This window comes from Oncorhynchus kisutch, linkage group LG19 (assembly GCF_002021735.2).
Source record: "Oncorhynchus kisutch isolate 150728-3 linkage group LG19, Okis_V2, whole genome shotgun sequence".
Lineage (NCBI taxonomy): Eukaryota > Metazoa > Chordata > Actinopteri > Salmoniformes > Salmonidae > Oncorhynchus > Oncorhynchus kisutch.
The window spans coordinates 1,057,786-1,201,964 of record NC_034192.2 but is presented as its reverse complement, the minus strand read 5'-3'; the positions used below and the strand labels follow the sequence as shown (position 1 = coordinate 1,201,964).

At 43.2% G+C, this 144,179-nt stretch overlaps 2 protein-coding genes and 1 long non-coding RNA gene across 8 annotated transcripts; all 3 read right to left on the bottom strand.

The window, feature by feature from the left end:
• Positions 1-99,534: 99,534 nt before the first annotated feature.
• Positions 99,535-117,161, bottom strand: LOC109887567 (protein FAM3C-like). Of its 5 annotated transcripts, XM_031797147.1 has the most exons (11): positions 116,961-117,047; positions 111,537-111,693; positions 111,163-111,219; positions 107,010-107,114; positions 106,069-106,092; positions 105,499-105,622; positions 104,291-104,349; positions 103,748-103,798; positions 103,548-103,632; positions 102,928-103,054; positions 99,540-101,724 (listed from the first exon to the last, which is right to left on the bottom strand). In XM_031797147.1, exons 3-11 carry the CDS (start codon positions 111,173-111,175, stop codon positions 101,635-101,637), a joined length of 678 nt encoding a protein of 225 aa, XP_031653007.1. In that variant the 5' UTR covers positions 111,176-111,219; positions 111,537-111,693; positions 116,961-117,047; the 3' UTR covers positions 99,540-101,634. The 5 variants fall into 5 exon arrangements, with proteins under 5 accessions (XP_031653002.1, XP_031653007.1, XP_031653004.1 ...); XM_031797142.1 differs by lacking the exon at positions 111,537-111,693 and having other exon boundaries at positions 99,535-101,724; positions 117,046-117,161; XM_031797144.1 differs by lacking the exon at positions 111,537-111,693 and having other exon boundaries at positions 116,485-117,049.
• Positions 117,162-119,993: 2,832 nt separating this feature from the next.
• Positions 119,994-136,856, bottom strand: LOC109864509 (sortilin-like). 2 transcript variants are annotated; one of them, XM_031797903.1, is made up of 21 exons: positions 136,133-136,856; positions 135,064-135,126; positions 134,533-134,609; positions 134,332-134,434; positions 133,599-133,766; positions 132,918-132,991; positions 132,638-132,684; positions 132,407-132,543; positions 131,771-131,854; positions 130,125-130,185; positions 125,357-125,512; positions 124,780-124,880; positions 124,485-124,584; positions 123,840-124,014; positions 123,189-123,382; positions 122,460-122,652; positions 122,010-122,126; positions 121,587-121,713; positions 121,073-121,179; positions 120,792-120,912; positions 119,994-120,569 (listed from the first exon to the last, which is right to left on the bottom strand). In XM_031797903.1, the coding sequence occupies exons 1-21, from the start codon at positions 136,514-136,516 to the stop codon at positions 120,555-120,557; spliced, it is 2,604 nt and encodes an 867-aa protein (XP_031653763.1). In that variant the 5' UTR covers positions 136,517-136,856; the 3' UTR covers positions 119,994-120,554. The 2 variants fall into 2 exon arrangements, with proteins under 2 accessions (XP_031653763.1, XP_031653764.1); XM_031797904.1 differs by lacking the exons at positions 134,533-134,609; positions 135,064-135,126; positions 136,133-136,856 and having other exon boundaries at positions 132,947-132,991; positions 133,599-133,750; positions 134,332-134,436.
• A 3,518-nt stretch (positions 136,857-140,374) lies between these two features.
• On the bottom strand, positions 140,375-142,210 carry LOC109910245 (uncharacterized). The gene is made up of 2 exons (XR_002257850.2): positions 141,669-142,210; positions 140,375-141,529 (listed from the first exon to the last, which is right to left on the bottom strand). It is a non-coding gene; the product is annotated as an uncharacterized LOC109910245 (long non-coding RNA).
• Between the last annotated feature and the right edge of the window lie 1,969 nt (positions 142,211-144,179).

The following is a 144,179-nucleotide window of genomic DNA, read 5'->3' as shown; positions in this document are numbered from 1 at the left end:
ATAAGGCAGAAGAGTTGAAACTGGAGCAGCAGCACGGCCAGGTGGACTGGGGACAGCAAGGAGTCATCATGTCAGGTAGTCCTGGGGCATGGTCCTAGGGCTCACGTCCTCCGAGAGAGAGAAAGAAAGTTCTCCATCTTAAAAAGAAAAATAGGGAGCCATCATGATTTCAGCACTTTTATTTCCATGACTGATCATAACTAATTTTCTCATGCTCTCTCGTCTCTCTGCAGCAGACATATAGTGAAAATATGTTTGGCACCTAAGCGTCGTGATAATATCGTATCGTGAGGTCCCTGGCAATTCCCAGCCCTAGTAGCCAGCCACCAGCGGAGGCTGGAATGTGTTGCCAGATGTAGCCAGACCAGGGTGGGGTATCCTGCCCTAATGCTTTGCCTGCCTACAGTAAAACCCCATGAATGGGGCCGTTTATCTTGAACCACACATGAAGAGTGGAGGGAAAGAATGTCGGCTCAGGATCAAGAGAGTAGAGAGAGCAAGAGAGACCTGGATGCCCACTGGAGTGTGTGTGTGTGTGTTTTCCACAAACACACTGACTCACAGTGCTGACTGAGAGGCCGTGGATACACACACAGTCATGCAAACAGTTGCACACACAGTTGTGAGCACACACATACACGCACAAAACACACACACACGCAAACACATACACACGGCTGTGGGTCACTGCAAAGCTAAACCAACAGTGTCTGGTCAACAAGAGCAGACCCAGAGAGAAGAGAGAGCCCTTATACATTGTCATACCCCCAACAGCCTGATTTTACTATATTGCCTAAATGTTGTGGAAACATTGATTGCTGTGCTTCTGCGGGTTTGAACAGCTAACTGACAGCTTTGCGACTACTGTAGCCTAAATCCCTTTTGCTCTGAAAAAAAATGATTTCTACATGTTTTCCTAACATTAGGCAGAGCTCCCTAATCATGTACTACTTCAGACGTAGAGTAACAAATCAACCTGACAACAGTCAGACAACAGACATCTGTAGTCAAGGTTAAAATAACAACCACACAGGCCTGGCCTAGTTTATGGAAAATTATACTCACTGGTTCACGTGAGAGTAAAGTGTTTGGGTGTGGCACAGACAGAGTTAATGAAGACAGAAAACAAAACTGCTGGGGAACTTTCCACGCTCCTCCCCCTTTTTGATCCAGACCTACAGATATACAGGGAAGTAACTCATCCCCCACAAACCACTAACTTTCCATGACTCCCGTGTCTTCTCCCCGAGCTCAGTGGAGCTATGCTTTGACTGCAGGAGGTGGTTCTGGGAATGGAGTGGAATACGGCTATTTTGTTGTGTGGCTTGAAATTACACACACACACACACACACACACGCACACACACACACACACACACACACACACACACACACACACACACACACACACACACACACACACACACACACACACATCTATGTTGAAAGAGAGTTTAGAGAGTAAGTTTAGGTTTCTACAGTACTTCTGCATTTGGTCACGATTTGTTTACATTCACAGCTACATGTATTTGCAGTATCAGTAGACATTTTTCAAAGATAAAGTGAAGATACAGTGGGGCAAAAAAGTATTTAGTCAGCCACCAATTGTGCAAGTTCTCCCACTTAAAAAGATGAGAGAGGCCTGTAATTTTCATCATAGGTACAATTCAACTATGACAGACAACATGAGAAAAAAAATCCTGAAAATCACATTGTAGGATCAAGCAGGATGTTGTGGCCATGTTAGTTAATTCCAGTCAAAGTGTGGGCTGAAATCTCTTCAATTACAGTATCAGTCTGTTTTGCGGTTCATCCATGGGGCAGATGTTTGCTTGTAAACAGGTACACCACATGTGCCCAATTCTATGAACAGTACATCCTATACAAGTATAAGCTGTGTATATGTGTCAATGCACATATGTATATGTGTCAATGCACATTGATATGTAGATCAATGTGTCCAGTATCTGGGTTTTTGCATGTTTGTGTGTGTCTACTTTTGAGTGTGTGTTGTGGTGGTTAGGTGTTGTAGGGTGAATGAAGTGTTAGTTAGGCTGGAGTTACACGAAGCAACTTGGATACAACATTGGTTGCTTGCAAATAGGTTTCTTCTTGATTGAACCCCTCTGCACTACTAAGCAACTCATCTGCAACTTAGTTGCATCCAGTGGTTGTGACTAGTACAACATGGAGTACAGCTATGGACGAGATTTACCGTTGAACTACCGCAAGAGTTTGAATTTCCATTTTGAATCCTGATGAGTCGAATATCACTTAGATTTGATCAAAGTAAAAATCTATGGTTTCACTGGCGATTGATATTTTATCAAAAATTAACAGTGTACTGTTGCTTGTATGCATAGACACTGCTTCACAATGCTAGCGAACTAACGTCATATCTAGGTAAACAAAACAGTAGTGTACAATGTATTTATTCATATTTATCCTATCATGTAAATCGCGCTTGCCACATTCCGGTGGAGGTGGGATTTGGGAAATAAACATCAATGTATCCAATTAATTGCCAGCGCACAGATACAATATAAACAAGCCAATTTGTCCTACTAAATGCCGATGCAGCCTAAATGTGTTCTTTCCAAATTAATTCCAAAATAAAACTATTCGTGATTTTAAGACGCAACCCAGTTGTCATGTCAACACAGCTATCAGGCAGTAGTGCTGCGTGAACGACTATTGCAGGGTTTGTAAGATCATGAAAATCCTAGAAAAGTCAGGGAATTTATTGTGTTTTCCAGGCCTGGAAATGTTTAGGAAAATAATCAAATCAGAAAAGTTTTTGAAAAGTCATGGAAATTAATGTAATAATTTCTGTTCATTTAATTTATTTAGGCACAGTATTTTAATATGTTATCAATCACATCAAAATCAACATATTAGCCAGGATTGGAATATGACACAATAACTCATCTGTGTGTGGCATCAAATGCATGTGTGTGTGTGGGCAGTTGCTGAAGGAGAGAGAGACGGCTGGGCATTACAGCAGCAGATAGGCCTATAAATATAATAGCGAACAGATCTAGGTAGCCAATTCAAAACATTTCTTGTAGCCTGGCTAGTTCTCGCTCTAGTTAACTGTTTAGCTATTATGCCATTTTTTTCGGCATATGCCAAAATAAATTCCTGAGGTGTGGCTGCCACACTGGGTGCCCGGGGAGCTGTTGTGGCGCTGACCTAACATAATCGCATGGTGTGCTTTCTCCGTAAAGCCTTTTTGAAATCGGACACTGTGGTTGGATTTACAAGAAGTTTACCTTTAAAATGGTGTATAATACTTGTATGTTTGAGGAATTTTAATTCTGGGATTTCTGTTGTTTTGAATTTGGCGCCCTGCAATTTCACTGGCTGTTGTCAATGTGGGACGCTACCAGAGAGCACAATGCTCAAAGGCACAACAGCAGGCGGTGACATCTAGGATTTGATACCAGCAACCCTTCGGTTAACAGCTCACTTCCCGCAGGATTTTCCCATTGGAACCTGGATTTGAAATGGCAACCCTCCGTTTGCTGACTCGCCTCTCTAACCGCCAGGCTACCTGCCGCCCCAAATTGACATCATGGAAATTTGGTTAAAGGTCATGGACAAGTCATGGAAAAGTCATGAAACTCATCTGTCTAAACCCTGCTATTGATAAAAGAGACATTAGTTGTATAAATAGATATTGGCCTCATGGCTAGATTGGCAGCCCAAACCTCTCCCTGACTGTGCTAGCTTGCTAATGTCTTGGTAGCTTGGTTAGCTCATTGCTAACTGTGTTGGTGTTTGCAATATCATTTTGGCTAGATACATTATATATACAAAAGTACATGGACACCCCTTCAAATTCGTGGATTCGACTAATTCAGCCACACCTGTTGTTCACAAGTGTATAATATCGAGCACACAGCCATGCAATCTCCAAAGACAAACATAGACCAACATTGGCAGTAGAATGACCTTACATGGCACCGTCATAGGATGCCACCTTTCCAACAAGTCAGTTAATCAAATGTCTGCCCTGCTAGAGCTGCCCCGGTTAACTGTAAGTGCTGTTATTGTGAAGTGGAAACATTTAGGAGCAACAACGGCTCAGCAGCGAAGTGGTAGGCCACACAAGCTCCCAGAACAGGACTGCAGAGTGCAGAAGCGCGTAGAGCGTAAAATCGTCTGTCCTTGGTTGCAACACTCACTACTGAGTCAACACAAGAACTGTTCGTCGGGAGCTTCATGAAATGGGTTTCCATGACCTAGCAGCCGTACACAAGCCCAAGATTACCATGCGCAATGCCTAGAGGTGGCTGGAGTGGTAAGGTTTGGTGGAGGAGGAATAATGTTCTAGGGCAGTTTTCATTGTTTCAGGCTAGAGTTCCAGTGAATGGAAGTCTTAACACTACAGCATACAATGACATTCTAGACAATTCTGTGCTTCCAACAGTTTATGGAAGGCCCTTTCTTGTTTCAGAAGGACAATCCCCCCGTGCACAAAACAAGGTCCATACAGAAATGGTTTGTTGAGATCGGTGTGGAAGAACTTGACTGGCCTGCACAAAGCCCTGACCTCAAGCCCATCGGACACCTTTGTGATGAATTGGAACGCCGACTGTGAGCCAGGCCTAATCGCCCAACATCAGCGCCCCACCTCACTAATGCTTGTGGCTGAATGGAAGCAAGTCCCCACAGCAATGTTCCAACATCTAGTGGAACGCCTTCCCAGAAGAGGGGAGGCTGTTATAGCAGCAAAGGGGGACCAACTCCATATTCATTCCCATAAGTTTGGAATGAGATGTTTGACATGCAGGTGTCCACATACTTTTGGTCATGTAGTGTAGCTTGTACAGGCTGCATTTTATCTATATCCATGCTGTTACAATAACCAAACATTTGGATAAACAAATCAATTGTGAAACCACGATGTAATGCAGCAGATGACATGACGTGGGAAACAGACAAACTGGGTCTGGGTCGTATTCAATGGGCACCAGACGGAGGAAAACATACTGGAAACAGAGAGTGACTTTTCCGGTAACAAACAATATTTATCACTTTCTGTGTCAAAACATTTTGCTACGGTGTGCCCTACTGAACACATCCCTGATGACTCCAGCCTCACAGGAAAACTACTGCGGTGTGCTGTCTTAATTAAGTTCATGGGGATAGTAGAAAAACAGGAAAAATCGAATCCAACAAGACTATTAGATGGTTTCAAGATTCTTGTCACTCCACTTTTCATTGTTCCATGTGTTTTGTCTTGTTTCCCCGCACACCTGGTTTACATTCCCTAATCACACTACATATATATTCCCTCTGTTCCCCCCCATGTCTTTGTGTGGAATTGTTTTGTTACATGTTTTGTGTGACGGCCAGGCTGGTTTTTCCCCGGGTACCTTGTTTAACCCCAAGTAGGTTTAATTATTAAACGTTTGCATCATTGTGACTGTTGTCGCGCTTCTCACTTTTGCCATTGGCTGGAGGTTTTGTTGACGCAGTTGCGTCCGTCTGTTGTTGCTTCTGCCAAATAAAGTGTGCACCTGTTCACAACTCTCTGCTCTCCCGCACCTGACTTCTATACCAGTAGCGCACAACCTGACAATTCTAAGGTCCCTGCACACATTCATAGTATATTGGTGATCCAGGTAAACTTGTGAGAAAAACTTTCATCTTGGCAATTAAGTGAGGATAATGATTATATTTCTGTACTAATAAAAGTGGCATGTGCCTACAATGATGTCAAAATGGTTACATTTGCATGAAATTGCTTTTAGACACACATACACACACACAGAGTTATCAGGTAGGCTTTTTAGTTGGAGGGGATGACGCCACTCCTTGAACAGCCGTCTCTTTAAGTGCTGAGTGGGCGTGTGCACGTACATGCGTCAACACAAAACCAATGACTGTGCCCGAGCATGACTCACCCTTTAAACAGGCTCAAACAGCTGGTGATCAGATAGAGCTTGGGCCTACCACAGTCAGCATGCCATGCCACCAACATGCCATGCCACCGTCTCTGGGTAACACTGTGGGGTTAGCCTATCTCCATCCACCTCACATTAACATCTGTGGAGATAGATAGATGCATGTTTTTTTTACTGAAGAATGTGTTTGTTTTAGATAATTGTGTTTTGATTTTCATATTTTGTGTTTGATGACTATATAGACATGTATAGTGTAATTGATGACTATTTATTTTACCTTTATTTAACCAGGCCATTTCCCCATTGAGCTTTGTGGGATTTTGTCTAGGTAGAGTTGCCTGCGAGCACTACTCTGAGCTTCATGCTTCGTTTATTCGCTTTATTGTTTTTGTTCGTAAAGTTTTTCTTCCAAATAAAAGGATGGAAACATACCACGCTGCATCTTGGTCCAGTTATTATGACGAACGTGACACCTACATGGCAATATTTGTGATAATTAAGGAGAACTAAAACTGCATAGCCTACATTTGAACACTGTCACGATCGTCGTATGAATAATTGGACCAAGGCGCAGCGTGAGTAGAGTTCCACATTTTAATGATAGTGAAACTTCCAAAACAACAAAGACATAAAAATCGTGAAATACGTAGCGCACATAGGCACTCATACAAAACAATATCCCCTAGCAGGTGGGAAAAAGGACACACTAAGTATGATCCCCAATTAGAGGTAACGATTATCAGCTGCCTCCAATTGGGAACCATACACACACACCAACATAGAAATATAATAGCTAGAAACCCCTCCTAGTCACGCCCTGACCTATTACACCATAGAAAACCCAGAGGGCACTCTATGGTCAGGGTGTGACAAACACCACCACAGAAGCTTCACTATTCGACATCTTCCCAATTAAGTAACCTAGTTTTGTTGTTTGGCTACTTGAACAGAACAAGGGCCGATGACTCACAGCCCACCTCTTCCAATGCATTGAGGAAACGTGTACATCTAATTCTACTAGATCAGGTATTCTCAAACAAAAAAAATGTATCCTCACATTTTCAAACAGTCCATTTATATTTTTCAACGGGGCTATACATTTGGGTGAGTTGTTTTTCTCGCCCGAGTAGCCTTGTTTCACTGGCAAAAATAAAATTCAACCATCTACTGTTCAGCGAAATAACAACACAATGTCAAATACAGGTAGCCTAGTCAAATAATAAACATCCAATCACATTAACCGTGTTTCTCATGCGGGAATTCCACTAACGGTCCGTATGTAGCCAAACGTAGCTGCTGCTCATGTTGGTATCTGTACTGATGGTGCAAAAGCCATGACAGGGAGACATAATGGGGTGGTAACGCGAGTGCAAGCAGTTGCTCCCGACGCCACTTGGGTACACTGCAGCATCCACCGAGAGGCTCTTGCTGTCAAGGGAATGCCTGACAGCTTGAAAGACGTTTTGGACACTACAGTGAAAACAGTTAACTTTGTTAACAAGGCCCCTGAACTCTTGTGTATTTTCTGCACTATGCAATGATATGGGCAGCTGTCACGCCCTGACCTTAGAGAGCCTTTTTATTTCTCTATTTGGTTGGGCCAGGGTGTGATTTGGGTGGCCATTCTAGTTTTTCTATTTCTTTGTTGGCCGGGTATGGTTCCCAATCAGAGGCAGCTGTCTATCGTTGTCTCTGATTTGGGATCATACTTAGGCAGCCTTTTTCCACCTAGTTTTTCCACCTAGTTTGTGGGATCTTGTTTGTGTGTAGTTGCTTTCTGCGCTGCATGTAGCTTTACGTTTGTTGTGTATTTTGTTGTTTTTTCAGTGTCATTTAATAAAAGATAGATGTACGCCTACCACGCTGCACCTTGGTCTAATTCTTCCATCAACGAACGTGACAGCAGTGACCATGTAACACTTTTACAACATACACTTCTAGGTCACACCCCTCACTTCTATGTCTCACCCTGACCTAGAAGTGCGCTGGTTATCAAGGGGCAAAGTATTGACGTGTTATCTTTTATTGAGAGACGAATGTCCACTTTGACATTATGGTGTATTGTGTGTAGGCCAGTGCCAACAAAAATTCAATTGAATCCATATTAAATTCAGCCTGTAAAACAAACAAATGTGGTAAAAATCAAGGGGTGTGAATACTTTCTGAAGGTGCTGTAAGTGTTCCTGAGAGTCTCCTTTTTCAGTAAAGGGGTCATCATATTTTGAAGTTTAAAAAGATAGAGACACATTCGTAAGAAGAAAAATAGAAACTACTCTGTTTATCACAACCTCATCTAGCGGCTACCGGAGGTTACTGATGTAACCCCGGTTCTATATACCAAGAGCGCAATTTTATTTATTTTATTTCAGAGTTTCTCTCGCTACCCCATTTTCAAATCAGGCGACCACTAGTTTGGAAAAACCTGATCTAGGTCCTCCCTCTCTCAGAATCAGAATCATGTAATTCGCCTACTACATTGACTTAGTGAATAGGTTCTGCCAGCAACAGACAATGTACAAACAGAAGACAGACATATAGTCAACATACAGAATATACAATATAAATACAGTAAACAAAAAACTCTGGAGTAGAAGTATATTGATTTACACACAGTACACTCAGCACATCCTTCTGATTCATATGCCATTTAGCATTGTTATCCAAAGCAACTTAAAGTAGTGAGTGCATACATTTTCTTATTTCTGTCCCCAACAACGGGAATCAGACACACTATCCTGATGTTGAAAGCACCATACTCTGCCAGCTGAGCCACACAGGAACACAGGTGGGTCTGGGCTTTGAACTTTTGGCGGGTGGCCACTTCTCTGGGGTTTGACAAGCCTTCCTGCCACCTTGTCACAAAGCACTTCCAATCTCTCAACCAGAGTGGCTCTTATGTAAAACAGGTAAATGCCACCATGAGCCATTAGTCATTCATTGATTCTGGAGTTCTCCGCGCCCTCGGTACAGTAGCAAGGTAAACAGTAACCCCGTGTGGCTAGGAGAGAAAACCCAAACACCAGGAAGAGGGGGACAATGGAGCTGCTACACTATTGAATTTGGTATTCAGGGCACTTTGTCAAACCTGCTCCTGCGGCAGTACTAGACTACCAAAAATACTAGTGTGTTTTTAGGTCCAGTACTAGACTATCTGTCAGAGAATTCTAGAAGTGGTGGGTGTAGGGTCAGGCGCAGAGAGCAATACTTCCAATGGATGCGTTTATTTTGCTTGGTCTAGCCAACAATCAGGCAATGACCATAAATCAGGTATGTCTCCAAAAACCAGGAAATAACATACAACAAATTACGCAGGAGAAAAACAACTTCACCACCGACAGTCGGAATAAGCCCGCACAAAAGCAGGCGGGCACTGGAAGTTTAAATAGACCATTGATGAACCAAAATAAGCAACAGGTGAAAACAATCAAGACAAAACCAACAGAAAAGAAAAAGTGATCGGTGGCGACCGCTGGGCGCCGCCCGAACAGGGAGAGGACAGGGAGTGGGAGTTGTGACAGTAACCCCCCCCCCCCCCGAGCTGCGGCTGCCACATCGCGTCGACACCGAGGACTACCCGGAGGGTGAGGCGCAGGGCAATCCGGATGGAGAAGGTGGAAATCACTCAGCAATGGATCCTAGATGTCCTCCACTGGTACCCAGCACCTCTCCTCTGGACCGTACCCCTTCTAATCCACAAGGTACTGCAGGCCCCTCACCCGGCGTCGAGAGTCCAGGATGGAATGTACCGCGATTGCCGGGGGACCCTCGATGTCCAGAGGGTGCGGAGGGACCTCCGGCACCTCACCTTCCTGCAGAGCAGGCGTAGGGGCAGGTTTCGGGTCGAGAGCCAGACCCGGTCCCCCGGTGCGAACACGGGGGCCTCACTGCGGTGGCAGTCAGCACTCACCTTCTGCCGCCCACCAGCCCATTTTAGCGATTCCTGGACAGCTCTCCAGGTCTCCTTTGAGCGCTGCACCCATTCCTCCACCGCAGGAGCCTCGGTCGGGCTCTGATGCCAAGGTGCCAGGACCGTCTGTTAGCCCAACACGCACTGGAAAGGCGACAGGTTCGTGGAGGAGTGGCGGAGTGAGTTTTGGGCCACCTCCGCCCATGGGACGTACCTTGCCCATTCTCCTGGCCGGTCCTGGCAATACGACCACAGAAACCTACCCACATCCTGGTTCACTCGCTCCACCTGCCCATTGCTCTCGGGGTGAAAACCTGAGGTCAGGCTGATCGAGACCCCCAGACGCTCCATGAAGGCCCTCCAAACCCGGGATGTGAACTGGGACTCCTGGTCCCCCACATCATAGTTTTGCTTCGCCGGACTGAGCTTTCTCAAAAAAAAAGTTTGGGGGCAAAGCTTCGGTGGCGTGCCCGAGCGTTGTGATAGCACGGCTCCAACCCCTGCCTCGGATGCGTCCACCTCCACCATGAATGCCAAAGAGGGGTCTGGATGAGCCAATACGGGAGCATCGGTAAACAGCGCCTTCAGATGAATAAAAGCTCTGCTCGCCTCCGCTGACCACCGCAATCGCACCGGCCCCCCCTTCAGCAGTGAGGTAATGGGAGCAGCCACATGGCCAAAACCCTGGATAAACCTCCGGTAGTAATTGGCAAACCCTAAGAACCGCTGCACCTCCTTTACCGTGGTCGGAGTCAGCCAATTACGCACGGCTACAACGCGGTCACACTCCATCACCACCCCAGATGTGGAAATGAGATACCCCAGGAAAGAGATGGTTTGTTTGGAGAACACACATTTCTCGGCCTTGACGTACAGGTCATGCTCCAACAGTCGCCCAAGGACCCTGCGCACCAAAGACACATGCGCGGCGAGTGTGGCTGAATAAATCAGAATGTCATCAATATAAACCACCACACCCTGCCCGTGCAGGTTCCTTGAGAATCTCGTCTACAAATGATTGAAAGACGGCTGGAGCATTCTTCAACCCGTACGGCATGACGGGGTACTCATAATGGCCTGATGTGGTACTACACGCTGTCTTCCACTCATCTCCCTCCCAGATACGCACCAAGTAACTAAACCCCACTGTGATGGAATTTAGACCTCTATAATCAATGCACGGACGCAGACATTCCTCATTCTTCTTCACAAAAAATTTTACTCTAGGAGAAGGGTGACGTGGAGGGCCGAATATACCCCTGTCCCAGAGATTCAGTGACATATGTCCCCACAGCCACCGTCTCCTCCTGTGACAGCGGGGACACGTGACTCCTGGGAAGTGCTGTGTTTACCCTGGAGGTTTATCGCACAATCCCCTCGTCGATGAGGTGGTAATTGGGTCGTCCTCTTTTTACAGAAAGTGATAGCTAAAATCGGCATATTCTGAGGGAATACGCACAGTGGAAACCTGTTCTGGACTCTCCATTGTCGTTGCACCGATGGAAACTTCTATACACCTACCTGAACACTCCTCTGACCACCTCTTTAGAGCCCCCTGTTTCCATGAAATCTTGGGATTGTGAATAGCCAACCAGGGAATCCCCAGCACCACTGGAAACGCAGGAGAATCAATGAGGAAGAGACTAATCCACCTCTTATGACCCCCCTGCGTTACCATGTCCAGTGGAACCGTGGCCTCTCTGACCAGCCCTGACCCTAACGGTCGACTATCTAGGGAGTGCATGGGGAAGGGTTGGCCTATCTGCACCAATGGAATTCCTAACCTATGAGTGAACCCGTGGTCCATAAAACTCCCAGCTACACCTGAATCGACTAGTGCCTTATGCTGGGAAGAGGGGGAAAAATCAGGAAAAGAGATTAGTACAAACATATGACCAACAGGGAGCTCTGGGTGAGTCTGGTGCTGACTCACCTGGGGTCCGAGCAGTGCTCTGCCTGCCCTCTTGACTCCCAGACGAGTTCCCCCAGCACCGGTCGGCAGTGTGTGCCCTCTCCGACCATAACTGGTGCCTCCTCCGGTTGCCCTAGATGCAGCACCCCCTAACTCCATGGGTGTTGGAGCGGGAGTGCTGGGGGGTGGAACAAACAGAAGCCGCCCTGTACGGCTGCGGGCAGCTAGCAAGTTGTCCAGCCGGATTGACATGCCGATTAGTTCGTCTAGTGTGAGGGTGGCGTCCCAACAAGCTAGCTCCCTGCGGATCTCCTCCCGGAGGCTACACCGGTAGTGGTCCATCAGGGCCCTGTTGTTCCACCCCGCTCCAGCGGCCAGGGTCCGAAACTCCAGCGCGAAGTCCTGCATGCTCATCGTCTCCTGCCTGAGGTGGAACAGCCGTTCACCCGCCATTACCCGGGTGAACTCAGGGTAATGGTCCCTCGCTGAGTCTGGACCCTCCCAGACCGCGTTGACCCACTCCAGGGCTCTGCCCGTCCGGCAGGAGACAAGGACGCTCACACTCTCCCCTTCCGAGGGAGTCGGGCGAACGGTAGCCAGGTAAAGCTGGAACAGGGAGAGGAGCCACCTTGGTGGAAGTCGTGACACTTTCAAAAATACTACAGAGGTACTTTTTCCTTCCCTCCTATACAACTATAAGGTTAATTAAAATTCTGGCTGAAAGACTGAATGAAAACACAGTGTGATTTGCCTTAGCGTTACTTAGGTGACATTAGAACCACCACTCTAAGTGGTACCACATGGTGGTGTGTGTGTTCATACGTGCATTCCTGTGTTTTCATCTATTGCCCAGGACCTGCACCAAGTATCAAATACAGGAAGTAGCATATATGGAGATACAGCACTGTTTGGCTAAAGTTGTCCAAATAGGAACGCCAGCTCAATTTGTGATACTTGCCAAACTTGCCAATTCAATCCATTATATACAGCATTTCATTAACAGAACACACAAGTCAGATGATGATTCCACACTGCTTTAGAAACTATTCAAGTGTTTTGAATAGAGAACATAATTGCCAACTGCACATCTTGTCAACGCAAACAGCCAAAGACAAAAGAAAATCCAGTCTCCATTCGTTGGACATTGTGTGTATCTGTGTGGCAGAAAATCAGCTCATTCAGAGTCTCTACAGTACCACCACACTGACCCAATATCAAGCCTGTCATTTTCTCAGCCATTGTTAAACCCCCATGGTTGGTTGAGCCTAATCTCTCTCTCTCGCTCTCTTTACTGTGTGAGATAAACAGCTACAGTATTGTCTTTTCTCGCTCTCTCTCTCTCTCTCTCTCCTCTCTCCTCTCTCCTCTCTCCTCTCTCGGCTTGCAGTGCGTTGACCTCCCTCAGTCTGCTTTGGGCCGGTTTGAACCAGTCCCAGCACTGACACCTTCACACAGGTGCTGTACTGTATAACCACTAACTCAGACATGCAACACTTTTATTTGCTGTCAACATACCAAGGAGGCATACATTGTATAGCTATGTACTGTCAACATACCAACGAGGGGTGTAATGTGAGGTATTTTATGTTGTAAACGATAGAGGAACCCAGTCAAGAGACAGGCTGTAAACATATACTGTTCTTCTATAACCTATTTATAGTCAAGTCAAGGGAGGTCCATTTCTGGTTGACCGGGGGTGTGGTTGGCTGGGGACGTGTCGGGGCATGTCGAGCCGCTGCCAAGCCAGGACCGGTGAGGGCTGGCTGGGTTGAGGGCTGTTGATAAGATCCAGAGAGAGATTTTAACCGCTTTCTGACCTCTGATCTACCTGATTAGCATCCTATAACATATCGCACCTGGTTTATCCATTAATCAACCTTGAGCTCTTCCCACAAATGCAGTTAAATGGCTGTTATTTACTCTGGCCCATATTGAATCCACCTTTCCATTTACTTTCCACCTAGAAACAGAGGGTGAGCATTGTTAGTCAAAATGAAGAGAATGTTATTCAAATCAAGAGAATGTTAGTCAAAATCAAGAGAATGTTATTCAAAACCAAGAGAATGTTATTCAAAACCAAGAGAATGTTAGTCAAAACCAAGAGAATGTTAGTCAAAATCAAGAGAATGTTAGTCAAAACCAAGAGAATGATAGTCAAAACCAAGAGAATGTTATTCAAAACCAAGAGAATGTTAGTCAAAATCAAGAGAATGTTAGTCAAAACCAAGAGAATGATAGTCAAAACCAAGAGAATGTTATTCAAAACCAAGAGAATGTTAGTCAAAACCAAGAGAATGTTAGTCAAAATCAAGAGAATGTTAGTCAAAACCAAGAGAATGATAGTCAAAACCAAGAGAATGTTATTCAAATCAAGAGAATGTTAGTCAAAACCAAGAGAATGTTATTCAAAACCAAGAGAATGTTATTCAAATCAAGAGAATGTTAGTCAAAATCAAGAGAATGTTATTCAAAACCAAGAGAATGTTATTCAAACCAAGAGAATGTTAGTCAAAACCAAGAGAATGGTAAGTCAAAACCAAGAGAATGTTAGTCAAAATCAAGAGAATGTTAGTCAAAACCAAGAGAATGTTATTCAAATCAAGAGAATGTTAGTCAAAACCAAGAGAATGTTATTCAAAACCAAGAGAATGTTATTCAAATCAAGAGAATGTTAGTCAAAACCAAGAGAGTGTTAGTCAAAATCAAGATAATGTTAGTCAAAACCAAGAGAATGTTAGTCTAAACCAAGAGAATGTTAGTCAAAACCAAGAGAATGTTAGTCAAAACCATTGCATATCAGCTTCAGTAGTGTAGATGGGAGGTTTGTCAAGACATGTTCAACGGAGGGCTGCATAACAAGATCTGGTGAGGGATGGTGGTAGGGCGTGGGTGAGGTTAAGATTGTGCATGTACACACACGTGTGTGTGTACATGCATGTAAAGAGGTGGGTTGTGTGTAGGGCGATGAGCTGTAGTTTCTCCAGTCTCTCAGAACCCTGGGGGCAGAAGAGCAATAAGTGTGAAGCATTACTGGCGTGTTACGTGGCAGGAATGACAGGTGGATCAAACCCAAAACACTTGTTTAAAGAAAACCAGTCACACCAATTCACCGAAGTAGAGGACAATGAAGTGTCTATTTCTTTCATTATAGCGGCTCATAAAAAGTGACAACCAGCCAACACTGCCTGGGGACGTAGTGACAGCATCACAGAAACACAGAGAGAACATGAGCTTTTTCACCAAATTAATTGGGAGCTGAGAAACTGTAGTTTTGAGAGCGGAGAGCGTTTACAGTTGCCATGGCGATGTCAACAGATCTACCCACCACCGTTCGCCGAGTGGGCGCGTTCAATCGGCATCAGCATATCAAAACAAGAGAGACGGAAAAGACACCATCTCGCTGTAAAGCAGAGCTGCGTCCCAAATGGAACCCTATTCCCTACATAGTGCTCTACTTTTGACCAGGGCTCACTACTATTAACCAGGGCTCACTACTTTTAATTAGGGCTCACTACTTTTAATTAGGGCTCACTACTTTTAATTAGGGCTCACTGCTTTTAATTAGGGCTCACTACTTTTGACCAGAGCTCACTACTTTTGACCAGAGCCCTGGCTATGTAGGGAATAGTGTGCCATTTGGGATGCATCCAGGGCAACAGTTTTCAAAGCACATTCCTACAGGGAGAACCAATAAAACGATACTGTAGGCGTGAATATAGTCTTCACATCCCTGTCCCAGTGTATGTCATGAGGCCCGTGATGTTGATAAAATAATGGATTTATTGATATAGAAAATGTGGTCTTACTCTAGTACATCCCTCCATGTGGGTTGGTACCAAGATGACAACAGATCTGTCTTCTGTCGCACTATTCTTTCTGTTCTCTTTTCTCTCATCCTCTTTTCCTCTCCTTCACTCCCTTCCTCCTCTCCTTCTCCCTATTCTACATTTCCCTTTTCTCAAAACTCTTTCCCCCTTCCCTCCATCTCTCCCTCCCTTTCTCCTGTGGCCTTGTTCTGGTGTGAGGCTGAGCCCAGGCTGCCAGTCATGGGATGGGATAAGCAGATGAGAGCCACACTCACAGTGGGTGGCTGACTGGCACAAGGACATTTGCACTGGAGGGAGGGGGATTAGAGTACAGTTCAGTGCAATGAAATAGCAGTGCAAGACAACACAGGGCCGTAAGCCTATATTTCAGTGAAATCCAGAGACGTTCTCACAGTATAGCATGAGTGATACTGTGAAGTACTGAACACTGATTATGAAAGCACAAGCAGTGCAATCTTAGACCACATTGAGGCTAATCTCCAACAGTAGCACTCTGCCTGCCGTACAAGTCACCTCTTCCTGTCTGCGCTACTTTGCATGGGAGAGCCCAGACTGCATGCTGAGACATGTCCTAAATAATCCTGGCCAATAACTCTCCAGTCCACTCCTCCATCAGAACACTTGTTACTCTCCGTAGATATAAGGGACTGAATGTTTGCATCTGATTCCATAATGTCTGCATCAGCCTAAATTTCAGGTGAATGAGAGCATGTAAAAAGTCAATAAATGTATGATTTTCTCGAATGAAATTGGTTTATTAAAGATTGGAGACAAGCGGGCTCCAACCGCTCTGAAACTGAGTTTACTATGTGTGTGTACATGTTGTTGGAGAAGTGATGACTGCTTTCACATCATGTTGTTGGAGAAGTGATGACTGCTTTCACATCATGTTGTTGGAGGAGTGATGACTGCTTTCACATGTTGTTGGAGAAGTGATGACTGCTTTCACATCATGTTGTTGGAGGAGTGATGACTGCTTTCACATCATGTTGTTGGAGAAGTGATGACTGCTTTCACATCATGTTGTTGGAGGAGTGATGACTGCTTTCACATGTTGTTGGAGAAGTGATGACTGCTTTCACATCATGTTGTTGGAGAAGTGATGACTGCTTTCACATCATGTTGTTGGAGAAGTGATGACTGCTTTCACATCATGTTGTTGGAGGAGTGATGACTGCTTTCACATGTTGTTGGAGAAGTGATGACTGCTTTCACATCATGTTGTTGGAGGAGTGATGACTGCTTTCACATCATGTTGTTGGAGAAGTGATGACTGCTTTCACATCATGTTGTTGGAGGAGTGATGACTGCTTTCACATGTTGTTGGAGAAGTGATGACTGCTTTCACATCATGTTGTTGGAGGAGTGATGACTGCTTTCACATCATGTTGTTGGAGAAGTGATGACTGCTTTCACATCATGTTGTTGGAGAAGTGATGACTGCTTTCACATCATGTTGTTGGAGAAATGATGACTGCTTTCACATCATGTTGTTGGAGCAGTGATGACTGCTTTCACATCATGTTGTTGGAGAAGTGCTGACTGCTTTCACATCATGTTGTTGGAGAAATGATGACTGCTTTCACATCATGTTGTTGGAGCAGTGATGACTGCTTTCACATCATGTTGTTGGAGAAGTGATGACTGCTTTCACATCATGTTGTTGGAGCAGTGATGACTGCTTTCACATCATGTTGTTGGAGAAGTGATGACTGCTTTCACATGTTGTTGGAGGAGTGATGACTGCTTTCACATGTTGTTGGAGGAGTGATGACTGCTTTCACATGTTGTTGGAGGAGTGATGACTGCTTTCACATCATGTTGTTGGAGAAGTGATGACTGCTTTCACATCATGTTGTTGGAGAAATGATGACTGCTTTCACATCATGTTGTTGGAGAAGTGATGACTGCTTTCACATCATGTTGTTGGAGAAATGATGACTGCTTTCACATCATGTTGTTGGAGAAGTGATGACTGCTTTCACATCATGTTGTTGGAGAAATGATGACTGCTTTCACATCATGTTGTTGGAGAAGTGATGACTGCTTTCACATCATGTTGTTGGAGAAATTATGACTGCTTTCACATCATGTTGCTGGAGAAGTGATGACTGCTTTCACATCATGTTGTTGGAGAAATTATGACTGCTTTCACATCATGTTGTTGGAGAAGTGATGACTGCTTTCACATCATGTTGTTGGAGGAGTGATGACTGCTTTGACATCATGTTGTTGGAGAAGTGATGACTGCTTTCACATCATGTTGTTGGAGAAGTGATGACGGCTTTCACATCATGTTGTTGGAGAAGTGATGACTGCATTGACATCATGTTGGAGAAGTGATGACTGCTTTCACATCATGTTGTTGGAGGAGTGATGACTGCTTTGACATCATGTTGTTGGAGGAGTGATGACTGCTTTCACATCATGTTGGAGAAGTGATGACTGCTTTCACATGATTTGTATTGGTTTGATTAAATCCCGTTCACATTCTCTCTCACTCATAACAGAGGCCCTGAGGTCCAGCAGTGCACTTATTTTAAACACAAATACAGAGATACACATACCCCCCCCCCCACACACACACACACCTCCCATTACTGAAGATCATTTATCTTCATGTCATGACAATGGGGTGGATTCAAATCCATCAACATGCTCCCTTCCCCCTGACCTCATTGACCCTGCTTTGTGGATCTGAAAGAAGATGGGTGTACAGTACCTAGGGTCCATCTTCCAAACAAACTACACTCAATAACAGATCATCAATCTTTCCGGTACTGTTTGTGGAACATATCCAGTCTGCTGTGATGGTATTGGAAGTTGATCTTGACTCTGTACGTTGGTCTCTTGTGAGCTCTATTACAGTTTTTCTCAGTCGCGTTGGTGCATTTCTTAGATCAAAAGTGCAATTCTTGATACTACTTATACAAATTCCAAATCATCTAGTCACTTGTGCACATCATTAAAGCAATTTCTTATTCCTTTGAACAAATTGCAATTGATAATGTACAAGTGTCAGCTTTTTTCCACTTTATCAATTGCTCATGTCATGTTGATCAAAATATAGTAGATGGTTCTCTGTTGAATAGTCTTACCCCTCAAAACATCTAGGCATTAGTTCCTTGCATAAGCCATTACATGCTAAATTGTTTAACTATTTGTCATAAACTGTCAAGCATAGTTTTACACATTTCTATTAGACCTTTTGTACAAAAACGTGAATTGATGAATCGTGCAGGTGAAATTGACCCTCACTCATGAAGGAATGTAAAGTGTTAGTTCAACCAACAATCAACCAGTTGTCTAAATTGCTCAAAGGTGCATCTCATGATGAATCAATTGGCAAGCATACTGTATATAGACAGACCACAACACAGAGTTGCAATTTTCCAATAATGGATGGATCAGGAAACGAACAGGGTCAACAGCCAAGAGGAGGAAGAAGAGGAGCAAGGATGCGTGGTGGAAGGCAAAACAGAGGAAGAGGCAGAAGAGGACATAGCTGCATATTGATGACATAGGGCCACTATTGTAGACCATGTTGTCAATCATGGCCTTACAATGGCTGAGGCGGGTCGAAGGGTGCAGCCGAATATTGGGAGATCAACCGTGTCCTCAATAGTTCAAACGTTTCGAAGAGAGAACAGGTATGTCCTCCAATGTACAGTGCACTGTTACTGTATATAAGCAGTATACTGTATACTTCCTACAATGCTTCATATTACAGTAGTCCACTTGTATTTCACAGCATACAGAAATATACCCTATACAGATACATACTGCACCTTACATGCACCCACCTGTATGTTTACAGTAAAATGTGTGTTCGCATAGTTTTTGTCTATGTGAAAGTGTGCGATGCATCACTGCATTTTTCCCCACATAGGACTGCAAGATTACCTCAAACCGGTGGCAGAGGATGCCTTTTCACACCTCAACAGGAGGAGGCTATTTGCACCATGGTCCTAGCAAACAATGCCATGAGACTCAGGGAAATACAAAGGACCATTATAGAAGACAACGATGTCTTTGAAAACATCCATACGGTTAGCATCTCAACCATCGACAGGATGCTGCATAGAAACCAGATGAGTATGAAACAGCTGTACTGTGTACCATTCCAAAGGAATGAGGACAGAGTTAAGGAGCTACGGTACCAGTATGTACAGGTAAAACATATATCTATATAACTACTTTACAGCAACATTTTATAGTGATACATAGTACAGTAAGCATAAACTGCACACATTTCCATTGCTGTGGAAGGAACATGCAATATATGTACATTTTATGTCACTCTTCCTCACCAAAACAAATTCAACTGTGTGTTCTGGGATATAGCGTATAATGGAGTTGGAATCAAGTGAACCCTCTCACAACTTTGTATACGTGGATGAGGCTGGCTTCAACCTGACCAAATGCAGAAGGCGGGGTCGGAATATCATCGTCACAGAGCTACTGTGGATTTGCCAGGCCAACGGGGAGGAAATATCACCATGTGTGCTGCTATTTCGAAGCATGGTGTCCTAACCCATATCCCCCTTATAGGGCCATACAACACCCAGCATCTACTCAACTTTTTAGAGACTCTCTACAGGGCTCTCATCCCTGATGATGAGAGGGGTCTGTTTAGAGAGGATTTGCCAAAGTATGTGGTCATTTGTGATCATGTGAGTTTCCAACGATCAAACATCATAAGGCAATGGTCTGTGACCCACCTGAGGATGCTCATATAATTCCTCCCACCTTATTCACCATTCCTTAAGCCAATTGAGGAGTTCTTTTCAGCATGGAGGTGGAAGGTGTACGATCATCAGCCACACACACAGATGACCCTGCTGGCTGCAATGGATGCAGCTTGTGAGGACAACACAGTAGACACCTGCAGAGGATGGATAAGGCATTCCAAAAGATTCTTTCCACGTTGCGTTGGAAGGGAAAATATCCGGTGTGATGTGGATGAGAATATGTGGGCCAACAGACAGGAACGTCTGGATGTGTGGAGACAGCACAACAGTGCTGCGGGCAAAGTTGTGCCTTAGGGGTGGTTTCCTGTGTTTCTTTCTAATTTAGTTTTTTTTCTTTTGTGACCCTTGGGTTGTCCAGACTCTTTCAATCAATAACCCACATACAGTAATATGTAAATATTACTGTTGAAATTGATATATGCCATAGAAGTGCAGCCTTGTGCATTTTCAATACAGTAACTGTCATCCAAACTGTAGCCTAAGTTTACATCAGGTAATACTGTCAAAGTACACAGTTACATTGACACCATGCCTAAACATTTTGACGACCTTGTTCGTGAACAATGACTCAATGACTTATCATTCTGATGACACTGACATGATCATTGGCATGAATATTTACTTTTGAGAGATGTACTAAGGATTTTTAGTGACTGACTAGCTTTAGAAACATATCTATTGTATATTGCAGTTTGTACAAATTGTTCTGAGAAATGCACTTATTATTTTGCACATGTCAGGGATGATGTGAAAAATGCACCAAAGCGACTGAGAAAAACTGTATTATCTCCACAAGACCAAAGTAATGAGTTGAAGGCCGTTGGGTGGTCTCTGCAGACTTACCAAAATCCAGCAGGACAAGAATAATATCACACTGATTTAAAAGTGCACTCTGCAGTTTTTCCCTAGTGGTTGCATGACACATTACTACATACACCTTCGTAGCGAAGACGAAACACACTCAGAGATACCAGATGAACTCCAATCAGAGCGCCTGTTCCTCCTCTTCTTCCTGTACTTACTTTACTATTTGTATTTTTTACAACTTTTACTTTTACTTCAATAGATTCCTAAAGAAAATAATGTACTTTTTACTCCATACGTTTCCCCTGAAGTCCAAAATTACTTGTTACATTTTGAATTCTTAGAATGACAAAATGGTTAAGTACACACATTTATCAAGAGAATATCCTTGGTCATCCCTACTGCCTCTGAGCTGGCCAACTGCCTCTGTCATTGCCAACAAAGGGTATATAGATAAACTTTTGTTATTGACCAAATAGTTATTTTCCACCATAATTTGCAAATAAATTCATTAAAAATCCTACAATGTGATTTTCTGGATTTTTCTTCTCATTTTGTCTGTCATAGTTGAAGTGTACCTATGATGAAAATTACAGGCCTCTCTCATCTTTTTAAGTGGGAGAACTTGCACAATTGGTGGCTGACTAAATACTTTTTTGCCCACTGTATATTTAAAACCAAATGCTTTTACTCATGTAGTATTTTAGTCATTTTCTATTAAGGTATCTTTACTTTTACTCAATTATGACAATTGGTTACTTTTTCCATCACTGCCCTTCAGTCCTCTAAATGATAAACAAACAAGTTTCGGGGCCACATTGTTTAACGACAGTAGAAGCGAGAGAGGAGTGAGTACCTTCACACAGATCAGACTCCTGAATCCACACTACTGAGAGAGCAAGAAAGAGAGAGAGAGAAAGACAGACAGGCAACCAAAACATAACCCCCATCCATAGCTTCCATAAAGAAGAAGGAGAGAGAGAGAGAGAGAGAGATAGCGGAGGAGGAGAGAGTGAATGTCACAGCTCTGTGTGGATGGATGCTGGTGGGACGTCTCCTCAACCTCCCCTCCCCTGAAGAATACATTAGAGAGGATATATAACAGTGACGTGGCCACATTGCGGGCACCTCCGGCCAAATGTTCCCACAAGACAGCACCATTAATAACCATCTCTGAAAACAAGATCGGTGTGAAGATTGTGTAACTCCGGGGAGACCAGGTGTCATTGGCTACAGCATTGTGGTGGGTCGCTGCAGAGGTGAGAGCTGAGAATGTTGTTGGGGTCAGATTCATCAGTGGATTGACAGCCCAGTGCAGTAAGTCCCAGAAGGAGAGGGTGAGAGTGAGAGTGAGAGTGAGAGTGAGAGTGAGAGTGAGACAGACAGACAGACAGACAGACAGACAGACAGACAGACAGACAGACAGACAGACAGACAGACAGACAGACAGACACAGACACAGACAGACAGACAGACAGACAGACAGACAGACAGACAGACAGACAGACAGACAGACAGACAGACAGACAGACAGACAGACAGACAGACAGACAGACAGACAGACAGACAGACAGACAGACAGACAGACAGACAGACAGACAGACAGACAGACAGACAGACAGACAGACAGACAGACAGACAGACAGACAGACAGACAGACAGACAGACAGACAGACAGACAGACAGACAGACAGACAGACAGACAGACAGACAGACAGACAGACAGACAGACAGACAGACAGAGAAATGGAGGAGAGAGAGAAAGGGAGGAGAGAGAGAGAGAGAGAGAGAGTAAATGGGTAATGACTCAGGACAGCACCTAAAGCCCATTTCGTTCACACACACATCTACTAGGCCACTCACACATACACGCAGGCACACACACAGACACACACACACATATTGAGATGCGCGCGCACACAGACACATTTAGCTGGAGATTTAATTTAATTACTGCATGACCTTGAAGGTCCACCCACCCCTAAGTGCCTCTCCCCTCACCCCAGAGGATGTCCCAAACATATCCAGAGACCAAGTCTCAATCCTGGCAAGAATACCTGTTCATACCCTCCCTCCCCTATCCTGTCCTGGACCTGAGCTCAGGGCGCTGCTCAGATGGCCAGACCCAATGCTGAGCAGCAAGTGCAAGTCATCATATTTACCAGATTGGATTTTTTTCCGCGTCCTGGAGGGCGCGAGATGTGTTCCGTTTAAATTAGATTCCTGTCCACAAATTGTACACCTTCTCTCTATCCGGAAGGTGATGGAGGAAGTTAATTGGCTATTTTAGTTGGAATGCCAGGGCTGTTGATCAAGTCTTGGCGAGCTGTTTTGCCCTCTGAGAAAAGAAATCCCACTTTGAGATGACTATCCTGCACTTTCAGCTATTGTTTTGTTTCTAGGTTTCGGGATACTTCACGTCAAGTACTGTGATACCTCAAATCTACCACCAGCCTGGATTCAATCTCCCAAATTGTCGTTTATATACAAAATAACATCAAATGTATTCATTTATTTTAATGAATCAAATCAACCAATAAACAATGACTAGCCCTAGAGCCTACTGTAACCCCCTGCACCCTCCAATTGTATTGCAGGTGAGATCCCTAAAGCCTTATTATTTACTGTTAAGCCTGCTCCCTGGCTAGTCCCTGTCTGTACCATTGTTTCTCTCTCCAGTCTCTCCCTCTCTCTCTCTTATCCCACAGGAGGCCAAAGCAGTTCTGTTATAGGGTCAAAGGACATCGGCTTCTTCGATACGGCCACCCTTTGTTTAGACTGCTCGTGTCAAAATGGAGAGGGGGACTAGAACAGAGTGGTCAGAAGGACGAGGTGTGATCTCTGTGGTCTTAGCTGTGCCATGGAAAGCCTTTCAGGGGCTGAAATTATAAAGGAATGGACAAAAAGAGGCAAAATGGAGTGGGACTCAAGGAGAGAGGAAGCAAGAAAGAGGGGAAGAGGGAGTAGGACTCAAGGAGAGAGGAACCAAGAATAAGATGAAGAGGTAGTGGGACTCATGGAGAGAGGAAGCAAGAAAGAGGGGAAGAGGGAGTAGGACTCAAGGAGAGAGGTACCAAGAAAGAGGGGAAGAGGGAGTAGGACTCAAGGAGAGAGGAACCAAGAAAGAGAGGAAGAGGGAGTGGGACTTAAAGAGAGAGGAACCAAGAAAGAGAGGAAGAGGGAGTGGGACTTAAAGAGAGAGGTACCAAGAAAGAGAGGAAGAGGGAGTAGGACTCAAGGAGAGAGGAACCAAGAAAGGAAAGGGAAAGCTGTGGATACCTAGTCAGTTGTACAACTGAATGCATTCAACTGAAATGTGTCTTTCGCATTTAAAAAGAGAGAAAGAAAAATGTCAACAGTGGAATGTAACAGAGACTGAAAACAGTATCACTTATCCAATGTGCTCTGGAGAGAACTTGTATAAGAGACAGCAATAGAGAGACAGGGCAGTACAACCCCATAATAATCCTATTAAATACAGTGTGGTGTAGCAAGTGTCTTCTTTAATAGATGGAAGTCTGTTGCTTCCCTTCAGAGTTACCCGAGAGGCATATCTCCAAGTCACGAAGCATGAGTAAAGTGTCCGTGACTGCATGATAGATGGATATAGATGGAATAACTGACAACGTCAAGAAAACAATGTACGCTTTTCCATGGGGCAGAAATCAGCGTGTTGTTGTAAGAGTATAGAGATGTTGTTATCCACATCGGCACCAACGATGTTAGGATGAAACAGTCAGAGGTCACCAAGAGCAACATAGCTTCAGCGTGTAAATCAGCTAGAAAGATGTGTCGGCATCGAGTAATTGTGTCTGGCCCCCTCCCAGTTAGGGGGAGTGATGAGCTCTACAGCAGAGTCTCACAACTCAATCGCTGATTGAAAACTGTTTTCTGCCCCTCCCACAAGATAGAATTTGTAGATAATTGGCCCTCTTTCTGGGACTCACCCACAAACAGGACCAAGCCTGACCTGCTGAGGAGTGATGGACTCCATCCTAGCTGGAGGGGTGCTCTCATCTTATCTACCGACACAGACAGGGCTCTAACTCCTCTAGCTCCACAATGAAATAGGGTGCAGGCCAGGCAGCAGGCTGTTAGCCAGCCTGCCAGCTTAGTGGAGTTTGCCACTAGCACAGTCAGTGTAGTCAGCTCAGCTATCCCCATTGAGACCGTGTCTGTGCCTCGACCTAGGTTGGGAAAAACTAAACATGGCAGTGTTCGCCTTAGAAATCTCACTAGAATAAAGACCTCCTCCATTCCTGCGATTATTGAAAGAGATCGTGATACCTCACATCTCAGAATAGGGCTACTTAATGTTAGATCCCTCACTTCAAAGGCAGTTATAGTCAATGAACTAATCACCGATCATAATCTTGATGTGATTGGCCTGACTGAAACATGGCTTAAGCCTGATGAATTTACTGTGTTAAATGAGGCCTCACCTCCTGGTTACAATAGTGCCCATATCCCCCGCGCATCCCGCAAAGGCGGAGGTGTTGCTAACATTTACGATAGAAAATGTAAATTTACAACAAAAAAAACTACGTTTTTGTCTTTTGAGCTTCTAGTCATGAAATCTATGTAGCCTACTCAATCACGTTTTATAGCTACTGTTCACAGGCCTCCTGGGCCATATACAGCGTTCCTCACTGAGTTCCCTGAATTCCTATCGGACCTTGTAGTCATAGCAGATCATATTCAAATTTTTTGTGACTTTAATATTCACATGGAAAAGTCCACAGACCCACTCCAAAAGGCTTTCGGACCCATCATCGACTCAGTGGGTTTTGTCCAACATATCTCCGGACCTACTCACTGCCACAGTCATACTCTGGACTTAGTTTTGTCCAGTGGAATAAATGTTGTGGATCTTAATGTTTTTCCTCATAACCCTGGACTATCGGACCACCATTTTATTAAATTTGCAATCACAACAAATAATCTGCTCAGACCCCAACCAAGGAGCATCAAAAGTTGTGCAATAAATTCTCAGACAAGCCAAAGATTCCTTGATGCCCTTCCAGACTCCCTCTGCCTATCCAAGGATGTCAGAGGACAAAAATCAGATAACCACCTAACTGAGGAACTCAATGTAACCTTGCACAATACCCTAGATGCAGTTGCACCCGTAAAAACTAAAAACATTTGTCATAAGAAACTAGCTCCCGGGTATACAGAAAATACCCCAGCTCTGAAGCAAGCTTCCAGAAAATTGGAACGGAAATGGCGCCACACCAAACTGGAAGTCTTCCGACTAGCTTGGAAAGACAGTACCGTACAGTATCGAAGAGCCCTCACTGCTGCTCGATCACCCTATTTTTCCAACTTAATTAATTGAGGAAAATAAGAACAATCCAAAATGTATTTTTGATACTGTAGCAAAGCTAACTAAAAAGCAGCATTCCCCAGCATTCCCCATAAATTAATTAACTTCTTTGAGGAAAAGATCATGATCATTAGAAAGCAAATTACTCCTCTTTAAATCTGCGTATTCCTCCAAAGCTCTGTTGTCCTGAGTCTGCACAACTCTGCCAGGACCTAGGAGCAAGGGAGACACTCAAGTGTTTTAGTACTATATCTCTTGATATAGAGTCCTTCAAGCTGCATACTGACCCTATTCCAACTAAACTACTGAAAGAGCTGCTTCCTGTGCTTGGCCCTCCTATGTTGAACATAATAAACATCTCTCTATCCACTGGATGTGTACCAAACTCACTAAAAGTGGCAGTAGTAAAGCCTCTCTTGAAAAAGTCAAACCTCAAAGTAAAAAAATGTTTAAGAAAAAGCTTCACTGCCTTCCTGAAGACAAACAATGTAGACAAAATACTTCAGTCTGGTTTTAGATCCCATCATAGCACTGAGACTGCACTTGTAAAGGTGGTAAATTACCTTTTAATGGCATCAGACCAAGGCTCTGCATTTGTTCTCGTGCTCCTAGACCTTATTGCTGCTTTTGATACCATCGATCACCACATTCTTTTGGAGAGATTGGAAACCCAAATTGGTCAACACGGATAAGTTCTGTTTTGGTTTAAATCTTATGTCGGAAGGATATCAGCTTGTCTCTGTGAATGGTTTGTCCTCTGACAAATTAATTGTACATTTTGGTGTTCCTCAAGGTTCTGTTTTAGGACCATTATTGTTTTCTATATTTTACATCTTGGGGATGTCATTCGAAAACAGATGCAGATGAACACAGCTGTACATTTCAATGAAACATGGTGAAGCCCCAAAATTGCCCTCGCTAGAAGCCTGTGTTTCAGACATATGGAATTGGATGGCTGCAAACTTTCTACTTTTAAACTCAAGAAACAAAGAAATCTTCTGTTGAATCTGATAATTAATCTTGATGGTTGTACAGTCGTCTCAAATAAAACTGTGAATGACCTCGGCGTTACTCTGGACCCTGATCTCTCTTTTGACGAACATATCAAGACTGTTTCAAGGACACATAACATTGCAAAAATCCTAAACTTTCTGTCCAAAAATGATGCAGAAAACGTTATCCGTGATTTTGTTACTTCTAGGTTAGACTACTGCAATGCTCTACTTTCCGGCTACCCGGATAACTTCTTTGGGGTAGGGGGCAGTACTGGGTAGCTTGGATGAAAAACGTGCCCATATTAAGATGCCTGCTACTCAGCCGTAAAAGCTAGAATATGCATTTAATTAGTCAATTTGGATAGAAACCACTCTGAAGTTTCTAAAACTGTTGGAATGATGTCTGAGTATAACATAACTCATATGGCAGGCAAAAACATGAGAAAAAATCCAACCAGGAAGTGGGAAATCTGAGGTTTGTAGTTTTTCAACTCAGCCCCCATTAAAGATACAGGGTGATATTAGTTATGTTTCACTTCCAAAGGCTTCCACTAGATGTCAACAGTATTTAGAACCTGTTTTGAGGTTTCTACTCTGAAGGAGGGGCTCATAAGGGCTCTTTGAGTGAGTGGTCTGGCAGAGTGCCACAGCCTCGGTCCGGCGCGCTCATGTGAAAGGTAGCTACGTTCCACTTCATTTGTACAGACAAAGGAATTGTCCGGTTGGAACATTAATGAAGTTTTATGTTAAAAACATCCTAAAGATTGATTCCATACTTAGGTTGGCATGTTTCTACGGGTTTTAACAAAACTTTTTGAACTTTTTGTCCGACGTTCGGCGCAACCTGAACTCGCTTTTGGATTTGTTTACCAAACTCCCTAACAAAAGAAGATATTTGGACATAACTGTTGGACATTATCGAACAAATCAAACATTTATGGTGGAACTGGGATTCCTGGGAGTGCATTCTGATGAAGATCATCAAAGGTAAGTGAATATTTAAAATGCTATTTCTGAGTAATGTTGACTACCCAATATGGCGGGTATCTTCTTGGCTGCTTTGTTGTCTAAAGGCTGTACTCAGATTATTGCATGGTTTGCTTTCTCCATAAAAAAAAATTGAAATCTGAGTTTATCTAAAGTTCCATGTATAATAGTCGTATCCTTATCAATGTTTATTATGAGTATTTCTGTAAATTGATGTGGCTCTCTGCACAATCACCGCATATTTTAGAACTACTGAGCGCCAATGTCAACTCCACATTTTTTATATAAATATGAACTTTATCAAACAAAACATACATGTATTGTGTAACATGAAGTCCTATGAGTGTCATCTGATGAAGATCATCAAAGGTTAGTGATTCATTTTATGTCTATTTCTGCTTTTTGTGACTCCTCTCTTTGGCTGGAAAAAATGGCTGTGTTTTTCTGTGGCTTGGTGGTTACAATAGTTTGTGGTGCTTTCGATGTAAATCCTTTTTGAAATCAGACACTGTGGCTGGATTAATGAGAATTATATCCTTAAAATTGTGTAAAATACTTGTATGCTTGAGGAATTTTAATTATGAGATTTTTGTTGTTTTGAATTTGGCGCCCTGTACTTTCACTGGCTGTTGCGCTAGCGGAACCCCAGTCCTAGACAGGATAAAGCACTAAATAAACTTCAGTTAGTGCTAAATATGGCTGCTAGAATCCTGACTAGAACCAAAAAATGGGATCATATTACTCCAGTGCTAGCCTCCCTACACTGGCTTCCTGTTAAGGCAAGGACTGATTTCAAGATTTTACTGCTAACCTACAAAGCATTACATTACCATTTCGAATCTCACCATACCTTCTCTGAAATGCAATCTGGTTTCAGAGCTGGTCATGGGTGCACCTCAGCCACGCTCAAGGTCCTAAACGATATCTTAACCGCCATCGATAAGAAACATTACTATGCAGCCGTATTCATTGATCTGGCCAAGGCTTTTGACTCTGTCAATCACCACATCCTCATCGGCACACTCGACAGCCTTGGTTTCTCAAATGATTGCCTCGCTTGGTTCACCAACTACTTCTCTGATAGAGTTCAGTGTGTCAAATCGGAGGGTCTGCTGTCCGGACCTCTGGCAGTCTCTATGGGGGTGCCACAGGGTTCAATTCTTGGACCAACTCTCTTCTCTGTATACATCAATGATGTTGCTCTTGCTGCTGGTGAGTCTCTGATCCATCTCTACGCAGACGACACCATTCTGTATACTTCTGGCCCTTCTTTGGACACTGTGTTAACAACCCTCCAGGCAAGCTTCAATGCCATACAACTCTCCTTCCGTGGCCTCCAATTGCTCTTAAATACAAGTAAAACTAAATCCATGCTCTTCAACCGATTGCTGCCTGCACCTGCCCGTCTGTCCAACATCACTACTCTGGACGGCCCTGACGGCCCTGACTGAATACGTGGATAACTACAAATACCTAGGTGTCTGGTTAGACTGTAAACTCTCCTTCCAGACCCACATCAAACACCTCCATTTGGCTTCCTATTTCGCAACAAAGCATCCTTCACTCATGCTGCCAAACATACCCTTGTAAAACTGACCATCCTACCAATCCTCGACTTCGGCAATGTCATTTACAAAATAGCCTCCAATACCCTACTCAACAAATTGGATGCAGTCTATCACAGTGCAATCCGTTTTGTCACCAAAGCCCCATATACTACCCACCATTGCGACCTGTACGCTCTCGTTGGCTGGCCCTCGCTTCATACTCGTCGCCAAACCCACTGGCTCCATGTCATCTACAAGACCCTGCTAGGTAAAGTCCCCCCTTATCTCAGCTCGCTGATCACCATAGCATCACCCACCTGTAGCACGCTCTCCAGCAGGTATATCTCTCTGGTCACCCCCAAAGCCAATTCTTTCTTTGGCCGCCTCTCCTTCCAGTTCTCTGCTGCCAATGACTGGAACGAACTGCAAAAATCTCTGAAACTGGAAACACTTATCTCCCTTACTAGCTTTAAGCACCAACTGTCAGAGCAGCTCACAGATTACTGCACCTGTACATAGCCCACCTATAATTTAGCCCAAACAACTACCTCTTTTCCTACTGTATTTATTTTATTTATTTATTTATTTTGCTCCTTTGCACCCCATTATTTTTATTTCTACTTTGCACATTCTTCCACTGCAAATCTACCATTCCAGTGTTTAACTTGCTATATTGTATTTACTTCGCCACCATGGCCTTTTTTTGCCTTTACCTCCCTTATCTCACCTCATTTGCTCACATCGTATATAGACTTGTTTATACTGTATTATTGACTGTATGTTTGTTTTACTCCATATGTAACTCTGTGTCGTTGTATGTGTCGAACTGCTTTGCTTCATCTGGCCATGTCGCAATTGTAAATGAGAACTTGTTCTCAACTTGCCTACCTGGTTAAATAAAGGTGAAATAAAATAAACATGGGCTTGCTCCTGCCTATCTTTCCAATTTGGTCCTGCCATACATACCTATATGTAAGCTATGGTCACAAGACGCAGGCCTCCTAATTGTCCCTAGAATTTCTAAGCAAACAGCTTGAGGCAGGGCTTTCTCCTATAGAGCTTCATTTTTATGGAATGGTCTGCCTACCCATGTGGAGATGCAGACTCGGTCTCAACCTTTAAGTCTTTATTGAAGACTCATCTCTTCAGTAGGTCCTATGATTGAGTGTAGTCTGGCCCAGGAGCATGAAGGTGAACAGAAAGGCACTGGAGCAACGAACTGCCCTTGCTGTCTCTGCCTGGCCGGTTCCCCTCTCTCCACTGGGATTCTCTGCCTCTAACCCTATTACAGGGGCTGAGTCACTGGCTAACTAGTTCTCTATCATGCCGTCCCTAGGAGGGGTGCGTCACTTGAGTGGGTTGAGTCACTGACGTGGTTTTCCTGTCTGGGTTGGCCATGGCGGAGATCTTTGTGGGCTATGTCTCAGGATGGTTGGTGGTTGAAGATATCCCTCTAGTGGTGTGGGGGCTGTGCTTTGGCAAAGTGGGTGGGGTTATATCCTGCCTGTTTGGCCCTGTCTGGGGGTGTCATTGGATGGGGCCACAGTGTCTCCTGACCCCTCCTGTCTCAGCCTCCAGTATTTATGCTGCAGTAGTTTATGTGTCGGAGGGCTAGGGTCAGTTTGTTATATCTGGAGTACTTCTCCTGTCTTATCCGGTGTCCTGTGTGAATTTAAGTATGTTCTCTCTAATTCTCTCTTTCTTTCTTTCTCTCTCTCTCTCGGAGGACCTGAGCTCTAGGACCATGCCTCAGGACTACCTGGCATGATGACTCCTTGTTGTCCCCAGTCCACCTGTCCGTGCTGCTGCTCCAGTTTCAACTGTTCAGCCTTATTATTATTGGACCATGCTGGTCATTTATGAACATTTGAACATCTTGGCCATGTTCTGTTATAATCTCCACCACCCCACATAGCCTGGTTCCTCTCTAGGTTTTTTACTAGGTTTTGGCCTTTCTAGGGAGTTTTTCCTAGCCACCGTGCTTCTACACCTGCATTGCTTGCTGTTTGGGGATTTAGGCTGGGTTTCTGTACAGCACTTTGAAATATCAGCTGATGTAAGGAGGGCTATATAAAAAAACATTTGATTTGATTCTGGATGGCCAGATTGCTAGCAACAATGACAAGAAAAAGGCCATGTGGGGAATTTTAAGTGTCTCATTTCAGCTCGTTTCATCTTGTTATTGATACCATGTCTTGATTTGAGGTGTTTTGACTGATTTCATGTCAGTGCTAATATGGCTCAAATTTGCTAGCTGCCTAATCAACAACTAAACATTGGAGACTAATTATAGTTTACATGTTGTCAGCAATCTAAGCCAACCCCGTCTGTTTTGCCCCATAATTGTGCACGTGTTGGTTTTGTTGCTAAACAACCATAGATAACAAATCCTGTTCTGTACACAGTTGAGGCTGGTGACATGTGTGGTCAAGATGCCAGCTCCCCAGTCAGTGGTTACTACTGTGGTTACCAGATTGGAGAGCGGTGAGGGGTGGCAGGTTGCCTAGCGGTTAAGAGCATTGGCCCAGTAACCGAAAGGTCCCTGTTTGGAATTGCTCCTGTATGTCGCTCTGGATAAGAGTGTCTGCTAAATAACTCTAATGTAAAGGTACAGTAGTTGTGGAATAACAATAACTGGTGTATAAATATAACAGAATGTCTGGTCCAGCGACGGTGGGTTTGTTTCCATAGGCGACGTTGTTGCCGGTGATGTCTGGTGAGGACCTGCCTTACAACAGGCCTACAAGCCCTCAGTCCTGCCTCTCTCAGCCTATTTCGGACAGTCTGAGCACTGATGGAGGGATTGTGCATTCCTGGTATAAATCGGGCAGTTGTTGTTGCCATCCTGTACCTGTCCCGCAAGTGTGATGTTCGGACGTACCGATCCTGTGCAGGTGTTGTTACACGTGGTCTGCCACTGCGAGAACGATCAGCTGTCCGTCCTGTCTCACTGTAGCGCTGTCTTAGGCGTCTCACAGTACGGATATTGCAATTTATTGCCCTGGCCACATCTGCAGTCCTCATGCCTCCTTGCAGCATGTCTAAGGCATGTTCACACAGATGAGCAGGGACCCTGGGCATCTTTCTTTTGGTGTTTTTCAGAGTCAGTAGAAAGGCCTCTATAGTGTCCTAAGTTTTCATCTGTGACCTTAATTGCCTACCGTCTGTAAGCTGTTAGTGCCTTAACGACCGTTCCACAGGTGCATGTTCATTAATTGTTTATGGTTCATTGAACAAGCATGGGAAACAGTGTTTAAACCCTTTACAAGGAATATCTGTGAAGTTATTTGGATTTTTACTAATTATCTTTGATAGACAGGGTCCTGAAAAAGGGACGTTTCTTTTTTTGCTGAGTTTATGTGTTTGAGAGCTTGTTTGACTCTGCTTTGGACCAGTTCTGGATAGTGAGTAGTGTGGTGTGTGTCTGGCTTGGTATGTCTGACCTCTGGATGTGTGATGTCAAGGTTAGGTCTCCCCCCAGGCATTTCTTTTATGGAGGTGTGTCTGGTCTTGGTCTGGCCTGTCTGATTTTGAGAGTGTGTGCGTGTGTGCGCGTGTGTGTGCATGTGCGTGTGTGTGTGTGTGTGTGTGTGTGTGCAGTGTTTCCCCTAGGATTTTTTAAAGCAGCGGTGACAAAGTTAGCAGGGGTGGGACTGGTAGCGGGCGTGGCCAATGGCACATTTTAGAGGCCCTCCTCTTGGCTGCAGAGACATCATTTTGCTGTTTTAAAGCTAACTTCCTGCAATTCTACACATTTTGCCATGGCTTATGCCTTGTTCTTATGCTATCTGAGGGACTCAAACACGATAACAAAATCTATGGGGAACCCTGACCTTTTGGGAATTTCAAATTCTCCCTGACTTTTTCCACATTTTGTTATGTTACAGCCTTATTCTAAAATGGATTCAATTAATTGTTTTCCTCATCAAGCTACACACAATACCCCATAATGACAAAGCAAAAAAAGGTTTTTAGAAATGTTATTTACATAAGTATTCAGATCCTGCTCTGAGACTAGAAATTAAGCTCAGCTGCATCCTGTTTCCATTGATCTTCCTTTGAGATGTTTCTACAACTTGATTGTAGTCCACCTGTGGTAAAATCAATTGATTGGACATGATTTGGAAAGGCACACACCTGTCTATATAACGTCCCACAGTTGACAGTGCACGTCAGAGCAAAAACCAAGCCATGAGGGTGAAGAAATTGTCCATAGAGCTCTGAGACAGGATTGTGTAGAGGCACAGATCTGGGGAAGGGTACCAAAACATGTCTGCAACATTGTAGGTCCCCAAGAACACAGTGGCCTCCATCATTCTCAAATGGAAGTTTGGAACGACAAAGAATCTTCCTAGAGCTGGCCGCCTGGCCAAACTGAGCAATCAGGGGAGAAGGGCCTTGGTCAGGGAGGTGACTAAGAACCAGATGGTCACTCTGACAGAGCTCCAGGGTTCCTCTGTGGAGATGAGAGAACCTTCCAGGAGGACAACCATCTCTGCACCACTCCAACAAGCAGGCCTTTATGGTAGAGTTGCCAGACAGAAGCCACTCCTCAGTAAAAGGCAAATGACAGCCTGCTTGGAGTTTGCCAAAAGGCACCAAAAGTACTCTCAGACCATGAGAAACGAGATCCTCTGGTCTGATGAAACCAAGATTGAACTCTTTGTCCTGAATGCCAAGCGTCACGTCTGGAGGAATCCTGGCACCATCCTTACGGTGAAGCAAGTTGGTGGCAGCATCATGCTGTGCGAATTTTTTTCAGAAGCAGGGACTGGGAGACTAGTTAGGATCGAGGAAAAGATGAGCGGAGCAAAGTACAGAGATCCTTGATGAAAACCTGCTCCAGAGGGCTCAGGACCTCAGACTGGGGCGAAGGTTCATCTTCCAACAGGACAACGACCCTAAGCCCACAGCCAAGACAACGCAGGAGTGGCTTTGGGACAAGTCTCTGAATGTCCTTTGCCGTGGCCCGTTCAGGGCCCCCCAAAAATGACTGTGCGGCGACGCTCCCCATCCAACTTGACAGAGCTTGATAGGATCTGCAGAGAAGAATGGGAGAAACACCCAAATACAGTTGTGCCAAGATTGTAGCGTCATACCCAAGAAGACTCGAGGCTGTAATCGCTGCCAAAGGTGCTTCAAGAAAGTACTGAGTAAAGGGTCTGAATACTTATGTAAATGTGATATTTCAGGTTTGATTTTTTATAGATTTCCTGCAATTCTACACATTTTGCCATAGCTTATGCCTTGTTCTTATGCTATCTGAGGGACTAGTCAAGGACCATATCACCTCCACCCTACCTGACACCCTAGACCCACTCCAATTTGCTTACCGCCCCAATAGGTCCACAGACGACGCAATCGCAACCACACTGCACACTGCCCTAACCCATCTGGACAAGAGGAATACCTATGTGAGAATGCTGTTCATCGACTACAGCTCAGCATTTAACACCATAGTACCCTCCAAACTCGTCATCAAGCTCGAGACCCTGGGTCTTGACTCTGCCCTGTGCAACTGGGTACTGGACTTCCTGACGGGCCACCCCCAGGTCAGGGTAGGTAACAACATCTCCAGCCCGCTGATCCTCAACACTGGGGCCCCACAAGGGTGCATTCTGAGCCCTCTCCTGTACTCCCTGTTCACCCACGACTGCGTGGCCATGCACGCATCCAACTCAATCATCAAGTTTGCGGACAACACTACAGTGGCAGGCTTGATTACCAACAACGAAGAGATGGCCTACAGGGAGGAGGTGAGGGCCAATGGAGTGTGGTGTCAGGAAAATAACCTCACACTCAACGTCAACAAAACAAAAAGCTTGTCACCAAAAGCACTCACAAACTTCTACAGATGCACAATCGTGAGCATCCTGTCGGGCTGTATCACCGCCTGGTACGGTAACTGAGGTCTGCACAACACATCACTGGGGGCAAACTACCTGCCCTCCAGGACACCTACACCACCCGATGTCACAGGAAGGCCATAAAGATCATCAAGGACAACAACCACCCGAGCCACTGCCTGTTCACCCCGCTATCATCCAGAAGGCGAGGTCAGTACAGGTGTATCAAAGCAGGGACCGAGAGACTGAAAAACAGTTTCTATCTCAAGGCCATCAGACTGTTAAACAGCCACCACTAACATTGAGTGGCTGCTGCCAAAATACTGACGCAACTCCAGCCACTTTAATGATGTAAATTGATGGAAATGGATGTAAAAATGTATCACTAGCCACTTTTAACAATGCTACTTAATATAATGTTTACATACCCTACATTACTCATCTCATAAGTATATGTACTGTATATACTGTACTCTATATCATCTTCTGCATCTTGCCATCTTTATCTAATATATGTATCACTAGCCACTTTAAACTATGCCACTTTATGTTTATATACCCTCCATTACTCATCTCATATGTATATAGTGTACTCTATACCATCTACTGCATCTTGCCTGTTTATTTATTTTATTTTTATTTCACCTTTATTTAACCAGGTAGGCTAGTTGAGAACAAGTTCTCATTTGCAACTGCGACCTGGCCAAGATAAAGCATAGCAGTGTGAGCATACAACAAAGAGTTACACATGGAGTAAACAATTAACAAGTCAATAACACAGTAGAAAACAAAGGGGGGGTCTATATACAATGTGTGCAAAAGGCATGAGGAGGTAGGCAAATAATTACAATTTTGCAGATTAACACTGGAGTGATAAAAGATCAGATGGTCATGTACAGGTAGAGATATTCTGCCGTTCTGTACCATCACTCATTCATATATCCTTATGTACATATTCTTTATCCCTTTACACTTGTGTGTATAAGGTAGTAGTTGTGGAATTGTTAGGTTAGATTACTCGTTGGTTATTACTGCATTGTCAGAACTAGAAGCACAAGCATTTCGCTACACTTGCATTAACATCTGCTAACCATGTGTATGTGACAAATACAAATGTGATTTGATTTGTAGTGGCGGCCACAACTTAGCAGTGGCGGTGCGGTATATGTGTCTGTGTGTGTCACTGGCAGCAGTGGGCCCAGGCTCTGAGCAGGCTGTTGGAGGGATTTACCTGCAGGGGCTGTCAGGAGAATCAGGCCAGCCTTGATCGGGGGAAACCAGGGGCAGCTAGACAAACGCACCAGTGGCGGTCAGTGCAGTTTAAGATGAGGGAGGACAATTTTTTTTTTTACGAGCATGGCCTTATTTATATTACAGCATATTGTATGACTGTCATTCATATTCCTTCCACCCAGTTCAATGTAACAGCGATAGGTTTAGGCTAATAAATTATACTCTAATTTTCCCTTTACCCATCATGAGGTCGCTACAACCTAGCCTATGAATGAAAATTGACAATGTAGGTGCACACAGACAGTGACATTCAATATCGCCTTGCACACTGTTACCTGCGTCTAGCTGATGTAATCATTAGTCCAACAGTTGCAAACGGGAGTTTCTATTGGACAAATTCAAGTATGTTTATCCCCATTTTGTTTCCGTTTAAGAAACGTTTTTCAACAGAATACACCACTGATCATGTGTAAACACACAGCCACGTTGTATTCCTTCTCGCATCCATATGCTCTCCTCCTCTCACCTCTTCCCTTCGCTTGTGGACTTCAATGCACAACACTTCAGCTGTATGTGACCAGGAAAAAAACTTTTCCAAGCCAAACCATATCATAACCGCTACACACAGCCTACATCATTGTCACCATATTAGCTAAAGTAACATCATAGTCAGCATAGCTAATAGAACTAACGCGTTAGTAAACCCGCTACAATCATGCAGTAACGTTACAGTGTACCGTCAGTAAGCAGTTACACCAGCGGGCCCCGGTGGCAATACATTAATAAAACCAAAAGCTTACCTTGACTTGGAAGAGTTCCAGTGTTGTGTTGGCTAGTCATAGCCAGCTAGCTAATATATCATCCCTCTGTTTGAGCCGGGTGTTACAGTAGACTAAACTAACTATCTGTGTTTGCTAAGTAAGTGAAACTGGAAAAGAAAATGACAATCTCTCTCTATATATATTTCTCTATTGCTTCTCCTTCATTTTGGAAGAAATGAATTTGTTCAAAACTGTTGAACTATTGTCTTTCTCTCTCTTTGAGTCAACAACACAACATAAGCTAGCTGTAGCTTCTGCTTTCAGTACTAGATTAATTATCTGATCCTTTGATTGGGTGGACAACATGTCAGTTCATGCTGCAAGAACTCTGATAGATTGGAGGACATCCTCCGGAAGTCATAATTACTGTGTAAGTCTATGGAAGGGTTGAGAACCATAAGCCTCCTAGGTTTTGTACCCAGAGGAGGATGGAAGCTAGTTGTCCTCCAGCTACACCATGGTGCTACCCTACAGAGTGCTGTTGAGGCTACTGTAGACTTTCTTTGCAAAATAGTGTGTTTTAATCAATTATTTGGTGACGTGATTGTGTTTAGTATAGTTTTATTATTTTTATTTCTATGAAATTCACTGAGGAGGATGGTTCTCCCTTTCCTCCTCTGACGAGCTTACACTGAAACACACACTCTCTGCTACCGCACGGCAAGCGGTACTGGGGCCCAGAGGCTTGGTCCAAAAGTGTCTTTAACAGCTTCTACCCCCCAAGCTTTAAGACTTCTGAACAGTCAATCAAATGGCCACCGAGTCTATTTGCACTGACCCCATTTTATAAGCTGCAGTTACCCGTTATTTATTATCTATGCATAGTCACTTTACCCCTAACTATATGTACATATTACTTAAATTACCTTGACTAACCTGTAACCCTGTACATTGACTCTGTACCGGTACACCCTGTTTATAGCCTCGTTATTGTTATTTTATTGTGTTATTTTTAGCAAATATTTTTTTTACTTTAAAAAAGTCTTAATTGTTGGTTAAGGGCTTGTAAGTAAGCATTTCATGGTAAGGTGAAATACCCTGATACAGTACCTGTTGTATTCAATGTGATTTGATTTGACACACACAACCTAGACAGAAACACAACCTAGACAGAAACACAACCTAGACAGACAGACAGAAACACAACCTAGACAGAAACACAACCTAGACAGAAACACAACCTAGACAGAAACACAACCTAGACAGACAGACAGAAACACAACCTAGACAGAAACACAACCTAGACAGAAACACAACCTAGACAGAAACACAACCTAGACAGAAACACAACCTAGACAGACAGACAGAAACACAACCTAGACAGAAACACAACCTAGACAGAAACACAACCTAGACAGAAACACAACCTAGACAGAAACACAACCTAGACAGACAGACAGACACACAACCTAGACAGACAGACAGAAACACAACCTAGACAGACAGACAGACAGAAACACAACCTAGACAGACAGAAACACAACCTAGACAGAAACACAACCTAGACAGAAACACAACCTAGACAGAAACACAACCTAGACAGACAGACAGAAACACAACCTAGACAGAAACACAACCTAGACAGACAGAAACACAACCTAGACAGACAGAAACACAACCTAGACAGAAACACAACCTAGACAGACAGACAGAAACACAACCTAGACAGAAACACAACCTAGACAGACAGACAGAAACACAACCTAGACAGACAGACAGACAGACAGAAACACAACCTAGACAGAAACACAACCTAGACAGACAGACAGAAACACAACCTAGACAGAAACACAACCTAGACAGACAGACAGAAACACAACCTAGACAGAAACACAACCTAGACAGAAACACAACCTAGACAGACAGACAGAAACACAACCTAGACAGAAACACAACCTAGACAGAAACACAACCTAGACAGAAACACAACCTAGACAGACAGACAGACACACAACCTAGACAGAAACACAACCTAGACAGAAACACAACCTAGACAGACAGACAGACACACAACCTAGACAGAAACACAACCTAGACAGAAACACAACCTAGACACATATTGCTGCAAAAAAACAGTCTTGCCAGACAGCTGCAGATAGACTAAGCCTATCATTGACGACCAAGCAGAAAGCCCTTAAGCTCAACACAACTGTTACGGGGAGGTAAGGGACTGAGGAAATGTCACACACACACACACACACACAAATATAGATAGAATGTGTTTTAGAGCTTATTTGACTCTGCTTTGGACCAGTTCTGGACAGTGAGTAGTGTGGTGTGTGTCGCTTGGTCTGTCTGGCCTCTGGATGTGTGGTGTCAAGGCTAGGTCTTGACACCACAGGTGTTTTGGTCTGGCCTGTCTAAGTGTGAGTGTTTGTGTGTGTGGCAGCCTTGGGCCCAGACTCTGAGCAGGCTGTTGGGGGGATTTACCTGCAGGGGCTGTCAGGAGAATCAGGCCAGCCTTGATTAGGGGAAACCAGGGGAAGCCAAACACACACGCACACTAGACTGACGCACAACCTAGTCCTAGAGACACACACACTCACACACACAACCTAGACAGAAACACAACCTAGACAGAAACACAACCTAGACAGACACACACACACACTCAACACAGCATAGCTGCTAGATGCAGGGGTGGGAAACTCCAGTCCTTGAGGGCCTGATTGGTGTCAAAGTTTTTCCCCAGCCCCAGCTAAAACACCTGACTCCAATAATCACCTAATCATGATCTTCAGTTTAGAATGCAATTTGATTAATCAGCTGTGTTTGCTGGGATGGAGAAAAAGTGACACCAATCAGGCTCTGGAGGACTGGAGTTGCCCACCCCTGTGAGGTAAGGGCCTGAGCAAATGTCACACACACACACACAGTCTTGTATAACCAACCTTGTGGGGACACACAATTCAGTCCCATTCAAAATCCCATTTTCCCGAACCCCTTACCCTAACCTTAACCCAAAAACCTAACCCTAGCTCCTAACCCTAAAACTAACCCAAGCTCCTAACCCTAAAACTAACCCTAGCTCCTAACCCTTAAACTAACCCTAGCTCCTAACCCTAAAACAAACCCCAGCTCCTAATCCTAAAACGAGCCCTAGTTCCTAACCCTAAAACTAACCCCAGCTCCTAATCCTAAAACTAACCCAAGCTCCTAACCCTAGCACCTAATCCTAAAACTAACCCTAGCTCCTAACCCTAAAACTAACCCTAAAACTAACCCCAAAACTAACCCCAGCTCCTAACCCTAAAACTAACCCAGCTCCTCATCCTAAAACTAACCAGAGCTCCTAACTAACACTTGCTCCTAACCCTATACCTTAACATAATTCTAACACAAATTCTAACCTTAACCCTAAACCCCTAGAAATAGCATTTGACCTCGTGGGCCAAATTTTTGTTTGTTTACTATTCTTGTGGGGACTTCTGCTCTGCAACGAGGACGTTGGTGTGACGCATTCCACAACTTCTTCAATGACACTTCTCCTTGGAACAAGTGCTGTGAGAGAGCATGCCTCTCTACCACAGGTGGCTGGTGGCACCTTAATTGGGGAGGACAGGCTCATTGTAATTGCTGGAACGGAATTCATGGGTTGATGTCAAACAAATGGTGTTTGTGTGTTTTAATACCATTCCATTGATTCCGTTCCAGACATTATTATGAGCCGTCCTCCACTCACCAGCCTCCTGTGCAAGTCTCTGTTATAGATAATGAGAGATAGTGTGTGTCCACACACAGAGTGTTCATGGACAAGCCTGGGAGGGGGGGGTGTCAGTGATCTGTGATGTGTGGCTTAGACAACACTAAGACTGATAGTGTGATGGTTTAAAAGCTCTCTTTCAAATGTTAGCTGTGCAGGACTCTTCATCTCTAACTTTCAGCATATGTGCACAGCTGCACGCACACAAACCACAAGGGCCAGATACAAGACACACACCCCAGGAGGGCTAGACAGACACATACACAGCTCTAGGCCAAATCTCCCATTGTACCCAGCACACAGCAGAACAAGGCTCCTTGTCTTTCTTGTCTGGCCAGACTTACGTTTTCTGTCTTTTATGAGGTCACTTCTGAGGCTGGCCTGACAACACATGATTAGCGTAGGCAAAACAGAAGCCTTTGGTTAGTGGGGCCGTGAAAATGTTCTCTTTAAATGTTACAGTGCTGGACTTTGAAGATTTAAAAAGTGTTTACTGATGGATTCTGCTTTGTTTTTTTGTCATTTAAGACGTGTGTGTGTGTGTGTGTGTGTGTGTGTGTGTGTGTGTGTGTGTGTGTGTGTGTGTGTGTGTGTGTGTGTGTGTGTGTGTGTGTGTGTGTGTGTGTGTGTGTGTGTGTGTGTGTAGGGAGGGGCAGGGTAGTCTGGCTGTAATAAAATGATTCTAATTGGTTCAGGCATTAGCATTCTGGTTCCATTACTCAAGGGAAGCCCTTTGCGTGAAATCAATTGTGTTAAAATATTTAAAAAACAGAACTTAGCCTAAGTCTATCGCTGAAAGGTTTGTTTCCAATTCATGCTAGTTTACTGAAGAAAAACATATGCTGTGGAAATCAAGGATTTCCTAACAATTATTCCGAACTTAAGCGGCATTACACAATATTACCCCCCCCCCCCCCACACACACACACACACACACACACGCACACACACCACTAATACGATTGAAACTCAATAATACATCAACTGAGTTGAGCAGTGAATTGTATAATGTTGCAAACTTAGGTTAGACTATGTGGCTGGGCTTTGAGAGACATAGTAGCCTGAAGTCACAGATAAGATGGAGCATTACAAGATGAGGCTTTTGTGTTTTAAATCAGTGTGGCTTTTTGAGAAAAGGTCTGTGGGTTCGCACCTACGCAGGACTTATCTGGATTATTGGCAGGTCTTCCATGGAGCTTTAAAGTCAACTATAAACCATAAATTAAATCCTGATGTTGGACAAATGTGTTAAATGTTCCATTCTAATGTGATGAGCCATAAGGGAGACTACCACTGTTAAAGGTGCACCATGCAGAAATCGCTCCGCCATTTCCTGGTTGCAAAAGTTCGAATAATTTGCCTAATTTCAGTTTACACAACAAAACAAGCAAGTATAGTGTAGAGAATAATTGTACCATCTAAAACACTGTGAAATATATTTTCGACAACCAGCTGTTGGAAACTGGTGTACAAAACCAAAAGTAAAAGGTGCAAAAACAAACAAACTTAAGAATGTGAAGCATAGAAATAGCGCACATAGAACAGATTTACCGGTTCTTAGACCTGCTTTCAATGAGAATGACAGATCTATAACTGACACTTCTATGTGAATTTGGTTAGGTCGCCCAAAACGTTACATATCGCAGCTTTAAAGTGCTACTGTGGTTATTAAGAGACCTTATGGGTGGACGAAAACACCAAAAACATCACAAAGATGCCACAACACAAACAAAATCCCTCGGTTGTATACATTCAACAAGCCTATCTACTGTATTGAAATCTGTCTCACACCATGTAGGCCTACACATCTTCACCACACACACATCCCGACAGACATCATCCCATTCACCATGACAGCAGGCAAGACATCAACCCACACAGCCTGTAGGACCTGAAGAAACAACAAGCCATCTGTTTGTTGAAGTTAAAAGACACAGCATTGCAATGCTGCCGTCTTAATGTGGCCTTCTCTATGGAAGCTCCATGTAATGGCGTCCTTGGGCCAGCTAAGTATTCCTGAGACAGGCATGGAACAGAGCTATGTACGGCAAACACACACACACACACGCACACACACACACACGCACACACACACACACACACACACACACACACACACACACACACACACACACACACACACACACACACACACACACACACACACAGAGAGACATGCCAGGACCGGACCTGACGGATCTATTGCCATGGTGACAACCCATCAAGGGGGGACGTCGTTGCCTTGAAGTACGCTGCAGTTTACCTTTTGTTCTCAGTAATTAAAAGGGGATTATCTGTTTTTCTCCGGCGACGCAATTAAGCCCACTCTCTTGTTTTCTTTTGATAGTGCCTGTCAATGGGCTTTGATCAGAACCAAGTAAGGGAACTGAGAGAGACTGGAGTGATTATGTACAGTAAAGGACTACCCCTCAGGAGTTTGAAATCAACCCCTGCTTTACCGAGTCATTTACTATCAGAGGACAGAGAAATAATGAGTCATTGTGCAGCAATACCATTGAAGTGCCAGCTAGAGGTCATTCAAAAAAATTTCAAACATGTCAAATAATGAACATACTATTGTCAAGTGCAGTGGGTTGCCAGGTAATGACAAGGACCAGTGAGGCAAGGCGAGTGTTCTGTGAGTCAGGCGAGCCACAGGTCACCACCGGGAGCTGAGCATTTTGGAATGAAGTCATCAGGTAAGTGGGTTGTTAGATGAGATGATTGAATGTTGCCACGGGAGGATAGCATTGTTAGGTGTAAAGAGTGCTGCCAGATTAATTGGTCAGGTGAGATGATTGAATGATGCCAGGGGAGGATAGCATTGTTAGGTGTAAAGAGTGCTGCCAGGTGAATTGGTCAGGTGAGATGATTGAATGTACCAGGGGGAGGATAGCATTGTTAGGTGTAAAGAGTGCTGCCAGGTGAATTGGTCAGGTGACTGGTCATTGAATGTTACCAGGGGGAGGATAGCATTGTTAGGTGTAAAGTGTGCTGCCAGGTGAATGGTCAGCTGAGATGATAGAATGTTGCCAGGGGTATAACATTGTTAGGTGTAAATACTTGATGATGAGGACAAAATCTAAAATGTGCACCCATGGAGGGCCCCGGGACCGGGTTTGGGAAACCCTGCTATATGACAATCTGATCTAAGCATTTAATTTCCATCTGCAACATTTTGACCCACTAAAAAGTATTGTAAAAAAGGTTATCATTATGAGGTGATCATATGTGTGCTTATAGGGTTGCCAGATCCGTTGCCAGGTCACCCTCTGTGTGAGGCTTGCCAGGTGAGGTGGGGTTGAAACTCTGTAGCCTGTACATTCAGCATTCTCGGTAGCCATAGCTTTGCAGAGCTCCCAAGCAAGCCACATAGATAACAATATCTGCATAGAAGGGAGTCGTTCTATCTTTTCCGAGAGACGTTTTGAATAGGGATTAGAGGAGGAAGCGTGCATGAGAGAGGATGACCTACTTTTAATGGGAATTCTAATTTAGTGTCGGAGCTCAGAGGAAAAATGAAAGCCGAGAAGATATAAGGAGTTTTCCAACCAGCTGTGCTCTTTTAACACATTTTTAATAAAGGGGATTCTGGGGGATTCCTTTAGGCCCTTTTTTCAAATCCCTTCATCTTTGGTAGAAATCGCTTCTATTAAAGGCTCTAACATTTCAGATGACGGCAATACAGGCACAGCTAATCAATCTTTCCCTCCGATTTGTTTGCATTCCCACCGTAATGGACCCTCTATATACAAAAGTAATTCATCTGCGGTGGCAGTGAACCTATTGGACGGGATGTTCAATCTATCTTTCCTGGACCATACTGTCAAAACATGCATTTTTCTAATACTGGTGTAATTAAATGTCATATTTCAAGGGACTGGAGATTAATACGCCAGAAAGACACGGTGGTAAAGAAATGAAACAAATATTGACCTGAGGGACAAACATCAGAGGCTGCGGCAACTGACTCGCTTGTCTCGCTTTGGTTTTCCCTTTAAGAAATGACAAAACGGGGCATGTCAATTATAGACATAGCCTGGTGTGACTGGGGGAAGACTAGCTGAACACGTCAGCATGAGTTCGACTCACCTCCGCCACACTAGGCACAGTAACGCATTCAACTATGATGCACCCTTTGAGAAATATAGCCTAAGTGCACAGGTATATACTACCCTGCATGCACCACTGTACTGCATTGTTGGGGAAGGGCTCACAAGTTAAGCATTTTACTCTACTTGTGCATGTGAACATTTGAAACTAGAAGCACACAGATAATGTCAGCAGCCATTCAATCCAAAACCGCCCTATACACGACATTCCATCCAATCCAAAACCGCCCTATACACACCATTCCATCCAACCCAAAACTGCCCTATACACACCATTCCATCCAACCCAAAACTTCCCTATACACTCCATTCCATCCCATTCAAATACACACACTACATGCTTAAACAAACAGACAGAGACAGACAGACACACATGTGCAGTACACACTCCCTCCTACTAAAATGGAGAATGTGTGTTAAATTCATTGTGTGAATATTTTTCATTCAAATGCAGGCTTCCATTCTGTTTGGGCAGAACTCAGGGTCCCATGAGAGCTGGAGAGGATAGATTGAGGGTTGGACAGGATAGAACACTGTGTTCACATTCAAAATTACTCATCCTTCACCCACATACACCCTCCCAACACACACCTACACACACACCCACCGACCCTCACACACACCCACCCACCGACCCTCACACACACACACCGACACACCGACACACACACACACACACACACACACACACACACACACACACACACACACACACACACACACACACACACACACACACACACACACACATCCGTCCATCTACATACACCAAAAACAACATAAACACAACAATACAGACACTATCTATAATCACACAGAGGCAAGGGATAAACACACATTTGGATTTGTCTCGAGGGCCCATTAAAAAGTGAAATGAGGGCCTCCTGGGTGGCGCAGTGGTTAAGGACGCTGTACTGCAGCGCCAGCTGTACCACCAGAGACTCTGGGTTCGCGCCCAGGCTCTATCGCATCCGCGACCAGGAGGTCCGTGGGGCTTGGCCGATCAGCAACTCCAGTGGCGGGCCGGGCGCAGTGCACGCTAACCAAAGTTGCCAGGTGAACAGTGTTGGTGCCAGGTGAACACATTGGTGCGGCTGGCTTCCGGGTTGGATGCGCGCTGTGTTAAGAAGTAGTGCGGCTTGGTTGGGTTGTGTATCGGAGGACGCATGACTTTCAACCTTCGTCTCTCCCGAGCCTGTACGGGAGTTGTAGCGATGAGACAAGATAGTAGCTACTAAAATTGAAAGTGAAATGACCAAATGACACCCCAACGTCATTAGCCACACATTTCCATAAAGTTATAAAACCTCTAGGAAACCTATCTAGGATGGGAGCATTCTTTACATTTTAAAATAAACACGGGTGCATGTTTCTTCCCAGCCATTCATTAGCTCATCTTCAGTGTTAGGGCCCTGACCAGATGTACTCCACCTAATGCAATTCCCTCATAGATTGGGTCTGCCTCCGGAGAGCCTAATGTGGAAACTTCCATTCAGGAACGGACACCGAGCCTCTCGCAGGGGCAAAGGCAGGCCGAGGGCGAAACCCAAATCGATGGCGCAACTCTCCCAGACGGAAAGAGAATCTCTCTTGGTTAAAGATTTCTTTCCGTCCCTCTCTCCTTCGCTCCCCTTCACGGGAAATGGAGAGCTGAAAGTGGGTGATGTCATCATCAGGATCGATAGGATGAGAACTCTTAATGTGATTTCTGTTGGAATCATCATAAGCCCTCTAGGTCCTCAGGGGAGCCTAAAGGTGTGATTGACAACCCCCCCCCCCCTTACTGAAAACCGCGATGAGAAGAGGTACAGCGGTCAGAGTGGGTGGGGATAGAGCTGTGCTGTGCTGCACTTGAAACGCATTCAAATGAGGAGAGCGGGAGGATAGATAGCAACAAGATGAGAGTATTGCCAAAATATAGAACCTGTGAAAATCTCCTCTGTGTGATTTTCCTCTTCTTTCTTACTTTATCTCAATTTCCCTTCTTTCTCTCACAGTGGAAAGGTGAAGGGATTGTGTAATGCTTTTTGCGGCTGCAGCTAGTCTCCTTCCCTTCGTTTGACCTCCAGACGTATACATAAGAGATCAATCCAACAGACACTTTAGAGCAGGCAGCAGGAGGGGCAGCTATCAACACCACCAAGGACCCATGTGGGAGAACAGCATAACCCAAAGACCCAACATCGCCTCGACGTGCGGGAATGCTTGTGACACAGACTAGGCAGACCAGACCAGCGTTTGGAGACCGAGAAGTCAAAGAGAGAAGTGAAATATTCTTCCTTAGTTTATCCTTTTCTCAAACTCTAAAGGCACAAACTATATTGGAGACAATGTTTTAAGTAGCTGAACATGTTATTACTCCAACCTCGTGAAAGTGACAAACACATTTTCATTTTTGTCAACAAGAAAAAACGTTATATCGAAGAAGCGCCTTTGATTTGACAGTCTGCACACATGGGTGTCGTTAAGGGGGGAAACATGAATGATTCATGGGCCCCTATCATTGATCTGACAGTGGCTCCGGGCATAACCACTATGCCCCCCTCAAAAAATGAAATCTGGTTTCCAGAAAAGGAAAGAAAGGAAACAGATACAGCAAAATTCAGGAAAAAAATGACTCACTACGGTTTTTCCCAGAAAAAAAATGAGGAGAAGGATTTGAGTGGTAAGTCAGTGCAGACTGCCTGCCGAACTGAGTAGCCAGGCTAGTCAATATAGCTAGCTTGACAGCTTGCTAGCTACAGGTAGCTGCCTACCGTGAACTCACTCTGCTCGGTTAGAGCAGTAATTATTAACATGATGATGATGAGCTACCCCTACCAGCTATGACTATGTTGTGTCTTTACTATCATTAAATTAAGACTTTTAGTTTATCAAAGATTCTCTGTAATTAGCATTTACGCGATTAAACTGATTAATCATGTAACTGTAATTAACTAGGAAGTCGGGGCACCAAGGAAAATATTCAGATTACAAAGTTATAATTTTCCTAATATAACATTTCAGATATTTTCATATCTGATCAATAGTCTTCTGTTTAATGAATTATTCTTTACGTTAGTCTCATTCCAAATGTACACATTCCAAATTGTTGGTTATCTGCAAGAACCCAGTCTTCACTATGAGTCACCCATACATCAATTGTCTTAAATTATTTATTTATTAACTAACTAAATAATCACAGAAGTGCACACACAAACCAACAAAGTAAATAAGAAGTGACAGGGGAATGTGCCCTAGTGGGCTAAACCGGCATCGTGGCTTGGTGGACAAAAGGGGAGTGGGGGTTAGCTGAGAAGTCAATACAGAGTTGATAATTATTACAATTGAAATGCTAATCCTTTGCACATGAACGCTCACTCATTCGGGAACAATTGCAATCAATATATATATATTTACGCTCAGTGTGTCGTCGGGGTCTCTGTTGAAAAGTTCATTTCTGTTGGAGAGTTTGTCCGCCCAATCTGTCGTGGTTAGAATGGATAGTTCAGAGTGACTTTCATTCATGTTGTTATGGATAGATGTTTCGGCAGTTGTCGGTCTTCCCGTTCAATGATACCAAATTCCTAGCTGCAGACTAGTAATTAATATCAAAGACTTGTTCTTATTCTGTCGGTATCGATAGTCTAAGAGTTTAACCACGTGGGATGGTTAAAAGATTCAGCAGTCTGGTCTCAAACCTTGGCCCTGTCGTTATCGAGGTAAGCTGGTCTGCAACCTTTGTCCTCTCGAAAATTGAGAGCAACATGGTCTGTTGAGAAATTCGGGAGAGCAGAAAAAGGCGGTCTCATAACGCCAGGTCCGAACTGGGCTCTCTGATTTAGTTAAACTCAAAAGGGAATTGGAGTTTCCTTCATTAAACAGTTCAAAATCACATTACACAATTTTACAAACAGTATCATCTTCACTCATTCATCTAATACAACAATTAGATGTCATCCTCATATCTGAGGCTATTATATAAACAGCGTTATGGTAATGTGGCTGTATTGACTCCCATGAGTTTCACAAAATTGTACCAAACGGACCAGTTCGTAACTGGATTCTTCACCGATCTTTTATACCTCCTCCAGAACATAAATGTTGTTCGGACCTCAAGTTCTGTGGTGTGGATGAAATTTCTTTGTTCTCTATGAAAATTCAGTCTGTCTCTATACTGTGGCCATGAGGAGATAATCTCCTCCAGGAATTTACGACCTCTCTCTGACCACAGCAGCCTGGGTGTAGGAGACAGGGAGAGGGGGATGGGGCTTGCTGTACCCAAAGAGGACAACGTCATGACAACGAGCTAATTAGCTATTATTTAGATATCGTTATAACCGTATTCCCCAATATTTGTGTGATATTTGTTAGCTAGCTAGACTAAAATTAAAACCTAACATGTAGCCTACCTATCCATACTGTAGATGCTACTACTACTGCTGTAGACAAAGATCTCAACATGTGTCTACTACATGGAGTTGAAACAGCGGACCTTGGAGGTGAGGCAGTTGTTTTGCAGCAGTTGCAGCATAACTAGACCATTTAAAATGGTAAAGTTAGGCACATGATGACTTAGAAACACTTAAATATGTATTCTATTTGATATGTATACTATTAAAATGTGTTCTCTTTTGGTAGTAGATGTTTAGTATGGTATTTTAAAAATATTTTTTATATATTATTATTATTATATATTATTTAACCAGGTAGGCCAGTTGAGAACAAGTTCTCATTTGCAACTGTGACCTGGCCAAGAAAAAGCAAAGCAGTTCGACACATACAACAACACAGAGTTACACATGGAATAAACAAACATACAATCAATAATACAGTAGAAAAATCTATATCCAGCATGTGCAAATGAGGTAGGATAAGAGAGGTAAGGCAATAAATAGGCCATGGGGGCGAAGCAATTACAATATAGCAATTAATCACTGGAATGGTAGAATGTGCAGAAGATGAATGTGCAAATAGAGATACTGGGGTGCAAAGGAGCAAGATAAATAAATAAATACATTATGGGGATGAGGTAGATTGGATGGGCTATTTACAGATGAGCTATGTACAGGTACAGTGATCTGTGAGCTGCTCTGACAGCTGGTGCTTAGAACTAGTGAGGGAGGTAAGAGTCTCCAGCTTCATAGATTTTTGCAGTTCATTCCAGTCATTGGCAGCAGAGAACTGGAAGGAGAGGCGGCCAAAGGAAGAATTGGCTTTGGGAGTGACCAGTGAGATATACCTGCTGAAGCGCGTGCTACGGGTGGGTGCTGCTATGGTAACCAGTTAGCTGAGATAAGGCGGGGCTTTACCTAGCAGAGACTTGTAGATGACCTGGAGCCAGTGGGTTTGGTGACAAGTATGAAGCGAGGACCAGCCAATGAGAGTGTACAGGTCACAGTGGTGGGTAGAATATGGGGCTTTGGTGACAGAACGGATGGCACTGTGATAGACTGCATCCAATTTGTTGTTATAACCTTTGTAGGAGCGAACGTTAAACCTAAAATTCCCTTTGTTTACTCACTTCCTAGTGCCTAGAGGGCCCAGGGTAGGCAGAATGTCAGCAGAAAGCTGTCAGACAGACTGATGCAGAGGAGAGCAGGGAGGAGGAAGAGGAGTTAAAGAGTAGCAGCGGTGCCAGTGAAGGAGTGACACAAGAGATTGAACAAGCAAGTAATAGATTCGAAGTGAGGAAGATGAGGTTTTAGATGATCCAGCACTGTGGCCAGAGAAAATACAAGACCATGAAGTACAAGAGCTATTGTTCGCAGATTAGCCAACAGGTGTGGTGAGGAGACAGAACTGTATAAAATCGTACCCCAGACTCAGAAGGCAAGCCAGTCCCCAACTATTTACAGTACAGTAAGTCAGCAAACGGAAGAGAAAAGGTGCAGAGAGTGTAAAGCATTAATTGCATTCTATGTGTTCTTTTTTCTCATGAGCAAACCATCACCCAGTTCTCTGAATAGTAAGGATGGCTATTAGATATCATTAGTGAAATGGAGAAGAATGTATGACAAACTACCAGAGCATGAGGATTGTGTGTCTCACAAGAACTATAACTGGAAATGGAAAAATCTGCAGCGTACAGTAACGGCTACAAATCAAATCAAATCAAATGGTATTAGTCACACGCACCGAATACAACAGGTGTAGACCTTACAGTGAAATGGTTATTTACGAGCCCTTAACCAACAATGCAGTTAAAAAATGAAATAAAATTAAAGTAACACGTAATTAAAGAGCAGCAGTAAAAAACAATAGCGAGACTATATACAGGGGGTACCGGTACAGAGTCAGTGTGCGGGGGCACCGGTTAGTTGAGGTAATATGTACAGGTAATATGTACATGTATTATTATATATTATGTACATGTTATTAAAGTGACTATGCATTGATGATAACAACAGAGAGTAGCAGAGGTGTAAAAGAGGGGGGGACAATGCAAATAGTCTGGGTGGACATTTGATTAGATGTTCAGGAGTCTTATGGCTTGGGGGTTGAAGCTGTTTAGAAGCTTCTTGGACCTAGACTTGGCGCTCCGGTATCGCTTGCTGTGTGGTAGCAGAGTGAACAGTCTATGACTAGGGTGGCTGGAGTCTTTGACAATTTTCGGTCCTTCCTCTGACACCGCCTGGTATAGAGGTCCTGGATGGCAGGAAGTTTGGCCCCAGTGATGTACTGGGACGTACGCCCCACCCTCTGTAGTGCCTTGCGGTCGGAGTTGCAGTGATGCTCTCGATGGTGCAACTGTAGAACCTTTTGAAGATCTGAGGACCCATGCCAAATCTTTTCAGTCTCCTGAGGGGGAATAGGTTTTGTTGTGCCCTCTTCATGACTGTCTCGGTGTGCTTGGACCATGTTAGTTGGTTGGTTATGTGGACACCAAGGAACTTAAAACCTGCTCCATTACAGCCCGGTTGATGAGAATGTGTATAGACAGTCAACTGCAGAAACAAATCCAGTCAGAAATGTATAAAAACAGAGTACTTGTAGGAAGGATTTTGGATGTGACACTTTACTTAGCATCTAGGAATCTGCCATTCTGGGGGAAATCCCTCAATCTTGATGATGTGCATAATGGTCATTACCTAGGCTTACTGGAACTGTTGTCTAATTATGACCCGCTATTACATCAGCACTTACAGAAAGTCAGGGACAAAAAGAAAGGAGCACGACTGACTCATTACCTCAGCCCTGAGATCTACAATGTGCCAAGACAGGTTGAACAGCTTTGCCATCCTTTCAATTGAAAACCAGTTAGCTAGAAAATTTAACTTTAAAGAAATGATAAATGAGTCTGCTCACAAGAAGGCTTTACGCTGGGCTCTTGGTGCAGTGTAACCTCTGAGCTTTGTTTACAGGGAACAAACACAAGGACAAATGCCATAATCTGTTCTACCCAAGCCTGCCCGGGGATGGGCAAAATACTGTTTCAGAATATTATCTGCTATGGTTTATCTCCTGTTGAACTTAGTCAGGATTGCCCACATAATGTCTTGACACTACAGTTGCAGTTTCACAGATGCTTGTTTTCTGTAGGTACCACATTTATGCCTGCAGTCCACATAGTTCAGGAACATTTAACATTTGGGGTATGTAGCGGCTTTCGTCGAAAGGAGTGGACCAAAGCGCAGCGTGGAAAGTGTTCATGATATTTTATTTTCAAAAAACACTCAAACAAAATAACCAAAGTGAAAACGAAAGCGAACAGTTCTGTCAGGTACAGACACTAAACAGAAAACAAGATCCCACAAATTCAGGTGGAAAACAGGCTGCCCAAGTATGATTCCCAATCAGAGACAACGATAGACAGCTGCCTCTGATTGGGAACCATACTCGGCCAAAAACAAAGAAACAGAAAACATAGAATTTCCCACCCGAGTCACACCCTGACCTAACCAAACATAGAGAATAATAAGGATCTCTAAGGTCAGGGCGTGACCGGGTATAGTGGTAATAAATTATTTAATCTGAAACATGGATCATTGGTAATTTAAAGCATCATAAAAATCTCATGACATAGACAGCTTTTGTTAACATTAGGAACCAAAAATGTTTGCAATACTGTTCCTATTGGTTAACGAATGAAGGTGGAAACTATATTCTGTACAATTGTAGTATAGAGCAGCAGAAGTTTATAGTTAGTACATTTAATAACACATATTGTTCAGTACGTTATTTTAATCTGCAGCATTCTGATTTCTATGTTAGGGGCCCGGTAGTTGTTTTTTTCATGGCAACACCCCTGCCTGCACATGTGCAGTTTAGCGCGTGACGACTGTTAGACCCGATGGCATGTTTCTGTGAATGAGCTTAGCTAGCCGCCATCGCCATGACATCACCTACAAGCGTTATCAGTGATTTCTATTGGAGATGCAGTTTCTACATCTTCATACTAAACCATCTTTGATAGCGTGCATGTTAGGGTTGTGTCGTTTAAACCAAGTCGGGATCCCTAACCAAATGCTTTAAATTACAGTGCAGTGACCACAAAACTACCACTAACAGCATCATCAAGGCTAAAATAAACATTTAACAAATACCTAACGCAACAATGCTGTAAGTAGGATATATGAATCTTTCTAATTATTTGCCATTGTCATTAACAGTTGGAAAAATGTCAGAGAGTGAGACAGGGAAGTGACAACAGCGAAGTCCTGTATGGTGATGAAATGGTGACTTTGCAAGGTGGAACTGAGCTACAGTGGCAGTACAGGTGCTGAAAAAGCGGCACCGTGAGACCCAACCTGTTGCTGGCAGCAGTGAGATAAGGGACAGAGTGAGAAAATGATTGCAGTTGATATGCAGCCATGGTCATACTCACACACAAAGCTACCCTTAAACACCCACACAATCATAATAATATTAATTTATCAAATGTGTGAAACGCTTTCAATATACAGAATAATCTAATCTCAAAGTTCATTAAATCAAATTGAAAAAACGAATTGACAAAAATAGACACCTAGACAGGCAACTGAAACAAAGAAGAGAGCTGACACTACAAGGGACAAGGACACCAAGGAGCACAGCTGTCAACAGAACACCTTCCTAAAGAGAAAAGTCTTTAGGCCCGTTTTAAAGGAACCCAGCGTCTGTGGTGCCTTCAGGTGGTCCGGGAGGGCATTCCAGAAACACACAAACACAAGCGCACAGACACACAGACAGTTGTATTGGCGGAATAAAATACCTTAATAAATACTTAATGGACTGGCAAGGACCTTGAGAGAAAGTGCAAAAGAGAGAGAGAGCAAGATTAGAGATTTTATGATATGATGGCTACACTGTCTCATAAAAGACCCTGGCCTGCCAAAATGGAGAGAGAGAGAGGAGGGTCCAACGACAGCCAGAGAGCGCTGGCAGTTTCTGAGGGATGTGTGGGGGAGTTAATCTATAGGGAGAAACCGAAGGCATTTTGACTAAAAGGGTAAAGCTAGGACAGAGCAATGGGGAAAATATGCACAGAGATTACAGTGTGAGATTTGTGGGCTTAAAAGGGTCTTAAAGGGGAAGTTGTTGTTTTTTGACAACCAAATCTCTATTTTTGATGTAAATTGCATATTAAAGGAGGGTCTATACACCTTTGTGATTTCACGTTTTAGAGAAACTTACCCCAAACAGCAAATCACTTCCTCATCCCCTCAGGTTGTATTAACAAACCCCTGTATACCGGAAATCCCCAAAAGTTCCCACAAGGTAAAAAGTAAAAGACAGAAAATTCTCCCTGATGGGGACATTTCCCAGGCCCCCACAAGGACAAAGACTATTTTAGGCTTAGGTGCTAGGTTTAGGATTAGAATTAGGGTTAGGATTCTGCTTAGGGGTTAGTTTTAGGGTTAGAAATTAAGGTTTAAGAAAAAGGTTAGATTTAGGGCTAGAGAAAAGAGGATTTGGAATGTAAATCAATTTTAGGTCCCCACTAGGATAGTAAAACATATTGTGTGTGTGTGTGTGTGTGTGTGTGTGTGTGTGTGTGTGTGTGTGCGTGCGTGCGTGCGTGCGTGCGTGCGGGCGTGCGTGCGTGTGTGTGTGTGTGTGCGTGTGTGCGTACGTACGTGCGTGCGCATATAAACCCAGTGAGAATAAAAGGACAAAAACACATATTCCTGACATATGAGTGTTGGTGTTGTTTTCTCAATGGGTTTAGACGATCTTTCAGGGGATCATAGGATCACGGTTAATTACATGTGGGGGAGCAGTTCACCTTCACGGTGAATAACATGGCATGACCATACCAAGCATGGGTGTAAAAACAGAGACACAAACACTCCAAGACTTGATTTGTATGCTGGTGTAAGGGGCTCATATGGTCTGCTTCATATATCAGTTATGTGTTATCCTAATGGTTATAAGGAATGGAAAGGAAAGCTGGCCTTGAAGTGGCACTTAAGGGGCATTAACACCAAAATGGTTTGGTGCATTTTTTTCCCGAACTCATTTACCCCCTTAGTTGGGTTTGTTTGGACTGGTGTGAACAATATCCCCACTCAGAGCGTACTAAACAACGCACCGTGGTTCTCTAATTAAAAGGGTAGTCTGGGTCCGATTAAATGATTACCTGGTGTGGTTCACTGCATGTGAGTAAGCAGTCTGGACCAAACACAGGAAAAGAAACACAGCATTATTATCGGTTGTTTGACTCGAGAGCTCTGAAGCCTTCTGTGTGTAGCAAGGCATCCACGAGCACATCCATGCAGATTAAGGGAGAGCCTTCTGTGTGTAGCAAGGCATCCACGAGCACATCGTGCAGATTAAGGGAGAGCCTTCTGTGTGTAGCAAGGCATCCACGAGCACATCGTGCAGATTAAGGGAGAGCCTTCTGTGTGTAGCAAGGCATCCACCAGCACATCGTGCAGATTAAGGGAGAGCCTTCTGTGTGTAGCAAGGCATCCACGAGCACATCCATGCAGATTAAGGGAGAGGCTTCTGTGTGTAGCAAGGCATCCACGAGCACATCGTGCAGATTAAGGGAGAGCCTTCTGTGTGTAGCAAGGCATCCACCAGCACATCGTGCAGATTAAGGGAGAGCCTTCTGTGTGTAGCAAGGCATCCACGAGCACATCGTGCAGATTAAGGGAGAGCCTTCTGTGTGTAGCAAGGCATCCACCAGCACATCATGCAGATTAAGGGAGAGCCTTCTGTGTGTAGCAAGGCATCCACTAGCACATCATGCAGATTAAGGGAGAGCCTTCTGTGTGTAGCAAGGCATCCACGAGCACATCATGCAGATTAAGGGAGAGCCTTCTGTGTGTAGCAAGGCATCCACGAGCACATCGTGCAGATTAAGGGAGAGCCTTCTGTGTGTAGCAAGGCATCCACCAGCACATCATGCAGATTAAGGGAGAGCCTTCTGTGTGTAGCAAGGCATCCACTAGCACATCATGCAGATTAAGGGAGAGCCTTCTGTGTGTAGCAAGGCATCCACCAGCACATCATGCAGATTAAGGGAGAGCCTTCTGTGAGTAGCAAGGCATCCACCAGCACATCATGCAGATTAAGGGAGAGCCTTCTGTGTGTAGCAAGGCATCCACGAGCACATCGTGCAGATTAAGGGAGAGCCTTCTGTGTGTAGCAAGGCATCCACCAGCACATCATGCAGATTAAGGGAGAGCCTTCTGTGTGTAGCAAGGCATCCACTAGCACATCATGCAGATTAAGGGAGAGCCTTCTGTGTGTAGCAAGGCATCCACCAGCACATCATTCAGATTAAGGGAGAGACTTCTGTGAGTAGCAAGGCATCCACCAGCACATCATGCAGATTAAGGGAGACCGGGGCTATACAGGGGATACATGCTATTAACTACAGACTATTCACGTGGCAGTTAAAGGGTCTTTCGTGCTGTTTCCTCCTGCATATTGTTGGAAGATTGGGTCACACAAGTGATGCTTCATGATAATCATAAATGGATTTAACTTGACATTTTTGTCAAATAAACAAATTACCTTGCTGTTAGGAAAAATGTACTTACTATGACTGAGATATGTGGTTGTCCCACCTAGCTATCTTAAGATGAAGGCACTAACTGTAAGTTGCTCTGGATAAAAGCATCTGCTAAATCCCTAAAATTTTAAGAATTTAAATGTTTGGTTTAGGAATTTTTGTTCGTTTGACATTTGGCAATGTGGAACTAAAATAATAGTTGAACTCTGATTCAAACTACAGCTCAAAACTATGTGTGGAAACATCCGTACATCCTCCTTCACATTATCAACAGCACACATGGTCCAACTAAAACATGATTTCCGCTTTTAACCCCTCTGACTCGGAGAGGTGCGGTGGGCTACGACATTTTGGGCGCCCAGGGAGCTGTTGTTGATGGGGGTTACCTGCCTTGCTCTGTCGGCAGACCGACAGATTTTTCACATTGTCAACTCTTGGATTCAAACTGGCAACCTTTCTGTTACTGGCCCAATGCTCTAACCGCTAGGCCACCTGCCACCCAGATGCCATCCACTGCTCTCTGTATGGCAGCAGTAGATGGCATCGGCAGTTGTCAATAACATTTTAGCATAGCGAGACAATGAATGCTGTCTTTCTCCTCTGTCCAGCGCGAGACGTTAACGGGGGGGGGGGGGGGTGCTTGTGCCACTGGGGCAGCAGTGTGACATCATTCAAACCAGCAGATCAACAAGGACATCCCAACCACCAAGTCACGACACTGAAGGGCCCCTCACAAAAGACGGAGTCACAAAGTCCAACATGCAGGTGCGGCCGGAGGACTGGATTGACCCATGTTGCAGACATCATCAACAATGGCCTATCTATGTGACTCCATAACAACCACCAAACCACCCCCTTTAGCCACCACTACTACTACTATTAACCCCTCCAGCTCTTCACCCCTCACATTTTCACAATAGCAGGCCTGTGGCTCGGCGCCACCCTCGGCCCCCACCAAACTGTCTGCTGAGCTTCCACGAGTTCAATGGGCCTGTTATGATGGTACCAGCTACTGTAGTCAACAGGCCGGGCTGAACCAGAGAAGAGCTGGACGGGCTGGCCCAGAGAGGGGCGATAGTGGGCACGTGAGAAAGACACGGGTGGGTGCCTGCAGATCATCACGAGACCAAATACAAACCACTTGTATTGGGGAACAGATTTTTAAAATGAACTGCGGTACCAAGAACTAGTCTACAGTGGGGCAAAAAAGTATTTAGTCAGCCACCAATTGTGCAAGTTCTCACACTTAAAAAGATGAGAGAGGCCTGTAATTTTCAGCATAGGTACACTTCAACTATGACAGACAAAATGAGAAAAAAAATCCAGAAAATCACATTGTAGGATTTTTTATGAATTTATTTGCAAATTATGGTGGAAAATAAGTATTTGGTCACCTACAAACAAGCAAGATTTCTGGCTCTCACAGACCTGTATCTTCTTCTTTAAGAGGCTCCTCTGTCCTCCACTCGTTACCTGTATTAATGGCACCTGTTTGAACTTGTTATCAGTATAAAAGACACCTGTCCACAACCTCAAACAGTCACACTCCAAACTCCACTATGGCCAATACCAAAGAGCTGTCAAAGGACACCAGAAACAAAATTGTAGACCTGCACCAGGCTGGGAAGACTGAATCTGCAAAATGTAAGCAGCTTGGTTTGAAGAAATCAACTGTGGGAGCAATTATTAGGAAATGGAAGACATACAAGACCACTGATAATCTCCCTGGATCTGGGGCTCCACGCAAGATCTCACCCCGTGGTGTCAAAATGATCACAAGAACGGTGAGCAAAAATCCCAGAACCACGCGGGGGGACCTAGTGAATGACCTGCAGAGAGCTGGGACCAAAGTAACAAAGCCTACCATCAGTAACACACTACGCCGCCAGGGACTCAAATTCTGCAGTGCCAGACGTGTCCCCCTGCTTAAGCCAGTACATGTCCAGTACATGGATGATCTAGAAGAAGATTGGGAGAATGTCATATGGTCAGATGAAACCAAAATATAACTTTTTGGTAAATACTCAACTCGTTGTGTTTGGAGGACAAAGAATGCTGAGTTGCATCCAAAGAACACCATACCTACTGTGAAGCATAGGGGTGGAAACATCATGCTTTGGGGCTGTTTTTCTGCAAAGGGACCAGGGCGACTGATCCGTGTAAAGGAAAGAATGAATGGGGCCATGTATCGTGAGATTTTGAGTGAAAACCTCCTTCTATCAGCAAGGGTATTGAAGATGAAACGTGGCTGGGTCTTTCAGCATGACAATGATCCCAAACACACCGCCCGGGCAACGAAGGAGTGGCTTCGTAGAAAGCATTTCAAGGTCCTGGAGTGGCCTAGCCAGTCTCCAGATCTCCACCCCATAGAAAATCTTTGGAGGGAGTTGAAAGTCTGTGTTGCCCAGCAACAGCCCCAAAACATCACTGCTCTAGAGGAGCTCTGTATGGAGGAATGGGCCAAAATACCAGCAACAGTGTGTGAAAACCTTGTGAAGACTTACAGAAAACGTTTGACCTCTGTCATTGCCAACAAAGGGTATATAACAAAGTATTGAGATAAACTTTTGTTATTGACCAAATACTTATTTTCCACTATAATTTGCAAATAAATTCATAAAAAATCCTACAATGCGATTTTCTTGATTTCTTTTCTCTCATTTTGACTGTCATAGTTGAAGTGTACCTATGATGAAAATTACAGGCCTCTCTCATCTTTTTAAGTGGGAGAACTTGCACAATTGGTGGCTGACTAAATCATTTTTGCCCTACTGTATATCAACATGTTTGAGATTTGCATAGAAACTCGACACAGGACTCTCTCAGTTCCTTTATAGAACTTTAAATTACGTTTCATAGCAAAACAGAACCGAGCATTTTACCAAAATAGAACACAATCAAAATTGCTTACATTCAAAGGGGGACATCAATGGAGAACGTGCATAAAGATGACAAATTCAGATATGACCTCATTGTTTTACCACTGTCCAATGAGTTTTTAAACTACGGTGTGCAATATGGTTCAATGTGCCACTGCATCAGCACAATCAGTTTATCAAATAGCTGGCGTCTTGAAGCTAAAATTGGGATCATGTATACAATGCTAATGGCCTTACAAAGATAATGGAGAGCAACGTACAATAAGTCTAACTTCGCAAAAGGAGGAATTTGTGGTAAGTACAAGGGGCAGCCATCTTTATACACCGCTATTCAGGAAACAAAAAAACAGTGGGCTAAGAAAAAGCCTACCTTTGAATGAACCCTGGGCCACTGACAAAAAATGGCTGCCTTGCAAAGTGACAGTTTTTCACCATGCATGCAAATCACTGTCTCCCATGCAGGTCCAGTGAGACTGCCTCAATGGGAGATACTATCTGTTGTGTTTGCATGTCCTGGAAAGGGAACCATGGGAAAAACAGCCCCAGGACTAAGCAGTTTGCCGGAAAAAACAAGCCAGATGTCTCAGATGACCTCAGAGATGTTTTAAAAACAACAAACCGGACCGGCGCATGACTGAGGCTGACGCTCCCCTGGGATGGACAGCATTCAACTGCTTATCCTTAAAACCATTCATGGTACCAAAACATGCCCTTAGTCTTATCTGTTGGTCCCTAAAGTAACACCACTCAAGGCCAATAATGAGGGTGTGTGTGTGTGTGTGTGTGTGTGTGTGTGTGTGTGTGTGTGTGTGTGTGTGTGTGTGTGTGTGTGTGTGTGTGTGTGTGTGTGTGTGTGTGTGTGTGTGTGTGTGTGTGTGTGTGTGTGTGAAAGAGAATGTGTTCGCTCCTTCCTGCCACCATACGTGTGTGTTGCGCTCTGTTGATTGGCATAAACAGTCTCCTCTGAGAGAACCTTTTGTCTATGCTGATCTCCCTATTCAAACCAAACGAATAACGAATCAGTCTTGCCCCTGCTTGTATTCCGAACAGAAGAAATACAACACGACCACTGATTAACCAACCCAAGAGAGGCATGTGATACGTAAACACTGGAGATGAACTGGCACGAGTAAAGCTCTAACTTCCTCTTTTGCTCTGCTGTTAACAAACACTGTTCTGCCCATGCAAATATACAAAGCCTTGTCCCAGTCCTGTTTGTGCTGTTACAGATCTGGGACCAGACGTAATAATGTAGAGATATGAGGCCCAAAGCCCTGTTAAGACACTTTATGTTTCCTTTGTTGTGGCAGTTACCTGTATGTGGGTGGGTCAGTTACCTGTATGTGGATGGGTCAGTTACCTGTATGTGGATGGGTCAGTTACCTGTATGTGGATGGGTCAGTTACCTGTATGTGGATGGGTCAGTTACCTGTATGTGGGTGGGTCAGTTACCTGTATGTGGGTGGGTCAGTTACCTGTATGTGGGTGGGTCAGTTACCTGTATGTGGATGGGTCAGTTACCTGTATGTGGATGGGTCAGTTACCTGTATGTGGATGGGTCAGTTACCTGTATGTGGGTGGGTCACAGAACTGGACAGTATGGGAGGGCTAAAGAGGCCTAATTGAGCCATGCATCCTGGTGAGCTACAACTTTTCTGTGTGAAAATGGCTACAGAAGGCGAGAAAGAAACTTGAGCTGGTCTGGTGGTGTAACAGTGTAGCACATAGCCCTGAAGGTTTCATATGAAGATGGTCACTATTAGTGGAAAGATACAACTCTATCTTCAGGCATTTGTTCACTTTTTCTGTGTTCACAACTCTCAATAATACTACCGATGCTGCTTGACTCCAAAAAAAAACTTCTGTGGAGTCGACCATGATAGTATTTGGTAGTGTGTGTGTGTCAATGTGTCAGCTTAATAGATAGAATAACACAAGTTGGCTCAGTTCACACACAACTGGCTAGAGAGAGCGTGGGCCATTTTCTCTCTTATATCGCAGTGTGTTTACAGAGAGTCAAACGGGACTGGAGACTGACTCACAAATGCTACAGTTTCTCTGTTACTATGACTGGCATCTGGCCATAACAGCTGTTAGGTTCAGAGCCAGACCTGGGTTCAAATACCATTTGAAATTGTTCAAATATTTTCAGTTTATACTTTAGCTTGCCTGGAGTACCAGGAGGGTGGGGTTTGCACTTTTGGGACAGTTCTATTGGTTTCATTGCAACAGGCAAGCTCAATCGAGCACAGACAAAGTATTTACAATTATTTCAAATAGTATTTGAACCCAGGTCTGCTCAGCGGGATATTGTCCAAACAAGTTCTGCCTCCCTCATGATCTGACCTTCGCCCGTGGAAACCATAAATACCTTTGGTAGCAAACACACAAGTCTCAGACCATACCAGACCAGGTCATCTCAAAATACCATGCAAATATTTTCTTCCAGTGATATCTAGCGTTCCCTTCTCACTCTCTCTCCATCTCCATCACTCTGAGAAGACAAGGTTACCATAGCTCTTCCCTCGCTTTCTCCTTTCCCCCTACTCTCACTGGCGACCCCCCCCCCCCTCCTTTCTTCTCCTTTCCTACCCTATTTTAGAGGACAAGGCAATTCCTCCTCTCACTTCTGTCTTCCTATCTACACCTCCAGAAATTAATGGATGAATGCCAGCCAGCCAGCCAGTCAGTCTGGCTGTCCTAGATGACAGAGTGGTTTTTGGCCGGTGGGTCAGCTGATCCCGCTCCAGCTGCTTAGTGAAAGGGAGGCAAGCATGCAGGGGGAACAGAGGGCCTCATTCACAGCCCGACGGGTGGCCGAGTCACAGTGCCCTGTGAGATGACCCTTGATCTCTGTGATGCAGATGAGGGCAAACTAGGTTTGGCTCCGTTTCCCTAACAGCCGTGACCACATGAAGAAACACTGCATCACTCTCTAATCATAGAGAATATAGGCCCAGCTTGATGTGGAAACTAAGGCATATAAACACAAATAGCCAATAAAGGTTAATCATTTAAACGCTCTCAGTAGATATAATTGCGAAATGTAGGCTACCAGAGTTAGAATAGTACTTCTATGGAAAGTACCAGAAGTAAAATCCAATACAACTATCACTAGGCATATAGTGTCCCAGCAAACAGCTTTTCTTTGGAAGGTTGCATGACTTCACCTGTGTGTACTGTCCACATATTGTGGGAGTGTAGGCTACTAGATTACATTGGCAGTCAGATGATTTTAGCCTTATGTTAGTTTAACATTCAGCCACTGCTTGAATACATTCTTGGTATTGTGTTTCTGGTGTTGACAGTCAGCCAAATCCAACACCAAATGTTGACTACTTACTTTCTCTATTTGGTTACACCTCTAAAGGCCAATTTCCTTTCATAACATTCTACATGTATCAATGTAATAACATTTATACATCCATTTAGAACTAAAATATTGATCCATTTTCCCTTTATCTGCAACCAAATTCTACCCACTCCCTATTTTTCTGTATTTACACATGAGGATTACTCATTGCTGAATCATTACAAAAGATCCACCACATTCTCTGAAATGAGGAAGAGGCTAACTTTGTTGTGATTGCATCACTGCTGTCCCAAAGAGGAAACTGCTCCTTCCCCTGAGACGGCAGGGAAACAACCCAGCGATGATGGATTAAAAAGGGCTTGTAGAGGGAAGAGGGGATGCTTTCACATCTCTGTGCGCATTGAATGCCACAGACAGGTCTTTCAAAACATCTTAGGAGCAGAAACAATCACTTAAGGGGTTTGGTATTTGTGACGTGTCTCCCCCTGCACATCAGAGAGCGGATACTCAGTAAATGGGCTGCTTATGCAGGGCAGCATTGCTACAGTCACCCATACTATTCATCTGACAGGGAAGACTGCTATTTAGACAGTCTGGGTACAGTTAGATGGAGCGAGAGTGCATGAGAGAGAGAAAGAGAGGGGAGAGAAAGAGGAGAGAGAGAGAGAAAGAGAGAGAGCAAGAGAGAGGGGAGAGAAAGAGGTGAGAGAGAGAAAGAGAAAAAAAAAGAGAGAAGTATCAATGGTCTTCCATCTCCATCCTCCCTTTCTATTTGTTCCCTGTCTGATCTCCTGACTCTCCTGACCTCTGCACTTGAGGTAGAGAGAGAGTGTGTGTGTGTGTGTGTGTGTGTGTGTGTGTGTGTGTGTGTGTGTGTGTGTGTGTGTGTGTGTGTGTGTGTGTGTGTGTGTGTGTGTGTGTGTGTGTGTGTGTGTGTGTGTGTGTGTGTGTGTGTGTGTGTGTGTGTGTGTGTGTGTCAAAGATAATGGTAGAGGACATTGTGCACGCCTAGAGAGTACACTAGTCACACACACAGACAAAAAGAGAGAGAGAGCATTATGTACTGTGTGTTATGGTTTCAGATCACATATCTGAGATTAACAATGGCATAAAAACAGGAAGGAGTAATGTACATAAGCCCCAATAAGCCCCATGACCACAATAGAGTGTTTTCTTCACTTGTCAAAAGCCCCCGGTATACTGGTGTTGATTGTGTCTGGGTCCTGGGTGCTTTTACATTAAGCCAGAAAAACAGAGTAGTAGCCTAATAAAGCCACACACAGACGCACACACGCACAGTGGTGTAAAGTACTTAAGTAAAAATAATTTATTTATATTTTAGACCATTTTTCTTCACTACATTCCTAAAGAAAATAATACACTTTTTACTCCATACATTTTCTTTGACATCCAAAAGTACACGTACCATTTTGAATGCTTAGCAGGACAGGAAAACTATCTCAAATTCACGCACTTATCAAGAGAACATCCCTGGTCATCCCTACTGTCTCTGATCTGGCGGACTCACTAAACACACGTGTGTTTAGTGAGTCAATTGCCACTTTGCACATGCAATATAAATCACATTAGTGCACCACCCCTCATTAATAAGCCAAGAACTAGTCTATATCAAAGGATGTTTGCATGTGTCCTGTCAGGATACCACACCCCCCTGTTATCTTTTGACCTCTGAACTGGCCTCTCTTGAATGCGGATACTTTGATGGTCAGCTAAGATATAGCTAAGCTATAGTCTATTAGCTATAGAGTGTTGACTCACTACCCTATAACTGTTAACTTGGGAGTGAATGAAAATGGATTTCTTCCTGATCATGCAGCCATGGATGACATCATCATGAAGGGACGCAACACATACAGGTACATCATGGTTGATGCTCCTCTATAGAGCTCTGAACAACAAAAACACATTTCAAAACGTTCCATAACACTTAACGATTGATGCACGAAACGCAGAGGGATTTCTGAGACGGTTCAACTCACACCAGGCCCGTGACCAGGGTCTGAGTTTTAGTGAGGTAGATGTTACCAGGGCCGTGACCAGGGTCTGAGTTTTAGTGAGGTAGATGTTACCAGGGCCGTGACCAGGGTCTGAGTTTTAGTGAGGTAGATGTTACCAGGGCCGTGACCAGGGTCTGAGTTTTAGTGAGGTAGATGTTACCAGGGCCGTGACCAGGGTCTGAGTTTTAGTGAGGTAGATGTTACCAGGGCCGTGACCAGGGTCTGAGTTTTAGTGAGGTAGATGTCACCAGGGCCGTGACCAGGGTCTGAGTTTTAGTGAGGTAGATGTTACCAGGGCCGTGACCAGGGTCTGAGTTTTAGTGAGGTAGATGTTACCAGGGCCGTGACCAGGGTCTGAGTTTTAGTGAGGTAGATGTTACCAGGGCCGTGACCAGGGTCTGAGTTTTAGTGAGGTAGATGTTACCAGGGCCGTGACCAGGGTCTGAGTTTTAGTGAGGTAGATGTTACCAGGGCCGTGACCAGGGTCTGAGTTTTAGTGAGGTAGATGTTACCAGGGCCGTGACCAGGGTCTGAGTTTTAGTGAGGTAGATGTTACCAGGGCCGTGACCAGGGTCTGAGTTTTAGTGAGGTAGATGTTACCAGGGCCGTGACCAGGGTCTGAGTTTTAGTGAGGTAGATGTTACCAGGGTCGTGACCAGGGTCTGAGTTTTAGTGAGGTAGATGTTACCAGGGCTGTGACCAGGGTCTGAGTTTTAGTGAGGTAGATGTTACCAGGGCCGTGACCAGGGTCTGAGTTTTAGTGAGGTAGATGTTACCAGGGTCGTGACCAGGGTCTGAGTTTTAGTGAGGTAGATGTTACCAGGGCCGTGACCAGGGTCTGAGTTTTAGTGAGGTAGATGTTACCAGGGTCGTGACCAGGGTCTGAGTTTTAGTGAGGTAGATGTTACCAGGGCCGTGACCAGGGTCTGAGTTTTAGTGAGGTAGATGTCACCAGGGCCGTGACCAGGGTCTGAGTTTTAGTGAGGTAGATGTTACCAGGGCCGTGACCAGGGTCTGAGTTTTAGTGAGGTAGATGTTACCAGGGCCGTGACCAGGGTCTGAGTTTTAGTGAGGTAGATGTTACCAGGGCCGTGACCAGGGTCTGAGTTTTAGTGAGGTAGATGTTACCAGGGCCTTAACCAGGGTCTGAGTTTTAGTGAGGTAGATGTTACCAGGGCCGTGACCAGGGTCTGAGTTTTAGTGAGGTAGATGTTACCAGGGCCGTAACCAGGGTCTGAGTTTTAGTGAGGTAGATGTTACCAGGGCCGTGACCAGGGTCTGAGTTATAGTGAGGTAGATGTTACCAGGGCCGTGACCAGGGTCTGAGTTTTAGTGAGATAGATGTGACCAGGGTCTGAGTTTTAGTGAGGTAGATGTGACCAGGGTCTGAGTTTTAGTGAGGTAGATGTTACCAGGGCCGTGCCCAGGGTCTGAGTTTTAGTGAGGTTGATGTTACCAGGGCCGTGACCAGGGTCTGAGTTATAGTGAGGTAGATGTTACCAGGGCCGTGACCAGGGTCTGAGTTTTAGTGAGGTAGATGTGACCAGGGTCTGAGTTTTAGTGAGGTAGATGTGACCAGGGTCTGAGTTTTAGTGAGGTAGATGTTACCAGGGCCGTGTCCAGGGGCTGAGTTTTAGTGAGGTAGATGTGACCAGGGTCTGAGCATTAGTGAGGTAGATGTGACCAGGGTCTGAGTTTTAGTGAGGTAGATGTTACCAGGGCCGTGACCAGGGTCTGAGTTTTAGTGAGGTAGATGTTACCAGGGCCGTGACCAGGGTCTGAGTTTTAGTGAGGTAGATGTTACCAGGGCCGTGACCAGGGTCTGAGTTATAGTGAGGTAGATGTTACCAGGGCCGTGACCAGGGTCTGAGTTTTAGTGAGGTAGATGTTACCAGGGCATTAACCAGGGTCTGAGTTTTAGTGAGGTTGATGTTACCAGGGCCGTGACCAGGGTCTGAGTTATAGTGAGGTAGATGTTACCAGGGCCGTGACCAGAGTCTGAATGTTAGTGAAGCTCATGTACTGCATTTCTATACAATTTTAAAACTCTAAAATGCTATCTGGAGAACGGTAAAAACAAGCTAAAATGGTTCAACACAAACTCATAAATGATTTGTTCATAACCACATTGTTTTTTTACTCAAGTGGCCATGAAGGCATCACCTTGCCAGCTGAATAACATCACTGCCAACACGGGAAACAAACAGGAGATTTTTGTGCTTGCCTCCTTCCACAGGGACTATAACAACTCCTAAACTTAACTAGATGGCATTAATCCACAATAAGCACCCTTTGCGCGTGGAGCCAAACATTACTAATGAGGCCTTGCCTGAGGACGGCCATTTTGGTGCAGACTGTGGTCAGTTGGAGTATGCCGGGCTGCATTTCACAGCCAGCGGCGATTGTTCTCTACCTTCACGCAGCCAAGGAAAATATCCAGGGTGCCGTTTATGCCATCGTAAAAAAATTGCCTAATTGAACAAGTGCTCCTGCAGTTAGTTGGGGGACTTAAGGCAGGACATACAGGGGGGGTTCTCAATGGTCTAAAATTCCTTCCTCTTCTTTATTCTGATATGAAAACACAGGATAGGTGGACGCAATATGGCTGAAAACTATCAGCCTATTTCATTTTACCTCAAAATCTTTAAGGTCAATGAAAACAACAAAAGGATGGAAAGGAAAGGGAACCGCTTCACTTTAGACTACTGAGATGTATCCAGTGGGAGATGCATTATAGGGAACCCCTTTGGACTACTGAGATGTACCCAGTGGGAGATGCATTATAGGGAACACCTTTAGACTACTGAGATGTACCCAGTGGGAGATGCATTATAGGGAACCCCTTTAGACTACTGAGATGTACCCAGTGGGAGATGCATTATAGGGAACACCTTTAGACTACTGAGATGTACCCAGTGGGAGATGCATTATAGGGAACCCCTTTGGACTACTGAGATGTACCCAGTGGGAGATGCATTATGGGGAACACCTTTAGACTACTGAGATGTACCCAGTGGGAGATGCATTATAGGGAACACCTTTAGACTACTGAGATGTACCCAGTGGGAGATGCATTATAGGGAACCCCTTTGGACTACTGAGATGTACCCAGTGGGAGATGCATTATAGGGAACACCTTTAGACTACTGAGATGTACCCAGTGGGAGATGCATTATAGGGAACCCCTTTAGACTACTGAGATGTACCCAGTGGGAGATGCATTATAGGGAACACCTTTAGACTACTGAGATGTACCCAGTGGGAGATGCATTATAGGGAACCCCTTTAGACTACTGAGATGCATTATAGGGAACCCCTTTAGACTACTGAGATGTACCCAGTGGGAGAAGAATTATAGGGAACCCCTTTGGACTACTGAGATGCATTATAGGGAACCCCTTTAGACTACTGAGATGTACCCAGTGGGATATACATTATAGGGAACCCCTTTAGACTACTGAGATGCATTATAGGGAACCCCTTTAGACTACTGAGATGTACCCAGTGGGAGATGCATTATAGGGAACCCCTATAGACTACTGAGATGCATTATAGGGAACTCCTTTAGACTACTGAGATGTACCCAGTGGGAGATGGATTATAGGGAACCCCTTTAGACTACTGAGATGCATTACAGGGAACCCCTTTAGACTACTGAGATGCATTATAGGGAACCCCTTTAGACTACTGAGATGCATTATAGGGAACCCCTTTAGACTACTGAGATGTACCCAGTGGGAGATGCATTATAGGGAACCCCTTTAGACTACTGAGATGCATTATAGGGAACCCCTTTAGACTACTGAGATGTACCCAGTGGGAGATGCATTATAGGGAACCCCTTTAGACTACTGAGATGTACCCAGTGGGAGATGCATTATAGGGAACCCCTTTAGACTACTGAGATGCATTATAGGGAACCCCGTTAGACTACTGAGATGCATTATAGGGAACCCCTTTAGACTACTGAGATGTACCCAGTGAGAGATGCATTATAGGGAACCCCTTTAGACTACTGAGATGTATCCAGTGGGAGATGCATTATAGGGAACCCCTTTAGACTACTGAGATGTACCCATTGGGAGATGCATTATAGGGAACCCCTTTAGACTACTGAGATGTACCCAGTGGGAGATGCATTATAGGGAACCCCTTTAGACTACTGAGATGCATTACAGGGAACCCCTTTAGACTACTGAGATGCATTATAGGGAACCCCTTTAGACTACTGAGATGCATTACAGGGAACCCCTTTAGACTACTGAGATGCATTACAGGGAACCCCTTTAGACTACTGAGATGTACCCAGTGGGAGATGCATTATAGAAGCTAGGCTATAATGGAATCCAGGGATAAGGGAGATGGATAGAGAGAGGAGGCAGCAGTTCCCTGATACCTCATTACTCTTCACTAACGACGTTCACACTGATAAATACACTGTAATGAGAACAATGTAATTAGTGAGGGACTGGGAAGAGTAAGGCAGCAGAGCGAGTGGGTTTTCTCAAACTGATATAGACGTTCAAGTTCAATGTATTACTTCACATTGTTATTATATTATTCACATAATAATACAGGCTCTTGGTATATTGCAGCTAGGACCTACACCCTGACAGACTGTTCTCAAACCCAACTCTAACAGTGGCTACAAGCCAGTGAGAAGTGACCACCTGCTACTTTCCATGGAAAAAGCAGCTCTGTCATCAGCCATTGTATACCAGGCAAACACTGTTGGATATTTATAACCCAGAGATACTGGCTGTGGCACCCTGTTTTCCACAAATGCAGCAGTGTTACTGGGAACTGGCCCTACCTGTTATACGTGAACAGGCTAGGGTAGGAAGTCCTACTCAGGGACAACATGACAGTTGATGAGCTTGTTGTAGAGTTAAGCAAATATTCTTCATGTAAGGTAATGCCTAAAACAACAGGGCCTAATCGATGGCCTGAAAACTGATCTGGGTGAAGTTTTACCATTAGGGGGTTTAGGAATAAACTGCTTCAAGGTCATCAGCATTCTTAGTCGCATGAGGGGATGATCATAGCACCCCAGTGTGTGTGTGTGTATGCCTGGTGAGTCCAGGGAATGGAGATGAGTGTTGGGACCTAGATAGGGATCTAGAGAGAGAGAGGCAGGGTGACAATCAGTTTGTGTAGATTAGCAGGAGGCCTGGTAGGGGTGCCGGGGCTCCTGATGTTGCCAACCAAGTCACAGCTACGATAACAGTAGGTGTGTGTGTGTGTGTGTGTGTGTGTGTGTGTGTGTGTGTGTGTGTGTGTGTGTGTGTGTGTGTGTGTGTGTGTGTGTGTGTGTGTGTGTGTGTGTGTGACACACACAGGGGATCGGCAGAAATAGAAGGTCTCAGGCCTCTGATACACAGAGTGCCTCCTCATAGCAGGGAGCACGAAACACAGCTGGTTAGTAACAACCCTGGCCTTTTGTGGACATCAATAGAGGTCTAAAACAACCACCGGACACGGGACCAAAGACAAAGCATCACTGCAGAGGAGGTGCCGTCCTCTCCGCTACGGTCGACCAGGTGATGTTCCTTGAAGAAATGAATCACTTTGTTGATCAAGAGTTTGATGATGTAATGGAAGCAGCAGGTGCCGGGCTGAAAAGTGAAACCAGACAGGACACTGTTGATGCTGACAGAGAGGGCAGACGGCATCGTATCAGTCTGGAGTCCTTTCCCTTCATCTGTAACTGGTATGAAAGCACGTAAACAGGGGAAAGCAACCGCTCTGTCGATATCCATCACATACAGTCCCAGTCAAAGGTTTGGACACATCTACTCACTCAAGGGTTTTTCTTTATTTTTACTATTTTCTACACTGTATAATAATAGCGAAGACATCACAACCATGAAACAACACATACAGAATCATGCAGCAACCAAAAAAGTGTTAAACAAATCAAAACATATTATATATTTGAGATTCTTCAAAGTAGCCACCCTTTCCCTTGATGAAAGCTTTGCACACTCTTTGCATTCTCTAAACCAGCTTCATGAGGAATGCTTTTCCAACCGTCTTAAAGGAGTTCCCACATATCCTAAGGACTTGTTGGTTGCTTTTCCTTCACTCTGCGGTCCAACTCATCACCAACCATCTCAATTGGGTTGAGGTCGGGTAATTGTGGAGGCCAGGTCATTTGAATTATAAATAAATCAGACAGTGTCACCAGCAAAGCACCCCCACACCATCACACTTCCTCCTCCATGCTTCATGGTGGGAACCACACATGCAGAGATCATCCGTTCACCTACTGTGCGTCTCACAAAGACATGGCGGTTGGAACCAAAAATCGCAAATTTGGACTCATCAGACCAAAGGACATATTTCCACTGGTCTAATGTCCATTGCTCGTGTTTCTTGGCCCAAGCAAGTCTCTTCTTATTATTAGTGTCCTTTAGTAGTGGTTTCTTTGCAACAATTCAACCATGAAGGCCTGTTTCACACAGGCTCTTCTGAAAAGTTGATGTTGAGATGTGTCTGTTACTTGAACTCCGTAAAGCATTTATTTGGGCTGCAACCTGAGGTGCAGTTAACTCTAATGAACTTATGCTCTGCAGCAGAGGTAACTCTGGGTCTTCCTTTCCTGTGGCGGTACTCATGAGAGCCAGTTTCATCATAGCGCTTGATGGTTTTTGCGACTGCACTTGAAGAAACTTTCAAAGTTCTTGACATTTTTCAGATTGATTGACCTTCATGTCTTAAAGTAATGATGGACTGTCATTTCTCTTTGCTTATTTGAGCTGTTCTTGCCATAATATGGACTTGATCTTTTACCAAATAGGGCTATCTGTATGCCACCCCTACCTTCTCACAACTCAACTGATTGGCTCAAACGTGTGTGTGTGTGTGTGTGTGTGTGTGTGTGTGTGTGTGTGACACACACAGGGGATCGGCAGAAATAGAAGGTCTCAGGCCTCTGATACACAGAGTGCCTCCTCATAGCAGGGAGCACGAAACACAGCTGGTTAGTAACAACCCTGGCCTTTTGTGGACATCAATAGAGGTCTAAAACAACCACCGGACACGGGACCAAAGACAAAGCATCACTGCAGAGGAGGTGCCGTCCTCTCCGCTACGGTCGACCAGGTGATGTTCCTTGAAGAAATGAATCACTTTGTTGATCAAGAGTTTGATGATGTAATGGAAGCAGCAGGTGCCGGGCTGAAAAGTGAAACCAGACAGGACACTGTTGATGCTGACAGAGAGGGCAGACGGCATCGTATCAGTCTGGAGTCCTTTCCCTTCATCTGTAACTGGTATGAAAGCACGTAAACAGGGGAAAGCAACCGCTCTGTCGATATCCATCACATACAGTCCCAGTCAAAGGTTTGGACACATCTACTCACTCAAGGGTTTTTCTTTATTTTTACTATTTTCTACACTGTATAATAATAGCGAAGACATCACAACCATGAAACAACACATACAGAATCATGCAGCAACCAAAAAAGTGTTAAACAAATCAAAACATATTATATATTTGAGATTCTTCAAAGTAGCCACCCTTTCCCTTGATGAAAGCTTTGCACACTCTTTGCATTCTCTAAACCAGCTTCATGAGGAATGCTTTTCCAACCGTCTTAAAGGAGTTCCCACATATCCTAAGGACTTGTTGGTTGCTTTTCCTTCACTCTGCGGTCCAACTCATCACCAACCATCTCAATTGGGTTGAGGTCGGGTAATTGTGGAGGCCAGGTCATTTGAATTATAAATAAATCAGACAGTGTCACCAGCAAAGCACCCCCACACCATCACACTTCCTCCTCCATGCTTCATGGTGGGAACCACACATGCAGAGATCATCCGTTCACCTACTGTGCGTCTCACAAAGACATGGCGGTTGGAACCAAAAATCGCAAATTTGGACTCATCAGACCAAAGGACATATTTCCACTGGTCTAATGTCCATTGCTCGTGTTTCTTGGCCCAAGCAAGTCTCTTCTTATTATTAGTGTCCTTTAGTAGTGGTTTCTTTGCAACAATTCAACCATGAAGGCCTGTTTCACACAGGCTCTTCTGAAAAGTTGATGTTGAGATGTGTCTGTTACTTGAACTCCGTAAAGCATTTATTTGGGCTGCAACCTGAGGTGCAGTTAACTCTAATGAACTTATGCTCTGCAGCAGAGGTAACTCTGGGTCTTCCTTTCCTGTGGCGGTACTCATGAGAGCCAGTTTCATCATAGCGCTTGATGGTTTTTGCGACTGCACTTGAAGAAACTTTCAAAGTTCTTGACATTTTTCAGATTGATTGACCTTCATGTCTTAAAGTAATGATGGACTGTCATTTCTCTTTGCTTATTTGAGCTGTTCTTGCCATAATATGGACTTGATCTTTTACCAAATAGGGCTATCTGTATGCCACCCCTACCTTCTCACAACTCAACTGATTGGCTCAAACGCACTAAGAAAGAAATACATTCCACAAATTAATGTTTAACAAGGCACAACTGTTAATTGAAATGCATTCCAGATGACTATCTCATGATGCTGGTTGAGAGAATGCCAAGAGTGTGCAAAGCTGTCATCAAGGCAAAGGGTGGCTACTTTGAAGAATCTGAAATTGAAAATATATTTGGATTTTGTTTAACACTTTTGTGGTTACTACATGATTCCATATGTGTTTTTCATAGTGTTGATGTTTTCACTATTATTCTACAATGTAGAAAATAGTCCAAATAAAGAAAAACCCTGGAATGAGTAGATGTGTCTAAACTTTTGACTGGTACTGTATGTGTTTACAGATCAGCGCTGATGTAGTAGAGGACGGAAGGAGAGGAAGCTAGGATAGGCAGCAAGGAGAGGAAGCACAGAGAGGAAGCAAGGAGAGGAAGCCACTTTAGACTAACGAGATGTAGGCCCTACCCCCAACCTAGTCATCCGGAGTGTCTTCAGACACTACAGCAGACGACTGGACATCGAAACCACCAAGGACAGTTTGTGAAAGAGAGAATTGAACCAGTGGTGCACCAACGAAACCTCCCTAAACAGTCTGTTTTCCTGGAAACCAATCTAATAATGAAGAGGTGGTCATAGTGTTTATGGAGAATGAACAGAAATGACCAGTGTTACCAGACTGGAAGCATTTACCACCAAGGTAATAAAGCACAGGGCTGTTTAGCTCCCCAACTGTTGAGGTAGCAAAATAGCTCGTCTCCCATTCTGTAATTCAACAACAATTCCTGTAAAGGTGTTTCGAAGCGGTGTGGTGGGATGGTGTGAGCCTGGGTGTTGGGTAACCAGGGACAAGCGCAGCGGAGCGGTTTAGCGTCATTTACACGTGATAAAAACTGGGCCTTAACTGGAAGCAGCAGGTCTGTCTGGAATGGGGTTCTCGAGCTGATACGCACAGAGGAGACATACAGGAGCATCAAGTCTAACACACACAGTAATGAGACCATGGCCAAAATAGATGCACACACAGAAACACACAGTAATGAGACCCATGGCCAAAATAGATGCACACACAGAAACACACAGTGCTGCTAGTTCATTTACTACCTGTCTAATCTAAGCCAGGTCTAATCGGTAGCTTTAAGCCCGCAGTGGGCCCTTTATCCACTATAGGCCTGCAGTGAAAATGTCTGCAGCATAAACATCTGCAGAACAGAGGGACATTCTCCATCACCAAGGGATCTGCATCCTGTACTCGAGCTCCGGGGGGGAACATTTCATTAACAGCTATAGGTTGAGACAGAGAATATGAAGAAAATAAAAGTATTGATTTCTAAATGGTAGGCCTACCTAAAACCTTCATCAACACAACATGATTATTTTTGCAATATATGACATGTATTTATTAGACTGTTAAAATACATTGGCTCAGAACAGATTACTAGATGCATACTTTTTTAGTGTCAGAAATACACAATATTATATGACAAGATCCAGCTAAAAAAGGACTATATGCATTTCAGCTAAAATAACAAGCCAATGTTGATCTCCCAGGAAAAGTTAGCTAGCAATAGCAAGCTAGCTACGTGTGTTTTTGCCATACCCCAAAACTAGTATAGTTGGTTTTGCATTTTCAACCTGCGTGTCATGAACACGTCTGTTGGGGATGTACATAATCAACATGTGCGTGGCCGCTGTAGTCAGCATGTCATCAATGTATGAAATGTTTCTTCTTTTCAAATGCAAACTCGTTTTGGCTTTAGTTGTGTTCAATTTGCAGTGTACAAATTATTACAATTATGCTCCAGCCCCCCCGACCATCAAAACTCGTCCCAGCGGCTGAATGTAGTTTCCTACCCCTGTCCTATAGCTTCTCATGCCTTGTCATACCACCCTTCCATACCAAGATGCCATTAGTGCAGGGAAAGGCAATGTGACCATTAGTCTAACAAGATCAAATGCTGGAGTACCTAAGAGACTAGCTGACCCCTCCTCCACCCACACCCCCACCCCCCACTTCTGGTCTGTCATTTAATTTCTCCCTACATGCATATGGCTCGACAAAGGACCTTTGTGCCAAGCTGCACGAGTGAGTGAGTGAGTGAGTGAGTGAGTGAGTGAGTGAGTGAGTGAGTGAGTGAGTGAGTGAGTGAGTGAGTGAGTGAGTGAGTGAGTGAGTGAGTGAGTGAGTGAGTGAGTGAGTGAGTGAGTGAGAGAGAGAGAGAGAGAGAGAGAAAGGGGCAGGGCCGGTTTAATAAAAGGATTATACAAATGTTATACATCGATATCCTCAAACGATAATAATTTTTTTTTTTTCCCCCAATTTCGATCTCTCACTGCATCTCGGGAGGTGAAGGTTGAATCATGCATCCTTCGAAGACCACGCTTCTTAACACCCGCCCTCTTAACCAGGAAGCCAGCCGCACCAATGTGTCAGAGGAAACACCGTTCACCTGACAACCCAAGGAGTCGCTAGAGCACAATGAGCCAAGTAAAGCCACCTGGCCAAACCCTCCCCTAACCCGGACAATGCTGGGCCAATTGTGTGCCGCCCTATGGGACTCCCGATCACGTCCGGTTGTGATACAGCCCTGGTTCGAATCCGGGTCTGTTGTGACGCCTCTAGCAATGCGATCAAGTGCCTTAGACCGCTGCACCACTCAGGAGGCCACAATAACTTTCTTTCAATCTGACAATGAGCAGAGGCGAGTGTGGGGGGAATTCTAAAAGCTCAGAGTAGAAAAGGGAAGAAACCAAAAGTGAGAAATCGAAAACATAGCAGAGAAAAAGAGTAACATCAAAACAGTAAAGACAATACTGTAGCTGTTCACCACACAGTAAAGACAGTACTGTAGCTGTTCACCACACAGTAAAGACAGTACTGTAGCTGTTCACCACACAGTAAAGACAGTACTGTAGCTGTTCACCACACAGTAAAGACAATACTGTAGCTGTTCACCACACAGTAAAGAGAATACTGTAGCTGTTCACCACACAGTAAAGACAGTACTGTAGCTGTTTACCACACAGTAAAGACAGTACTGTAGCTGTTCACCACACAGTAAAGACAGTACTGTAGCTGTTTACCACACAGTAAAGACAGTACTGTAGCTGTTTACCACACAGTAAAGACAATACTGTAGCTGTTCACCACACAGTAAAGACAATACTGTAGCTGTTCACCACACAGTAAAGACAATACTGTAGCTGTTCACCACACAGTAAAGACAATACTGTAGCTGTTCACCACACAGTAAAGACAATACTGTAGCTGTTCACCACACAGTAAAGACAATACTGTAGCTGTTCACCACACAGTAAAGACAATACTGTAGCTGTTAACCACACAGTAAAGACAGTACTGTAGCTGTTTACCACACAGTAAAGACAGTACTGTAGCTGTTCACCACACAGTAAAGACAGTACTGTAGCTGTTTACCACACAGTAAAGACAGTACTGTAGCTGTTTACCACACAGTAAAGACAGTACTGTAGCTGTTCACCACACAGTAAAGACAGTACTGTAGCTGTTCACCACACAGTAAAGACAGTACCCTAGCTGTTCACCACACAGTAAAGACAGTACTGTAGCTGTTTACCACACAGTAAAGACAGTACTGTAGCTGTTCACCACACAGTAAAGACAATACTGTAGCTGTTCACCACACAGTAAATACAGTACTGTAGCTGTTCACCACACAGTAAATACAGTACTGTAGCTGTTCACCACACAGTAAAGACAATACTGTAGCTGTTTATCTCACACAGTAAAGACAGTACTGTAGCTGTTCACCACACAGTAAAGACAGTACTGTAGCTGTTCACCACACAGTAAATACAGTACTGTAGCTGTTCACCACACAGTAAAGACAATACTGTAGCTGTTTATCTCACACAGTAAAGACAGTACTGTAGCTGTTCACCACACAGTAAAGACAGTACTGTAGCTGTTCACCACACAGTAAAGACAGTACTGTAGCGGTTCACCACACAGTAAAGACAGTACTGTAGCTGTTCACCACACAGTAAAGACAGTACTGTAGCTGTTCACCACACAGTAAAGACAGTACTGTAGCTGTTCACCACACAGTAAAGACAGTACTGTAGCTGTTCACCACACAGTAAAGACAGTACTGTAGCTGTTTACCACACAGTAAAGACAGTACTGTAGCTGTTCACCACACAGTAAAGACAATACTGTAGCTGTTTACCTCACACAGTAAAGACAGTACTGTAGCTGTTTATCTCACACAGTAAAGACAGTACTGTAGCTGTTCACCACACAGTAAAGACAGTACTGTAGCTGTTCACCACACAGTAAAGACAGTACTGTAGCTGTTTACCACACAGTAAAGACAGTACTGTAGCTGTTCACCACACAGTAAAGACAGTACTGTAGCTGTTTACCACACAGTAAAGACAGTACTGTAGCTGTTCACCACACAGTAAAGACAATACTGTAGCTGTTTACCACACAGTAAAGACAGTACTGTAGCTGTTCACCACACAGTAAAGACAATACTGTAGCTGTTCACCACACAGTAAAGACAATACTGTAGCTGTTTACCACACAGTAAAGACAATACTGTAGCTGTTCACCACACAGTAAAGACAATACTGTAGCTGTTCACCACACAGTAAAGACAATACTGTAGCTGTTCACCACACAGTAAAGACAATACTGTAGCTGTTCACCACATAGTAAAGACAGTACTGTAGCTGTTTACCACACAGTAAGGACAGTACTGTAGCTGTTCACCACACAGTAAAGACAATACTGTAGCTGTTTACCACACAGTAAAGACAGTACTGTAGCTGTTCACCACACAGTAAAGACAATACTGTAGCTGTTCACCACACAGTAAAGACAGTACTGTAGCTGTTTACCACACAGTAAAGACAGTACCCTAGCTGTTCACCACACAGTAAAGACAGTACTGTAGCTGTTTACCACACAGTAAAGACAGTACTGTAGCTGTTCACCACACAGTAAAGACAATACTGTAGCTGTTCACCACACAGTAAATACAGTACTGTAGCTGTTCACCACACAGTAAAGACAATACTGTAGCTGTTTATCTCACACAGTAAAGACAGTACTGTAGCTGTTCACCACACAGTAAAGACAGTACTGTAGCTGTTCACCACACAGTACATACAGTACTGTAGCTGTTCACCACACAGTAAAGACAATACTGTAGCTGTTTATCTCACACAGTAAAGACAGTACTGTAGCTGTTCACCACACAGTAAAGACAGTACTGTAGCTGTTCACCACACAGTAAAGACAGTACTGTAGCTGTTCACCACACAGTAAAGACAGTACTGTAGCTGTTCACCACACAGTAAAGACAGTACTGTAGCTGTTCACCACACAGTAAAGACAGTACTGTAGCTGTTCACCACACAGTACTGTAGCTGTTCACCACACAGTACTGTAGCTGTTCACCACACAGTAAAGACAGTACTGTAGCTGTTCACCACACAGTAAAGACAATACTGTAGCTGTTCACCACACAGTAAAGACAGTACTGTAGCTGTTCACCACACAGTAAAGACAGGACTGTAGCTGTTCACCACACAGTAAAGACAGTACTGTAGCTGTTCACCACACAGTAAAGACAGTACTGTAGCTGTTCACCACACAGTAAAGACAGTACTGTAGCTGTTCACCACACAGTAAAGACAGTACTGTAGCTGTTCACCACACAGTAAAGACAGTACTGTAGCTGTTTACCACACAGTAAAGACAGTACTGTAGCTGTTCACCACACAGTAAAGACAGTACTGTAGCTGTTTACCACACAGTAAAGACAGTACTGTAGCTGTTCACCACACAGTAAAGACAATACTGTAGCTGTTTACCACACAGTAAAGACAGTACTGTAGCTGTTCACCACACAGTAAAGACAATACTGTAGCTGTTCACCACACAGTAAAGACAATACTGTAGCTGTTTACCACACAGTAAAGACAATACTGTAGCTGTTCACCACACAGTAAAGACAATACTGTAGCTGTTCAACACACAGTAAAGACAATACTGTAGCTGTTCACCACACAGTAAAGACAATACTGTAGCTGTTCACCACATAGTAAAGACAGTACTGTAGCTGTTTACCACACAGTAAAGACAGTACTGTAGCTGTTCACCACACAGTAAAGACAATACTGTAGCTGTTTACCACACAGTAAAGACAGTACTGTAGCTGTTCACCACACAGTAAAGACAATACTGTAGCTGTTCACCACACAGTAAAGACAATACTGTAGCTGTTTACCACACAGTAAAGACAATACTGTAGCTGTTCACCACACAGTAAAGACAATACTGTAGCTGTTCACCACACAGTAAAGACAATACTGTAGCTGTTCACCACACAGTAAAGACAATACTGTAGCTGTTTACCACACAGTAAAGACAATACTGTAGCTGTTCACCACACAGTAAAGACAATACTGAGCTGTTTACCACACAGTAAAGACAATACTGTAGCTGTTCACCACACAGTAAAGACAATACTGTAGCTGTTTACCACACAGTAAAGACAATACTGTAGCTGTTTACCACACAGTAAAGACAATACTTTAGCTGTTCACCACACAGTAAAGACAGTACTGTAGCTGTTCACCACACAGTAAAGACAATACTGTAGCTGTTTACCACACAGTAAAGAGAGTACCCTAGCTGTTCACCACACAGTAAAGACAATACTGTAGCTGTTTACCACACAGTAAAGACAATACTGTAGCTGTTTACCACACAGTAAAGACAATACTGTAGCTGTTCACCACACAGTAAAGACAGTACTGTAGCTGTTCACCACACAGTAAAGACAATACTGTAGCTGTTTACCACCCAGTAAAGACAGTACCCTAGCTGTTCACCACACAGTAAAGACAATACTGTAGCTGTTTACCACACAGTAAAGACAATACTGTAGCTGTTTACCACACAGTAAAGACAATACTGTAGCTGTTCACCACACAGTAAATACAGTACTGTAGCTGTTCACCACACAGTAAATACAGTACTGTAGCTGTTCACCACACAGTAAAGACAGTACCCTAGCTGTTCACCACACAGTAAAGACAATACTGTAGCTGTTTACCACACAGAAAAAGACAATACTGTAGCTGTTTACCACACAGTAAAGACAGTACCCTAGCTGTTCACCACACAGTAAAGACAATACTGTAGCTGTTCACCACACAGTAAAGACAGTACTGTAGCTGTTCACCACACAGTAAAGACAGTACTGTAGCTGTTCACCACACAGTAAAGACAGTACTGTAGCTGTTCACCACACAGTAAAGACAGTACTGTAGCTGTTCACCACACAGTAAAGACAGTACTGTAGCTGTTCACCACACAGTACTGTAGCTGTTCACCACACAGTAAAGACAGTACTGTAGCTGTTCACCACACAGTACTGTAGCTGTTCACCACACAGTAAAGACAGTACTGTAGCTGTTCACCACACAGTACTGTAGCTGTTCACCACATAGTAAAGACAGTACTGTAGCTGTTCACCACACAGTAAAGACAATACTGTAGCTGTTTACCTCACACAGTAAAGACAATACTGTAGCTGTTTACCTCACACAGTAAAGACAATACTGTAGCTGTTTACCTCACACAGTAAAGACAGTACTGTAGCTGTTTATCTCACACAGTAAAGACAGTACTGTAGCTGTTCACCACACAGTAAAGACAGTACTGTAGCTGTTCACCACACAGTAAAGACAGTACTGTAGCTGTTCACCACACAGTACTGTAGCTGTTCACCACACAGTAAAGACAGTACTGTAGCTGTTCACCACACAGTACTGTAGCTGTTCACCACATAGTAAAGACAGTACTGTAGCTGTTCACCACACAGTAAAGACAATACTGTAGCTGTTTACCTCACACAGTAAAGACAGTACTGTAGCTGTTTATCTCACACAGTAAAGACAGTACTGTAGCTGTTCACCACACAGTAAAGACAGTACTGTAGCTGTTCACCACACAGTACTGTAGCTGTTCACCACATAGTAAAGACAGTACTGTAGCTGTTCACCACACAGTAAAGACAATACTGTAGCTGTTTACCTCACACAGTAAAGACAGTACTGTAGCTGTTCACCACACAGTAAAGACAGTACTGTAGCTGTTCACCACACAGTAAAGACAGTACTGTAGCTGTTCACCACACAGTAAAGACAATACTGTAGCTGTTCACCACACAGTAAAGACAATACTGTAGCTGTTCACCACACAGTAAAGACAGTACTGTAGCTGTTTACCACACACAGTAAAGACAGTACTGTAGCTGTTCACCACACAGTAAAGACAGTACTGTAGCTGTTTACCACACACAGTAAAGACAATACTGTAGCTGTTTACCTCACACAGTAAAGACAGTATTCTAGCCGTTTACCTCACACAGTAAAGGCAGTAGTGTAGTCGTTTACCACACAGTAAAGATAGTACTGTAGCTGTTTACCACACAGTAAAGACAATACTGTTGATGTTTACCTCACATAGTAAAGACAGTACTGTAGCTGTTTATCTCACACAGTAAAGAGAGAGAGAGAGAGAGAGAGAGAGAGAGAGAGAGAGAGAGAGAGAGAGAGAGAGAGAGATTAGGCTCAACCAACCATGGGGGTTTAACAATGGCTGAGAAAATAACAGGCTTGATATTGGGGCAGTGTGGTGGTACTGTAGAGACTCTGAATGAGCTGATTTTCTGCCACACAGATACACACAATGTCCAACGAATGGAGACTGGATTTTCTTTTGTCTTTGGCTGTTTGCGTTGACAAGATGTGCAGTTGGCAATTATGTTCTCTATTCAAAACACTTGAATAGTTTCTAAAGCAGTGTGGAATCATCATCTGACTTGTGTGTTCTGTTAATGAAATGCTGTATATAATGGATTGAATTGGCAAGTTTGGCAAGTATCACAAATTGAGCTGGCGTTCCTATTTGGACAACTTTAGCCAAACAGTGCTCTATCTCCATATATGCTACTTCCTGTATTTGATACTGGGTGCAGGTCCTGGGCAATAGATGAAAACACAGGAATGCACGTATGAACACACACACCACCATGTGGTACCACTTAGAGTGGTGGTTCCAATGTCACCTAAGTAACGCTAAGGCAAAACACACTGTGTTTTCATTCAGTCTATCAGCCATTTAAACTTCTGCTCCCAGCCCCTGTCAATCTCTCAACACACACACTTTTACTGATCTTGTGTTTACTGGGGGGGGGGGGGGGGGGTGACCCCGCCTCTGCTCCACTAACACCAGGTGTTTCAGTGTTCCTGTTGGAGGCCTGAGGCCTGAGGAGAGAGCTAGATCTCAGATAAAGATGCAAAACAGCAGGCTCAAGGAGTTCAGGGACCTCTGCTCTCAACACAGCCGAACGTCAACAACAACTGGGTGGGACACGACAGAAATGGTGCAGGACGCCGTAAATACACACACACACACACACACACACACACAGTGATTAGTCAGATACTTTCTATATACACAGACCATAATAGAAGTTGGACTCCATTCCTCTGTTCCACTGTCCTGTTTTACAAAATAGGCCTAAAGTCAAAGATTGATTGTTTGTTACATTTCCTAGTTAATCTTGTTCAAAATCTAAAAAGCTTTTAAAAGCTTCATTCCGTCTCAAGTCGACCTAGTTCTAATTAAAATATAATTCTCAGGATGAATATGTTTAGGCAGTATGTGTGTATGAGTGTACATGCATGTGAACGCAAACACAAGCACATGATATTAAATCAACTCGAACTGTAAGTCGGTTGATATTTAAGGGGCTGAGAAGCGCTAGGGGTTATTTTTACAGAAAGCTATAGGTAAATCATCTGGCACGACAAGGTAACAGACCCTCAGGAGGGTTGAGTGTGTGTGTCTGAGGGGGAGACATGGAGGTGGGTTACAAGAGGGTGTAGACACAGGTTAAACTCACACACCTGGCCTTTTTATGGAAACCAAAATAAGGGACAGAAGACAGGGGCACTTTTGTGCTGAAGGGGGCTGTGAAAAGCCATCAACTAGTCTACACTTTAAATACCCCTAGTATAGTTGTCTGGGGTTTGCTATTTTATTTATTTATTTATTTATTTAACCTTTATTTAACCAGGTAGGCAAGTTGAGAACAAGTTCTCATTTACAATTGCGACCTGGCCAAGATAAAGCAAAGCAGTTCGACAGATAAAACGACACAGAGTTACACATGGAGTAAAAACAAACATACAGTCAATAATGCAGTATAAACAAGTCTATATACAATGTGAGCAAATGAGGTGAGAAGGGAGGTAAAGGCAAAAAAGGCCATGATGGCAAAGTAAATACAATATAGCAAGTAAAATACTGGAATGGTAGTTTTGCAATGGAAGAAAGTGCAAAGTAGAAATAAAAATAATGGGGTGCAAAGGAGCAAAATAAATAAATAAATAAAAATTAAATACAGTTGGGAAAGAGGTAGTTGTTTGGGCTAAATTATAGGTGGGCTATGTACAGGTGCAGTAATCTGTGAGCTGCTCTGACAGTTGGTGCTTAAAGCTAGTGAGGGAGATAAGTGTTTCCAGTTTCAGAGATTTTTGTAGTTCGTTCCAGTCATTGGCAGCAGAGAACTGGAAGGAGAGGCGGCCAAAGAAAGAATTGGTTTTGGGGGTGACTAGAGAGATATACCTGCTGGAGCGTGTGCTCCAGGTGGGAGATGCTATGGTTACCAGCGAGCTGAGATAAGGGGGGACTTTACCTAGCAGGGTCTTGTAGATGACATGGAGCCAGTGGGTTTGGCGACGAGTATGAAGCGAGGGCCAGCCAACGAGAGCGTACAGGTCACAATGGTGGGTAGTATATGGGGCTTTGGTGATAAAACGGATTGCACTGTGATAGACTGCATCCAATTTGTTGAGTAGGGTATTGGAGGCTATTTTGTAAATGACATCGCCAAAGTCGAGGATTGGTAGGATGGTCAGTTTTACAAGGGTATGTTTGGCAGCATGAGTGAAGGATGCTTTGTTGCGAAATAGGAAGCCAATTCTAGATTTAACTTTGGATTGGAGATGTTTGATATGGGTCTGGAAGGAGAGTTTACGGTCTAACCAGACACCTAAGTATTTGTTGTTGTCCACGTATTCTAAGTCAGAGCCGTCCAGAGTAGTGATGTTGGACAGGCGGGTAGGTGCAGGTAGCGATCGGTTGAAGAGCATGCATTTAGTTTTACTTGTATTTAAGAGCAATTGGAGGCCACGGAAGGAGAGTTGTATGGCATTGAAGCTTGCCTGGAGGGTTGTTAACACAGTGTCCAAATAAGGGCCGGAAGTATACAGAATGGTGTCGTCTGCGTAGAGGTGGATCAGGGACTCACCAGCAGCAAGAGCGACCTCATTGATGTATACAGAGAAGAGAGTCGGTCCAAGAATTGAACCCTGTGGCACCCCCATAGAGACTGCCAGAGGTCCGGACAGCAGACCCTCCGATTTGACACACTGAACTCTATCAGAGAAGTAGTTGGTGAACCAGGCGAGGCAATCATTTGAGAAACCAAGGCTGTCGAGTCTGCCGATGAGGATATGGTGATTGACAGAGTCGAAAGCCTTGGCCAGATCAATGAATACGGCTGCACAGTAATGTTTCTTATCGATGGCGGTTAAGATATCGTTTAGGACCTTGAGCGTGGCTGAGGTGCACCCATGACCAGCTCTGAAACCAGATTGCATAGCAGAGAAGGTATGGTGAGATTCGAAATGGTCGGTAATCTGTTTGTTGACTTGGCTTTCGAAGACCTTAGAAAGGCACGGTAGCAGTTTGGGTCAAGAGTGTCCCCCCCTTTGAAGAGGGGGATGACCGCAGCTGCTTTCCAATCTTTGGGAATCTCAGACGACACGAAAGAGAGGTTGAACAGGCTAGTAATAGGGGTGGCAACAATTTCGGCAGATAATTTTAGAAAGAAAGGGTCCAGATTGTCTAGCCCGGCTGATTTGTAGGGGTCCAGATTTTGCAGCTCTTTCAGAACATCAGCTGAATGGATTTGGGAGAAGGAGAAATGGGGAAGGCTTGGGCGAGTTGCTGTTGGGGGTGCAGTGCTGTTGTCCGGGGTAGGAGTAGCCAGGTGGAAAGCATGGCCAGCCGTAGAAAAATGCTTATTGAAATTCTCAATTATGGTGGATTTATCAGTGGTGACAGTGTTTCCTATCTTCAGTGCAGTGGGCAGCTGGGAGGAGGTGTTCTTATTCTCCATGGACTTTACAGTGTCCCAGAACTTTTTTGAGTTAGTGTTGCAGGAAGCAAATTTCTGCTTGAAAAAGCTAGCCTTGGCTTTTCTAACTGCCTGTGTATAATGGTTTCTAGCTTCCCTGAACAGCTGCATATCACGGGGGCTGTTCGATGCTAATGCAGAACGCCATAGGATGTTTTTGTGTTGGTTAAGGGCAGTCAGGTCTGGGGAGAACCAAGGGCTATATCTGTTCCTGGTTCTAAATTTCTTGAATGGGGCATGTTTATTTAAGATGGTTAGGAAGGCATTTAAAAAAAATATCCAGGCATCCTCTACTGACGGGATGAGATCAATATCCTTCCAGGATACCCCGGCCAGGTCGATTAGAAAGGCCTGCTCGCAGAAGTGTTTCAGGGAGCGTTTTACAGTGATGAGTGGAGGTCGTTTGACCGCTGACCAATTACGGATGCAGGCAATGAGGCAGTGATCGCTGAGATCTTGGTTGAAGACAGCAGAGGTGTATTTAGAGGGGAAGTTGGTTAGGATGATATCTATGAGGGTGCCCGTGTTTAAGGCTTTGGGGAGGTACCTGCTATGGCTGGCCAGGTCTCAAGTCATACGTTATTAAGCACCTTTTTTCAATTTTCAACTAAAATGTCATACCCAAATCTAACTGCGTGTCGCTCAGGCCCTGAAGCAAGGATATGCATATTCTTGTTACTATTTGAAAGGAAACACTTGGAAACAGCTTGTTGAAATGTGAAAGGAATGTAGGAGAATATAACACAATAGATCTGGTAAAAGATAATACAAAGAAAAAAACAACAATTTGTTTGTATTTTTTTGTACCATCATCTTTGAAATGCAAGAGAAAGGCCATAATGTATTATTCCAGCCCATACGCAATTTAGATTTTGGCCACTAGATGGCAGCAGTGTATATGCAACGTTTTAGACTGATCCAATGAACCATTGCATTGTGGTTCAAAATTTTGACTCAAGACTGCCCAAATGTGCCTAATTTGTTTATAAATAACGTTCAAAATTGTGCACTCTCCTCAAACAATAGCATGGTATTATTTCACTGTAATAACTACTGTAAATAGGACAGTGCAGTTAGATTAACAAGAATGTAAGCCTTCTGACAATATCAGATATGTCTGATATTGGGAATTTTTTTTGTTACTTACAACCTCTTGATAATTGTATTAGCCTACATTAGCTCAACCGTCCCGTGGAAGGGACACCGATCCCGAAGAAGTGTTTAACTGGCCTCAGACTGCGCTACCTCAACTTCCTGGATTGAAAATCTATGATTAGAAGAGATCTGTGTACTGTCACAATATTAAAGCAAAGAAGGATGATGGGCTCCAGACAATAACAACTTGGCATATATCACTCTGAATAAAGCTTGTCTAAATACCAGGGTCTTATTCACTAGCCATGAAATGGAAGCAAACAGGCCAAAACTGGAAAGCAGGCTCTCTATGTGAACTTTTCTGTTCCGGTGCACTTAAATGATTAGGACCCTGGAGTGTAGCACAGGAAAGAGTGAGCCTAGCTTCCTGATGAAGACATCATAGCAGACACAGATGGACTCCAGGTTTCATACCACTGTGTGTTGCTACCAAGTGGAGTCCACATATTGTACTATAAGCTATAGCCAGTAGTTCCAGGAAGAGAGTTCACAACTAATAACAGCCCGTCTGGAGCCCCCTCCCTGAAAATAGGCTTAAAACCTTTTGTAACTCTTGGGACCAACCAAAACATACACTGGAAAATGGAATTTAAAAGATCAGGAAAACGAATCTGATTGTTTTTAGAGCTAAGGACCGGCTGAGAATATGTCAGGAAGTGACACCATTTCATGGGGTCTGTGTTTCCATGAAATATGTTTTTGCTCCTAGAACTTAATAGAATGGGCTGAGTCCAGCAATCCAAATAAACCGATCACTGTCAATGTCTCCTCCAAGGCACGTACTTCACTCAACCTCCCCATATGGACACCAAGGCCAGACCACCCGACACATGACACACTAGTAGAAATGCTGGCACAACGCTGAGGAAATGTTACTGTTTGGGGCCCAAATGCAGAACCGCCACTAGGGAGATCGATCTGGAGCGTAAATCCAACCTGTGTTGCACATGGGGACCAAGAAAACTATGTGATGACAAGGCACGATGTGAAGGAAAACCGTTCAGCGTTTCTGTTTTCTCCATGGGTATTTATGGGTATTGTGTTTGTTACACGTGGTTTGGGCGGCGAGGGCCGGCGCGGTTCTATTTATGGGAAAAGACCGAACTGCTTTCCAGAAACTGCTTCCCAGTTCTGCTCTCACAACTTATTCAGGACAGTAACACCATTATGGTCTCAAAAGCAAACAAATGGGACAAATGATTGTCTTGCCGCTGTCATGCCACATAGATCAGAGGTAATGATACTCATCCACTCTATCCTCCAAAATACATCAGTCATCAGTAACTCTTATGAATCCCTCTCGATCACTCGAGTCTATATTTAAATATGCAGTCCAGGATCTTAAGCACCACAAATTCATAACCTATAGCATCAAATGGATTCGTAACATATCATACAAATTGCACCACAAAATGTAATAATGTTTTTTGCAGGACGTACCATATATACAAAATGGACGATCAAATCAAATCAAATTTATTTATATAGCCCTTCGTACATCAGCTGATATCTCAAAGTGCTGTACAGAAACCCAGCCTAAAACCCCAAACAGCAAGCAATGCAGGTGTAGAAGCATGAATGTAGTACAGAATTTGATCGTGAGCACCACTTTCAAAACTACTGGCTGAAATTATACAAAAGTTTGAGAGTGCATCTTTAACTCACTTGCAAATGGGCAGATATTCACTATGCCCAAATCGGGTTGTCATTTAATCTCCACTCACTGTCACTGCTCTGAAAACATTGGATAGGTGACATTCATCTGGTGAGAATCCATCAAGCCTTTCATCTGTTAGCTCTCATGAAGGAAAAGAGAGTGAGAGGAAAGGAGGCCATCCAAGAGTATTGGAAAGTGGCTGCTAAGGAGTTCCATAATGAATGTAAAAATACCTTGTAGCCAAAGGGGAGGTCAATGGGGGACTAAATGTAACACCCTTGTCTGGGGCACCATTCTGTTCTCCACGCACGCAGGCAGGCAGGCGCACACACACACACACACACACACTAGAGCTGGGAAGATATACCAAAAATGATTGACACCGACCATACCGATCACTTATCGCAGGCATTTGGCTGATATCGTTCATTATGATAAGTAGCCTATACTATAGAAATGTGAAGTTTGAAATGAAATAAGTTTGCTAATATGGGTTAATGGGACAAATGATGGCTACAACCATCAAACTAGTAGTAGTACTTTAAAGGATAATAAAATAAAATACAACTGCAGTGCACATTGTTACAGATGTATAGTTCTATTTACCGTTATCGCATTATTTCAGCCAATTTATCACAATGTGGATTTTTTAACATATCGCCCTGCTCTAAATGCACACAGATGTCATTTCCAGGAATTATTAAGTACAGGACAGTAGACACTAGCCTCTAAAACAGGGTTCACCAACTGGCAGCCTGTGAGTGTTTTTTTGGGGCCCCTCAAGTTTTCTGAGCAATTTTAAAAAAAAAATCTTCATTGTTGGACATAAAAGACTGTAAAACCCCCTAGGAAAGTGATTTTGGAGATCTGTTCCCAGTATTCCCATGCATACAGACACGTTATGGTAAACAAATGTAAGCAAGTTTTTAAATGATTATATTTTAGTCAAATATATCTGTGTGGGCTTCTTGTGGTCAATTTGCAGACTACAAATGATTTGTATTTATGTTCTGTCTCCCCAACCATTGGCGGTTAAATCTAATTGATGGTCCCTGTTCTAATACAAATACATGATGTACTGCTGCACTCTCTCCAGTCTAACCACTGACCATCTCCCCTTACAGTTCCTCTTCTTGGTGAGGCAGGGGGGAGCACCGAAAGAGGAAGTGAGGCAGTTTCTACTAGTAGAAGTGCAGATGCTGAGATGGGGGATGGATGGAACTATTTTCAGCAGGCCCTGAGCCACTTCAACTTCCTGACCCTGTTGTTTACATCTAAGGTAAAGTTGACTGGGAAACCAAAATGTCAGACGTCAATGAGATCTTTGTTCTGTGCATAAGAGTAGAGGCCTCTGTTTGTGTGTGTTTACGTGTGTGTGTTGTGTGGGGAGAGAGAGAGAGGTCAGCCATTTTCATGTGCCAAGAGGGAAGCACTCTGAAATGATTAGCGGGAAATTAGTGTAACTCTGTTAAAACCCTGGGTTTCTCAGAAGAAAAACGAAAGGAACTTACAGGAATGATGTAGGGCATAACCAGGATCAAAACATAACACTTGGTTTCCCATTGAGTGGGGAAAACAGCAAAACAAAGAGAAAATGCAGTTATCTGCCAGCCTACTTCAAACACATAGAACTGTGTGTAGCCTATGGGCTACGGTTGCAGTGCAGAGTGTGCATGTGCTTGCCTGACAGTGACATGGTCACTCATTGATCTGATGTGGGGCTGAGAGAGAATTAGCTGTGGCTGTGCAGAAGTCAGCAGAATCTCCCAGAGAAACACAGGGAGCGTAAACACAGCTGGCTGAATCAGGGGCTTTGGAGGGCGTCACGTTTGAGGGAGAGAGGGGGAAATGGCAGAAGGGTCACGGGGTAGATAGGGGTGGAAGAGGTGGTATAAAAGAAACAGGAGTGGTATTAAGAGTTTGGGGAGAGAATGGAGTTGGAAAAAACTGTCTTATGTTGTGATCAGGAGTCACATGTTTATTTTGCAAGCTACAGGACACAGTGTTTTACAAAAGTAGGTTATAAAGAACCATAGAATTTAATTTTCTTCCTATTTTCTTTTTTGCCTTGGAAAATCTGGTATCGTAGTGTCCCGATACTGGTACCATGCTAAGTAAATCCACTGCTGTTTAAGACATGCAAATACAGTTGAAGTCAGAAGTTTACATACACCTTAGCCAAATACGTTTAAACTCAGTTTCTCACAATCCTAGTAAAAATGGTATTGGGTCAGTTAGGATCACCACTTTATTTTAAGAACGTGAAATGTCAGAATAATAGTAGAGAGAAAGATTTATTTCAGCTTTTATTTATTTCATCACATTCCCAGTGGGTCAGAAGTTTACATACACTCAATAAGTATTTGGTATCATTGCCTTTAAATTGTTTAACTTGGGTCAAACTTTTCGGGTAGCCTTCCACAAGCTTCCCACAGTATTTTTTTTTTTTTTTTTTGGCCCATTCCTCCTGACAGAGCTGGTGTAACTGAGTCAGGTTTGTAAGCCTCCTTGCCTGCACATGCTTTTGCAAACCGTAGTCTGGCTTTATTATGTCGGTTTTGGAGCAGTGGCTTCTTCCTTGCTGAGCGGCATTTTAGGTTATGTCGATATAGGACTCATTTCATAGATACTGGTTTCCTCCAGCATCTTCACAAGGTCCCTTGCTGTTGTCCAGGGATTGATTTGCACTTTTCGCACCAAAGTACGTTCATCTCTAGGAGACAGAATGCGTCTCTTTCCTGAGCGGTATGACGGCTGCGTGGTCCCATGGTGTTTATACTTGCATACTATTGTTTGTAGAGATGAATGTGGTACCCTCAGACATTTGGAAATTGCTCCCAAGGATGAACCAGACTTGTGGAGGTCTCCAGTTTTTTTTCTGAAGTCTTGGCTGATTTCTTTTGATTTTCCCATGATGTCAGACTAAGAGGCACTGAGTTTGAAGGTAGGCCTTGAAATACATCCACAGGTACACCTCCATTTGACTTAAATTATGTCAATTAACCTATTAGAAGCTTCTAAAGCCATGCCTTCATTTTCTGGAATTTTCCAAGCTGTTTAAAGGCACAGTCAACTTAGTGTATGTAAACTTCTGACCCACTGGAATTGTGATACAGTGAATTATAAGTGAAATAATCTGTCTGTAAACAATTGTTGGAAAAATTATTAAGTAGAAGCCCTAACCGACTTGCCAAAACTATAATTTGTTAACAAGAAATTTGTGGAGTGGTTGAAAAACGAGTTTTAATGACTCCAACTTAACGGTATGTAAACTTCCAACTGTACATTTCTTACGTGTTTACAATAGGCAGTGTACAACATACTGGTGGCAAATGGCATCATACACTTAAATAGGACGAACTCAGCTGCACTCATAGGCCTAGTCATATACAGAAATAAACATATCCCCTCACCATAAAACTAGACATGTGCCTCCAACAGATGATGCCTGCTAGCAACCTCAACAGCAGAGCCTCAAGGAAAGTAGTTAATAGGTCAATGGCGCCCCCTGTCTTACAATACTGCCTGAACGAGGTGTAAGGTCTGAGACACACGTTTTTTAAACAACTAATAAGAGACCAATCAGATCCAGTCTGAACTGTGCGATGTAGTAGGGAGTTGTAGTTTCCAACAGGTCAATATTCTAAATAGTTTAGCGCATAAAACGTGGTAATTAACTACAATGACGATATTCCATTGTCTGGTCTGGGTTTATTTTATGCCTGCTACGGAAAAAGCAGAAGAATGCGCGATTGGGGATATGTAGAGCAAAGCTGTTGCTTCGCGAGCTATCTCTACCTGAAAATACATGATCTAAGTGGTTTATAGTTAGTATTCTGCCTCATTTACTTTGAATAACTACAAAATAGTGATTGTTAGACAGCATATGCAGCAGTTCTATAGAGATGAGATGACTTGGAATGAAATAAGTCACCTAACCTAACCCTAACTCAAATAAAACAAATGTAATTTGAAATGCTGAAATATTTTATTAAAGTAATGTGAATAATTATGGTTAATAAGTGATAAGCTGTAAGGGGCAGTCAAAACTCACTACCACCATGAGACTTTTGTTAATTGTTTGATTCTGTGTTACAGCATTCAACCCAAATAATCGAAACCCGTGATTTCAATAATTGAACCGAAACCGAATCGACCTCAGAAAGCACTAATCGCTCAGCACTACGTGAGTCACAGGCCCTTAACATGTCAAAATGTCCAAGAGAAGCCAAGTATTTGCTCCTTGCTTTTCAAGTGGGAGCAACAAACTGGAAAAATGTCGACCTTGAACAATATCATTAGCTAAGTTTTGTTACACAGTGGTTGTGGTTTGTTACTTGTGCATGTAAAAAATAAACATGCCTATTTGCAACAACACTTTATTATGATTGACCAGCGACAAACATTGGGAGAAAAACATAATATGGAGCCAGATAGCTGCCAATAGGTTGAACGTATGTATGTACATGTGTAAATTGTAAATTGTTAGGATAATAAAAAAAAGCCATGTGTAAATTGTTAGGATAGTAAGAAAAGCCATGTGTAAATTGTTAGGATAGTAAGAAAAGCCATGTGTAAATTGTTAGGATAGTAAGAAAAGCCATGTGTAAATTGTTAGGATAGTAAGAAAACCCATGTGTAAATTGTTACGATAGTAAGAAAACCCATGTGTAAATTGTTAGGATAATAAGAAAAGCCATGCAGTAAACCGTTAAATTAGATCTGTAAACATTAAAACTATGAAAATCAATTCTTACTTTACATCTCCCTTTACTCGCTTACAGATCTTTTTTATATGTGCTAACTTGTCAGGGATGTGGCATCCACACTAGTCAATCAAGCAACTCTAGCCCAGACTTTAGAGTTTCTCTGCAAATTTCCGGTTTAATTTCCCAAATAAAAGTTTAGAGCTTGTCGTAGAACGGCATTCGATAACGACGTTATACCAGTAGATGGCGTAGTATAGGCTTGGGCCTTCAGCAAATGACTTTAAAGACACAGAAGAGCCTTGTCTAGAAAAACAGCCTGAGCTGCAAAATAGAAAGTTAATATGATTTAGGCCTATTCCGCAATCTAAATATGCCATGCTATGATGTGTTATTTAATGGCCATATAATCACATCATTTATTTATAGCCACTTGGGGCTACTGTAGTGATCATGTAACGCAGGTATTCCCAAACTGGAATGCCATCGGGGGTACGCCAAATATATATTTCTTTTTTTTTCACATTTTCAAATAGTCCATTTATATTTTCCAACGGGGCTGTACATTTGAGTGAGGTTTTCTTCTGGCCTGAGTAGCCTCGTTTCACTACCAAAAATCTAATTAAACCATCTAGTGTTCAGCGAAATAACATCACAACATCAAATAGGTAGCCCAATCACCATTAACCGTTACTCTCTCGTGGGAATTGGTCCGTACGGTCCGGTCCGTATGTAGCAGATACTGCTGCTCATTCCGTTTGCTAGAAAATTGATGAATTGATTGATAAAGTAAGGCCAGCGTCCATAGAGACACATACCAGCTCTACTGGTAGTACTGCTACTACCAGCAGTACTACACCTGCACCGGTTGACGACACAAGTTGTTCTGCTTCCATGAGCACATCCAATGCTAGCAACAGTAATACTACATTTGTTGTTAGCCCAGCTAGCATGGACACTGACAGTTGTGAATCTGATGCAGCCAAAGAGCCATCTCACAACTCGATGAAACCTTCATTCTGGCGCAGACATTTAGAAACAAAACATGCCAATTTGAAAAATTAACTCCAGGTTTTTTTTGAGCGAGAATTAAAAATGACTTTCTAGGAGTAAGACATGTATTAAAGCAACAGATACCATTAATAAGAAGGTGCTTAAAGCGTCTTATATGGTGAGCTACCGAGTGGCTTGGACAGGCAAGCCCCATACTATTGTGGAGAACTTCATTCTGCCTGCTGCCGCAGATATGGCTGGGACAATGCTGGGGGGGAAAACTATACAGACGTCTTCCTCAAACAACACTGTTTCACGACACATCAGTGACATGGCAGGATATGTTTTGAAACAATTACTGCTTCGCATACAAGCCAGTGAATTCTATATGTTACATCTGGATGAGTCAACAGACATGGAGGGCCTGGCACAGCTCCTGGTATATGTCCTTTACGTTTATGGGGGGTCAATTAAGAAAGACATCCTCTTCTGCAAACCACTGGAAACCAGGACAACAGGGGAGGATATTGGACAGCTTTGTATTGGACAGCTTTGTGACATCAAATGGACTTTGGTGGTCAAGATGTGTTGGTATCTGTACTGATGGAGCAAAAGCCATGACAGAGAGACATAGTGGAGTGGTAACGCGCGTGCAAGCAGTTCCTTCCGATGCCACTTGGGTACACTGCAGCATCCACCAAGAGGCTCTAGCTACCAAGGGAATGCCTGACAGCTTGAAAGACGTTTTGGACACCACAGTGACAATGGTTAACTTTGTTAAAGCAAGGCCCCTGAACTCTTGTGTATTTTCAACACTATGCAATGATATGGGCAGCGACCATGTAACACTTTTACAACATACAGAAGTGTGCTGGTTATCAAGGGGAAAAGTACTGACACTTTTTTTTTAAATTGAGAGACGATCTTAAAGTTTTCTTTACTGACCATAATTTTCACTTGTCTGACCTCTTGCATGATGAGTTTCTCACACAACTGGCCTTTCTGGGTGATGTTTTTTCTTGCCTGAATGATCTGAATCTAGGATTACAGGGACTCTCTGCAACTATATTCAATGTGTGGGACAAAATTGAGGCTATGATTAAGAAGTTGGAGTTCTTCTCAGTCTGGCAAACACAATATCTGAGAGTGCGCTGACCCTGGAGCTAGAGGGGGTACGCAGCTGGAGGTTGAATGTTTGAAGGGGTACGGGACTATAAAAAGTTTGGGAACCACTGATGTAACCGAATGAATCACACCTTTTCCAGTATTTGGGAGCATGCCTTACATTAGGCATTTTGACTGTTGTATTTGCTTAATTCCACCCTGTATATAGGCTTGTTATAGCCATCTGCATCGCACAACCTTATCACGCAGAGGCTATATCCATAACAATAAATGAGACAAAATATTAAAAATATTAAGTATTGACTATAACCTGTCCTGAGCGAAATAGTCTTGAGCATTTGGGACCCCTTGGCTATCTATAGCCTATTCTTATTGCCAGATCTGTTTCCCCTGTCCGCCATTGCATGTGCTTCAACTATTTTGTTGAACATTTATTTAGAGGCTATATGCTTACAAGTTGTAGGCTTATTTTGTATTTGGGTAGGCCTAAATTAAGATTCAATTATTAAAGTGATAGGCTAAATAACTTGAGAATGTATCTCATTTTGATACACACATGGATTTCAATAAACAAATGGGTAAGACTGTTCTATTCCCTTTGATTCAGTTCCTATTGCAACTCAGACAAATGACTGAATGGATGACATACTGACTGAACTGAATGAAGGATGAATTCAATGTTCAAATATGTTGGAATGATGAGTTGCATGCATCATGCATGCTTGCCTTTTATTTGGCTAATAGGCCTATATTAGGGTATAATGACTATGGCTGCATGGCTCCAGAAAGGCATCTTCGGAGTCTGAGCGGTGCTTTCCCGAAGGCGCATGGTGCTGTGGTGCAGCATGGAAATCACAACCTCTTGAATTGGGTAGCAGTGTCACAATGGAGGGGATAGCCTATACAGACACTACCTAAGACCACTGGAACAGTTATTGTAAAGTGTGGGAATAAGCGGATGCCAGATTTAGCCCAGGTTTAACCTCTCCCTTGCTAATTTCAAAATCCATATAGATATCATCCATATATAAATCATGTCAAATTATTTTAAATTCATGAAATCCATTTTAAAATATTCTATAAAATAATATTTTGAGTGCCCATGCTGTAGATACCTAGCAGACTGAAACTTCACCGTTGTAGACATAATACACATAGCACCATCTAGACTTGCCCTGGCAAACACATCCATTATATTAGCTTCCTACATGTGAAGTCAACTCAACTGAGGAGTAATAGGGAAATGGAGACTTAACTTGAAAATGTGCAAGTTCTCTCTTTCTGGTTTCCCAGTTTGTTTTGTACTGCGTTATGCTCGTTCACGTATCACTCCTCACAGGCCATTTGGTCTACTTTGTTTTGTACTGCGTTATGCTCGTTCACGTATCACTCCTCACAGGCCATTTGGTCTACTTTGTTTTGTACTGCGTTATGCTCGTTCACGTATCACTCCTCACAGGCCATTTGGTCTACTTTGTTTTGTACTGCGTTATGCTCGTTCACGTATCACTCCTCACAGGCCATTTGGTCTACTTTGTTTTGTACTGAGTTATGCTCGTTCACGTATCACTCCTCACAGGCCATTTGGTCTACTTTGTTTTGTACTGAGTTATGCTCGTTCACGTATCACTCCTCACAGGCCATTTGGTCTACTTTGTTTTGTACTGCGTTATGCTCGTTCACGTATCACTCCTCACAGGCCAGTTGGTCTACTTTGTTTTGTACTGCGTTATGCTCGTTCACGTATCACTCCTCACAGGCCGTTTGGTCTACTTTGTTTTGTACTGCGTTATGCTCGTTCACGTATCACTCCTCACAGGCCGTTTGGTCTACTTTGTTTTGTTGGTGAGATGAAACAGGCCAAAACTCTGAAAGGTATTACTGAACATCAGAATTGCAGCACAAGATTTGTTCATGCCTAAAATGTTAGTCCGTAGTAGCTGTTTGTTTGTTCACAGATGAAATTTTACGTTTCATGCATGGCTTTTCTTACGATCCTAACAATATACATATGGCTTTTCTTACGATCCTAACAATATACATATGGCTTTTCTTACGATCCTAACAATATACATATGGCTTTTCTTACGATCCTAACAATATACATATGGCTTTTCTTACGATCCTAACAATATACATATGGCTTTTCTTACGATCCTAACAATATACATATGGCTTTTCTTACGATCCTAACAATATACATATGGCTTTTCTTACGATCCTAACAATATACATATGGCTTTTCTTACGATCCTAACAATATACATATGGCTTTTCTTACGATGTTCAACCTTTTGGCAGCTATCTGGCTCCAGACAAAGCACTCCCCAAATTGTCAAGAAAATGGAGTATGCTTGTCAACATGACACTTGAAAACACAAACTTTTTTACGGCAGTTGAGCGCAAGGTCAGTGTGCATGACCTGCAAATGCTCTGATTAGACCGCTGTTGGCGTTGAAACCACACTGGTGTGTAGATGTGATGTGCATTATGTACAAGTATGAATTCAAAATACATACCAACAATAGCCAGTCAGTCATATATTTAAGCAATAAGCCCCGAAAGCATGTGGTATATGGCCAATATCAGCTAAGGGCTGTTCTTAAACACGACACAACACAGAGTGCCTGGATACAGCCCTTAGTGGTATATTGGCCATATACCACCAACTCATGAGGTGCCTTACTGCTGTTATAAACTGGTTACCAATATAATTTGAGCAGTAAAAATAAATGTTTTGTCATACCCGTGGTAGATGGTCTGATATACCACAGCTGTCATCCAATCAGCATTCAGGGCTCAAACCACCCAGTTTATAATTCTTATTAAAAACCAGGTGGTAAATTATTGCTGACCTTTTTGCAAAGATAATAGGGTATTTGGTTATTATATAATAGAATCCCAGCACAACCTTGTGGAATGTTCTTAGTTTAGAAACATTAGGCTGTAGAACAGACAGTGTCACAGTACCAAAACAAAGAGCTATATGTATTCATGCCATTTGAGTATGATGCAACCTCGTGAAGACAAGCCAGATTGATGCAGATGACTATACCGAACAAAAATATAAAAACACAACATGTATCAATTTCAAAGATTTGACTGAGTTAAAGTTCATAAGGAATTCAGTCAATTGAAATAAATTCATTAGGCCCTAATCTATGGATTTCACAGGACTGGGCAGGGGTCGGGTGGGCCCAGGCACAGCCAATGAAAATGAGTTTCTCCTCCCAAAAGGGCTTTACTACAGACAGAAATATGCCTCGGCACCCCCTCATACGACCGCACAGGTGAAGAAGCCGGATGTACTCCTTCTTTCCTCCCTAAAATCAAGTCAACTTCATCTGCCAACATAAAGGATTTAAGATGTTCAAGGCATTGAGAGAAATAGATGTCACATGTACAATGAAGACAGGTTGAGCTTTATTAATCATACTCATGAATGGTAAGTTGTTTGAAATGTTTCACAACACAGATGTAAGACATTGCAACAAAATGAGTCACAATTATCAGAATTGTTCCCCATTTAACTCCCTTGCAACAACAACAACATATATGACTAACGAATCAGTAGTTTAGTAGAGATGCAGAAATAATGAATATTACATAGACTGTCTATGGATTTGTAAGTCAGACAAGGCACATTGGTGGGATGAATTCCATTAAGAGCAGGAAGGACACACTTGTTTTGGAATGGCATCGATGGGGTATCGATTTGGGCTTTTCACTTCACTCAAGGTCTTCAAATGAAACCAAAAAACAGAACACAGATCTTTTTTAAAAGGCAATGTGGAGGATGTCATTCATTGTGCTAAAATATCTTGCCAATGTCAAGACAAAAGGAGAAATCCTTCATTGCAATGACTCCATAGACAAGTGGATGGGGGAACACGTTTCAGAATAGCCTCCACAATCACATTGTGTTAGGTTACATGTACTGCCCTAAAAGCAAACAGAAACAGGATTGTATTCCTGCCATTTGACCAAAAACAGACAGTTATCCTTTGAACCAACTAGGGGACCGAGCTGAGATGTTTTACATTACACACTGAAACGTGTGCTACTTTCAGCACCAGGTGTTACCGTAGTTAAAGCACATGACATAACTGCATATGCAATAATCTCCCAATGGATTCAACTTCACACACAGAACAGGAATTAATCCACTGAATCAATCCATGGGTCCCCGAGTGGTGCAGCGGTCTAAGGCACTGAATCTCAGTGCTTGAGGAGTCACTAGATACCCTGGTTCCTTTCCAGACGGTATCACAACTGGTCCTGATTGGTATTCCCATGGGGCGACGCACGATTGGCCCAGCTTCATCTGGGTTTGGCCAGTGTAGGCCTTCATTGTAAATAAGAATTTGTTCTTAATTGACTTGCTTCTTTAAATAAAACGTCAAATGTATTATTTGTTATATATGTAGCTAACTCCATTCCAAGTGTGACAAAATGACAGCTGGGTTGAATTGTAGATAATATGACCACAGCTAATGAACAGTGGTAGTGGTACTGAGACCGCTCACTGAAGAAGATCCAGGGGGGACATGATGCAATGTTGCAAAAGCCAACAGTAACTCAGCTAAAAGCTGTGAGCTTCAGCCTAGGCAGTTCTTGCATTATATGATCAGAACAAAAAAAGTCAGTCAAGTGGAAGAGATGTGATGCAGAGTTAGTCTTTAAAGTAAACCAGAGATACTGGGGAAAGTAAGATCTAGCCACAAAATCAAAACCTAGTCATCTTTGTACTGTATCAATCTATTCTTGAATGGTTTTTCCAAGGCTGTCAAGGTGCCAATAAATTCCCAAGTGATTTGTTTATCAAATCAGCAAAACCAGCTAAATATTTATAGATTTTGAAACACTTAGGTACATGACCCCCATCCAAAACCAACGATTCTCATTCTATCCAAGGAAGATGCACACAAGTCAAAATCCCCACTAACAAGCTTTAGCTACACGCTTCCTCACTCATTCCACTCCCAAACCACACAAAAACTAACAATTTAAAAGACCAATCACTAAAGATAAAAAGCTATAATATAAATTCACTCTTAAGTAACAAGGATCTTAAGCCATATAGCTTTCCAAGATGTTATATTACAATATCGATGTTCAAAAGTTGATACTTTTTTTTGTAGTTCTATTTACAAATTTCACAGTGATCTTCGTACATTCTGCTGAATAACCAATAACAGGAATTTCTGCCATACCATTCCTCTTTCTATATATAGACAATACCATGACACAAACAAACAAGGATGCTTCCTGACGTCAAACACCGATTGCTGCAAACATTGACAGCTGCAACGCAGAGGGACAGTCTCTAAAATGCCAAGGCTGCGTTGGTGTTAGCATTGGGTGGAGGGAGGTTCAACCATTGTTAGAGCCATCATAGGAAAGTGTGCAAGTACACTATTTTAAGAGAAGAATGGGAGACGCAACCAAAGGCGTGAAGGGGTCGGCTATGAAGGGAACGGTCGAGGGATCAAGTGAAAAGATCACTCCTGTCTTTGGGGTATGCAGCCTTCCATCTCCAGCACCTCGGGCCAGCCCTCGTACTTGTTGGTTTCAGCATGGTTCTTTATGTGCTGTAGAGGCAGAGACAGGTTTTGGATTAGACCCAATGGTAGCATCCCAAATGGCAGCCTATTCCCTATATAGTGCAAGTGTTTTGTGCACTACAAAGGGAAGAGGGTGCCATTTGGGAAGCACATTGCATGGCCCCTCTTGTCTGATAAGGCTGTGTGTGTACCGGCACAGCGATCACAAACAATGTCCCAAGAACACATAAGGGAGGATGGAAAGTCAATATTGAAGGAGTGCCTGTTCACTCTGGGACATGTTCAAGGGTCAGATGGAAATTGTAAAAAGACAGTATTCTCAAAATTGTCTTGTCTGGTGAAACTCAGATAATGAAATCAATAGTTCAGGACTGTAAAGAACGAAAACTAAATCATGGAATGGCTGTGTTTTACATATCTTATAAAGCAATTTTTAGTTTACAAACAAACGTCACGTTCGAGTGCATTCTTGCGTCAAAGTGCCCTGTTGCAGGACAGTTATACGCTGATGTTGGGACCTTGACAAACTGAACAGCGAGTGATGACCATGAACACCAGACTGAAGGCTATAGCTTTGCTCAACAAGTAGATTATTGTTCTGGCTTCATCTAGCTCCATTTGGGATATTTCACCTTGCCTCTCTAGGTAATCAAGCCTCCGATGACATCTGCAACGTTGTAGACCAGGGGTGTTCAACTCTTACTCTACAAAGTCCGGAGTCTGCTGGTTCTGTTCTACCTGATAATTCAATTGCACACACACAGTGTTTCGAGTCCAAATCAGTCCCTGATTAGAGGGGAACAATGAAAAAAATGCAGTGGGATTGGCATGGCGGTCCAGAGTTGAGTCTGAGGGTTGTAGATGACATGTATGAAATGCAGTGGGATTGGCTTGGCGGTCCAGAGTTGAGTCTGAGGGTTGTAGATGACATGTAAGAAATGCAGTGGGATTGGCTTGGCGGTCCAGAGTTGAGTCTGAGGGTTGTAGATGACATGTATGAAATGCATCTGGATGTCGCGCAACTCTTTATGACAGGGCTAGAAAATGAATCTGTATCATGAGAAATGGTATTTCTATAGACAAAGTTCCATCAGCTGTGCTCCACTGAAGCCTTGATATTTCAACGGGGAGAGGTGAAAAAGTCCCATGTGAACAGACCAGGAAAGAAAAAATGTGAACAAACCATGTTAAGGAGGATAAATATTTTAAAAGGGGGGGAATTGAAGTTACCTGCTCAAAGGGACTCTTGGTCTTGATCCCTTTGCCTCCCACAAAGATCCAGTTGTCCCTGAAGCCTAATGTGCTGATGCTGGAACTGCCAAGTTCACCAATCATCTTCTTGGACTCGTCGTTCAGCCTGTGGACCGCAAAGCAGGGTCGTATTCATTTGTGCACACCATAGCGAAATGTTTCACAACAAAAATAAAGTTTCTTATTGGACAAGTTCAGGTAGTCCCTCACCGTTTCGGTCCATTTGCTAGTGAATACACAGCTAGAATGTCATTGAGAGTCTGTAGACTAGACACTTAAATATCTCTACCTACCACTCTTTCCTTTACTTGAACCTTTGCTCTTAGTCACCATTGTTATACATCAGTAATTGGTGACTCCTTTAATATCAGCAGTTAGGGAGAAATTCATTTACATTTCCCCGCAGCCAGTTAACAGGTTTATTTATGTGAAAGTCATTTGTCAATTCTACAAGGGTTCAATTCAGTCCCTGGAGGAACGAAACAGATTGATCAAGACACTTAACTGAAGTATTTGCCTAAGCTTAAAATTATAATCTAAGAGTTCACGGAGAAGTTAAATGCTGAATGTGCATCTTTTCTTCAGTTCGGAACACCTACTTGGAGGCCGAATCGTCAAACGTGGCCATCATCACTACTGTTCCTTCTTCAATAGTCTTCAGGAATGTGATGAGCGTGTTGACATCTGCACACACAACAAATACACAGGTACAAGACAGGTTTGCCTGGTCCGCCTGCCTAGTCAAGAGGCACTCCGTGACACGGAAACACGGGAAATCTAACTGAAACTAAGGCCTCACCTCCCGCCCACATGTCAAAGTGGTCTGTCTTGATGAGGTCCCCTGTCTTTCCTGTGGAGAACAAACAACTTGTTCACGACAAGCTAATGTACAATCACAGGCTAACTCCTATCATGAATAGTGCATTCAGAGTAGTACATTAGTACATGCCCCGACAAATTGAGGCTTTTCTGAGGGCAAAAGGGGGTGCAACTCAATATTAGGAAGGTCTTCTTAATGTTTTGTACACTCAGTGTATATGAACAGCGGTATGGACGAGTTAGTATTGAAGTAGTTAACCAAGGCAGGGATGGGCAACTACAGTCCAGGGCCATGTTGTATGCAGGCTTTTGTTCCAGCCCAGCACTAACAGCCATCTAGGCACTCTACACATCCTCGAAGGACTCGAGCTGCCAATCGCTGAACAAAGTAAATGTTTCACACACCAGATGTCATTTTCAATTGTCATATTACTCACAGATTTAGTCATGTAAAACAACCGATTTGACTACAAGGAGAAGTACTGTTTGTCTATGGCATGTAGCAGTGACAAGGCTAGTTTACCATTAACCAGGGCGATGTTAATTCCTCTGCCCACGTTGTTCTTGACTCCACTCATCAATCTGAAAGGACAAATTAAGCATTATGTGACAGTGAGCCTGCATGTATTTTATTGGGTACTTTGTGGTTAGGTTTGTCCCATCCTTGTCTTTGTTCCCGGTCGTGTACCACTGCACTGAGACTTGTCACACCCTGGTCTTATAGCGTCGACACAAAAATATAATTCTTATTCCTAACCAGACTTGATTCCCTTGAAGCAATGCCTGAGGAAATGGATTTCAATAACACGGATGCAGAATGCCACAAGAGTCAACAGTTAATTAAATAGAGGGTTAACAATCAACAGGTTGCTTCAGGCATGTTTAAATTGAATCTCCACCTCAGTTACAAGATAGTTCATACCGGTCTACACGAGTCTGTCTAGGAATCTATAAAATAAGAATATAAATGCATCCTGTAAAACAGACATGGATAATTCTGTTGTAGAATATCCTATTGTGTCAGCTTTGCACTCTAGATGTCTACCTGGCAATAGATGTTTACCTTTTAGTCATTTAGCAGAGTGAGACAACTACATAACAGTCATTGTAAGTGCTGTAAATTCTTTCAAAATAGAAAGTAGTTATCAGCAAAGTCAGTGCAAGTAGGAAAAGTCAGGTGGAAGGTCATTTTGTGTGTGTATTTAAAATACCTGCGTATCAGCTGAGAGGGATGTGGGCCTTTGTTTGTACTGTCATTATAGGCTGAGAGGGATGTGGGCCTTTGTTTGTACTGTCATTATAGGCCGAGAGGGATGTGGGCCTTTGTTTGTACTGTCATTATAGGCTGAGAGGGATGTGGGCCTTTGTTTGTACTGTCATTATAGGCTGAGAGGGATGTGGGCCTTTGTTTGTACTGTCATTATAGGCTGAGAGGGATGTGGGCCTTTGTTTGTACTGTCATTATAGGCTGAGAGGGATGTGGGCCTTTGGTTGTACTGTTATTATGGGTTGAGAGGGATGTGGGTCTTTGGTTGTACTGTTATTATGGGTTGAGAGGGATGTGAGTCTTTGGTTGTACTGTTATTATGGGTTGAGAGGGATGTGAGTCTTTGGTTGTACTGTTATTATGGGTTGAGAGGGATGTGGGTCTTCGGTTGTACTGTTAATATGGGTTGAGAGGGATGTGGGTCTTTGGTTGTACTGTTATTATTGGTCCATCATGTCTCTTACATGTTGTCCTCCAGGCAGATTTTGGGACCGACAACACTGGCTGCTCCGCTGGCCATCTTAAAGGAGAAGTGTCCCTCGGGACATGGCTTGGAGAGGCCACACTTGTAGTGTTCCAGTCTGGTAGCTGTGAATGGAATTACAAACAGAGTATACAATACCAACACACTTTAGCACCCCCCCCCCCCCATCAAAAACACACAATATCAGCGAACACGTACATATCTAGGCCCTGCAAACACAGTCTACTATTACACACACAGCTTGAATCTCTCTCACGCACAATATAACTCACACACCTACAGAACAAACCAGACTATTTACATAGAACTCAACAGGTAAAGAACCAAAACATTCACAATAAAGGCCAGGTGGGAAGTACACAATACACACAGATTAACTACTTAGCTCCTAACACTTAAGCATACATGGTAAGGTGTTTCCATGGTTTGTTAAGAGAAGATCAGCTCTGATTTTCATATACCACGAAAAAAGAAGAAGAAATGTAACTTGATTGATTGCGAGAATCAGGTTAAAGTGATGCAACAGGAGAAGTTATTGAAGTATACTTACGGCCTTCCTCTACAGGCATAGACCCTGTTGTGGAGGGACAGAAACAGACAAGTTTGACTCGAGTTCCAGATGTCTTTATGACATTATGAGCTCACACGCTGAGTTCCTTATTTAAGAAAGTTAAAACATTGAGCTTTGCACTAAATCTGTCTGTAGCCTGGCTAAAAACATAGCAAGCTGGCCAGCCTTTTAGCATCACACATCTCCATGTGAAATCAGATTTAGCTTATTTTTTCTTTTTTCTTTTGCAAACATGCCCTAGCAAATACTCTCCTACTTGCCGGTACAACCTAAAACATTATCCCAGTTTGATATCCTGCTTGTGTACTCATTCAGATAAAAGCACATGGTTAGCTAGTTGGTTAAAGCAGGTTCTACCACTTCACAATAGCCTGGAATCACAGGTTATTACTAATAAACTAAATATTTTCAGGGGGTGGATTCTTGTTGTTTGGTTTAGCGTTTGAACAGTCGCAGAGATTATATTTGGTTACAAATACAAAATAGACTATTTTGATGAATAACCTGTAGATCAGAACAAGGAACCGAGCAACAACACTGCCCCCACGGCTACGGAAGGAATGATACCGAGTGTCTCAATTTCCATATAGCACAAAAGTATGGCCGAATGCCAGAAAATATCACAAGGAGCCACCCCTTTTGTGACAAAAAACAACATTGCGCTACACACCTTCCGTCTCTGTAGTGTGTGAATTTAGTTTCAGCCAGAGACTAAGGGGTGTCGCATGCAGACACGACAAAGGTTTTTCTGAAGGCCTAAATTTAGAATCCCTGGTGAAGATTATTAATACCATCTATTGAGAGATGTATTCAAAATAATAGCCTTTGAAACTAAGTGATTCCTCTTTGGAATTCCATGCAAGATCAGGCAATAGATTGATACAGTTACAACACTGGAAAACACCTGTAACCAAACTCACCAAACACATTCCCCAGATTGAAGTCCATGTTAATTTCCAGCAGCTGGAAGGCAAGGAAAACTGCCAGGAAAAAGACAGAAACCAATGCAGCCAACTTCAAGATGCCTGAAGGAAATTAGATACATAGACCAAAGAAAGAGAATGAAGAGATCAATAGACAGCAGGAGAGAGAGGAAATTGAACACTATTTCAACACCATGTCTAATGTGTGTGTGTCATAAGGTCTCTGATGCTAACAGAGAAATTAATTTGCTTGGTGACCTGAACATTGACTGGTTATCTAGTTGTCCTCTCCAGAGGAAGTTTCTTACTGTGACTAAAGCCTGTAACATGACCCAGGTTATCACTCAACCAACTAGAGTGTAAACCAATAGTGTTGGATCTGTGACATCCACTAGTATTGATCAGATCTTCACCACTGCTGCAGAGCTTTGCTCCAAAGCAATATCAGTTCCCATTGGCTAGTGACCATAACAATGTGGCAATAACAAGAAAAGCCACAAGTACCAAAGGCAGGGTCTAAAGCTATTTATAACAGATCTTACAACATGTTCTCAGGACTCTTGTTTAAGATGAAAAACATTTATTGGCCTGATGTGTATGAGGAGAAACCAAATGCAGCACTTGGAAGAATTTGTAAAATTATTCTTGCCAATTGTTGACAAGCATGTACCTGTTAAGAAACTGAGAACTGTTAGAGCCCACTGGGTCAATGAACTGAAAAATGGTATGGTCCAAAAAAAAACATTAAAAAAAGTGACAAACAATTCAGGCTGCTCAGCTGATTGGTTGACATACTGTCAACTGAGACATTGTGACTCAATTATTTATTTATTTTTTAATAAAAAAAGAATAAGAATATTACTAAAACAAGATAAATTACATTTAAAAACGATGGGAAAATACTTTGCATCACCTTAAGTTATATTATGGACAGAAAACCCAATTAAATCTACATCGTTCATTGATGTTGATGGGCCATTTTAGCAAAAAACATTTTGATATAGCAAAATAATTTCAATGACTATTTCACCAGTAAAGAATACAAACATTAGTCTGTTAAAACATTGAACCAACATATGTGCATTGAAGATCTAATAATGAAAGAGTAGGAATGCCGTTTTGGTCAATTTGGTCAAGTTAGTGTGGAATAGGTGGAAAAACAGTTACCATCCATCAATGATAAGCCACCAAGTATAGACAACCTAGATGGGAAACTACTGAGAATGATAAGACTGTATTGCCACCCCAAGTTACCATGTCTTTAACCAGGATTGTGTCCACAGGTGTGGAAGAAAGCTAAAGTAATTCCACTACCTACAAATAGTAAAGCACCATTTGCTGCATCTAACATCCACCCAGTCAGTGTGCTGCTTGTTTTCAGTAAACTGATGGAGAACTGCGTTTGAACAAATGCAATGCTATTTTATAAAGAACAAGTTAACTAATGACTTTCAGCATGCATATAGGGAAAGGCACTCAACTTGTACTGCACTGACTCATGACTAAATTGATTAGATGATAGTTGGAGCTGTATTGTTAGGTTTCAGTGAAGCCTTGTGTTATTGATCACCATTTCTTATTGAAAAAACCTCACTTGGAATGGCTTTACGTCCCCTGCCATCACATGGTTGGAGAGTTAATTACCCAACAGAACCCAGAGTGTTCTTCAATGGAAGCTTCTCTAACATCAGATACGTACAGTAGTTCCCCTCAGGACAGTTTCCTTGGGCCGTGGACATAGAATTACTATGCATGCTGATTGGCTGTAGATGGTGATGTGTGCAATGAGCTCACAGAGACTCTTAGCAAGGATTTACAGTCAGTGTCAGAATGGGAAATTACAATAATCTGGTGTTAAATTCATCTGAAACCAAAAAGCATTATATTTGGTTCAAAGCACTCTCTTAAGACCTAAACTGGAGATGTCCATAAAGGTTGTGAACATTTGTAGCGAAATCCTGCACGGAGCCTTCACCGTGGGCTGCCCCTTTAAGAGCACAGCAGCAGTCAGGAGGGAGATAATAACAATGGCTCTTCCGGCTCTGTATGGAGGCTCTCGGTCGGCGTGGCAGTTTTGACAGTGTGTTTAACTCCTGGCAGAAGTCCTGTTTATTTTCAGCGTGATTAGTTTGTAAAGTGTTGAAGTTGATCGCCGGTGTTAACGCTCTAGGTCGTGTTTGGAATCTTTGGGGCCCGCTCCTGTCATTGATCGAATGGATTAGTAGCAACAGTGTTGCGAAGCTTTGACAAACAAACCATCAGGTGTATCAGACTGACAGACCTGAAGTCAACAGCCAACCCCCCACCCCCCTCTCTCACTAATTTTCCCTCTATCGCTCCAGCAAACGTATGGTTTCCCACTGCGCTCCCTTTGATGTTCAGTATCGCTGGACTATTATTGCCCTGCCGGATGTATTTGGGTTGACATCTTAGTTAATTTATTATTTCACCTTTATTTAACCAGGAAAGCTAGTTGAGAACAAGTTCTCATTTACAACTGCGACCTGGCCAAGATAAAGCAAAGCAGTGGGACACAAACAATAGAGTTACACATGGAATAAACAAGCGTACAGTCAATAACACAATACAAAAAAAAGAGCAGAAAAGTAAATAAATTCAATATGGGGATGAGGTAAGTAGATTGGGTGGGCTATTTATAGATGGACTATGTACAGCTGCAGCAATCGGTTTTTAATTAATTTGCAAATTATGGTGGAAAATAAGTATTTGGTAAATAAAAGTTTCTCAATACTTTGTGTTATATACCCTTTGTTGGCAATGACAGAGGTCAAACATTTTCTGTCTTCACAAGGTTTTCACACACTGTTGCTGGTATTTTGGCCCATTCCTCCATGCAGATCTCCTCTAGAGCAGTGATGTTTTGGGGCTGTCGCTGGGCAACATGGACTTTCAACTCCCTCCAAAGATTTTCTATGGGGTTGAGATCTGGAGACTGGCTAGGCCACTCCAGGACCTTGAAATGCTTCTTACAAAGCCACTCCTTCGTTGCCCGGGCGTGTGTTTGGGATCATTGTCATGCTGAAAGACCCAGCCACGTTTCATCTTCAATGCCCTTGCTGATGGAAGGAGGTTTTCACTCAATCTCACGATACATGGCCCCATTCACTCTTTCCTTTACACGGATCAGTCGTCCTGGTCCCTTTGCAGAAAAACAGCCCCAAAGCATGATGTTTCCACCCCCATGCTTCACAGTAGGTATGGTGTTCTTTGGATGCAACTCAACATTCTTTGTCCTCCAAACACAACGAGTTTAGTTTTTACCAAAAAAGTTATATTTTGGTTTCATCTGACATTCTCCCAATCTTCTGGATCATCCAAATACTCTCTAGCAAACTTCAGACGGGCCCGGACATGTACTGGCTTAAGCAGGGAGACACGTCTGGCACTGCAGGATTTGAGTCCCTGGCGGCGTAGTGTGTTAGATGGTAGGCTTTGTTACTTTGGTCCCAGCTCTCTGCAGGTCATTCACTAGGTCCCCCGTGTGGTTCTGGGATTTTTGCTCACCGTTCTTGAGATCATTTTGACCCCACGGGGTGAGATCTTGCGTGGAGCCCCAGATCAAGGGAGATTATCAGTGGTCTTGTATGTCTTCCATTTCCTAATAATTGCTCCCACAGTTGATTTCTTCAAACCAAGCTGCTTACCTATTGCAGATTCAGTCTTCCCAGCCTGGTGCAGGTCTACAATTTTGTTTCTGGTGTCCTTTGACAGCTCTTTGGTCTTGGCCATAGTGCAGTTTGGAGTGTGACTGTTTGAGGTTGTGGACAGGTGTCTTTTATACTGATAACAAGTTCAAACAGGTGCCATTAATACAGGTAATGAGTGGAGGACAGAGGAGCCTCTTAAAGAAGAAGTTACAAGTCTGTGAGAGCCAGAAATCTTGCTTGTTTGTTTGCTTGCAGTGGTGGGTAGTATATGGGGCTTTGGTAATAAAACAGATGGCACTGATAAACTAAAGAATGGTCAAGTTAAAGACAATGGTTTATTGTTTATTATTGCTTGAACTGTATTGATTTTGTGGGGGACTATTGACATTTAGCAGAGAATATTTTTGGACATTTCAAAGCCTTTGTCTAGGAACACACCCCACAAACCCATTTAAACAGGTACCTATTATAGCAAAACCTACCGCCAGCTCTCATGTTGGTACCAAGAATCTGCAGTGAGTACAACACAATGTATGCCCCTGTTGAAAGACAAAGCAACATGTCAATATTCTCCAGTGTGGTGACATACAGAGGGAGAGACAGTGGTTCGACAGTAAGGTTGACTAGCTAGTTAACTTTGGCTGGTTGGGTATGATCATGTCACAATACTACTTGGACATTAGCCTTTCCTCCTGGGTTTAAAACATGACTCACTTTGGCATCTAACTGAGAACAAGGAAGAGCGGTAGTTCATAATGGGATGGTTAAATAAATATTGCCAGAAATACATCCACAGCTAGAGGGGTATCCTACGAAGAGGCAATTTTGGTCAACCAGTCATACGATTGTGTCTCACCTTTCAGCCAGGTAAGTCTTCAGAACGAAACATGCTCCAGGGAAGGCTAAACTCCCTGCTAACTCCACTAACTCCTGAATGAAATGACTGAGCCACGAGTTGAGGACCAATGAAATTAGATTTCCATCCTCTTGCTAAGATAGCGTCATCGCATCATCTTCCCATTCATTTGAAGAAGACGACAAAAAATATTTGATTAAATAAATGTTTTTGTGTTAATAGTAATGTAATGATAATGTATTTTAAACCTCATGCAATGTAACACTTGTATGACTTAATCTAAATAAATATTTATAGTAGTGGGGAAAAAAAGTGTGCTTGTGCATTAATCAGCACACCAAAGACGGCATTAACGATAAGTAATAAAATAAAAACTATTCTAAAAGCCTATTTAACACCACAGCCTGCTGAATGTGCAAGATAACTCTTCTTTAATTACACTGTGAAGCTAACTGAAACTAAGGATCCTGGGACTGAACACCTCCTTCTGCAACTGGATCCTGGAGTTCCTGACAGCCCCCCCCAAGTGGTGAGGGTAGGCAACAACACATCCCCCACGCTGATCCTCAACACTGGGCCCCTTAGGGGCGAGTGCCTAGTGCCCTCCTGTACTCCCTGTTCAACCACGACTGCATAGCCGCACACGACTCCAACGCCATCATTAAGTTTGCTGATGACACGATGGTGGTATGCCTGATCACCCACGACGATGAGAAAGCATTTCGGGAGGTCAGAGACCAGTTGAGAGAAAAGTGGGAAACTGAAGTGTTTAATATACAGCGTGATTCATTTATGTTCGTGCCTGTGAAATATAAAGCAGGGCTTTCGAGAAAGAGCTAATTGGAGGAGTTTGTTTTTGAGCAATTTTAAGAGGCTTGTTCTGACAATGTCAATGGGTAGAGCATTAGGACATTCATTAACATCTTTTTGAGAGGACTTGATACCTGGCATTGGTGAAAATATGTAACCATTGTCTAAAGTGTCATAATGTTGGGTCCAATACAGCAAAAGTAATAAACAATAAGCAATGTTGAGTGACTGATGGAAGCTGATTAACACACTATGCAGGCGTGTTTAAGGTCAGGAGAGCAGACAATGTTGAGGGACTGATGGAAGCTGATTAACACACTATGCAGGCATGTTTAAGGTCAGGAGAGAAGACAATGTTGAGGGACTGATGGAAGCTGATTAACACACTATGCAGGCGTGTTTAAGGTCAGGAGAGCAGACAATGTTGAGGGACTGATGGAAGCTGATTAACACACTATGCAGGCGTGTTTAAGGTCAGGAGAGCAGACAATGTTGAGGGACTGATGGAAGCTGATTAACACACTATGCAGGCGTGTTTAAGGTCAGGAGAGCAGACAATGTTGAGGGACTGATGGAAGCTGATTAAATCAAATCAAATGTATTTATATAGCCCTTCGTACATCAGCTGATATCTCAAAGTGCTGTACAGAAACCCAGCCTAAAACCCCAAACAGCAAGCAATGCAGGTGTAGAAGCACGGTGGCTAGGAAAAACTCCCTAGAAAGGCCAATACCTAGGAAGAAACCTAGAGAGGAACCAGGCTATGTGGGGTGGCCAGTCCTCTTCTGGCTGTGCCGGGTGGAGATTATAACAGAACATGGCCAAGATGTTCAAATGTTCATAAATGACCAGCATGGTCGAATAATAATAAGGCAGAACAGTTGAAACTAGAGCAGCAGCACAGTCAGGTGGAAGTTGAAACTGGAGCAGCAGCATGGCCAGGTGGACTGGGGACAGCAAGGAGTCATCATGTCAGGTAGTCCTGGGGCATGGTCCTAGGGCTCAGGTCCTCCGAGAGAGAAAGAAAGAGAGAAGGAGAGAATTAGAGAACGCACACTTAGATTCACACAGGACACCGAATAGGACAGGAGAAGTACTCCAGATATAACAAACTGACCCCAGCCCCCCGACACATAAACTACTGCAGCATAAATACTGGAGGCTGAGACAGGAGGGGTCAGGAGACACTGTGGCCCCATCCGAGGACACCCCCGGACAGGGCCAAACAGGAAGGATATAACCCCACCCACTTTGCCAAAGCACAGCCCCCACACCACTAACACACTATGCAGGCATGTTTAAGGTCAGGAGAGCAGACAATGTTGAGTGACTGATGGAAGCTGATTAACACACTATGCAGGAGTGTTTAAGGTCAGGAGAGCAGACAATGTTGAGTGACTGATGGAAGCTGATTAACACACTATGCAGGCGTGTTTAAGGTCAGGAGAGCAGACAATGTTGAGGGACTGGTGGAAGCTGATTAACACACTATGCAGGCGTGTTTAAGGTCAGGAGAGAAGACAATGTTGAGGGACTGATGGAAGCTGATTAACACACTATGCAGGCGTGTTTAAGGTCAGGAGAGAAGACAATGTTGAGGGACTGATGGAAGCTGATTAACACACTATGCAGGCGTGTTTAAGGTCAGGAGAGCAGACAATGTTTAGTGACTGATGGAAGCTGATTAACACACTATGCAGGCATGTTTAAGGTCAGGAGAGCAGACAATGTTGAGTGACTGATGGAAGCTGATTAACACACTATGCAGGCATGTTTAAGGTCAGGAGAGCAGACAATGTTGAGTGACTGATGGAAGCTGATTAACACACTATGCAGGCATGTTTAAGGTCAGGAGAGCAGACAATGTTGAGTGACTGATGGAAGCTGATTAACACACTATGCAGGCGTGTTTAAGGTCAGGAGAGCAGACAATGTTGAGGGACTGGTGGAAGCTGATTAACACACTATGCAGGCGTGTTTAAGGTCAGGAGAGCAGACAATGTTTAGGGAATGGTGGAAGCTGATTAACACACTATGCAGGCATGTTTAAGGTCAGGAGAGCAGACAATGTTGAGGGACTGATGGAAGCTGATTAACACACTATGCAGGCGTGTTTAAGGTCAGGAGAGCAGACAATGTTGAGGGACTGATGGAAGCTGATTAACACACTATGCAGGCATGTTTAAGGTCAGGAGAGAAGACAATGTTGAGGGACTGATGGAAGCTGATTAACACACTATGCAGGCATGTTTAAGGTCAGGAGAGCAGACAATGTTGAGTGACTGATGGAAGCTGATTAACACACTATGCAGGCGTGTTTAAGGTCAGGAGAGCAGACAATGTGAGAAATCCCAGGCTCTGAGGTCCCGTGTGAATTCCATCTTCTTTTTGACTCTGTGCTAATAGCAGCATGTGTGGTCAGGTTATATACAACCTGTCATGTATTCATCTATACTGAGGCTTTTGCATTGGGAGGGGAATGAGAGGTAATGACAGTAAGATGAAGCAGAGATAAGACCTACCTAAGTGATTACTGTCACGATCACCCTCTGCTCCCAGCTGTCCTGACATCGCCTCTCAAAGTCTTAGTGTGTGTGTGCTGTGCATTGGGAATCTGATGCTTGGATCAAGGTTGTATTCCGTGGATTAGCATCCTTCAGCCTGTTTAATTTCCAGTCACACATCACACACAGGGCTTTGGGCTGGAGATTACTGCAAGGGAATGTTGTCGCCCACTTGTCTGGCATGTGGAACATTTTGTTCCTCCCTTATCTGACACAGTTGAAGTTGTCTCTTTACAAGTGTTAGACAGATTATACTGCAGGTCAATGACCACAGAAAACCTTCATACATTAATGATTCTTCAACCGCAATTCCCACAACCCACTGAGGAAGCTAGACAAGTTGCAAGTATGTGTCCTGGATTGTACCTGGCGGTAACAAAATGAGTCAAGCTACAGAACAAAAAGGTGTGGTTCAGAGACAGCTTGACACTGTTGAAAAACTGCCAAGTAATGTGAACAGGGTAGTATGGTTATAGGTATTCCCTTTAACTATAGCACATTTTCCATAGACCTATTCCTATGCGTTATACATCTATTCTATCTGACCTGTGGACAACTTCTCAATCAAATGTAAGCAAGACAAAGAAGCTGATCATGGATTACAGGAAACGGAGGGCCGAGCACATCACCATTCATATCGACAGGGCTGTAGTGGAGCAGGTTGAGAGCTTAAAGTTCCTCTGTCTCCACTCCACTAAGGATCTATCATGGTCCACACACCAACACAGTGGTGAAGAGGGCACAATGCCTCTTTAGGAGGCTGAATATATTTGGCATGGGTCCTCAGATCCTCAAAAAGTCATACAGCTGCACCGTTGAGAGCATCTTGACTGGTTGCATCACCGCTCGGTATGGCAACTGCTTGGCATCCGACCGCAAGGCGCTACAGAGGATATAGTGTGTAACCAGTACATCACTGGGGCCGAGCTCCCTGCCATCCAGGACCTCTATACCAGGCGGTGTCAGAGGAAGGCCATAAACATTTTCAAAGACTCCAGCCACCCAAGTCATAGACTGTTCTCTCAGCTACCGCACTGCAAGAAGTACCAATGCAACAAGTCTGGAACCAACAGGATCCTGAACAGTTTATAACCCCAAGCCACTGCTAAGTAGTTAACCAAATAGCTACCTGGACAATCTGCATTTACCCTTTTTGCACTGACTAACTCATCACATACCCTGCTGCTATTGTTTATTATCTATCCGGTTGTCATTTTATAACTAGTCATATGTACATATCTACCTCAGTTATTGTTACTAATTGTGTATTTATTATTACTTTTCTGTTATTTCTCATTTCTTTCTCTCTGCATTGTTGGGAAGGGCCGTAAGCATTTCACTGTTAGTCTCTCAGGGTACATGTCAAACTCATTCCATTAAGATCGCTAATTAGTAAAGAACTCCCCTCACCTGGTTTTCTATGCCTTAATTGAAAGGAAAACCCCACAGACATATTCAGGGCAGCTGAATGAAAACGGCCTAGTTTGTACAATTAGTTAGCCTGCAGATCCGACTAGATTGCTCAGCTGCACTAGGGTTGGAGCCGGCGCGAGATATGGTTCAGAAAAACATACCTCAAAACAGGGGTGGGAAATGCCTTGTAGTCCAAATAGTCATTCCAAGAAGATTGAATGACTGCTATGTTGTCCTCATGTGAGTTAGCAGGACAGCCGCCATTTTGGAACAATTCGGATTGAGGTTGCTAGCTACACTTTCCAAACCTTCTCACGCTAGCTCCAGTCTTAATCTACACCGGAAGTTATACATTTCAGCTTTAATCTACATAGGAAGCCTGTCCGACCCTGGTACAGTTTAAACAATCGGGTCAGATCTGTTGGCTACTATTAGTTATGTGTAGCGAGCTAACAGTAGTCAGTTAACTGTGCAAACTAGACATAAACTTTTCCGAATAAAGTATCGTCCCCAAATAAGTAACGTTAAGGTATGGCTAGATTTAGCCATAACAAGCTAGTTACAGCGATTCACAATTTAGTTCTATTCCGTTAACAGTAGCTAGCTAGCCAACCCTAGTCAAAATAGTTAGATAAACCTGATTTCCCCAGCAGCAAGTCAATTTAATTGGCAAGAGCTAAAATAAAAAAAGCGAACGTTAGCAAGATAGCTGGCAACTTTACCTGAGAAACGCCACGGTTACAAGCCTTGCCTATACAATGACATACTCTTCTTCCCTGTTTCAGAAAATCGCTATTTACTCTTGTGGTACTTCAATAATCTAGTAAACATAAAGGACGGCCAAACATTATTCTTCACCGCCACCTACTGTACTGGAGTTTGTGGCCATTATCTTCATCTTGAAATCATAGCGGTCAAACAAACGTTCAAGGTGCATACTGCTACGTACTGTCCTGAAGTTTGCGATGAATCACGGTCTACCTAGAAAGTAAAAAATAAAAAACAAATCAATACCTGCTAAAAACCCATCCCAAGCCCCAGAATCAATACAACTTTATCTATAACCTGCTGAAACAATCCACCATTAGAATTATTCAGCATGTCAACATTGAAATAAGAAAATGCTATCTGTACTGTTCCAGGCAAAACCTTCTCAAATATCAACAGCACTGATAAACTTTCACTTCTTTGACCCTATTTCCTACAGAGCAAACTTTTGGCCTCAATCACTCTGCCTCCCTTCACATTTCCTTTAATATCAACTATGGACATAGATATTGGGGCCCCAGTGATGACTCCCCTTAACCTAGCATAAGCCCCAGGGATATGGCTTTTGAGCTTCATCCCAATAAGCTTTTCCATTTGCAGAATCTTCCCTTTCTGAGCCTGGCTACCACAAAATATTAGCAATTTACCTTTCCAATGAACCGGGATAGTTTGACTTCACCTATCTCTTTCTCCAAGGCATTGGTTAGTCAGATAGGGTGTAAATGAGGCCCTTTGGTCTCATCAAACACCATCACCACTTTTCACTCTGACACATTATGACTCTTGCTTCCAACCTTGGCCATCTTTATGCTTTCTTTCCTAGACGCTCCACTGCTTTCTGTATCATGATCTCTCTTCTTCCTGTGTGTCTCCACTACAGACCATTTAAGTACTTGACGCTCATTCTCCCGCTCTATATAATCAGAACTGACACCCATATTGTTCTCATTCCAGCACAGCTGTTGCCATTCCAACCTTTTCTCAATTTCCTCCTTTTCATCCACGCTACTCGCTGCCATTTACAACCTGAACACGGCCACCTGTTCCTCTTATCTAGCTCTGTGTTTCCACCTACTGTTCTACAGTGTGAGTTCTATATCCGCGGGAAGCCCCTGATAAATCAAAATAAAAAGTAATAATAGCATATTTTTATTTTACAAAATTTGTTAACTAGACCTTTCTTACTCCTGCATGAGCAGAGAAAAATACTCCTGTTAAAGTCCCGCAATTAGAGCAACAAAGCTAATATTTGTGTAAATTGTAATCGGTTGGTGTCACTGAATAGGCTGATACCCAATTTCATGGACCCAAGATCCATAGGTAAGGCTGTACATTGCAATATAAATGTCCAATACATACAATTGGCTGAATAGTGAGGGGATCTCCGAAATTTAAAGTTCTGTAATAAGAGCTAAGACGCTAGTATTTGTGTAAACTTTTTAAGCAATGTAATCTGTAGGTGTCACTGAGTAGGCTGATACCCCATTTCATGGACCCAAGATCCATGGGTAAGGCTGTACATTGCAATTTAAGTATGCCTCGAATGCAATTCTGAAGTCTATATACATCCACAGTGCGATTTCAACTGAATTTTATGTTTTGTGTTAAATTGTCTTTTGTTAAATGTTTATACCAACATTATAAAGCAAACTTGTTTACCATTATCTAGTCCAATTGTGGCATAATTCCACTATTTTCATCCTTTGGCATCAGTTTCAATGGGGGACTTTTATTTTGAAGGCAAACAGGCATTTTCACTTTTGTTGCTAGTGCTGTTGTTCATGACACACACTTGAAGTCACATCAGCTCTAAAGGAGGGGCAAAGCATAGACACAAGACTTGGCAAAAGACCCTTCGGGAGAGGATATGCTACACAGCGCCCTCTTGTGTGGGGAGAGTAGTTGAATGAAAAGTGCCTCCTTCCTCCTGCACCCGGGAATCATTGATCATTATTACAAGATTGGACAAGTAAATGCAAGGGCACCATCACGTGGCTTTTACCTTTCCAATGATTTCTAATCAACGAGGAAGGAATGATGCACTTTTAAAGAATTCAAACAGGGATTTCATTTGTGGGTGATCCTGTCCAGAAAGAACAAGTAGAACCCATCGGGTGGAGCCCTAGCCCATGTAGCACATTGTATAGAACCCATCGGGTGGAGCCCTAGCCCATGTAGCACATTGTATAGAACCCATCGGGTGGAGCCCTAGCCCATGTAGCACATTGTATAGAACCCATCAGGTGGAGCCCTAGCCCATGTAGCACATTGTATAGAACCCATCGGGTGGAGCCCTAGCCCATGTAGCACATTGTATAGAACCCATCGGGTGGAGCCCTAGCCCATGTAGCACATTGTATAGAACCCATCAGGTGGAGCCCTAGCCCATGTAGCACATTGTATAGAACCCATCGGGTGGAGCCCTAGCCCATGTAGCACATTGTATAGAACCCATCGGGTGGAGCCCTAGCCCATGTAGCACATTGTATAGAACCCATCGGGTGGAGCCCTAGCCCATGTAGCACATTGTATAGAACCCATCGGGTGGAGCCCTAGCCCATGTAGCACATTGTATAGGTAAGCAATAAGGCAACAAAAAAATCCACCTAGGAAGTAAAATAATTAAAGAACATAGACACTTTAGGTGAGGTGCTGACTAACAGAAGATAATCTATTCAAATACAAAACAAGTTGATAGTAATCTCTACTTGCTGTGGATCCACTCTACATGTCAAATCAATCATGTGTTATTTGTCACATGCTTCATAAACAACAGGTGTAGACTCACAGGGCCTTTTCCAATAATGCAGAGTTAAAGATAAAGGAGTAGAGACATGAGGAATACATTTACAGTGAATAGCAGATAACAGTTGATTGTTCCTGCAGAGTAAATACACAATAATTGAGGTAATCAGGCACTTTATTTCCATTACATCGCTATTCTAACATTACTGTATTGATTTATTAGGAATGCACATTATTCAGGGCCTCATCAAAATACAGACTAGTGAACAGTGGTAATAATGATAATAAATATAGGCCATTTAGCAGACGCTTTTATCCAAATCGAGAATCCAACCCACTATCAATTGCGTTGCAAGCGCCATACAAAATTGTGCAAGTTGAAGAAAGTGTTCCACACATAAATAATATCATCAGACAGAGACAAACTGTTAATTCATGAAATACTTCAAAACAGAGCAGTGAAACTTGAAATAAACTAAATTCAACGTCTATTCTACGTTGGTTCAACCAGTGTGTGTCCAGTGAGAAGTGTTCTTCGCTCAATAAATACCTTGGGACATCTGCATACCATCTACATGACATCTGCAATTTGTTCTTTACAAACCCTAGACATCTTTCCATTGAGATGCAACAGGTACGTAATACAACAAGCGGAATGCCATGCATCCAAATGGCCAAGCTCTGGAGATCATCGTCAAGATATTTCATCTCATGTTGTTCATTCAATAAGATCCTACAAAACGGGGGGGACAACAGAGGGAAGGTATCAATATTTTCCACATTACGTCTTGTAAATGGATCATCGTTCATTTAAAACAATTGACGGGCCAACATGACCATAACGCTGCCCTTAAATGCACAAGTTCACACACATTCAGCCTTTTTGCTATGCACACAAAATGTCCTATAAATCCTAAGTGCCTTTAGCCACCATGCTAAAGCTAATAACACTCACATCATCTGAATCCACTGGGAAGACTGATGTTCCGTTGCTACTGGCGACACTCTCTGGGTCGGCGGCAATGGAGCAGTCGTCGTCCTGAAGCTGCAGGACAGAGAAGCGATACGTTGGCGCCCTGTAGGGGGCGGAGCAGAGCCACAAGGCATGTCAATATTTAGGACCAGAACGGAAGCAGGCATTTCAATGTGCACTTGTACCTGAGCAGTGTGTGTCTGTGTGTGTCTGTGTGTGTGTGTTCTTGCATGCTCGTGCGCATAAATGTGTACGAGGCTCACCTATTTCCATAGCCCATTCTCCTTACAGTATAGACAGCAGCGGCAACAGCCACCAGAATGACAATCCCCGATCCAACACAAACTACGATCAACAGCATCTTCTCTCTCTGAAATACAGACATAGCATTATCATATTTCTGGTCATAATATTCTAAACGCTATAAACCTTTATCATGTGACGCAATGCATCATCTAATATGTGGGGCTGTATTTTCTGATGCGGAAGTACCCAGAGGGTGTGCAGTCTTTTGTTCCAGCACACCGCTGACACAACTGATTCAACTCATCAACCAGTTATCAAGCCATTGATTGATTGAATCAGGTGTGTTCGTACTGGGCTGGAACAAAACCCAGCTCACAATGTGTGTCTCCCGAGAATGAAGAACACTGTTACATTATGCCCAGATAAAAGTCACACCTTTCACACCGTGAGCAATAACCCAAGCACACACACACTCAAAGGGGCCCTACACAAGAACTCGCAGATGCACACGCACATGCACAGGTCACTCACCGGGGTTTCAGAATATGGGCTGGCAGTGGGGGGCTGACTGGAGTTCCCACAATGCCTGTTGACTGTCTCCTTTATGCGCAGGGGAGTGAAGCCTCCCTCACACTTATCACTGGGAACCTTACGGTACCTACACATGGAGACCACATGGTGAACTGTGTGTGTGTGTTTGGTTTGACTATCTGTGTGGGGACCACATTTCGCCGGTCCCCACAAGGAAAAAGGTTAAAAAGGCTTAGGGGTTAAGTTTAGGGTTAGGGATACTATTAGGGTTAGGGGTTAGGAGTTAGGGTTAGGAGTTAAGGTTAGGGGTTATGGTTAGGGTTAGAGTAAGGATTAGTGTCAGGAAAAATAGGATTTTCAATGGGAATCAATTGTTTGGTGCCCACAAGGATAATAAAACAAATGTGTGTGTGTCATAATTACCCCGATGTCCTAAGCTCCTCCTCCTCTCCATTTAGACACACCTCCAGGGCGTGGTCTGCAGTGTCCAGTTGTCTCATACACTCTGAGCTGTTCTCATGACGATAGTAACCATAATCACTGTTGGAAAGGAGAGACATGTTAGGCCATTTCAACCACAGACACAGCATATGCCTTGTTGGTAATGTTATGTTTGGGTCTGCGTTGACTCTGCCTTTGCCTCAAAGGCACAATTAGAGAAAAAAATGCTTTTTTACTATAAATTAAGTAACAGATTGTGCCTTTAAATTGACAACTTTCAACTTCTGGTTTCCTGTATCTGAATGTATCCCTGACTAGAGGGAGAGAATGAAAACCAGGGTTGAATTTATTAGGGCACAACAAAGCATTTTTTTTTTACCATAACTGAATAGCCTTGTCAGTTTAGACTGGACCCCTGACAGTGTTTCTTACCATAGGTAGTCCTCTCTGGTGCAGGGGCAGGGGCTTTTCTGCCTACTAACCACGTAGTCCCGTCCATTCCTGCAGACGGACAGCTTCCTCAGCCTCCTGAAGGTCTCCTTGTAGCCCAAGACACACCCCTCTGTGGCCAAGTCCCCGCCCTCTGTGGCATGGGCCAACCACTGAACATAGTCCTGGTTACCACCTATAGGAAACCAACGTTAACCAATAGAGAGAGACTATTGAGACTTGCCAATTTTAGTATATATTTATCGATATCAGTATGTTCAATTCCGTTCCTAGTGACCCACAGACCCAAAGGTGGCTTGTGGAAGGATCTATAGGAGGGCAAACTCATTGTAATAGCTGGAATGGAATCAATGGAATGGTATCAAACACATCAAACATATGGAAACCACATATTTGACGACACTCTTTGGGTATTCTCACAATAGAAAGCTAGCTACTGTTTCATTCCTTGTGAAATGTCTGTTGTTGGTTTAATGATTATGATCATTGGAGATATTATATTTGACAACAAACAAATGACTCACAGGGGGAATCTCAATCATCTTTCCTTGATTCCTCGTGACCACTCTCCTTCACCTCCTTCTCAAAAAGCATTGGAGTAGAAGATCCAAGGTTCCTCCCCTCAGACATTCTCCTCCACTGAGTTTTGACAAGGAGACGAGTAGTCACAGGACACAAAGAATCAAGAAAATATAATTGAGATTCACCCACACTCTCTGGTGAGGAGACTCTGGAAGTCAATGGTGACCACCACCCACATGGGCTGGTGGTCTTCCTCGGGCCGGTAGCCCCACACGCTGATGTTCATGGTCTTGGTGCCCGGCTCGGATGTCAGGCCAGCGAAGAAGATGGGCTGCTCTGTAAAGTTGTACACCTTCCAACACTGGCCCTCATCTGTGGAGAACCTGGGTTGATGCACAATGACATACAGGGTCGTTTTCAGTAGTGCACAGAGTCACAAAACGGAAAACTAAAACGAGCCTTTCTATTGGACAAAGTTAAGGTTGATTTCTTTCGTTTGGTGCGTAATGAATACAGCCCTGTATAAACATCTGAATGTGAACGTGCAAGCACACACACACACGCATGTAGTACACAGGATTAAAACACACACATACAGAGTTACCGGATAGTGGACTGCTTATAGACACATTCACAACTTCATAGGGAGAGAAGAGCGGATAGACACACACACACTCCATAGTCAAACACAGACACAGACACAGACACACACACACACACACACACAAAACACTCAGAGGATGTCGCTTGGGTGGGGGTGCAAATAAAAAGCATATTTTTTACACCCAATCTTTCTACATGCCACCGACTGTGTGTGTGTGTGCGTGTGGTGTTCAGTACTTGATGGTGTTGATTTGGCCGTCCATGGGGTGGGCCTCCACAGCCACGACGAGCCCCCCAGCGTCCAGGATGCTGTAGTGATGGGGCCCCCTCAGGGAACCCCTCCACTTGTACCCCCCGTCCTCCGACACGTACACGTCAGGCCGTGTTGACGAGATGGAGTCCCCCACACTGCCTGACCGGTCAAAGGGCAGAGGTCATAGAAAGGTCACACACATTCTGGGACAGCTAGAGGGTGGGGGATGTGTCCGAAAGCATGTTCTATCTGTCAGTCATCTGGTCCCAAATGTCTTCCTACCCCTCCGTTTAGCCCTAACCCTCCAATGTTTTCTGACCTGAAGGGCCTGGATAGAGATAACCAGTGTAGTGGAGAAGCTTTCACCATACTGATCTCACATTACTGATCTGCAAACATTAAATGGTAAGGGAACGAATGGGGACCGGGCATATATAGTGCACTATATATGGGATGAGCTATTTGTAGTGATGACCGAATTATTAGGGGGGGGGGGGGAATTTCCTGTGTAGTCTATTCAAGATTCCCTACAATGCTAAATGTAGTGCACAACATCCTGTACACTACGGTAATACAGAAGTTTCACAATGCAACATGTCTTTGATATGTATGATTGACAGTTTGGTTACCGTGGGCGATGACAAGGCCAACGGCAGTGGGGTCAGAGAGAGGCAGCATGGGAGTGATGCCGTTGTAGCGACTGTATTCACCGTGGATGTGCAAGTTACACTGTCACACACACACACACACACACACACACACACACACACACACACACACACACACACACACACACACACACACACACACACACACACACACACACACACACAAGAATCCAGTGTTCACAATCATATAATAAGCATCAACATACTCTACTCGAGACACTTAATTGTCAGAGGAGGGAATGAAGTTAGTTCTCACATCATTTCTTGAATCCTCACCACACTCAACATTCTGGGGCTTGTTGAGGAGTGTCCACTCTCCCCCTCGGTTAAATGAAATGACTGTCCGAATGCGGCCGTCTGTCAAAAACATTACCCAGGAAAAAAACGTTTTAGTTTGGATTAGTAATTAGTCATTCGATTAGTAATTGTCATATTTCTGCCACAAAAAAATACTTGCATTCACACTTTAATCAGCAAGTTGAAACCCCCCCTATAAACTACATGCATTTTATATTGGACAAGTTCAGGTATCAATCAATCAAATGTATTTACAAAGCCCTTTTAACATTGGCAGTTGTCACTAAGTGCTTAAACAGAAACCAGGCCTAAAATCCCAAACAGCAAGCCATGCAGATGTAGAAGCACGGTGGCTTGGAAAAACTCCCTAGAATTCCAGAGCCATTTGAAGAAACCTAGAGAGGAAGCAGGCTCTGAGGGGTGGCCAGTCCTCTTCTGGCTGTGACGGGTGTAGATTATAAGAGTCCCTCCCCGTTTCAAACTGTTAATGTTCCTAAAGAATACGACCCAGATTGTGTTGATGCGTAGTTGCGTACCCTCCTCCAGTATGTTGGTGAGGTACACTCCTCTCATGGAGGTGACGTTGGTGAAGTCGCTCTTCCCTTCCCCACCAAACAGGTGGCGCTCTAGAGACTTAGAGTACAGGATGCCCCGGTCATCTGATGTGTACACCGTCCCAAAGTAGCTTTCCTCTGGAGGATAGAAGACAGAAGAGTATGGTACAACAGAATAGAAAGTCAATAGAATCAAACAGTTTAATATAGAAGGAATAGTCATTTATCATTACTCTATCCCGACCCCATGAGACAACACACACACGGATGGAAGAAATACAGTGTCTTCTGTAGGCTTGGGAACAAACCCAACTGTGCTGACACAGCCCTCTATGAGTCGGCATAGTGATGAGGGGCTGTAAACATCAAAAAATGGTGTCAAGAACCCTCCTGACATCAAAGATGTAGAAACAACTTACGTCAGCACTTAGTGGTAAATAGTTTGCATATGACCTTCTGGCCTTAAAATCCCTTTATACCATGTGTTGCTGTGTGTGTGTGTGTGTGTGTGTGTGTGTGTGTGTGTGTGTGTGTGTGTGTGTGTGTGTGTGTGTGTGTGTGTGTGTGTGTGTGTGTGTGTGTGTGTGTGTGTGTGTGTACCCTGATACCCAGAGCTGTGTCTGCTGTTATTCTAGCCTATCAATGTGTCTATCTACCTCTAACCTTCCCCCACTCAGATAAAACCCCTCCTTCTTATCTTCTCCATTCAGCTGAGTGGCACAAACACCTCAGCCCTCCACCCATAGACACCTACTGTATGCACTGACATAGAAGACACACACAGACACACACAGCCTGTATGATCGGATGATTTGTCAGCAATACTGAGAACTTGTGAAACCAGTCGTTCCTCTTTCTCTCTAACAAACTCAAGCTTTTCCATTGCAGCAAGCAGGGTAGTAGAACTGATACAGACATATCAGGATTAGAGTTAGTAGGACTGAGACAGACATATCAGGGTTAGTAGAACTGAGACAGACATATCAGGATTAGAGTTAGTAGGACTGAGACAGACATATCAGGATTAGAGTTAGTAGGACTGAGACAGACATATCAGGATTAGAGTTAGTAGGACTGAGACAGACATATCAGGATTAGAGTTAGTAGGACTGAGACAGACATATCAGGGTTAGTAGAACTGATAGAGACATGTCAGGACTAGTAGAACTGAGACAGACATATCAGGATTAGAGTTAGTAGGACTGAGACAGACATATCAGGATTAGAGTTAGTAGGACTGAGACAGACATATCAGGGTTAGTAGAACTGAGACAGACAGATCAGGATTAGAGTTAGTAGGACTGAGACAGACATATCAGGGTTAGTAGAACTGAGACAGACATATCAGGGTTAGAGTTAGCAGAACTGAGACAGACATATCAGAGTTTAGAGTTAGTAGGACTGAGACAGACATATCGGGGTTAGTAGAACTGAGACAGACGTATCAGGGTTAGAGTTAGTAGGACTGAGACAGACATATCAGGGTTAGTAGAACTGAGACAGACAGATCAAGATTAGAGTTAGTAGGACTGAGACATACATATCAGGGTTAGAGTTAGTAGGACTGAGACAGACATATCAGGGTTAGTATAACTGAGACAGACATATCAGGGTTAGAGTTAGTAGAACTGAGACAGACATATCAGAGTTTAGAGTTAGTAGGACTGAGACAGACATATCGGGGTTAGTAGAACTGAGACAGACGTATCAGGGTTAGAGTTAGTAGGACTGAGACAGACATATCAGGGTTAGTAGAACTGAGACAGACAGATCAAGATTAGAGTTAGTAGGACTGAGACATACATATCAGGGTTAGAGTTAGTAGGACTGAGACAGACATATCAGGGTTAGTATAACTGAGACAGACATATCAGGGTTAGAGTTAGTAGAACTGAGACAGACATATCAGGGTTAGTAGGACTGAGACAGACATATCAGGGTTAGTAGGACTGAGACAGACATATCAGGGTTAGAGTTAGTAGAACTGAGAGAGACATATCCCGGATAGAGTTAGTAGAACTGAGACAGACATATCAGGGTTAGAGTTAGTAGGACTGAGAGAGACATATCCCGGATAGAGTTAGTAGGACTGAGACAGACATATCAGGATTAGAGTTAGTAGGACTGAGACAGACAAATCAGGATTAGAGTTAGTAGGACTGAGACAGACATATCAGGGTTAGCAGGACTGAGACAGACATATCAGGGTTAGTAGAAGTGAGACAGACATATCAGGGTTAGTATAACTGAGACAGGCATATCAAGGTTAGAGTTAGTATAACTGAGACAGACATATCAGGGTTAGAGTTAGTAGGACTGAGACAGGCATATCAGGGTTAGAGTTAGTAGGACTGAGACAGACATATCAGGGTTAGTAGGACTGAGACAGACATATCAGGATTAGAGTTAGTAGGACTGAGACAGACATATCATGGTTAGTAGAACTGAGACAGACATATCAGGAATAGAGTTAGTAGGACTGAGACAGACAAATTAGGATTAGAGTTAGTAGGACTGAGACAGACAAATCAGGATTAGAGTTAGTAGGACTGAGACAGACATATCAGGGTTAGTAGAACTGAGACAGACATATCAGGATTAGAGTTAGTAGGACTGAGACAGACATATCAGGGTTAGTAGGACTGAGACAGACATATCAGAGTTTGAGTTATTAGGACTGAGACAGACATATCAGAGTTCGAGTTATTAGGACTGAGACAGACATATCAGGGTTAGAGTTAGTAGGACTGAGAGAGACATATCCCGGATAGAGTTAGTAGGACTGAGACAGACATATCAGGATTAGAGTTAGTAGGACTGAGACAGACAAATCAGGATTAGAGTTAGTAGGACTGAGACAGACATATCAGGGTTAGCAGGACTGAGACAGACATATCAGGATTAGAGTTAGTAGGACTGAGACAGACATATCAGGGTTAGTAGGACTGAGACAGGCATATCAGGGTTAGAGTTAGTAGGACTGAGACAGACATATCAGGGTTAGTAGGACTGAGACAGACATATCAGGGTTAGAGTTAGTAGAACTGAGAGAGACATATCAGGGTTAGTAGAACTGAGACAGATATATCATGGTTAGTAGAACTGAGACAGACATATCAGGATTAGAGTTAGTAGGACTGAGACAGGCATATCAGGGTTAGTAGAACTGAGACAGACATATCAGGATTAGAGCTAGTAGGACTGAGACAGACATATCAGGGTTAGTAGGACTGAGACAGACATATCAGAGTTTGAGTTATTAGGACTGAGACAGACATATCAGAGTTCGAGTTATTAGGACTGAGACAGACATATCAGGGTTAGAGTTAGTAGGACTGAGACAGACATATCAGGATTAGAGTTAGTAGGACTGAGACAGACATATCAGGGTTAGTAGGACTGAGACAGACATATCAGGGTTAGTAGAACTGAGACAGACATATCAGGGTTATAGTTAGTAGAACGGAGACAGCCATATCAGGGTTAGTAGAACTGAGACAGACATATCAGGGTTAGTAGAACTGAGACAGACACATCAGGGTTAGAGTTAGTAGAACTGAGACAGACATATCAGGGTTAGAGTTAGTAGAACTGAGACAGACATATCAGGATGAGTAGAACTGAGACAGACATATCAGGGTTAGAGTTAGTATAACTGAGACAGACATATCAGGGTTAGTAGGACTGAGACAGACATATCAGGGTTAGAGTTAGTAGGACTGAGACAGACATATCAGGGTTAGAGTTAGTAGGACTGAGACAGACTTATCAGGGTTAGTATAAATGAGACAGGCATATCAAGGTTAGAGTTCGTAGAACTGAGACAGACATATCAGGGTTAGTAGGGCTGAGACAGACATATCAGGGTTAGAGTTCGTAGAACTGAGACAGACATATCAGGGTTAGAGTTCGTAGAACTGAGACAGACATATCAGGGTTAGAGTTAGTAGGACTGAGACAGACTTATCAGGGTTAGTATAAATGAGACAGGCATATCAAGGTTAGAGTTCGTAGAACTGAGAGAGACATATCAGGGTTAGTAGACCTGAGACAGACATATCAGGGTTAGTAGAACTGAGACAGATATATCAGGGTTAGTAGAACTGAGACAGATATATCAGGGTTAGTAGAACTGAGACAGATATATCAGGGTTAGTAGAACTGAGACAGACATATCAAGGTTAGAGTTAGTATAACTGAGACAGACATATCAGGGTTATAGTTAGTAGAACTGAGACAGACATATCAGGGTTAGAGTTAGTAGGACTGAGACAGACATATCAGGGTTAGTAGAACTGAGACAGCCATATCAGGGTTATAGTTAGTAGAACTGATACAGCCATATCAGGGTTAGTAGAACTGAGACAGACATATCAGGGTTAGTAGAACTGAGACAGACACATCAGGGTTAGAGTTAGTAGAACTGAGACAGACATATCAGGGTTAGTAGAACTGAGACAGCCATAGATCTAGATGAGATAGATGTACAGTTTCAGACACGATCGCTGCTGAGCAAAATACATGAGTAAACTTTAATGTTTGATCTAAAGACGGATCCATGTGGCTCATATGTCCTTTGTCTGTACTTGACAAGCATGTGTGAGTGTGTGAGTTAGAATGTGTGAAAGAGAGAGGGGGAGAGAAAGTGAGATAGAAACAGAGACTAGAGTGTGTGCGTGTGACAGAGTGTGTCTAAGATGTGTGTGTTTGAGTGAGTTGTGATGAAGTTCACTCCTTTCCCTTACAGTACCTCCTGGATTGTCCACATGCATGAAGATCATGTCCTCATCCCCATCCAGAACCGAGTAGAACTGGAAACACACACATGTATACAGGTGAGAAAATGAATCATTAAGACATGTGTGGAACCGTTTGCATTATTGTAATGCCTCCCCCAATTAGCTGTGTGTGTGTGTGTGTGTGTGTGTGTGTGTGTGTGTGTGTGTGTGTGTGTGTGTGTGTGTGTGTGTTCTCCCATTTCTAAGCCTTTAATCATCGTGAGAGAATATCTTTGTTTCTGTCTCGTCAGCAAGATACAGTTTGGGAGGGAGTTGAGGGAGAGAGAGGAGAGCAGGGGATGGTATGTGTGTGTGTCTTTGTCTGTGGCAAGACCAGGTGTGTGCATCTGTCGTTACGTTATGTGTTGTAATGGAAAGTTGCCAAACGGTCCCCTCCTGATATGAGCAAAAGTCTTTCAAACCCCTACTTCCCCTTTCAAGAGCTTCTAGACCAGACTCTTGGTGACAGTTACTATATCTTGTAGTTACTTTGTCACAATGTGGTTTTTAATCTGTACTATGTCTTGTCAATTGTTGTGACAGATTCTTTACCGTGTACTCATCGAAATGCTGCCACCCTGATCTGGAATTTTGAGATATTTTAAAATGAATTTATGGCAGGGGGACAGATAGAGGGACAGAGACAGAGGGACAGGGGAACAGAGAGACAGGAGAAGACAGGGACAGGAAGACAACAGTACAGAGGAACAGGAGAGATGGACAAGGGTAGGATTGTGGCGGTCATGACATATTGTCAGACGAATATTGTCAAGCAAATAACTGCCAGTCTCACGGTTAATGAACATTATTAATTGTATTATTTTATAGTATGAAGAATACAATCAAACATAGATTCATGAAATAGAAAGGATCTTTTCTCCAAACGATTTCAAAGGAAGCGCGCACATGCGGGTATTCTGTGTTGAGAGGTTAACAAAGAAACTGGTCCTCCTATATGCTTCATTTAGAGTTATTTAATGCAACTTTAGTTGTGACACAAACATTGGGCTATAATGTTCAGATTTCTATACATTCTAAGGCTGTATGATGCGACTCTAATATTGATTTGAAAAATAGTTGCATGAAAGGCACGAGCTCTTATTTGTTTATTGTTCAAGCTACACACACTTCATCAGTCTCTCATTCACAATTTGACAAGCACTTGATAGTTTACTAACCAGGCCTCAAATTTCCCGGCGGCAACCTCCTTTGTGTGGCCGTAATGCCCCCTAAAAAATCCATGCCTTTGTGGCCAAAGTGGCCGCTGTGCCCTTTGGCTGAATATAATAATTATAATTCCCTTCTCCCAGCTGCCGTGCTCCGAAGCACCTCTCACTCACATGGCTCTCTCAGATATCTACATTTTTAATATCCAATGCCCGTCATGTGATCGATCGGGTCCTTCTCACAGGCATTTCAGCTAAGAAGTAGGATACAAGTGAATGAAGACAGACACATAGGGGGACACAACTCCGAATTCAGGTGTGGTGGTAATACGGTTACCATAATAGCCATAGACAGGGGACAATAGAATGAAGTGAGGACTGAGGGGACATAGTGGGGTACAGAGGGACATAATGGACAGACAGACAGACAGACAGACAAGAGCCTGTCCTACCTGCTCAGTGGAGGCGGAGGGGAGCTGGGCCTTGTTGAATTGGTCCCCTTGGTCTGAGGACACATAGATGACACGTGGGGCTCCCTAGGAGAGAATCACTTAGTCACAACACAAATCTAACCAAGGCTCCCTGGGAGAGAATCACTTGGTCACAACACAGATCTAGCCAAGGCTCCCTGGGAGAGAATCACTTAGTCACAACAGATCTAACCAAGCAAGAACCACAATGTGGTGTAGGACTGTTGACTGACTGGACCAATGAAAGGCAGAGTGAGTGGAAATAACATAGAATAACACAGAGTGTAAATGATTGTACAGTATATGTCAGCTTATATGTTGGTACCCGTGTGTGTGTGTGTGTGTGTGTGTGTGTGTGTGTGTGTGTGTGTGTGTGTGTGTGTGTGTGTGTGTGTGTGTGTGTGTGTGTGTGTGTGTGTGTGCATGTATGTGTACGCTTGCTTGCATGTGTGTGTGTGTGTGTGTGTGTGTGTGTGTGTATGTGTGTGTGTGTGTGTGTGTGTGTGTGTGTGTGTGTGTGTGTGTGTGTGTGTGTGTGTGTGTGTGTGTGTGTACACTTGCTTGCGTGTGTGTGTGTGTTTGTGTGTGTGTTTGGTTGCATCGGTGTGTGTGTCTCACCAGTGTCTCTATGACTGAGGTGAAGAGGAAGCCTCCTACATAGCCGAAGGAGAAGATGCTGTGTGCCACGGTGGTGAATGTCTTCCCCAGGTCTTCTGTCCTCTTTAGGAACAGCTCTCCTCTTCTGTCTGCCTCCACTAACAACACAACACATTACTAGACCAGCGCCCAAACAGAAGAAAACAAACTTGTTGCTAAGGTGTGTACTAATGAATACGACCCTGCTCTCACCTGTTCCTTTGGGACTGAAGCTGAAGAAGAGAGTGATGCCGGAGCCCCTGGCAAAATAAGGAGAGAGAGAGAGAGAGAGAGAGAGAGAGAGAGAGAGAGAGAGAGAGAGAGAGAGACCCAGTTAATAATCATATTTATTACATGTTGTTGCTTTTTTATTACATAGGGGCAAATCCTATAACTTACACTTAAGTCATTTTCACTTAGGCTCCCATTGATTGATATCAATGCATGACTAAGTGTGTGTGTGTGTGTGTGTGTATGCCCCGTTTGTTCTCACCACGTGAAATATTGTGTTCCTTCGTGAACCTTTTTCCACACAGTCCCAAAGTCCAGAGAAAGCCACAGGCCACCCTGCAAGTGAGAAAAGCATAGGAGAATGTGTATTTAATGCTGGAATATGTAACTTTTTGGGCAACCCGACCAAATTCCCATAGAAATGTGAGTTATAGATCTGTAATTCTCATTGAAAGCAAGTCTAAGAAGTGGTAGATCTGTTTTATCTGTGCTATTACTATGCCTTCTGTTATTAAGTTTAGGTCTCGCATCTTTTACTTTTGGTTTTGTACACCAGCTTCAAATAGCTGAAAATACGATATTTTTGGTTATGGAAAATATATTTCACAGCGGTTTAGATGATTCTCTATACTATACTTGCTTGTTTTGTCACATAAACTGAAATTAGGTTAACTATTGTAATTTTTTCTACCAGTGATTTTTACAAGTGGCACCTTTATGTACTGTATGTATGTATGTACTGTATGTATGTATGTACTGTATGTATGTATGTACTGTATGTATGTATGTATGTACTGTATGTATGTATGTATGTACTGTATGTATGTATGTACTGTATGTGTGTGTATTTGTGTGTGTATGTGCCGTGTGTGATCATGTGTCCATATGTGTGAGGTGAGTGTGATCACAAAGAGATAAAGAGCATGTTTGTTTATTTACTCACATCTATGCTGATGACCACTAAGTACTCGGGATTCAAGAAGTGGAAGGTGATTGGCTGGGCCGGGTGAAAAGGCAGCTGGACAGACTTAAACGACACTCCGGCGTCAGTTGAGGTAAAGATGACGCCACCGGTGTTGTCCAAAACCGGTGTGTCTGCAGTCAGAATCACCTGTCAATCAGAACAAGCACCATGCATCGTGCATCTCAATAGTCTAAACTGGCTTCCTCCCCTTGTCTTCTCTATTGTCTTCATGTAAATCACCTCCCCCAACATATAACTATGAGGCCTCATCCTGGGGTGTATTCATTAGATGCCAAACAGACAAAAAACAAACTGCAACAGACCTGAATTTGTCCAATAAGAAACGCTTGCTTTTGTTTCTGAACATTTTCCGTTGCAAATTGTTTTGCTACGTTGTGCCCTAATGGATACCACCCTGTTGTGGTTGTTTAGGTGCAATGGGTTTGGTGGTTTTGTTGTTCTCACTGTCTAGTCTTCACACCAGTGTTCTGAGCAGCGTGACCACAGTGGCATGTGGAGGAGTGTGTTGAAACTGAGCTGTGGTGGCTCAAGCTGATTGGACAGCAAGAACCAAGACGGCTGACATGTCTGCACATGCACGCCAGACAGTCACAAACACGCACACATACACACAGACATGCAGACACACACACACAGACTGTCATCAGCCAGAATGCTTTCCTGCATGTACACTTGTGATCAGGCAGCTTACCTGTTGAGAGTTCCCTGGTCCAGCCAGAAGTCCAAATTCCTTCCTTATGAAGGTGTTATTGATGAGATGAGAAATATCATGGAAAGATTTGCCATAGTCTGCACTAAGAGGGGAGTATAACGAGCCAAAATGTCAGAACACTGGCTCGGTTCATCTAGAGACACAAACAGACAGACAGACATATTGCCACCATCCACTAACCTGCGGTACAATCGTGAAGAACCGCCCTCGAAGAAGGAATCTAGAGGAGCACTGATTGTAGACAACACCAAGATTACCTGGTGGGACACAAATGAACACTTGGCTGAACTTCACCATGACTGTACTATTACCAGTTTATGCAGTTAGCAATTCCCATTTATCCACCCGTCACTACAAGCAATCACTCAATCACTCACTCAGTCACTCACTCAATCAATCACTCAATCATCAAATCAATAAATTAACCAATCACTCAATCAACCAAATTAAAAAACTGTTGTCAAAGGCTTAAAAGGTTTCCTCTCTCCTCGTCCCCTTTCCCTTCCTTCATCTGCATCGATGTGAGAGAACTGGACAGGTGAAAGCAAATGATCACGTTGCCTCACTTTCTGGTTACCGCAGGTGAAAGAGAGGAAACGAGGGGAGGAAGCTACTCCAGCGTACTGAGCTGCACCCCTTTCAGATGCACCCAATGAGTGATGATGACAATGATGCTACATCCATCATCCATTAAGTGACGACGATACGTACCCCTGTCCCGTCTCCAACCCATGTGACAGTAAAACTGGAGCCATCATCACCATGAAACCCTGTCTGAAGGGAGAGAGAGAGAGAAAGAGAGAGAGTGAAAGAGAGAGAGATAGAGACAGAGAGTGAAAGAGAGAGAGAGAGAGAGAGAGAGAGAGTGAAAAAGAGAGAGAGAGAGAGACAGAGAGAATGAAAGAGAGAGAGAGGGAGAGAGAGAGAGAGAGAGAGAGAGAGAGAGAGAGAGAGAGAGAGAGAGAGAGAGAGAGAGAGAGAGAGACAGAGAGACAGAGAGAATGAAAGAGAGACAGAGAGAGGGGGAGAGAGAGAGAGAGAGAGAGAGAGAGAGAGAGAGAGAGAGAGAGAGAGAGAGAGACAGAGAGAGAGACAGAGAGAGAGAGAGACAGAGAGAGAGACAGAGAGAGAGAGAGAGAGAGAGAGAGAGAGAGAGAGAGAGAGAGAGAGAGACAGAGAGAGAGAGAGAGAGAGAGAGAGAGAGAGAGGAGAGAGAGAGAGAGAGAGAGAGAGAGAGAGAGAGAGAGAGAGAGAGAGAGATAACATGAGGGACAGTGTCTGACAGACCAACCAACCTGCACATGTCCTCTATGCTTATTGTTATTATTCAATGCATGGTTATTCTAACCCTTGTGGTTATTTTTGTTACTGTTGTACAGTTGACAATATCGATTATTATTAATTATGTAAATATTGTAAATCTCCAAAGAAAGCTTTGGCACATTGTCACGTCATGCCAGTAAAGCAAATTGAATTGAGAAAGAGAGCAAGTGAGTGAGACTCAACTTTTCCTCACATACACCCATAACATCACACCTTCAGAGCTGATGAACCTTGTGACACCCAAGTAGCCCTACCCTCAAAAACCCCAAGTAGCCCTACCCTCAAAAACCCCAAGTAGCCCCTACACAACATCATTAATAATGCAAGCATTAATCATCATGATAACATATTATGATACATTTGCATTCATGTATGCAATTGCAAAAGTAAAACTGTGGTGTTGATGCTATAGTAATTGATAAAGTAAGTCATAAACAGCACTGATTAATGCTCTCACCTCGTGTGTATTTTGATCCAACACCCGGTGTTCTAATGGTGTGAGAGGGAGTTTACAAGCGGTGAAAGTGGGTCTTGGAGAAGCTGTGGTATCCCTTTCTGGCCGTGAGAGGACTTGGCGTTGGTCCCCATCTTGCTGAGTCTGATGGAAAGACACCGTTCTCCGGTTTCGTTGCTCTTTGCACTGACCCCTCACACCCAGAAGAAGCAAGCATGCCCCCCCGAGGACCAAAAGTCTCCAAGTCATTTTGATGTGGTGGGCTAAATAACGGTAAAAGCCTAAATCCCACAGTTCGGGTCGGGTATTACAGACTAGCACTGCCTGTCGCTTCAGGTGACAAATGACAAGTGTCGCACTTGAATGGATGGGGGCGGAGAGACACATGTTTGACGAGTCATTTACCTAAATTCTGCTGCCAGTGGATATATCAACGGTTGTTCGCCCCCATGCCGCATCCAAGTGATGTCCATACATATATAGGCTACAAAACCTCCTTCACATCAGCCTTTGCAAATACTAATAGTAAGCTAAGCCTATAGCAGCCTATGACTCAATGTTAACGCTATAGTAGCTATAGGCTAAATTCCCTGTAGCATAACAAGTCATTTATGTATTACAAGTGTGAGAAAAGTATCTCCCACCATAGCAACATATCTACAGTAGTCTGCAAAGTATTACTACATAGAACTAAGCAACCTACCTAATAGATGTAATGTCATCAGCAACTATTTATGCGCTTCTCCCTTGTCCGGCAGACAGTGAAACAACTGTTCCAACACCGCGAGATGACGCAGTTGGCCTATAAGAGAACACTGTAGCCACTCGTACCAATTCCTTTTGTGATCTTTTTTTTACAAATTCATGTAGACCTGTTGTTTCTGATGAGTTGACTTTGCTAGAGAAAGAGAGGAGACTTAGTAACATTTACATTCAATAAGTCCCTCAGCGCTTAATAACATTTTTGAGGAGACCATCATTAGACAGGCAAGAAAGATCATATCGGATTGAACATTGAGTCCCAGTTGATGCAACCAGGAAGGTGTTATAGGGCAAGATTTCTCGATGTGGGGTCCGGGGACCACTGGCCAAATCTCAAAATACTATAAATACTTATTTTCCACCATAATTTGCAAATAAATTAATTCAAAATCCTACAATATGATTTCCTGTTTTTTTTCTTCTCATTTTGTCTGTCATAGTTGAAGTGTACTTATGGTGAAAATTACAGGCCTCTCTCATCTTTTTAAGTGGGAGAACTTGCACAATTGGTGGCTGACTAAATACTTTTTTGCCCCACTGTATATACACTACCGTTCAAAAGTCACTTAGAAATGTCCTTGTTTTCCATGAAAACATATATGAAATGAGTTGCAAAATGAATAGGAAATATAGTCAAGACGTTGACAAGGTTAATAAATAATGATTTAAATTGAAATAATAATTGTGTCCTTCAAACTTTGCTTTCGTCAAAGAATCCTCCATTTGCAGAAATTACAACCTTGCAGACCTTTGGCATTCGAGTTGGCTTGATGGACACTTCTTACGTACCATACAGTCAAGCTGCTCCCACAACAGCTCAATAGGGTTGAGATCCGGTGACTGTGCTGGCCACTCCATTATAGACAGAATACCAGATGACTGCTTCTTCCCTAAATAGTTCTTGCATAGTTTGGAGCTGTGCTTTGGGTCATTGTCCTGTTGTAGGATGAAATTGGCTCCAATTACGCACCGTCCACAGGGTATGGCATGGCGTTGCAAAATTGAGTGATAACCTTCCTTCTTCAAGATCCCTTTTACCCTGTACAAATCTCCCACTTTACTACGACCAAAGCACCCCCAGACCATCACATTGCCTCCACCATGCTTGACAGATGGAGTCAAGCACTCCTCCAGCATCTTTTCATTTTTTCTGCATCTCACGAATGTTCTTCTTTGTGATCCGAACACCTCAAACCTGGATTTGTCTGTCCATAACACTTTTTTCCAATCTTCCTCTGTCCAGGTTCTGTGTTCTTTTTTCCATCTTAATCTTTTATTTTTATTGGCCAGTCTGAGACATGGCTTTTTCTTTGTAACTCTGCCTAGAAGACCAGCATCCCGGAGTCACCTCTTCACTGTTGACGTTGAGGCTGGTTTTGCGGGTACTATTTAATGAAGCTGCCAGTTGAGGACTTGTGAGGCATCTGTTTCTCAAACTAGACATACTAATGTACTTGTCCTCTTGCTCAGTTGGGCACCGGGGCCTCCCACTCCTCTTTCTATTCTGGTTAGTGCCAGTTTGCGCTGTTCCGTGAAGGGAGTAGTACACAGCGTTGTACGAGATCTTCCGTTTCTTGGCAATTTCTCTCATGGAATAGCCTTCATTTCTCAGAATAAGAATAGGCTGACGAGTTTCAGAAGAAAGTCTAAAGAAGGCCAGTTTTATTGCTTCTTTAATCAGAACAACAGTTTTCAGCTGTGCTAACATAATTTAAAAAGGGGTTTCTAATTATCAATTAGGCTTTTAAAATTATAAACTTGGATTAGCTAACACAATGTGTCATTGGAACACAGGAGTGATGGTTGCTGATAATGGGCATCTATCTGTACACCTATGTAGATATTCCATTAAAAAAATCTGCCGTTTCCAGCTACAATAGTCATTTACAACATTAACAATGTCTACACTGTATTTCAGATCAATTTTATGTTATTTTAATGGACAAAACAAGTGCTTTTCTTTCAAAAACAAGGACATTTCTAAGTGACCCCAAACTTTTGAACGGTAATGTATATATATATATATATACATGTAATTATTTTAAGAATGTTACTAATAACAACAGATGAAACACATTTTGGCCAAGGGATCTGTGGATTAAGTTCAGAGGGGACAATACATGTAGGCCTAATATTATTCATCTACAATTCAGGTTGGTAGCCCTGTCCTGCAGTCAAATGACTACTGGCCTCATGGGTGCAATGTTATTAATATTTTTCATAAATAAACCTAGTTTTTTTTTAACAACTGGTTTTGTTATATTTCAGTCTTCTGTGATGTATGTAGTGAAATATTGTAATATTGGGTTGCAAACTCAAAATTCAATAGATTTCAACTCTATATCTGACATTGTACAGGTATCTCCTTTTTTAAAGCCCATAACCATGTGTGTGAGGTATATACTTTGGTTTCAAAGTAGATTTGTTTAAGACTGCCAAGAAACACTCTGTGACCCTGATTTAACCCACTGAGTAAAAGGTTAACCCTGGGCAACATGGGCATGGGAGGCTCACAGGGATATTGGTATCCACAGTACCAATTATCAATTATTTATTTGTTTACATGAATGCACTGCAATTATTATTTTTTCTTTTTTATTGAACCTTTATTTAAGTTGGCAAGTCAGATAAGAACAAAGTCTTATTCACAATGACGGCCTATACAGGCCAAATCCGGACGGCGCTGGGCTAATTGTGCGCCGCCCTATGGGACTCCCAATCACAGCCGGTTGTGATACAGCCTGGATTCGATCCAGGGTGTCTGTAGTGACGCCTTAAGCACTGAAATGCAATGCCTTAGACCGCTGTGCTACTCGGGAAAAACTGTACAATGTGTGTAGAATTGCAGGATATTAGCTTTAAAGTTGGACAAACAAACAATCTCTCTGCCCCATGATAAAATGCATAGAACTGCAGGAAATTAGCTAGAAAACTGCTAAATGTTCTCTCCGATGCCAGTAGTGGGCCTTTAAAATGTTCCATCACAAGGCCTGAGACTTGGTTCATCCGGCCATGTACAACACTGGAGTTGTGTTCTGATTATCAGGGGGGTCCCAGTGGCTAATAGCCTGGCGTAAAAGCATTGCATTTCAGTCAACAGTAGCATTGTCTAATAGCCCCAGTGGCTAAAAAGGCCAACCTGAAGACTATAGTGATTCTGAATGATGTAAATGCCTACATCATTACAGAAGTTGGTCAATATGAAACTGATACATAGAACATTGAGAATAGTTAGACATCTACTGTGTCATGTTCTCTTCATTTAGCATTTTCAGTTAATTTACTTTATTCTGTTTCCTGTGTGATCTGTGATGGAAAACACCTGTAGCCTATACTATACCCTATTTTATGCTGTCTGATCAATGAAGCAGGTTACTCGTGTTACTGTATATTTGAATGCAAAGCTTTGTAAGTATATGGCATCCGGCTTGGTTTCTCCTGCATCCTCATTCATTCATGCAAAAAAAAGGGGAGTGGTCAAAAGACAAGCAATAGTGTCTATTCATTTTATTGACAATAGCCTATAAAAGTGTTTATTCTTTACAACTTTGTTTATGACACAATATTACAGTGCATGATGAAGAGTCAATTAGTGCATAATGTAGCCCTTTTTCTTTTACACATGATGTGATCTTCAATATCCAACAAATAGCCTACACGATATAGGCAAATACAGATTAGTACATTTTTGTCATTTAACAGACGCTCCCATCCAGAGCGATTTAGCGTTTGCTAAATTAAGTAACTTGCTCAAGGGCACAGACAGATTTTCCCCCCTAGTCAGCTCGGGGATTCAAACCTGCGATCTTTCAGTTACTGCCCCAACGCTCTACCTGCTGTCCTACCAAGTAAGTATTAGTATAGTATATAGTGGATAGAAATACATAATAATAGCTGTCAATATGACCTATTACTTTAGTAATAGCCTACTATAAACATCAGCTAGGGTGTTCTTCAAATGTGAAAAACAATTTAAACTCATCAAACCCGTGTGACCTGTATAAATCAAACCCCACTGCGCACAGACGTCAGTTACACGTCTAGTTCTGAATGGCACAATTCAACAAAAAATATCACCATGTCATTGGATTCAGGTTAAAAAAGAGACAGAGTGCCCTTACGTTGATGACTTTTTGCAAATCCAATCCGTTTTCCACTCATTCAACGTAATCACATAGATTTTTCGGGGATTTAAATAACGTGGAAACAGCACTGATTCAACCAGTTTTTGCCCAGTGGGAGTGGGACACCAACTAGTGGAACTGAAAGGAACCATGATAAAAGACTCAATAATGTTATTGTAAAACTCAGTGTACACATTGTACAGTGCAAGCAGTAATTGACACACGAAAACATAACATAAACCAAGCCTGTTCGTGTTAATTCCACTCCACATGACGTCCTCATCATGGTCCAATGCGTTTGGTACTCCCTGAACCTCTCGAATGGGTTGAAGACATCCGTATGTCAGTACTGCTGTCTTGGACATACATGAGACCACCAAATGAATCCACCATTCCCATCAGCGCGGCGAGGACAGTGAACGCTGTCCCAATAAAAAACATCTTCAAGACGTCTGTCATCATAGCTTCTCCAGTGAAATGGACGTAGTCTTGGGTTGGACAACCGCAGCGTCACCTTCATAAATATAAATAATATTAATTACATGTATTTTGTTTCTACTCTTTTCCATGTATTTTCCAAAACATAACCGGAAACGCAACCACACATTAACCGCGTGGTGGGAAAGTAGACTACCAAAATAAACGCTACTTACAATATGCCTGCCGATTTTAAACTTCAACTTGTGCAGAGTAGTTTAACTCCCGATCCAAGGTTGGCGTGGAAGACAGACTTTCCTTGTTATGACGACACAGGCTTTAGATATTCCTCAAGTTTTCTTTAAAACAGTCGAGGTAAATACGTTACTCTCCTCTTGATATCACACGGGAATGTCACGATGCATCGCAGCGCTCTCTTGCTTCAAAGCATGTGTGTAATGACATCATCAAATCGATGGGAATTTCCAATTGTTGATACATAGGCCTGCAAATAATTTAATTGTAGTCTCTTTCACAGATAACTCACGCAAGATGGCAGAAAATGCTACCGAAGTCTGATTGGACTTAGATGGACTACTTGCCTGTGTGATAAGACAAGTGCTCTACATATTTTATATTTAGCCTATTCCCATTCCACCAAGAAATAAAATGACATAGCAGTTAAGGATATAACCACCATAGACTAGTTGTTTGACAATCCACTCAATAAGTAGCTCTGGGAAGTTAGGAGTTGTTGCACAATGCATTCTTTCCCACAGTTCTGAGACACATTTTGCTTTAGGCTATTTTCTGTGTGCGTCAAAGAGAGTGATTACACATACATTAATAGGTTCAGCTTCATACTCTGTGGTTTTCTTTTACAGTGCTATTAACATACACCAACATACCCCTTGAGTAACCTTTCGGCTTTCATATATAATCAGACAGATGTACACTGAAAAGGGGACTTCCACATTAGGCTGGTGATTTGGGTACTAGTTTCGCCCAGCAAATTTCACAATTTAAGCTTCAGCTTTCTGTAGAATCAGTGAATCAAACAACCAATGAGTATTGTTGTAGGCCTATTGTGGCCTGTCTCCTGCTATTTGCGGTCAGTCAGTCATACACTCTCAGGTTTCTCCAAGGACTTGACATTGACCACAGGGAGCAAATGGACGGAAATTCACTGAGCTGCTAAAGGCACTCTGGGTAAAAGTTAATCAAGGATGGGACTTAATGGTTAAATAAAGGTTAAATAAACAAATAATATTCTGAATAATACCATATAAATTATATGACTTTGGTCACATTGTTTTGTTTCTGGTCACGCACACTGGGCAAAAACTGGTTGAATCAATGTTGTTTCCATGTAATTTAACAAAACATTTAAATTGCTGATGTTGAATCAATGTGTAAAACTGATTGGATTTGCAAAAAGTAATCCAAATAAAATATGTTTTCCCTTTTTTTCAACCTGTCCAATGACATGGTGACATTTTTTGTTGATTTGAAGTTGAATTCACGTTAGTTGACAACTCGACCAAATGTAAATAAAAACTAGACCTTGAAATGACGTGCCCCTGGAGTGCCCCTGTCTATCCGTTAAAAAAATGAATACAATTTGTGCTGTCTGGTTTGCTTAATATAAGGAATTAGACTTTTAAGTAGTATTTTACTGGGTTACTTTCAGTTTTACTTGAGTCATTTCCTATGAAGGTATCTTTACTTTTATTCAAGTATGACAATTGGGTACTTTTTCCACCACTGGGCAATCCCCACCAGACATAATATAGAACCCTACAAACTAAAACTAGTAACTGCATTAGTAGGCCTAACAGTATTTTCTAAAGGATAGCTCTCCAAAGATGAGTCACACCATATTTAATATTCTCGAAGCTAACAAGGACCTGCCTAAATGACTATCGACCCGTAGCACTCACGTCTGTAGCCATGAAGTGCTTTGAAAGGTTGGTCATGGCTCACATCAACACCATTATCCCAAAAACCCTAGACCCACTCCAATTTGCATACTGCCCCAACAGATCCACAGATGATTTATTTATTTATTTATTTTATTTTTATTTTACCTTTATTTAACCAGGTAGGCAAGTTGAGAACAAGTTCTCATTTACAATTGCGACCTGGCCAAGATAAAGCAAAGCAGTTCGACAGATAAAACGACACAGAGTTACACATGGAGTAAAAACAAACATACAGTCAATAATGCAGTATAAACAAGTCTATATACAATGTGAGCAAATGAGGTGAGAAGGGAGGTAAAGGCAAAAAAGGCCATGATGGCAAAGTAAATACAATATAGCAAGTAAAATACTGGAATGGTAGTTTTGCAATGGAAGAATGTGCAAAGTAGAAATAAAAAAATAATGGGATGCAATCTCTATTGCACTCCACACTGCCCTTTCCCACCTGGACAAAAGGAACACCTATGTGAGAATGCTATTCATTGACAGGTCAGCGTTCAACACCACAGTGCCCTCAAAGCTCATCACTAAGCTGAAGACCCTGGGACTTAACACCTCCCTCTGCAACTGGATCCTGGACTTCCTGACAGGCCGCCCCCAGGTGGTAAGGGTAGGTAACAACACATCCACCAAGCTGATCCTCAACACAGGGCCCCCTCAGGGGTGCGTGCTCAGTCCCCTCCTGTACTCCCTGTTCACTCATGACTGCACGGCCAGGCACGACTTCAACACCAGCATTAAGTTTGCCGATGACACAACAGTGCC

Bases quoted from the DNA above. Each gene is read 5' to 3' on its own strand.
- LOC109864509 (XM_031797903.1), bottom strand. From the start codon at position 136,516: ATGTGTCTCTCCGCCCCCATCCATTCAAGTGCGACACTTGTCATTTGT. The intron at 134,435-134,532 runs GTTAGTGGATGG...CTCCCCTCTTAG, and splicing joins TCTTCACGATTGTACCGCAG to TGCAGACTATGGCAAATCTT. The intron at 122,653-123,188 runs GTGGGTGAATCT...GGTTTCCTATAG, and splicing joins GAGTCTCCTCACCAGAGAGT to GTGGTAACCAGGACTATGTT.
- LOC109887567 (XM_031797142.1), bottom strand. The intron at 105,623-106,068 runs GTAAGTATACTT...TTCCATTCACAG, and splicing joins TATGCCTGTAGAGGAAGGCC to CTACCAGACTGGAACACTAC. The intron at 101,725-102,927 runs GTAACTTCAATT...CTGCCTCTACAG, and splicing joins CCAAGAGTCCCTTTGAGCAG to CACATAAAGAACCATGCTGA.